The sequence below is a fragment of the Mustela lutreola genome, chromosome 11 (genome assembly GCF_030435805.1).
Source record: "Mustela lutreola isolate mMusLut2 chromosome 11, mMusLut2.pri, whole genome shotgun sequence".
Classification (NCBI taxonomy): Eukaryota; Metazoa; Chordata; class Mammalia; order Carnivora; family Mustelidae; genus Mustela; species Mustela lutreola.
In genome coordinates this window covers 81,370,952-81,512,990 of record NC_081300.1, presented here as the reverse complement: position 1 = coordinate 81,512,990, position 142,039 = coordinate 81,370,952, and positions in this window count along the sequence as shown.

The window sequence follows — 142,039 nt, the reverse complement described above, 5'->3', positions numbered from 1 at the left end:
TGCCAGAAAGGATAGTAATTTTATTTAACAACTACCTGTTCACCACTTTATTTGTTCATTAACTAATCACCAAATTCCTGACTAAATCCCTTTTGTAAGCCAGAATGTGAGCTAAAAACTGGGATTTTAAAAAAGTTTTCATTTGAAATCCAGTTAGATAACATATATGGTTGTATTAGTTTCATGTGTACAATATAACATATAACACTCAGTGCTCATCATGACAAGTGCCCTAATTAACCCCCATCATTTATTTAACCATCACTCCTTCCAGATCCCCTCAAGTAACCATCAGTTTGTTCTCCTTAATGAAATGTCTGTTTCTTGCTTTGTTTCTCTTTCTATGTCTTATTATTTTCCCCTTTGCTTGTTTGTTTTGTTTCTTTTATTCCATATATGAGTAAAGGTATTTGTCTTTCTCTGACTGACTTATTTCACTTTTAGCATTATACTGTCTAGTTCCATCCATGTTATTGCAAGTGGCAAGATTTCAGTCTTTTTTATGGCTGAATAATATTCCATTGTATATACATACCACTTATTCTTTATTCATCAATTGATGGACACTTGGGCTCTTTCCATATCTTAGCTTTATAAATAATGCTGCTATGAACATAGGGGTGCTAGCATCCCTTTGAATAAGTTTTCTTATATTCATTGGGTAAATACACAACAGGATTGTTGGATCACAAAGGACTTCTATTTTTAAATTTTATGGAAATTCCATACTGTTTTCCAATATGGCTGTATCAGTTTGCATCACCACCAACAGTTCACAATTGTTACTTTTGATTTTATTTTCTTTTTTTTTTAAGATTTTATTCATTTGACAGAGAGAGATCACAAGTAGAGAGAGAGAGGAGGGAGCAGGCTCCATGCCTGGCAGAGAGCCCAATGTGGGACTTGATCCCAGGACCCTGAGATCATGACCTGAGCTGAAGGCAGAGGCTTAACCCACTGAGCCACCCAGGCAGCCCCAACAAGTGTTACTTTTTCACATCCTCTCCAACACCTTTTGTTTCTTGTAGTGTTGATTTTAGCCATTCTGACAGGTGTGAGGTGGTATCTCTTTCTAGTTTTGCTTTGCAATTTCCTGATGATACATGATGATGGACATCTTTTCATGTATCTACTGAAGATTTGAATGTGTTCTTTGGGGAAACACTTGTTCATGTCTTCTATCCATGTTTTTACTGGATTATTTGTTTTTGGATGTTGACTAAAAACTGGATATTAAGTATCACACAAGACAGGTTTCCTTGAGCTTAAATTTTATTTGCATGAGTATCATTAACAGGAAAAAATATGCATATGTGTATGTACAAGTGTGTTTATGTATACATCTATCTATCTATCCTCTATCCCCTGTCTTCTAATTGTGGTAAATCCTGTAAGGTGGGGAATGGGATAGTCTGAAGAAATATGCTGCTGGATATGTTGGGTAAGCAAATTTAATTGCACTCAGATGCATTGGATATAAGTGAATCACTCAAATGAGTTATTTAAAATTATATAGAAACAAATTAAAATTTTATGTAGTTGAAAATAATAGGTAGTTAAAATAATTTTTGTTGTTTGTTGTTTCTGTGTCTTTTTTTGTTTATATATACTATGGTGTGAATGTTTATGTCTCCCAAAATCATATTATGAAATCTAACTCTGGAAGTGATAATATTAAAACATAGGGGCCTTTGGGAGGTGATTAGGTCATAAGTGGGATTACAGTCCTTTTAAAGGAGACCCCAGAGAGTTCTCTTGCTTCATTCATCATGTACATTTACAGTGAGAAGATAGCCATCTATGAGGAAGTGGGCTCTCCCTGGATCTGCCCATTCCTTAATCTTGAACTTCTCAGTTCTAGAACTGTGAGAAATAAATTCCTGTTCTTTATAAGCTATTCAGTCTATATCATGTCCGTTATAGCAGCCTGCATGCAGAAGGACAATATGACCTAAAACGAGAGCAATAAATATAAAGCTTCAGTAAAGTCAGTTGGTACAATGTTTTTTTCCTTAGAGAAGACATGCTGCTTCATGTTAAACCTTGATATTGTATATGTTTCTTGAAGGGCCACTTCTTACTCCTTTGTATGATTTCCACAAAGTCCAGGATGATGCCTTACATGAAGGTAATATTTTATAAATACTGTTGGAAATATATACTTCTCTAAAATCTTATTTTGCCTACAGATTACTTGGATCCACTTTGCCTTGTGTAGAATATTTGAAATATTTTAAGAACAGAATGTCTCTCTAAATAACATTTAGAATCAACATTAGTTTATGACTCGTGACTTATTTATTTATGAAGTGATACTTACTGCAAGAACACTTAAGTTTGTAATATAATTTTTGAAGTAATCACCAAGCTGCTTTATTATAAATTATGAAAGAATAATTTCTCATGTTACGTTTAATTCGGCTCTTATGTTATGGTCATGACATTTTCATTAAAATAAAGTAGAAAATAGAAGTAAATAATAAGTGAAAAATAAAAAATAATAAATTAAAAATAAAAGTAAAACTCTTGTGAAATGTTAAACTTTTCTTACTTATTTTGTTTTGCTTTTCCTCTACCATGCTGGCAAAGCTGTATTTTGCAGATAGATACAATTTTCTAGTTGCTAGTTTTGTTACTTTTGCTAAATTTTCAAAATATAAGAAGTTGAATAGTCATGCATTATTTACTAAACTCCTTATCTAAACTTATAAAAATAAAACAATGATGGTGACCTGGGTATTTCTAAAATTGTATTCTTCTTTTCCATATTGTGTTTTGCAATGTAATTATTAAAGATTCTGCATATATTAACACCCATCCCCTTCTATCTCATCTGTATGTCCATTACAGTGCATGTAGGATTTCTATTCATTGCTATGTTGTGGTGAAGAGATTGTCTGAAGTAGTCCTATATTTATGCAGGTAGATCTTAAGCTACAGTGCTCTTGTTTATTTGCTTGTTCGTGATCAGTATGTCTGAAAGATGGCAACTATTGCATCAGGTATGATGATTAAAAATATTATTGGTGCCTGATACACTGTGATGAAATAGGTAAGTCGATTTATAATTTGTTAATTAAATTAGAAAAGAAATTCCTTTGGATTTGTCCTTTATTAAGAATTTTTTTTTAAATGAATTCCTTGGGATGGTTTTGTGTAATATACATCACATGCCTCAACCTTTAAATTTGAATGTAGAAAAGAGTTATCAGAAAGAGCCTAGAAAATATTATTATGAAATATTTTTGTTCTGTTATATTATGTTAACTTGGGAAATAATGGTAGTTATTTTTATTAGCATTTCCTACTTTCCACATGCCCTTACAGATGAGATATCATGTTTTTCCTACTCTTTTTATCGTGGTTGTTATATTCTTCAAGATCAATAACAATCAGTGAAAATTCATAACATTAATTTTTTGGGGGAAAGTGATATTTTAGCAAGAATCCGTGACCAAAAATTTTAGCTGTTGTCCATCCAGTAGGTGAGACTATCAATGTTCCCGAAATTTCAAGAAATAGAACTTATTAATTGTGTTGGTCAATGTTTATTGTCTCTGAACTTAGAGGTGCATAATTCAATTTAAAATTTATTTTGAATTGAAAACAAGATCTTACTGAAGTTTAGTCATCCCACTTTATATCAGGCCTCCAGTACATTCTAATTTATGTATAGAAAATATCATAAACATGAATGTCACTTTTCCTATTGCATTTATACTGAAACTGCAATGACTCAAAGACGTCAGATCTGAAAAACACTACCTTTCTATAATTTCTGTTTCCTAGGAGGAATGGATATACCATTTTAGCACAATTATCCAACAGTATTCAAAACCACCATGAATTTTAAAACATAGTTATTACACCATAAAAATCAAGTATGAAAATGTATAGACAACCAAGTCTCTATCTGTAAATGAAATACTCCCACACAGACTGGTTTTAAAACTTTCTAACTTAAGGAATTTGATAGCACAGACTCAGGGTAGTAGTTTCAGTGCCTACAGTATACTTTCAGGGAGAGAGTAATGTAGGCTCTGAGTCACTTTCTGCCTAGAGATGACCTAATAGTGGTTCTGGCATTGTTTGTTTGTTTGTTTTTGAAAATGCTTTCCTGGGCGTCATTCAGAAAATGCAGAGTTTGGCATTCTATATAAATTAAGGATGATGTTTTTGAATGTTTGTCTTTCACTACATCAAATGAACATAATTGGACAGAAATTCCACTAAATTAAGCTTTGTTAGGAAACGTGTAAATTGGAGCTGCTCAAATTAGTTGCTCTTTGAACTATGTGCTGTTGGTTCAGGATTAGATAAGGAGTTTGAAGGAAAACCTAAATCATTGCTTCCTTTTTTGAGAGAGTCTTAGCATATTTTCTTAAAATTAGCTGAAATAAACAATGTGTTTAGTCGCAAAGTGATTTGCATTTTTGCACAAACTCCCTATCTCCTTGAGAATTATAACAAATATTTCATGAAACATCATTGATCTTTACTTTGTTACACTGCTCTAAAGTACATTCAGAGTTGCCAGTTAAAAGTGTTAGTGTTGAGATGAAATGTCATGCATTTTTCTTCACTTCCATGCAAATGAACACAGTAATTTATTAAGACACAATGAAGAAAAAAAAATTGATAATGAGTTCCAGATGTTAAAAATCCCTTGCCATTCAATCCAAATTGTGAGTTTGATCTGTTACCGAACACTTTATAATGCACCTCTGGTAATTTTACAGAGATTATTTTTTTCTTACCAATTCTTGTTTATTCTGTCTTGCAATGCAGAGAAAGCTAACTAATTTAAAATAAACTTCCGTTAATTTCGATTGTTATAAACTTAAAATTGATCAATTTCCATATACAGAGTTTAAAATGTTCACAATTTACATTAAATATATATTCTGTGTATACCTTGGAGAAATTATACTGAAAATTGAAATTAAAATGATGTTGTATATAGCTGCAAGAAGCCGCCTGTCCCATTTCATCTCTACTATATAAGTTGTGTCAGGTAATTTATAAAATCCCTACTGCATAACAAAGCTATTTTTTGTTGGAATGGGTAGTAATGTTTGTTCTTATTTCTAAATAAGAGTTGGTCTATGAGTGCATCTGCAACTGTATTTTTCCTAAGTGGCTTCATGGTCTTGAACTGAGAAAGCTCAGAACATTAAACATCCAAATAATATAATTTGACATAATTAGACATCAAGGAAATGCAATTAAAATGACACTGAGATATCACTACACACTTATCAGAATGGCTAAAATACAATATAATGACAAGACCAAAAGAAAAAGATATACCATTTGATGATACACAATGGCAAGTTGTACCATCCCTTAACCATCTCAGACTAGTGTAGTGTTAAATTTGTTTTTCTAAGCAATGTTTTGGGTCACTTACCACTTTTCAAGGATATAAAGTGCTATCATTTTACTTAAAACTGTGAAATTTGGTCAGATTTAAATTTCAATTTATGTTAAAACATTCTGTACACTGTGTTAAACTTTGACATTTGTTCCCTCTGTTCAGTGAATAACACTATATCATATTTTGAGAAATACACTAATTTTCATTTTGAAAAATATCCCTTTTTCCTCTTATGGTAATTATTAATATGAATTAATAGTAGAATTTGATATGGTTCCATATGACCATAAATACTTTATTGTATATTATCAAATTTAATAATGAATATACTGTACTTCTTTGGACAATTTTTAAAGACTAGTCTACTCTTAAAAAAAAAATGGAGACGCACTTCTTCAGTTCACACAAATTTCATTTTATTATATATAACCTCAGATAAATTTCAACAAATCATAATTTATTAAAATTATGTCTACTTAAAAATCTCATAGAAGAGTAAAACCATCAAAAATAAAAATAAACACACACAACACACACACATCACCCATGTATTGGCAAATCACAATTGCTGTAACAATACATTAGGCATTCCACAGTTAAGGGCTATCAAAATTTCCATCAGCGACAAAAAGATTTGTATCCAAATGGACTGATTTTCCAGAATCCAAGAAAAAGTCTCCTAGGGTTTATTTAAAGATAAATATTTGAACAAATACTTCTTAAATTTAGGAAATTCAGAACATACGATTAAAGAATATTTGCAGTGCAGACTATATTCAATCCTTCCTTCAAAATGTGCCTTTGAGTACATAATTCTGTTTTCTCTATCTAAATTGAGCTGTCCTCCAAGGAAGTTTTCTAAAATGTGTGTCTCTGTGTGATAAATGTTCTAAGACCTAACATGCTTCATTGTATTTTTACTGTGCTCTCACATTTAATCAAAAATTTGGCTTGATGTATAATATCTAGTTTCAAATATCTTTTCCATCTATACAAACACCCAGCTGTCTCCTTTATATGCTATTACTATTGAGAATTGTGCTGTCAGTATTATTCTTGTACATTTTAGGTGATCTGTTCTTCTCTTGGGCATCATTTATGCTCTTCTCTGTTTTTGATATTCTTAAAACTCACCATAATATATATGAGTGTTTTTTTAAAGATTTTATTTATTTATTTGACAGAGAGAAATCACAAGTAGTTGGAGAGGCAGGCAGAGAGAGAGAGAGGAGGAAGCAGGCTCCCCGCCGAGCAGAGCGCCCCATGCGGGACTCGATCCCAGGACCCTGAGATCATGACCTGAGCCGAAGGCAGCGGCTTAACCCATTGAGCCACCCAGGCACCCTATATGAGTGGTTATGTGTGTGTGTGGTTTTTGTTTTGTTTGGTTTCTGATTTCTCATGTTTGGCATCATTTTAAGTCTGGTATCTTTTATCTTTCTTTAATTCTCCAAAATTTATCTCACTACTTATTTAGATATTTTCTTTATTTTTTTTCTCTTCTGCTGCATTTGGGCAGAAGTCATTAATTTGATTGTTTGTTTTTTCCAACTCACTTATTCATTTTACAGCTATATTCATCTTAGTCTCCTTTTACTGTATTCTTTATTTCAACAATTTTCACTTAATTTATATTCACAGTATAGTATCTTTCTTTTGTTTGTATATTTATATCATTATTTTATCATATACTTTTAAGCTATTTTTAAAAATATTTTATTTATATATTTGACAGTGAGAAATCACAAGTAGGCAGATAGGCGGGCAGAGAGAGAGGAAGGGAAGCAGGCTACCTGCTGAGCAGAAAGCCTGATGTGGGGTTTGATTCCCGGACCCTGAGATCATGACTTGAACCGAAGGCAGCGGCTTAACCCACTGAGCCACCCAGTTGTCCCTTTTAATCTATTTTTTAAAAGAAAAGTCATTCTTTTTTTTTTAATTTTATTTATTTATTTATTTGACAGAGAGAGATCACAAGTAGACAGAGGGCAGGCAGAGAGAGACAGAGAGAGAGAGAGAGAGAAGCAGACTCCCTGCTGAGCAGAGAGCCTGATGCAGGATTTGATCCCTGGACCCTGAGATCATGACCTGGGCTGAAGGCAGTGGCTTAATCCACTGAGCCACCTAGGCGCCCCTAAGCTATTTTTTAAATTCCTGTTCCAATAACATTTCGATTGCCATATAAAGTTAACCACATCATATTTTCTGGTAAGTAATTGTACCTTTTATGTGCATAGTTATTTTGGTCCATGAGTTCAGCTCCTCTTAGGATCATCAAATCTCTTAAATTCTGGGTATGCTAGGATTTTCTAAGCAACAATAAAATACATTGAAACCTGGTAGCTTAATTATAATAATGTTTTCTTTCTCAATCATTCACAATAGCATTACAGTCTGAGTAGCTTCCTTCTATTTTGCAGCTATAGTGTTTGGAAAAACTTGAATTGTGATATCACTGTGATAATGTGATTTAGTCAGGGTTTTTCAGAGAATCGGGAAGAGAAAAAAAAAAAGGAAGATATTCTCCAGGGCCAACTCTAGAAGTGACTATTAAAACATCTGTCCAAATTCAATTGAACAAAACTCAGAAATGCCATCTCCAGTGAAATACAAAGAAGATTATAAATAGTTCTGGGCACACACATCTCATTTGACCCAATGATGTACATCAATGAAAGACTGAAGGCCAATCACCACTCCATGGGAGAATTTAAAAATAAATTTACCAAAGAGGCCAAGAATTCAGAATCACAAATACCTCAGAACTAATAATAACTGCCTTCACTTGATGTTATTCTATAAGATAAATCCTACGATCAAGTTTCAATTTTAAATTCTTACAATTTTAAATTCTTAAATCCTTATGAATAAGCATCATTTGGAGGGAGCAGTTTTCATAATTTATCATCCATCAGCCTTTTTTAAGATTTTATTTATTTATTGGACACAGAGAGAGAGAGAGAGAGAGAGATTACAAGTAAGCAGAGAGGCAGGCAAGCAGGGAGGGAAGCAGGCTTCCTTTTGAGCAGAGCCCGATGTGGGGCTGGATCCCAGGACCCAGAGACCATGACTTGAGATGAAGGCAGAGGCTTAACCCACCACCCACGTGATGAGAGAGCCACTCAGTTTCCCCTCATCCATCAGCCTTAATTGTTTGGAGGAAAATGTGTGGAGGAATAATGCCTTAGGGAGTTAATCTCTCTAAAGAATCTTCAAGTCTTTACCCCTTCAAGGTTTTTGCACAGTTCTGATAGCCTTTAAACATCCAGCTGATTTCTACAGTGACAGGCCTGTTAAAACCTGTCCTCAAACCAGGAATAGAGCTTGAAACATACCAGTCAAGAGCATCTTTGAGTCTTTTAAGGAATTTATCATCATTTCTTTGTTTTTGGTTAATATCTGAAATAGTTCTATATTACACTTGCATAATTTCTCCAGAACTGACTTTGAAGGAGGCATTCAGTTTCAGCTAGTTCCATATTTTTGCAAGAACTATAATTCTATATTAAAAAAACATATTTTAGAGCGCCTGGATGGCTCAGTGGGTTAAAATCTCTGCCTTCGGCTCAGGTTATGATTCCAGGTTCCTGGGATTGAGTCCCACAGTGGGCTCTCTTCTGAGGAGGGAGCCTGCTTCCATTCCTCTCTCTCTGCCTGCCTCTCTGCCTTCCTGTGATCTCTGTCAAATAAATAAATAAAATTTTTAAAAAAACATATTTTATACCAGTGATTCATGTTTATTAACTAAGATATCACAATAGAAATAATACAAACAGTGGCTCTTTATTAACACCTTCAACCAAGGGACGCCTGGGTGGCTCAGTTGGTTAAGCAGCTGTCTTCGGCTCAGGTCATGATCCCAGCGTCCTGGGATCGAGTCCCATGTCGGGCTCCTTGCTTGGCAGGGAGCCTGCTTCTCCCTCTGCCTCTGCCTGTGCTCTCTCTCCAACCCCCCACTCTGATAAATAAATAAAATCTTTAAAAAAAAATACCTTCAACCAAGATCAAAAAATATGTCATATTTTCTCCAAAAATTTTATATCATCTGATTGGTCTGATATATATAAAATTACATTTAAAGTTTTAAAAATATCAGCAAATATTTTCATTTAAATGCAAATTTGAAAAAAGTCTACTTTTCCAAACACGACTTTTTATCCTATTTTTTTTAATTTTGTCGACAATTGATAAATTGTTTAGCAAGACTGTAAATGTTAGATCGAAAAAATGGTTAATAGATGTAGGTTCAAAATATTATGTTCCATTAAAAATTATTTAGTCTTTGATGAACATCTGTTTGATAATATGTTGTATCCAGATATAGTAAATTAATGACATATATAAAATTATAGGGAAATGACACCTTCCGTTCCATTATGAGTAGAGCTTTTAAAATGCTATTTGTCACAACCTGTCATCTTGTCATTATGTAGCATTATGTAGCATTTAAAAAATGTATACTCTTCACTTTGAAGTCTTTTAGAAATCTAAAGTATGACTTTCTATGGTTTGTGTTTCCATATTCCTTTATTGCCAGTTTGAACATATCCACATGCTTTGATTCAAAGGTAAAAAATTCCTCTTATTTGGAAAAATGATGTTTATTTTTGTTCTCTCACCCTTAGCAGGTGGTTTCATTTTAGCACACTTCAGAGTTATAATTTCATGCTTATTAAAAACATTTATTATGATCTACATAGATGAATGAAACTTTTATTTTATTAAATTATTTGCCAAAAAATCTGTTATTTTTAAAAATGTATTTCCTTTGAAGGGCTATTTTAGAGCATTGAGAGAGGATCTAGGAGTGTGGTATTATGCAATATTTAAGTAGGTATGAAATGGTTATTTATATGATTGTTTCTTTAAGGCTTATGTATATTTTTCATTATATGCTATAAAATATTTTGAAAGTAAATTTAAGGTATGTTTTACATAGTTTATTGTTTGGAAAAAATATTGAAATGATGTATGAAATTCAGTATACTCTCAACATTAATTTATTCTGAAATTTACCAATTGTCTATTAAACCTATTATATGGCAGATGTTACTTTAGACTACACTGCTAAATGAAATACCTGGCTTTGTAGAACTTTTATTTTAATGGGTGAGACAATTAAAAGCTATAAACCTTAATAAAAATTGCATAGTGCATTCAAAAATGATGAGTACAATGGGGAAAAAGAAAAATTAAATCAGGGTGAGAAAAATCAAGGTTGCTAGGCAGGGAATGGGGAGTTAAAATTTTTAATAGGAAGATCAAGGTAGTTATAATGAGGCTAACAATTGAACAAAGGTATGGAAAGCTGATGAATTTGCCCAGAACTATCAGCAATAACGTCACTCCAGACAAAGGAATTGGCTATCTTGAAGGCCATAAGCTTGGATCGTGCCTGGCATATCTTAGGAATAGCAAGGAGGCCACTGTGAGTGACTGAAGAGTAGCAGGGAAAGAGGTCACAGAGGTTAAATGAGTGGCTAGATCATATAAAAGCTTAGAAGTCATTGTAAAACTCTGGCTTTTATATTTGGAAACTTACAAGCAGGGGTAATCATGTGCAAAGGGAGAGGAAGAAGCAAGCTCCTTGGGGTGCAAGTAGTCCCATGCAGGGCTGGATCCCTGTACACTTGAATCATGACCTCAGCCAAAGGCAAACATCTGCTTAAACAACTGAGTCATCCAGGCACCCCTAGAAAATTAAAAAAAAAAAAAAGACCTTTCAAAAACATTTTGTTTCTTTCTTTTTTTTAAATATTTTATTTATTTGACAGACAGAGAGACAGGAAGGGAACTATAAGCAGGGCAGAGGGAAAAGGAGAAGCAGGTTTCCCACTGAGCAGAGAGCCTGATGTGGTGCTCCATCCCAGGGCCCTCAGATCATGACCTGAAAAGAAGGGACACTTATGGAGGAAGCCACCCAGACACCTCTTTTCTTTGTTTTTAATATATGGCAATGATGATTCCCAGCCACGGGAGCATATTACCCATTGATTAAATCTTTGATAACAACCTATTTAAAAAGGTGTGTAAATATATACTTACTCAGATTTATACACTTTGTGTTTTCTTCATAGTTTGGGGCTGGAACGCCTGCTCACAACACTGCTTCCAGTCTTTCCCTTCCCATCTTTTGATACCAGGTATTCGGTCAGTAAAGCAAATTAGTATGAAAATTAATAAGCCCTTGGCACCATATCTCTGGAGCAGGGGTTGCTCTTAGCCAAGGCCCAGAGCAGTTGACCTCCCCTCGCTAGTGCTATAGCCCCAAGGACTAGGTCCCTGCCACCAGAACTCAGTCTTACATGTTATGCTAAGCAGACAACCAAAAGAGGAAAGCACTGGCAGCTTTCACTGGCATGCCTCATCTCCCACTACCTCGACGTCCAGGCAGTACCAGATGCCAGGGAGGGGTCTTGGTCCAACATATGGGAGGGAAGGAAGTAGCCATGAGCAAGTACCTGCCTCTCTGTTCCTTTCTTTCATGAGCAGGTTTTAAGGAGGAGGAAGAGGAAGGGGAAGAGAGGTGAACTTCAAGGGGTGAAGGCCTCAGGCAGACAGCTGGCTCCTGCCAGTAGGAAAGGGACAAAGGAGAAGGCAGTGAGTCTTGCAGGGAGGGTGGGGGGTAAGGGTTACAGCTTATGATGGAATCTGGACAGGAGTAATAGGGATACTAGTCATTTGAGTCCACCATTGGCAAGCTGGGCGGGGTGTCAGGGCAGATAGGCCTCCCTGGGCAATGGCACATGAGAGAAGGTGGAATTATTCTCTGAGGAGCAGGTGGAGCCTTGGGTGTTGGGAAAGCATAGACAGTATTGTTCCAGGGCATTGGACAGGTCTGGGTACTCCTGGTTGGAGGTCAAGGCCACAGTATGATCCAGGTCTTCTACCAGCAGCTTGAAGGTACCACATGCCAGCCACCCCTCATTATTGTGTATAACTCCCTGGTGCACTTATTGGCTTATCCATCAAATGACTCCTTCAGCAGCTTGAAAACCACCTCCACAGGCACTCCAGGATATGGGAGGCTTCCAGAGTGAAGATTTTGCACAGGATCACCTCAAAAGACAACAAGTCACTCTGGTGGATGTAGATCTGGTCAAACATGGCCTTAAAGACCATCCACTTCACAGGCAGTCCACTGTTGGTTGTCTTTATATAGTAACTGATGTGGTGATATCTCTGGCAAGGCTGAAGTCTGAGAACTTCATCATGTTGTCCTTTGTCACCAGCACTTCCCTGGTGGCCAGGTCTAGGTGTATGCACTTCTTGGAGGCAAGGTACTCCATGCCTCAGGCTACCTGATAGGCACAGGATACCAGGTCCTTGGAGGAGAGTTGCTCTGCTGCATTGTGGCTGATATTGTAACAGTACTCCAGGTAAGGAGGCCTCTGGGCCTGCAGGGACTTCTGTATGTTGTCTTTGGAGGCATATTCCATGAGAGTGTACGAAGGACTGTCCTGTGTGCAGGACCCAGCAGGTTGATGGTGTCCTTGTGCTTTCCAATCATCTTCATCATCTCCATTTCTGAGATTAGGTTTGACAGGTCTTTCTCTGTTGCATCTGACTTCAACATCTTCACAGACACTTTAGTCAAATGGTTGGATTTGTCTTTGTCCAGCCCAATGGCCTCCTCCAACACCACCTGCCCAAAGTAGGCCAGTCTTAGGAGTCTGCCTAAACTGCCTACAACCAGCCTGTCTCAAGGCAGTTATGAACTCTAGATTATCCTTAAAAATATTAAACCACAAGCTAAAAATTATCTTCACTAGGTCTCTGTTGCAGGTCTAATTTTCTCATCCTTCATCATTTATCTTTTTCCTAATTCTTATTTTCAGTATAGTTTATTTTGCATCCAAGTGTTTCCCCTGGTTTCTGTATGCTGTTTCATAGGGAAGAATTATCCTGTCATAAAATTATTTCTTCAGCATTCATTACATCTCTCAGTTAAAATGGGTTCTTTTATGGTATTGATTCATTTGAGTTTTCTCAAAATGGGAAGAATTTTCAAAATGGTGTTTTCCTCAAGGTTCAGAGTATGTCTTAGCCTCATCTTTACGCTTTTTGAAATTCACTTTTCAAATTCTTGTCCCTCTTTTATCTTTTTAAATTAAAATGTTTTATTTTTACTATTTTTTATTTGAGTATAGTTGATATTCAGTGTTTCATTGGTTTCAGGTTTTCAATATATCCATACATTATTCTATGATCACTACAAATATAGCCACCATCTGTCACCATATAACACTATTATAATATCATTGACTATATTCTCTGCACTGTCCCATATCTCTTTTGAAAATCTCTGATTTTTATGTTTTCTGTTATTCCAATTTTCGACCATCATTTTACTTGGTTACTTTAATAAAATATGCCTGATTACAAACTCTTCGCTGAAAATCATAGCATTTGATTCATAGTCTTCTTCTTCTCCTTCTACTTCCTCTTCTTCTTCTTCTTCTTCTTCTTCTTCTTCTTCTTCTTCTTCTTCTTCTCCTCCTCCTTCTTCTTCTTCTTCTTTTTTTAAATTAACATATAATGTATTATTAGCTCAGGGTTACAGGTCTGTGAATCGCCAGGTTTACACACTTCACAGCACTCACCACAGCACATACCCTCCCCAATGTTCATAATCCCACCACCCTCTCACAAACCTCCCCACCCCCCGGCAACTCTCAGTTTCTTTTGTGAGATTAAGAGTCTCTTATGGTTTGTTTCCCTCCCAATCCCATCTTGTTTCATTTACTCTTTTCCTGTCCCCCAAACCCCCCCATTGCACCTCCATTTCCTCATATCAGGGAGATCATATGATAGTGTCTTTCTCTGGTTGACTTATTTTGCTAAGCATAATACCCTCTAGTTCCATCCATGTCATCGCAAATGGCAAGATTTCATTTCTTTTGATGGGTGCATAGTATTCCATCATATATATATATATATATATATATATATATATATATATATATATATATACCATTCATTTGTTGATGGTCATCTAGGTTCTTTCCATAGTTTGGCTATTGTGGATATTGCTGCTATAAACATTTGGTGCACGTGCCCCTTTGGATCATATAGTAGTCTTCTTTACCTCTATCAGAACCCCAGGTAGTTTTATTTATTTATTTACTCACATAAACAGATGATCCAACACAACGTTTTTTGATGTTCAAATGTATTAAATGTCTTACCGCTTAACACTATGCTTACTGTTCTCTTTCACTGTCTGACTAAATCCTCATCATCACTATGCCATTAAATCAGAAAGAATATTTGAACTCAGAGTTCTCTCCATGTCCGGGAATGAAGACTCCACCCTTCTGTTTGTGCAGGTAAAATAAATGTTGATATTGTCTGTCCTGCACATACCCCATCCTGTTCACCAGAATATTCATCATCAAAATATATACAAAATAAAAACCATACCTCACCACTTCTATTACCACCCAGCATGCTAGAAACACCATCATATATATGTTCCTGAATTATTGACTTGATTGATAACCCCACTTCCACACATACTGCACTCCTTTCTCCCTGCAAATTTATTTTGGTACAGCAACTTAACCTAAAAATCAAGGTAGATGATTTTATTCTGCTCTTGAAAGTATTTTGGTATCTTGCCCTTTCATATTAAATAAAAACTGAAGGCGTTTCAATGTACTAGAAGGTCATACATTAATACGTTCTTCCTCTCTCCACCACTATGAACTCCTCATTGGCCTCCTTGCTTTTCCTCAAAAGTAACAGACCAGCTGTTCACACAAAGTCTATATACTTACTTGCTCTGCCTAGAGCAATCTTTTCCGTTAATATTTGTATAACACCCTCCTTCACTTCCTGGGTCTTTGTACAAATAACATCTCATAAATGAGATATAACCACCCAACACAAAATAAAATTAACTTTCATCCCAGCATTCTGCAATGGCTTTTACCTTTCTTGTATTTTTTTGTAACACTTATCACCATCAACCATCAATCATTATTCTATTACTGGTTTTTTTTCTTATTGGAGACAGAGGGAGAGAGATTTGGGAGGGGGCGCAGAGGAAGAAGAAAACACCCCACTGCCTAGAAAGCCTTCTGGGGAGTTACATCCCAGGACCCTGAGATCATGACCCAAGCCAAAGGCAGTCACTCAATGGACTGAGCCACCGAGGTGCCCCTCTATTATTGGTTTATTTCACTATTATATTTCAAAAGAATGTAAGCTCTTTGTGGTCAGGTATTTTATATGTTTTATTAATTGAAGTATTCTCAGAAAGGTAGCTGGCAGATTGTAAGGGCTCACTAAACTGTATTTTGTTGTTATTATTGGACTCCTTTATGGGCTTTACCTCTTATGCTAGAAGTCTATCCTTCAGATGTAAGCAATAAGAATAGAGCCCTGCTGCCTGTTCAAATGAGTAAAAAGCCTGTATTAAGTGGATATTTTAAAAGCTAAATGAATGGCTAAATAGTTGTATATAGGGGGAAAGGGAACATTTTTTCCACAGTTTAGAAGTGGAGTTCTTTTATAGAGTTCTTGTACAAGCCTCCACTATTGAATGATAATGGGCAGTTGTACATTACAATTATACAAACACTTTGGTAATTTATATCCTTTTTTTTTTCTAATTCATGACTGGATCATTTAATTCCTTAGGAGCATTACAGCATTTCAACTTTTCATGTTCAATAAACTTATTGGGGTTGCTACCTTTTTTATTCAAATGGAGAAATACTCATGATTTAATCGAAATAAAGTGTTATTTATTGTGTTGTTTTCTAGGAATGAGTCGCACATGCTAGTTTAAAAATTTTGTTAAATTCCCAAGTCTGTCACCGATAAAAGCCTTTTGTAGATTAGTAACTTGATCAAAACAGAAAAGTTATGTAACACTCAATTGTTATACTATCTTTGTTTCCATCTTGCATTGTAATAACACCCATCTTAACTTTATTTAAGACAAGTGATCGCCAGATGGCTTTCTGGCATTGATTGCATGATATGAAATCTAGTATAACTAAAAGTTTTTGGTTTTAGTAGCATATAAATCAATTTAGAAAAATATATGTATTTGAATATAAGATAAAGTTTTAAATTATTTGGCAATAGTAAACTAAACTTTTTTGTAAATTTTTATTTTCTAAAATTTCATTGAGCTCTTTTGCAATAAGAAACAAGTTACAAAAAACTAAGGTTTATTTACCCCAATTCAAAATTATTAGGAATATAATCATAGAGGTTGAAGTATTTAAAATATTGAACCCAAAATATTTTATTAGGTAAATTCATGAATGCTGAGCATTCACTGTTAAAATATACTAATACTATTGATAGACTGGTAGAAGCCTAAACTCAAATATTTATTAAATATTTATATCCATATCTTTTCATGGCTTGGTAATTCATTTCTCTAGCATTAAATAATATTCCATTGTTTGCATGTACTACACTTTATTTGACCTTTCACCTATGGAATGATATCTTGGTTGCTTCCAAGCTTTTGTCAGTTATGAATAAAACTACTATAGACACCTTTGTGGGTATAGATTTCATCTTTTTGGATAAATACCAAGAACTGCTACTGCTGAATCATCTGGCAAGAATATGTTTAGTTTTGTAAGAAACTGCCAAGAAGTTTTCCATTCTTTATTCTCAATAGACATGGAAGAACATTCCTGTTGCTCCACATCCTCACCAACATTTCGTGTTCTGTTGTCAGTGTTCTGGATTCTGGGTATGTACTGGTGTCTCTTTTTTGTTTTAATTTGCATTTTCCTGATGACATATGATGTGAAGCATCTTTTTATATACTTACTTGCCATCTGTAATATTTTCTTTTGTGAGATATCTGCTAAGGTCTTTGGCTCATTTTTAATCAGGTTTTTCCCCCATTGTTGAGTTTTAAGGGGTCTTTGTGTATTTTTGATTAACAGTCCTTTGCCAGATGTGTATTTTGCAAATTTTTTCTCATAGTCTGTGCTTTGCCTTTTCATTCTCTTGGCATTGTGTTTCACAGAGTAGACATTTTTAAATTCAGTGCTTGTGCTTTTGTAGCTAAAGTTATTGCCAAAACCAAGGTCATTTAAATTTTCTTCTATATTACCTTCTACATGTTTCATGTTTGGATTTGTAATCCAATCTGAGTTAATTTTTGTGAAGAGTGTATGATATATGCCTGTATTTATTTTATATTATTATTTTATTTTATTTTTATTTTATATTTTCACATTTAGCTTTACTCCAGAACCATTTGTTTAAAAGATTGTATTTTGCTCTCTTGTATTGCTTTTGCTTTTATATTAAATATAAAATATAATTGATAATATATATTCTGTTTCTTTAATCTAGTCTTTCTGTGGTATTACAATATCTTGCTTACAATTATCGTTATGGTATACTTTTTAAAAAGATTTTATTTATTTATTTGGCAGAGAGAGAGATCACAAATAGGCAGAGATACGGACAGAGAGAGAGATGAGGAGAAGCAGGCTCCCTGCTGAGCAGAGAGCCCAATGCGGGACTCGATCCCAGGCCCCTGGGATCATGACCTGAGCTGAAGGTAGAGGCTTAACCCACTGAGCCACCCAGGTGACCCATCATTATGGTAAACTTTGAAGTCAGTCCTAAGTCTTTGTTCTCCTTCAACACTATATTGACTATTGTGAGTCTTTGACTCTCCATATAAACTTTAAAATAAGTTTGTTAATATTAAAAAAAAGAACTTGCTGGAATGCATTAATTGTATAGATAAACTTGGAAACCAGTGACCTCTTGAGCTTAGCAGGAGATAGACCATGTACATCAGTTGTCACAGTGGTGCCTCTTTGCCTATTGCAAATCCCTAGGCAAAATGAGACCTCAAGGATCTGAGAGAATGTCTAAGAAGTACTTGATACATCCCTTGGGTATGGTTTATTGTAGTGTCCACCTGTCTGAAAGCTGGGGAATCTAGAGAAGGGAGGGAAAATTAGTTATGATAAAACATATCAAAAAACATCAATAAATTTTGTAAAACTAATTGTCATGGCTCATATACAATATGACCAACAGAGGGACCATCAAAAGGAAAGCATCAGTTATGTTTATTGTAAAATTTTTATTCAAAATAAAGCAATGAGAGGGGAAGACACAATGAGAAAATTATCATTTTGTAAATGGTAAACTTCTTACAAAATGGAACAGGTTTTATATTCTAAGTAGTATATTGAAAAGTAAAACATTGGGGCGCCTGGGTGGCTCAGTGGTTGGGCTGCTGCCTTCAGCTCGGGTCATGATCTCAGGGTCCTGGGATCGAGCCCCACATCGGGCTCTCTGCTCTGCAGGAAGCCTGCTTCCCACTTCCTCTCTCTCTCTCTCTCTGCCTGCCTCTCTGCCTACTTGTGATCTCTGTCTGTCAAATAAATAAATAAAATCTTTAAAAAAAAGAAAAGAAAAGTAAAACATTAAAAAATAAAATTTAATTAAAAAATTATGTAATTTTTTAAAAAGGTTAAAAATAGCAGAACCATTTTTCTTATAACTGGAAAATACATTGTATATATATCTATCAAAAATAACTTGTCAGGCACCTGCGTGGCTCAGTGGGTTAAGCCACTGCCTTCGGCTCAGGTCATGATCTCAGGGTCCTGGGATCCAGCCACACATTGATCTCTCTGCTCAGCGGGGAGCCTGCTACATCCTCTCTATCTCTGCATGCCTCTCTGCCTACTTGTAATCTCTCTCTGTCAAATAAATAAATAAAATCTTTAAAAAAATTAACTTGTCATGGGGGCGCCTAAGTGGCTCAGTGGGTTAAAGCCTCTGCCTTCGGCTCAGGTCATGATCCCAGGATCCTTGGATCCAGTCCCACATCGGGCTCTCAGCTCAGCAGGGAGCCTGCTTCCTCCTCTCTCTCTGCCTCACTCTGCCTACTTGTGATCTCTGTCAAATAAATAAATAAAATCTTTTATTAAAAAAATTTAAAAAAATAACTTATCATGTCTGGAATCAGGAGCATATGGAAAAAAATAATATCTGAGGACAATACTTCTGCCATGTTTTGTGCCTTGTTAATATTTTTAAACAGTCAGGCAACTTTTAGCTTTATTGAAATACCTGCTAAGATACCAGCAGTGCCTTTTGGAGCCCTATGACTATAAAAATTAATTGCAAATATTCAAAATGTTTACTATGGTGTCACTATTTATGGCCACCACCAAGTATGTTTCAGAAGTAAGCATAACTGTTACTCATCTGTAAGGCAAAGGGGCATGTTTTCAGGAGTTCCATCTTCTGTACCAGGAGGTGAATCAAGTAATGATTTTTGTTTATAAAATAATTCACTTTTCAATCTAACATTCCTCATTCCACATTATAATAATAAAAACTAGGAGGAGACTAAAACAAACAAACAACTACAACTACAACAACCAGCTTTTCCTTCAGTGGAAAAGTAAATATAACCCTATGAGTAGCCTGAAATTTATTTTTAAATATTTTTAAGATAAACGCTTTTGTTAGAAAACCATATATTTTATATTACTAAGAAATAACAGGCAAAGTTTTATTAACTTCTAAAAAGTCTAGTTACTTCTATTTATCTATTAATTCGTCTCTTTATGAAGTAGAACATGATCACACCTATTGTATCTACCCAAGTTTGTATGCTTTGGTTATTTTATGTTTGCTATTTCCTTGCTTAATTTTTACAATATTTGATACATAATAGTATCTTTAAGTCCATCTATGGTTTCACAGAATTTGTTTGAACTTCATAAAAAAGTAACATACTTTTTGCACTGTCCTTGTTTTAATTCTCTATTAACTTTCCAAGATATATTCACTTTAGAGTGTGTAGCTATCATTTATTTTTATTCCTCCATAATGCTATGTTTACAAATTTGTATTTATCTGTACTTTTAAAAATATCTTAATTATATACCATTTCTTATCTCACGTAACACTCATGTTACTTCTACACTTATCAGATATTATGTAACTGAAAACCACAACTCAGCAACAATATAGCACCATTTTTCAAAATTAAATGGCTTACCAGAATTCTTTAATTCTATCCTTTATTTGTATTAGATGACCCTTTATTCTGGTATTTGGCATTGTTCATATGGAGGAAAGCTTAGAAGTTGATATTCCATAAATAGAAGGATTTATTATGATTGATTAATTATTTTCATTTAGAATGCATAGAATATGGTTGATTTAATATTTCTTTCTTACTCTCTGCCTGGAACATAGTGCTATCTATGTAATAGCCACTAAAATATTAAGTTAATTACCTAGACTTTAAACTGCATATTAGGGCGCCTGGGTGGCTCAGTGGGTTAAGCCGCTGCCTTCGGCCCAGGTCATGATCTCAGGGTCCTGGGATCGAGTCCCACATCGGGCTCTGTGCTCAGCAGGGGGCCTGCTTCCCTTCCTCTCTCTCTGTGATTTCTTCCCTTCCTCTCTCCTACTGTGATCTCTCTGTCAAATAAATAAATAAAATCTTTAAAAATAAATAAATAAATAAACTGCATATTAATAGGAATAACATACAGAACTCTTCTCAGATTGGGACACCTGGGTGGCTCAGTCAGTTAAACGCCTGAGCCTTTAGCTCAGGTCATGATCTTAGGGTTCTGGGACTCAGTTCTGCAACAGATTCCCTGCTTAGCGGGGAGTTTGCTTCTGCCTCACCCTGCTGCTCCCCCTGCTTGTGCTCTCTCGCACTCTCTCTCTTACAAATAAATAAAATTTAAAAATAAATTCTTCTCAGATAGCTAATATAGAATATCGTCTTTGTATTCATCAAAGGGAAAGGGCCATATAATAATGAAATTCAGACTACTTCAAATTCATTTTTTAACCAGTAAGAAAGTACTGGAAACAAGCCAAAAATGTCTTTAATGAATTAAAGAAATAGACTGATTTTCAATATCTTAATGTTTCTAAAATAAATTGCAAGATTTTTATACTAGATATCAGTGTAAATATTCATTATACACAGATATTCTAAAAATAAACGTGAGAAAACTATTTGAGATATATGATGACAAAAACGAGTTTGACAAAAGTCAGTTTGGGTAAAACTTACAACACCTACCACCTGAAACTCTTGTTCTATAATTTAATTATTTTAATTTACAAAAATACAAAAATAATATATCAGAGTAAGTCTATTGATAGCTTTGAAGGTATGCTCTGGTTGTGCACTATTTACTATTTAAAGGGGAATCAAATATGTGATGCTTATGGTGTGACTATATTCAAACTCAACAAGTTCAGAAGCATACGAGGAATAGAATTAAGACAAAAGATGACCCTTACTTATCCTAAAGATAGACAATGGTATATATGTGCTAGTTGGGGAGAGAATCCAGTCAGTAGATGGAGGATGTGGTATTGTAAAAAAAAATACACAACGTTTTGGTTGAACGTTTAGCACTATATTTAACAAAGTGAAATTGTGTGTTAATAGCCTTGAATAAAATCCAAAAAATATTTTCAATTAATTGAAGATTATTTAGGAAAAGCTTCAAAAGTACAACTTGATAAGGATTCCAATAAAAGATTCATAAGCAATACAAGTTTCAGAATTTTTAGTATATTTTCCCTAAAAAGCCATTTGATTTAAATTAAAAAGAATTCTATTTACCTGCCACTGAAATAAGAGGAAATTATTTGGTTTTGTAATAAGTCAATGAAATAAATTAACACATCTTTAAAAAACAGATATGCACACTAATTTAAAAATAATAGTGCTTAAGCTGTTCAGCAAACATTTGTAAAATTCCTTGCCATCAGCTAGCCCTGGACTTCTGCTTGGTTAGTAAGGCCATGTATGTTACTGCTCAGAGTACTGACGCAAAGCAATTGTCCCCTTCACATCCATTTTTTGCTGTTGATATGTCATGCTATGTTGTTTAGAGATACATAGATGGCCCTACACGAAGGCCTTTTTTTGTGTGTATATGGGTGACTGTGATTTAACTTTCAAATAAGATGGCTCCTGATTTACAATGATTCAACTTACGATATATTTGGCAATGATGTGAAAGTGAAAGTGATTCACTAGAAACTGTACTTTGAATTTTGAATTTGGGTCTTTATAAAAAGGGCCAGTGACATGTGGTATGGTGCCGTCTTGTGATGCTGGGCAGGGGCAGTGAGCCACAGCTCCCAGTCAGCTAGAAGGTTACAGGGGTGAGCACCTGATATTCTTACAACCATTCTATATATAAACATTCTTCTTTTTTTTAGTGTAATATTTAATAAATTGCATGTGATATTTGATACTTTCTTATAAAATAGTCTTTGCTTAAAATGATTTTGCCCAAATTCAGGCAAATGTAAGTGTTCTGAGTATGTTTAAATAAGCTTAATGTAAGCTATGATATTTGATAGTTTAGGGGTATTAAATGCATTTTCAATTTTTTATGTGTTTCTCTGTATATAGCCCCATCGTAAGCTGAGGAACATCTCTATATGTATATGTAGCCTTGGTATGGCTTACATATTATTGGCATGAAACATCTAGAACAGTACGTGTGCCATATAATTGTCTACAACATCAAACAAGTTTCTTGAAAACTTGTGCCAAAGGGGTTATGTCTTTAAGGATTTCCAAAGGGTTCTCTCAAACGTAAGATTTTTCAGAAGTTGAGTGAAAATCTGACCATACTAAACATTTTTCCATTTTCCCTAGTGAGCAAAGATAGCTAAAATCTATCTGCCATTTTCAACACTGTACTCAACGATTGTAATTCTAAATTAAGAACAGATTATTTATATCAAAACCACATGTTGGCCTAATCTTATACAATATTCATAAATCTCACTCAGAGTCTTGGACACTTTTATTTGTTGAGTCTATAAGGTACTACGGACATTCATCTTTTTTGACCTCATAGCTTCATGTATGTCTATACTTTTGAAAATACATGCATCATAGTTCCATTGTATAATGTCTGGGTTATAAAATGTGCTATGCTATCAAAATGGTAAGAAGAACATACAAATGCCCTGATGTAATGAACTGGACCAGATTGCCAGATATCACATTTCATACCAGAAAGATTCAGTGGTAAGTTTTAAAATGGCCAGCTATACTTCGACTGAATTATAACTCATTTAACTTCTCTCTTTGTGTACAGTATTATACATTAGTCAGTATTAAAGTAAATAAGTACTTTGGACAGATGTAAATATGCTGTAATAAAAAATGTTTTTCTTCTTTCTTTTAGTCCTTTATACTTGTAAGACTAGCCACAAATACCATGCTTCCCCCAAAATAATTTGCAATCCAAATTTATCTCTAAATGAATTTATTGCACAGAAAAAAAAAATATATATACACTTACAGTAGACATGTTCAAAGATAGTTACACAACAGCAGGGCCCTAAATGTAAGCAGTATAGTTGTTTTGTTTTGTTTTGTTTTGTTTTGTTTTCTTTAAAAAAAGAAGAGGTTATGTGAAATATTGGAATTTTATTTCGAGGCCTAGTATTTCAAGACAGTTAACTACACTTATGGTGTCAACAGCCTCTTGTTGGCAGTATGATTTTATTGGCTCCATGGAATAACAGCAAGAATTTACTATTGCTTCTTTCTTTTATGACACAAACAGAAAAAAAAATTGACACATTTGCTCAAGACCAACCAGAATCATTTTAACCTATCAAAATTGATGGGAGGCCTTCACTGCCAAAGTCACTGCTGGGTTTTCACAATTCATTGCAGACAATCTTCTACTCCCATTATGATAAAGGAGAAAAGAGTCATAATCAGGGAAGAAAGCTTGATTAATACTTGTAATTATTATTGAATTATTTAGCCTGCTATAGGATTATTATTATTGGTGTCATTTGATAATTTTCTCTCATTTTATTAAACACAACTGTGAGTAATTACCCTACCTAATATTTCTCTGTATTGGCTGACTAGCTAGCAAACATTCATGAAAATATCCATTAGCCACACATATAAAATGCTGCATTATGATGCTGTTGAATCAGAACATACCACTACCTGATCCTGTAGCTCTTTGAGGATTTGCAAATCAATTAAATATATGTTTCTTGGATTCTTCCCATATAATTAGAAAATTTATAATAGAGTCCATGAACATGATTAGTTTTACCATATTAAACCAGCAATCACACTTTGATTTTTACAACAAAAGCAGAAATATAAACACACACATTTGGATCAGTTTTCTGTTAGTCTGTCCGGACTTCAAAATCCTATTCCTCAAGATAATGCACACCAAAGTTCTGGATTAAACAAGAAATTAGATGGCACCTGAACACTTGGTTTAATATTCTCAAAAGGACTATGCAACTTATTTCTTACATTATGACATTGTTTTACAAAGATCCACACTTTTATAATGTTAGTATTTTTAATAATCAATAAAGTCAATTAATCATGATTAAAAATCAAACATAAAAATGTCTACTTTTGCTTTTGCCCCCTCCACTTGGAACTTATTTATAGCCTGATAATTCAAAGGTCCCTATGTTTATGAGAATCTGGACAGAAATAGCTCTAAGATCCCATTCAGAACTTGATATTAATCTAAGTCTTTTGGCTCCATTTATCCTGAGAGCAAAGAGTAGGACAAAGGATTTGAGTACTGTTAGTTTATCTGGGAGATTATCCAAGGTAGAAAAGAATGGGAAAGTGAATGTTATCAGTGTTAAGTAACTGCAATTTCCCATGGAACTATCCACCACAGGTTTGGCTATAATCAGGTGTTGGGCCTTGATATCAGAGGGATTTGAGGCAGTATCATTTTAGGTTAATCATTATATCTGAAATTTCCAAAAACTTCAACTGATGAAACTTTGATTATAAATCTATAAATATAACAATAAATCTACAGTATTCAAATTATTTTCAGAAAAATACACAGACAAAGCATCAATTGATTAATATTTAAATATTACAAAATACTGAAATGAAAGAATTTGGTCATATAACAACGTGTAAGAAGTAGAACTTAGGTTTAGGTTAGAACTCAGGATGCATTTGAGACTCAGTTAAGAAATTGAATGGAGGGACACCTGGGTGGCTCAGTGGGTTAAGCCACTGTCTTCGGCTCAGGTCATGATCCCAGGGTTCTGGGATCGAGCCCCAAATCGGGCTCTCTGCTCAGCAGGGAGCCTGCTTCCTCCTCTCTCTCTGCCTGTCTCTCTGCCTGCTTGTCATCTCTCTCTGTCAAATAAATAAATAAAATCTTTAAAAAAAAAAAGAAATTGAATGGATGTCTGACTATCTTATAGGTTTGCTAAAAATCAGTGACTTCGTGTGGCTATGCAGGATTTTTAACTTTCCCTAAGAAGTTATTAGATTTGATTATATAATGGCAGTAAAGGATGGGGAAAAGCAAAGTACAAACCCCATAAAGACAAAGACACTAAGTATGAGAAAAGAGTAATAGATAAGAAAAATCAATGCATTTGAGTAAAATGGGAATTGAAATACACAATGATTGTTGATTTTTTTAGATGGAGAAAACAAAACTAGCTTGCAAGAAGGAAATAACAGAAGATATGTTGTGTTGTGATACAGAATCCTGGAAAAGGCAGTAACGTGGAATAAAAGAGTAGGGAGAGCATATCAGGTAATTTGAATAGGAAGGAGATAGGAGATAATTGCTTGATAAATTTTATATGGCCCACTTAAATGCACAGATTTCTCTTCTTTACTTTATATGGAGAACAGGGTGTCCTTTCTCTTCCCTTTCAGAGCACCAGAGGTGTACTCTTTCAGACTGAAAACCTGAAAAGCTCAGGACTCAGTTGCTTAAGCACAGCTGAGAGGACATATTTCAATTCAGATTTACATTTTGCTGTATGTAGTAGACTGTCAAAAGTGGTTTAACCATATCTTTTCATTTAACAAGAAGACTACAGAGAGTGTTTTCTGGTGTTGCTTCAGAGTCTTAAGAAAGTCAAGTGAACTATCTTAGAGGTTTTCATGGCTTTTTATTCACGGTTGCAAAAATTGCTGTTGGAGTTCTCACTATTAAGCCCACATTTCTGGCAGAATGATAGAGGTAAAAGAGAATGATATCTTGTACGACTGATACTTTGTCATATGGTTACAATATAACTAGAAAAGCGACAATAAAATATTTGATGTCGTTTTAAGTTTCCTTGTTGTCAATCCCTCAGTGCTTTCTGAGATTAAAGGAAAAAGTAGATGGATATTGACCTGGCAACTATCAACACCTGTCAGTCTCTCTTGGATAACCAATATCTCTATAATCTCTTCTTCCCAGTAATATATATATATATATATATATATATATATATATTCATAACCCACACAGTGCCATCTCAAGTTACTGCACCAGATAAAATAACAATGATTTTCAGTTGTTCCAAATGGACAGAATACCCTTTCTTATGATATCATGTCTTATAAGATAGATAATTGGCTTGCTACCAATATACCCAGATGTGACTGTGGAAGAGACAGGAAAAAAATAATAATATTTATTTATTCCTTGGGTTGACCCTGTTTACACAGATGCATTATTATTAGAAAAGGTTGGTTTGGGACATTGGAATGAATTTACTTAATGGGTCTGTATGTAATTGGGTTGGAGGAAATTTTTAATTTCTAGAAAGATTATTAGATTCTATCTTATTCTCTTTTGTTAATTTTCACATGTTAACAAAGCCAACGTTTTTGTCTAGCAAACAAGATCTTAAATCCTAACAAAACTCAATTTTTTCCTTTATATTTTTTAAGTTTGAGAGCCTCATGTTCTCTCATGCTGCTTTAAATACAACTCAAAAAAAAAAAAAAGGAGCTAAATGGGGCAGTAAGACCAGACTTTTTATTTTATTGATCTTATTTTTAATTAAAAAATTAAAGATTGTATTTATTTATTTGAGAGAGAGAGCATGAGTGGGGCAGGGGGAGGTAGCTGCAGAGAGAGACTGAGAAGTATACTCCCTAATGAGCAGGAAGCCCAATATGGAGCTCGATCCCAGGATCCTGACTGAGATCATGACCAGAGACAAAGGCAGATACATGTGCAAAATCCCTTTTTTTCTGGGAAACAATACTTTACAAGAGATGTTTGAAAAAGTACTGGGGAATCAACTTTAATCGGAGATACAAAAATTTAATTGACTTTTGTAAAGCTACGGCATCCAAATGATGGGAATCCCAGCCCGTTTAGGTTGTGGACCACAGAGTATTCTTCTCTGTAATATTTTATTTTCTTCCATGTCTACTAACTCCAGTCCAAGTTTTCTGATCTCTTTTTAGATAGTGCAAAACATGGCAAAGAATACCAAACGAGTGCCCAATATTCTACATTTATTACATCATTTCTAACATAGAGAAGTGTATTATCAAGGCTGGTTCTGTGAACGAACATAGTTCTGCTAAAGTGTGTTTTGTTCTCCAAGAAATTAAATGCATGATTATCACACAATTATAAAATACTTGTGTCAAGAATTTTTATTCAAAAATTAATAAGAGAAGCAGATATTAAAACTAGTTCACATGGTTATTTGGGATATAAGCAGAGTTGTGCAGCAGAAGTGCTCTGGGCCCATAATTTGAGTTATACAATTTATGTTTTCTAATGAAAAATCACTAACTTGCATTATTGTTAACAAGAATCTTGTGCATTACCATCAGTGTTCTACATTATTGCCTCTTGCTCTACAGTTTGTAAATAACTTTGTCAATAGTAAGCTAATAAATGGAGTGAATCCAATGGATTGAGAAAATCTCCAGAGTTTCTGGTACATAATGCCAAGGACTCCATTGAAAGGACACCTAAGAATTTACTTTGCCCAAAAATCTGATCATTTTTTTCACTGTCCTTACCTATTTTCCAAACCTAGTCCTTTTGCTTCACCTTTCAGTCTACGGACAACCCTGTATCTGACAGACTTGTTAATTCTGGGAATGTCTTGCAGATTAATTTGCTTGCCAGAGGTGGTTCCTCTAATTGATGTCTAAGAACCCTAATTAGTTAAGAAAACTTTTTTTTAACATTTTCATTGCTATTTATTATTATTATTATTATTATTATTGCTAATATCTCTATTACAAATAATTCACAAGGGCATCTTTCTGACAAAAGACAAAGAGCCGCCTACTAGTAGAAAAAGTACATTTGACTCGGTCAGTGAAAGTGGTAAAGGGATTTGAGAAAATAAGGCAAAGCACTGGAATTATGTGTTAAAACTTTAAATATTATAGACACATTGACTTAATTTCTAATACTGCTGTTGCTTATAATTAAATAAGATGTTTTCCATGAACCACGCATTACAGCAAATATATTGTTTATACAGATTAAATTTTCATCAAAAGGGACGCCTGGGTGGCTCAGTTGGTTAAGCAGCTGCCTTTGGCTCAGGTCATGATCCCAGCGTCGTGGGATCGAGTCCCGCATCGGGCTCCTTGCTCGGCCGCGAGCCTGCTTCTCCCTCTGCCTCTGCCTGCCATTCTGTCTGCCTGTGCTTGCTCTCTCGCCCACTCTCTCTGATAAAGAAATAAAATCTTAAAATAAATAAATAAATTTTCATCAAAAATTTGTAAGTGTATTTTATTGTAGGATCATGATCAGCATTTTTCAGATGAGAAAAGTGAAATTTAGAAAAGTATGTCTCTTCAAATCCCTCATACAATATCTGGCCTAGATAGAAGGATATACTATCACAATTGAGGAAGATAATTGAGATTACTTAAAATGATAAACTTTACTGTATAGGGTTTTTTTAAAGTTTGCCACAGATTCAGATTCTTTTAAAATATATATCTATTTTGTGTAAAGAGAATGCACTGAGAAGTAAAAAGAAAGTGATATATCAGTGCTACCAACTAATGGCTCTAATATCATCACCTTATTTATGAACAATGAAACAGTGTGCAATATTTAAATAAATTTAAATAAATTCCTATTTATTTTATATATTTATAAATTTAAATAAATTACTATTTATTTATTTATTATTAAAGAAATTCCTCTAACAAACAGTATGTTTTGAAGGTTGCTAGCAGGAAAGTGTTGTACTACATGGAAGTAATCAGAAAATATGATCTAAAATTCTGCTTTCAAGGGCGCCTGGGTGGTTCAGTGGGTTAAAATTCTGCTTTCAAGAAGCTATAACAGTAAGTACTGAGCATTAGCTATTATATGCTATGGATGAATAACTGAAATCTACATTTGAAACTAATGGTACACTATATGTTAACTAATTGAATTTTAAAAAGTTAATTAAAAACCCCACTATTTTATAAAACAATATTCCCAACAGGCCCTTTTGCTTTAAAATACTCACTTTGTAATGAGAATCATTACTTTTGTCTAGCCAATTCTTACATCACTGTTTATCCCTTCCCTGCTTTATCCCTTCCCAATATCAATAAAGGCTCACTTGGGTTACCTAGAAGCCATGAGAAAGCCTGTAGTAGATCTGGCTGGTTTTCACCAGCAATTTGACCACCATGTGCACAGGGAAGTCTATTGATAAAGGCTTTATTGCAATAAGTTGCAAATACATGGATGATTTTGAATTCTCTTTCTTGAGGTCTTGTTTCATAATAATAAATTTAGGGTGGCTTCTTGGAATGGATGTTATTAACATATTTTCATAGTTCTAAGTACATGGAATTGTAAAATAGATTAATGAATGTGGCATTACTGACAACTGTCCTCATTTTGAAATCAAATTACAGTGTACTAAGATGAGGAAGCAAAGCAGATTTGGGATTATGAGTGAAATAATTTAAAAAAGTCTTAGGGGTATGATCAGACTATTGAGTAATTCAGTAGAAAAATGTCAACTGATTGAGATTCTGTGTTCCCTGATTTCAGAGAGAAGTTAAGATAAATAAGTAACATGAGGAGACTAGGAAGCCAAACATAAGTGATAATTTTGTGCCAGGGTGTGTATACATCTGTTTATTTTCTTGCTTTACCACTAAGGTTGCTCCTAGAGGAGAGTTTAAATATGTGTTGGAGCTAATCTCTGTGGATTACACAAGAAACCACATCCTACAGCTCTCCCTGAAACACCCCTTATGATTTCAATGTAATTTGGTTTTTGCATTTTTAGAAATAACAAAATACTTTGCAAACTGATCTACTTTATTACCACCTCAAGTGAGTCAGCTGACTCCACATTTTAACACAGTGACAGTCACAGAGGAATGGAGGAATGAGTAGAGTTATCAATAAATGTGCTTTTAAGATGTATGACAGGGTAGCAGCTATTTCCAGGAACCAAAACATGGGTCAGCAGCTGTGCAGGAAAAGTGATGGAATAAATGACTCATTTCAGAGTAGTTCTATAACATATTAGTTCTATAATGTATCTTCAGCACCCAATTGCCCGCTTTGATCTAAAGATAAGGATTTACAGTTAAGGTCCCATTTATGATTTGACTGGTAGGGTCTGAATCATGTTTACTATTGTTTTGACTATTACTTGAAACCTATAGTAGTACTTAGGATATGTGTTGTGTATTCTGTGAACATGTGCTATTTTTAGATTAGATAATTCCTGTCTTGAACCCCTGTTAATTTGTTTGTTTTTGTTTATTTGATAGTGGTTTCAGTAAATGGATATATCTGAAAAATTGCAAAGCCACTATTAAAATAAGTTATTATGATATATAGCATGGAATTGCACATTCCTCCTTTGAATCCGACAGAGCTTCACCATATCCTTAAAAATTTGGGAAAAACATGCTATTATTTTTCTTTATAAAATTTCTCCTGTTAGGCTGTGATGGTTGTCATCAGCAGTAACTCCTCTGAAGGCTTTGTCAAAAGAGTTGAAAAAATTGGAAAGGTGTGAATGAAGCTGTTTGCTGAATATAAAGAAAAGAGCATTGAAGTACAATTCACACTCTTACTTCTCCTTCTATGCTTTCAGATGTTTGACATTTGAAAATTTTGCTTCTAGAAGAGATGCCCTATATAATTCTTACTTTAAGGAGCAAGTTTCTTTTATAATTTTTTTATTATTCTACCATTCAAGTATTTCCATTTAAATTAAATTCAATACCATTAAAAAAAAATCAAAAGTGCAGCCAGTATTCAATTCCTGGGCTAAATAATTTTAGAAAGCTTTGTGTTATTGAACCTACGGGGTTTTTCTGTAGTTTTAACTCTTTCTTTCTGTGATTTTTCCCATTAGTCACGTAAGTGACTGCAATATAACAGACATTGAGGATAAAGAAGGACTGAATAGAACAATCCTTGGCCTCATGAAGTTGAGAATCTAGCAAGGGAGTCAAACAATTCAATCATTCAGAGACAATTTATTGAGTGCCTGGCCTAAGATGAGCACAACAAAACCCCAGCCCAGAGGAATCATTTTAATGGGAGAGATAGATAATGGGTAAGCCAACTTTAAAAAGAAAAAAAATCGTACTGGTTTTTCTTTAATAGTGATGCATATTTGAACTAAATAAGCACATTTTTAAAAGAGCAGTGATTGAGAATAGGTTTTGTAACTGAGTGGTCCGAAAGGGCCTCCCTGAAAAAGTCTGTTTTGAACAGATTTCTGAATAATATCAGCTAGGAAGCTGCGTAAAAATCTCAGGGATGGGTGATTTTTCCAGTCAAAAAACGGTAAAGGCTCCAAAGTCACAATACAGCTGTAAGTTTCTCTAATAAAGTAACTTCTGACAAAGAATGAGAAGAAAGAACTAACCCAGGTTTGAAAGAAAAGGGACAGACTTTCTATGGAATTCATATTTAATTAAAGCTCTAAAGGACAAAAATACAATAGAGCAAAATTCTGGTGACGCTGATATACCTAATGAAAGTTCATAAACAAGGTGTGGGTAGCAAAGAGTGTGTGGGAATGTTGGTAAGAACAGTGGGGAAGAGTCATCCCTGAACATGTTCTTAAATGAAGGAATTCTTATATTGTTTTAAAGGGTAAATTGGAGTTTGCATAAGTGATTAGAGAAGGATGCCTCAGCTTATGGAAATTCAAAGCCATAAAGATGTGATAAACTACTGCAGATATTTTCATGTATATTTGTTGTTGCTTCTAGCAATGGTGATCTAAAAACTCTTTCTTAAGACAACTAAAAATCCAGACAAAATAGCTTTTAAAGTTAAAAATATAAGAATGATTATAAAAATAAGTGAGGGATTACTGGGCCAAAATAGGAAATACAATGAGAGCCTAGAGATATATGCCCTGAAGCCATTTTAGCTATGAGAGCTGTAGAAACTGCTAAAACACACTGAGCTGTGTTTTCAATAGACTCTTGATACTAGAGAAACAAAATTCAAAATCCAGCAGCAATCAAATTTGAGGACTTTGGTACAACCCAAATTTACGTTGAGATCCCCAAAGCACAAGGAGAAGCAGAAATAAGACTATAGCCTACCATGCCTTCTGTGTAAACTGAGAAAGTCAATCACGGAATTTGGAGTATGATTGTCTTGTAGAGTCTCAGATATAAGAGAAAATCCTGCCAAGGAGGACCATACCATTATTATAGCTCTTAATTATCCCTACTCAATAAGAGTTTCAAATATAATGTCTTGAACATAGCAAAATGGAACAAAGCACACAAAGAAAAACCATTAACAAGATTTGATAGACAAAATGGGATTAAGTATGATGTTAAAATGATCCATAAAGATTGTAAAATGACTTGATTACTCTGCTCAAAGAAATGAGAGGGGAAGCAAATTGAACAAAAAACTGAAAGTAAAAATGATATTGAGAAAGATTTTATAAATGAACCAATTGGATACTCTAGAACTTTAAACATATGACAGCTAATTTAAGATACCACAGGGGTGCCTGGGTGGCTCACTTAATTAAACCTCCAACTCTTTTTCCTTTTTTTTAACACCTTAATTTTATTTTATTTCTTTCATTTGGCTGAGGTCATGATGTCAGGGTTGTGAAATAGAGCCCAGAGTTGGGCTCTGTGCTGAGCCTGGAGCCTGCTTAAGATTCTTTTCCCTTCTTTTTCTATCCCTCCCTGCGCTCTCACTTGCTCGCTCTCTCTTGCTTGCAAATAGATAGATAGATAGATAGATAGATAAATCATAGACAAAGCAAAATAAAAGCAGATTATGAAAAAAATATAAAGATTTTGAAATGAAAACAAGTTCAAAATAAAATAGAGAAGACCTACACAGCTAAAAGTTCATTCAGAAAATCTACTATTAAAGATGTCAGTATGATACAATGTTAAGATATCAAAAGATTTGAGCATGTACTTTACAGAAAGGGTAATCCAAATGGCCACTCATATATAAAAACTGTTTATCTTTATTATGAATCTGGAATTAAATTAAATTAAATTAAAAATAAATTAAAACCTAGAATGACATACTATTACACACTTACCACATTGGGCAACAGTGAAAATGACTTGCAAGAATGTGAAGGAATGACAGTGCACATAATAAAAACGTATTAGGTAAGTTGGACAATATTTAGAAAACTTAAAAATTAAAAAAAAAATTTGGTCCATTCCTAGAAATACAACATGGAACTAAATGAATATTTTCACCAGGATATGCAAACAGATGATTATAGTTATTTCCTTCATAACGGCAGATCAGTAGTGGTATATTTGCACAATGTTACATTAAATAAGAGAGAATATTAACAAACTGGGAGGAGGGGCTAGGTTGTTATCATAAACAGATCTTCTATGGTGCTAATTATGTTCTATTTCTCAAAATCTTTAAGTTAAAAAAGTTTTCAAATTTATATCTAGATAGATAGATAGGTAGATGATAGATAGACAGATATCCCAGAAGCTGCAATGCTAGGCTAAGACCAGGCTTTAAAGGGCTTTTCTATGCTCTACTAAATACTTGAAATGATTCATTATATCCTAGCTCAGTGTTCATATCTCCATTTGTTTCCTCAGTTTCCTAATATTTATCTTAAGGTGACCTGATCCAGACTTTTGATCACCTTTGTCTAAATATTTCTATTTTAACAAAGTCCTTTTGAACACTGAGAGACTAAAACTTAGAAAAATACTCTGATTGTTATCTCACTAGAGTGGAAAATATATAGTTACCCATTAACTAATGATATCCATGTCTACATTAGATCCATGACATTTTTAATTCTTGGGAGCTTTTGGCTAAATGAATTTTTTAAGCTTCCTTTAAATGAAGGAAGCCATCACCACATGAATAAAATTAAAGAACTAAACACCATCTCGATTTTCTACATTGGCTGTCACTCCTGAAAATTCTCAGTTTATGAATGTGCATATGTTTACTATAATAATATTCACTGGTTATTTACCTGGTTTATTACTGTATTTTGATCCTTTCTAATTGTTCACTTTTTTCCATATTTCCTCCTTATTTCTACAAATGTCAATCCATCACATGTTATGTAAAGTGAAACAAAGAAGAACAGCTGTTAGTAGAAAGGATTAATAGGTGCCTTGATGTTACTCTGTGAGATATTAAGTACTAGGCAAGGTATTTCCATATCATCATTTTAATATATTTCAGGAATACAGCACAGTTGTTATGCTTTAATTAAACCTTCATTAAGTCTTTATATATATATTTTTTCCTAACTCACAAGTCCGCCCTTCATGTCCCATTCAAAACCCACTCATTTTATGGAATAATTGTTTTATCTTCCCAGTACAATCTTCATTTAACTTATTGCTCTGGTGTGCTTCTTTGGCAGCACATATATTAACTTATTGTTCTGGGTATACAAAAGGATAGGAATGGAATATTTTGCAATATGATATTTTGTCCTTTCTACACTACAGAGTCTGTGTAAGCATTCTTTGATCAGAGACCTAAGGAGGAGGTCCAAATTGAAGAAAAACAAATAGAAAAAAAGAAAATGTTCTCAGTCCTTTCTTGTAGTTTCATTTGCAGGAACCACAAAGGCAAAGACATTCAAATGTTTTTTCCTTATTTTTTAAAATTAATTTTAAATTTTTTATTGGATTATGCTCCCTTAAACTCATCTGATACCATGAATAGAAAATCAAAGCAATCCACCAAACCTTCTTTCATGATGTTGCCTTTAAAAATTTTACAGTCTCATCTGTAGAGTAGATGAACCTTGACTAAAAAGTGTCATCATAGACTGTGGGGACACTTGTCTTGTCACCCGCCCGCTATTCCTGCCATGGCAGGATCTCCTGCTTCACGACCGTTTCCCGACAACAAGGCCAAAGGCTCCTTCTCTTCTCACAGGGCGGCGTTGCAGCGCATTTCCCAGACATGCTCCTGGGGAGGACAGTGACAGACGTGTCCCTTTCCTTAAGGCTGTTTCCACAGGCGCAACCACGCTTCTCTCTCAGGCAGAGGGGATGACCGGGCTACTGAGACATGAGGGGACAACTAGGGCAGGGGAGCCTGCTCCAATCTGAGGAAAGAGTCGGGGCAGAAGGCAGGCCTGTCTTGTGCCTCTGGTCCCAAGGGGACAGCATGTCCTTGACCACCTGTCCGTAGGACACACTTGGGCTTGCTACCAGGCGCCAAACCCGGAACTCGAGAAACAGCTCCCTCGAGAAACGGGCAGTAAGATGCCATCTTCCTCCAAGATGTGGCAGCGTTTTCAGTGGCAGGGGGTTTTCTGGAGAAGGAGTGGGGTAGTCCCCCAAAGCTCCCCATTCCAGTGAACGGACGGTGTTCAGGGATCCTGTCGCCTCTCCTCTCCTGTGGCGAAGGCACTGGCCTTGTCCGTGAGTCCGCCTGTGAGCCAGTACCAAAGGCCAAGCGTTGCCTACACCGGGAGTTGATAGTGTGCATTGAGTGCCATCCTAGGCCACGCACGCTGCTGCAGTGTTGTGGCACTGTCTGCTTAGTTTGGCCTGGCAGGGTGAACCCAGGGCGCTAACATGAAGCCCGGGAAAGCAAGGCCCAAGACGGACCAGCTCTCTGCAGCTCTTCTTCACTGACGCAACAGAGCGAACACCGAAATCCTTGCTGAGGAATCAGCAGCGAAGTGCGGTTCCCGCCAAGCTGAAAACATCTGCGAAAGCATAGTCGTCGCTGGGAAATCAGAGTCGGTTCTGTGGGCTGCTGTTGCTGCTTGCCTTAGCCTAGTATTCGTGCACGGCGGGAGGAACCCGCATAGAGCAAAAGCCTCTTTGCTAGGGCATCCCCTCTGGGAAAGCACAGCATTCTCTTGGAAATCAGAGTCGGATCTGTGGGATGCTGCTGCTGTTTTCCTGAGGAAGATTCCACAGCACGGTGTAATAAATCCGCATGGAGCGAGATCCACTTTGCCTGGGCATCCCTTCTGCCTGAGAGAGAAGCGTGGTTGCGCCTGTGGAAAGACCCTTAAAGAAAGGGACATGTCTGTCACTGCACTCCCCAGGAGCCTGTCTCGGGAAAGTGCAGCACGCTGCCCCAGGAGAAGAGTAGGAGTTGTTGGCCTTGTGGTCGGGAAACGGTAGCGAGGCAGGAGCGCCGGCCCTGACAGGAACAGCGGGCCGGTGGCAAGACAAGTGTCACCCTCTGCCTGTGCAGAGAGACGAAGCCTGGCTGCTAAGAGACACGAGGGGACGATTGGGCAGGGTAGCGTGCTCCAATCTGAGGAAGGAGTCTGGGCAGAAGGAAGGTCTTTCCTGTGCCTCTGGGCCCAAGGGGACAGCAGGTCCTTGGCCACCTGTCCAGAGGGCAGACGTGGGCTTGCCACCAAGCTCCCGGTCCTGAACTCCCAGAAACACCTCCTGGAGGAACAGGCAATCAGATGCCGTCTTCCTCCAGGATGTGGCAGCCTTGGCGGAGGTAGGGGGGGTCCCGGGGAAACAGGGACAGTTACCCATTACTCCCCATCCCAGGGCACGGGCCGTGTGCAATGATCCTCTCGCGGCTCCTCAAGGAGCGGGAAGGCACGGGCCTAGTCCCCTGTCCCCGTGAATGCCAGAGCAAAAGGGCAGGCCTTGCCTATGAGGAGAGATGTCATTGTGAGCAGAGTGCCATCCTAGGCCACGCACGCTGCTGCAGGGTCGAGGCTGGGTCTTCTTATTTCGGCTTGGTAGGATGAACCCAGGATGTGATCTTGGAGCCCGGGAAAGAAGCCCAAGAGGCACCAGCTCTCCCGCTGCTCTTCTTCCCTGAAGTGACTAAGGCCTTGCTGAGGAAGCAGCGGCCAAGTGCTGCTCGCTCCAAGCCTAAGCCTCTGCGAAAGCCCAGCATTCGCTGAGAAATCAGAGTCGGATCTGCGGGCTCTACTGCTGCTTGCCTGAGCCCGGTCTCGCGGTGGGAGAAACCCGCATACAGTGAAATCCTCTTTGCCCGGGCATCTCCTCTGGGAAAGCACAGCATTCACTGGGAAATCAAAATCGGATTTTGGGGATGCTGCTGCTGAATGCCTAAGCTACTCTCCACAGCACGTTGGAAGTTACCCGCATGCAACGAAATTCTCTTTGCCCTAGCACCTCTTTGTCTAAGAGAGAAGCGTGGTTGCACATCTGAAAGGGCCTTAAGGAAAGGGACACGTCTTTCACTGCACTCCCCAGGAGCAAGTCTGGGGCAGGCCGAACAAGCCACCCCAGAGAAGAGAAGGTGCCATTGGCCTTGTGGGTGGGAAACGGTCGGGAAGCAGGAGAGCCTGCTGTGGCAGGAAGAGCAGGCCTGTGGCAAGACAAGTGTCACCCGCTCCCTGTGCGGAGAGACGAAGCCTCGCTGCTAATGAGACATGAGGTGACGACTAGGGCAGAGGCGCCTGCTCCACTCTGAGGAAGGAGTCTGGGCAGAAGGCAGGCCTGTCTTGTGCCTCTGGTCCCAAGGGGACAGCATGTCCTTGACCACCTGTCCGTAGGGCACACTTGGGCTTGCTACCAGGCACCATCCCCGGAACTCGCGGAAACAGCACCCTCGAGAAACGGGCAGATGCCATCTTCCTCCAAGATGTGGCAGCATTTTCGGTGGCAGGGCGTTTCTGGAGAAGGAGTGGGGCAGTCCCTCAAAGCTCCCCATTCCAGTGAAAGGACGGTGTTCAGGGATCCTGTCGCCTCTCCTCTCCTGTGGCGAAGGCACTGGCCTTGTCCGTGTGTCCTCCTGATAGCCAGTGCCAAAGGCCAAGCGTTGCCTACACCGGGAGATGGTAGTGTGCATTGAGTGCCATCCTAGGCCACGCACGCTGCTGCAGGGTTGTGTCTGTGTCTGCTTATTTCGGCCTGGCAGCGAGAACCCAGGGCGCCAACATGAAGCCCGGGAAACCTAGGCCTAAGACGGGCCAGCTCTCCGCAGCTCTTCTTCCCTGACGCGACAGAGCAAACACCGAAATCCTTGCTGAGGAAGCAGTAGCGAAGTGCTGTTCACGCCAAGCTGAAAACCTCTGCGAAAGCATAGCAGTCGCTAAGAAATCAGAGTCAGTTCTTGGGCTGCTGTTGCTGCTTGACGTAGCCTAGGATCCGCAGCACGGCGGGAGAAACCCGAATAGATCGAAAGCCTCCTTGATAGGGCATCCCCTCTGGGAAAGCACAGCATTCTCTGGGAAATCAGAGTCGGGTCTGTGGGATGCTGCTGCTGCTTGCCTGAGCAAGACTCCAAACCATGGTGTAATAAACCCGCATGGAGCGAAATCCTTTTTGTCTGGGCATCCCTTCTGCCTGAGAGAAGTAGGGTGGTTGCGCCTGTGGAAAGTGCCTTAAGGAAAGGGACATGCTTGTCACTGCACTCCCCAGGAGCCTGTCTCGGGAGAGTGCAGCACGCTGCCCCAGGAGAAGAGAAGGAGTCCTTGGCCTAGAGGTCGGGAAACGTTCGCGAAGCAGTAGCGCCGGCCGGGGCAGGAACATCGGGCCGGTGGCAAGACAAGTGTCACCCTCTGCCTGTGCTGAGAGACGAAGCCTGGCTGCTAGGAGACACGAGGGGACGATTTGGCAGGGGAGCGTGCTCCAATCTGAGGAAGGAGTCTGGGCAGAAGGAAGGTCTTTCCTGTGCCTCTGGGCCCAAGGGGACAGCAGGTCCTTGGCCACCTGTCCAGAGGGCAGACGTGCGCTTGCCACCAAGCTCCCGGTCCTGAACTCCCAGAAACACCTCCTGGAGGAACAGGCAATCAGATGCCGTCTTCCTCCAGGATGTGGCAGCCTTGGCGGAGGTAGGGGGGGTCCCGGGGAAACAGGGACAGTTACCCATTACTCCCCATCCCAGGGCACGGGCCGTGTGCAATGATCCTCTCGCGGCTCCTCAAGGAGCGGGAAGGCACGGGCCTAGTCCCCTGTCCCCGTGAATGCCAGAGCAAAAGGGCAGGCCTTGCCTATGAGGAGAGATGTCATTGTGAGCAGAGTGCCATCCTAGGCCACGCACGCTGCTGCAGGGTTGAGGCTGGGTCTTCTTATTTCGGCTTGGTAGGATGAACCCAGGATGTGAACTTGGAGCCCGGGAAAGAAGCCCAAGAGGCACCAGCTCTCCCGCTGCTCTTCTTCCCTGAAGTGACTAAGGCCTTGCTGAGGAAGCAGCGGCCAAGTGCTGCTTGCTCCAAGCCTAAGCCTCTGCGAAAGCCCAGCATTCGCTGAGAAATCAGAGTCGGATCTGCGGGCTCTACTGCTGCTTGCCTGAGCCCGGTCTCGCGGTGGGAGAAACCCGCATACAGTGAAATCCTCTTTGCCCGGGCATCTCCTCTGGGAAAGCACAGCATTCACTGGGAAATCAAAATCGGATTTTGGGGATGCTGCTGCTGAATGCCTAAGCTACTCTCCACAGCACGTTGGAAGTTACCCGCATGCAACGAAATTCTCTTTGCCCTAGCACCTCTTTGTCTAAGAGAGAAGCGTGGTTGCACATCTGAAAGGGCCTTAAGGAAAGGGACACGTCTTTCACTGCACTCCCCAGGAGCAAGTCTGGGGCAGGCCGAACAAGCCACCCCAGAGAAGAGAAGGTGCCATTGGCCTTGTGGGTGGGAAACGGTCGGGAAGCAGGAGAGCCTGCTGTGGCAGGAAGAGCAGGCCTGTGGCAAGACAAGTGTCACCCGCTCCCTGTGCGGAGAGACGAAGCCTCGCTGCTAATGAGACATGAGGTGACGACTAGGGCAGAGGCGCCTGCTCCACTCTGAGGAAGGAGTCTGGGCAGAAGGCAGGCCTGTCTTGTGCCTCTGGTCCCAAGGGGACAGCATGTCCTTGACCACCTGTCCGTAGGGCACACTTGGGCTTGCTACCAGGCACCATCCCCGGAACTCGCAGAAACAGCACCCTCGAGAAACGGGCAGATGCCATCTTCCTCCAAGATGTGGCAGCATTTTCGGTGGCAGGGCGTTTCTGGAGAAGGAGTGGGGCAGTCCCTCAAAGCTCCCCATTCCAGTGAAAGGACGGTGTTCAGGGATCCTGTCGCCTCTCCTCTCCTGTGGCGAAGGCACTGGCCTTGTCCGTGTGTCCACCTGAGAGCCAGTGCCAAAGGCCAAGCGTTGCCTACACCGGGAGATGGTAGTGTGCATTGCGTGCCATCCTAGGCCACGCACGCTGCTGCAGGGTTGTGTCTGTGTCTGCTTATTTCGGCCTGGCAGCGAGAACCCAGGGCGCCAACATGAAGCCCGGGAAACCTAGGCCTAAGACGGGCCAGCTCTCCGCAGCTCTTCTTCCCTGACGCGACAGAGCAAACACCGAAATCCTTGCTGAGGAAGCAGTAGCGAAGTGCTGTTCACGCCAAGCTGAAAACCTCTGCGAAAGCATAGCAGTCGCTGAGAAATCAGAGTCAGTTCTTGGGCTGCTGTTGCTGCTTGACGTAGCCTAGGATCCGCAGCACGGCGGGAGAAACCCGAATAGATCGAAAGCCTCCTTGATAGGGCATCCCCTCTGGGAAAGCACAGCATTCTCTGGGAAATCAGAGTCGGGTCTGTGGGATGCTGCTGCTGCTTGCCTGAGCAAGACTCCAAACCATGGTGTAATAAACCCGCATGGAGCGAAATCCTCTTTGTCTGGGCATCCCTTCTGCCTGAGAGAAGTAGGGTGGTTGCGCCTGTGGAAAGTGCCTTAAGGAAAGGGACATGCCTGTCACTGCACTCCCCAGGAGCCTGTCTCGGGAGAGTGCAGCACGCTGCCCCAGGAGAAGAGAAGGAGTCCTTGGCCTAGAGGTCGGGAAACGTTCCCGAAGCAGTAGCGCCGGCCCGGGCAGGAACATCGGGCCGGTGGCAAGACAAGTGTCACCCTCTGCCTGTGCTGAGAGACGAAGCCTGGCTGCTAGGAGACACGAGGGGACGATTTGGCAGGGGAGCGTGCTCCAATCTGAGGAAGGAGTCTGGGCAGAAGGAAGGTCTTTCCTGTGCCTCTGGGCCCAAGGGGACAGCAGGACCTTGGCCACCTGTCCAGAGGGCAGACGTGCGCTTGCCACCAATCTCCCGGTCCTGAACTCGCAGAAACACCTCCTGGAGGAACGGGCAATCAGATGCTGACTTCCTCCAGGATGTGGCAGTCTTGGCAGAGGCAGGGGGTGTCTCGGGGAAACAGGGACAGTTTCCCATTACTCCCCATCCCAGGGCACGGGCCTGTGCAGTGATCCTCTCGTGGCTCCTCAAGGATGGGAAAGGCACGGGCCTAGTCCCCTGTCGCCCTGAACGCCAGAGCAAAAGGGCAGGCCTTGCCTATGCCTAGTGATGGCATTGTGAGCAGAGTGCCATCCTAGGCCACGCACGCTGCTGCAGGGTCGAGGCTGGTTCTGCTTATTTCGGCTTGGCAAAATGAACTCAGGATGTGAACTTGGAGCCCGGGGTAGCAAGGCACAAGAGGCACCAGGCTCCCGCAGCTCTTCTTCCCTGAAGCAACAAAAGCCTTGCTGAGGAAGCAGGGGCCAAGTGTTGTTCGCTCCAAGCCAAAGTCTTTGCGAAAGCACAGCATTCGCTACGAAGTCAATGTCGGTTCTGCGGGCTCTGCTGCTTCTTGCCTGAGCCCAGTCTCGCGGTGGGAGAAATCCGCATACAGCGAAAGCCTCTTTGCCCGGGCATCTCCTCTGGGAAAGCACAGCATTCACTGGGAAATCAGAATCGGATGTGGGGGATGCTGCTGCTGAATGCCTGAGCTAGTCTCTACAGCGCGGTGGAATTTACCCGCATGGAGCGAAATCCTCTTTAACCTAGCACCTCTTTGCCTAAGAGAGAAGCGTGGTTGCACATCTGAAAGGGCCTTAAGGAAAGGGACACGTCTTTCACCGCACTCCCCAGGAGCAAGTCTGGGGCAGGCGCAACAAGCCGCGCCCCAGAGAAGAGAAGGAGCCATTGGCCTTGTGGTCGGGAAACGGTCGGGAAGCAGGAGAGCCTGCCGTGGCAGGAAGAGCAGGCCGGTGGCAAGACAAGTGTCACCCGCTCCCTGTGCGGAGAGATGAGGCCTCCCTTCTAATGAGACATGAGGGGACGACTAGGGCAGTGGTGCCTGTTCCACTCTGAGGAAGGAGTCTGGGCAGAAGGCAGGCCTGTCTTGTGCCTCTGGTCCCAAAGGGACAGCATGTCCTTGACCACCTGTCTGTAGGGCACACTTGGGCTTGCTACCAGGCGCCAAAACCGGAACTCGGAGAAACAGCTCCCTCGAGAAACGGGCAGTCAGATGCCATTTTCCTCCAAAATGTGAAAGCGTTTTCGGTGGCAGGGGGTTTGCCGGGGAAGGATTGGGGACAGTCCCCCAAAGATCCCCATTCCAGTGAACGGACGGTTGTCAGGGATCCTGTCGCCTCTCCTCTCCTGTGGCGAAGGCACTGGCCTTGTCCGTGAGTCCGGTGAGAGCCAGTGCCAAACGCCAAGCGTTGCTTACACCGGGAGATGGTAGTATGCATTGAGTGCCATCCTAGGCCACGCGCGCTGCTGCCGGGTTGTGGCTGAATCTGCTTAGTTCGGCCTGGCAGGGTGAACCCTGGGCACGAACTTGGAGCCCGGGAAAGCAAGGCCCAAGAAGCACCAGCACTCCCGCTGCTCTTCTTCCCTGAAGCGACTAAAGCCTTGCTGAAGAAGCAGCGGCCAAGTGCTGTTCGCTCCAAACCAACGCCTCTGCTAAAGCACAGCATTCGCTGAGAAATCAGAGTCGGATCAGCGGGCTCTACTGCTGCTTGCCTGAGCCCGGTCTCGCGGTGGGAGAAACCCGCATACAGCGACATCCTCTTTGCCCGGGTATCTCCTCTGGGAAAGCACAGCATTCACTGGGAAATCAGAATCGGATGTGGGGGATGTTGCTGCTGAATACCTAAGCTACTCTCCACAGCACGTTGGAAGATACCCGCATGCAACGAAATCCTCTTTGCCCTAGCAACTCTTTGCCTAAGAGAGAAGCGTGGTTGCACATCTGAAAGGGCCTTAAGGAAAGGGACATGTCTTTCACTGCACTCCCCAGGAGCAAGTCTGGGGTAGGCCGAACAAGCCGCCCCCAGAGAAGAGAAGGTGCCATTGGCCTTGTGGGTGGGAAACGGTCGGGAAGCAGGAGAGCCTGCTGTGGCAGGAAGAGCGGGCCGGTGGCAAGACAAGTGTCAACCGAACCCTGTGCGGAGAGATGATGCCTCCCTTCTAATGAGACATGAGGGGACGACTAGGGCAGTGGCACCTGTTCCACTCTGAGGAAGGAGTCTGGGCAGAAGGCAGGCCTGTCTTGTGCCTCTGGTCCCAAGGGGACAGCATGTCCTTGACCACCTGTCCGTAGGGCACACTTGGGCTGGCTACCAGGCGCCATACCCGGAACTCGCAGAAACAGCTCCCTCGGAAACAGGCAGTCAGATGCCATCTTCCTCCAAGATGTGACAGCGTTTTCGGTGGCAGGGGGTTTGCTGGGGAAGGAGTGGGCACAGTTCCCCAAAGCTCCCCATTCCAGTGAACGGACGGTGTTCAGGGATCCTGTCGCCTCTCCTCTCCTGTGGCAAAGGCACTGGCCTTGTCCGTGAGTCCGCCTGAGAGCCAGTGCCAAAGGCCAAGCGTTGCCTACACCGGGAGATGGTAGTGTGCATTAAGTGCCATCCTAGACCACGCACGCTGCTGCAGGGTTGTGGCTGTGTCTGCTTAGTTCGGCCTGGCAGGATGAACCCAGGGCGCCAACATGAAGCCCGGGAAAGCAAGGCCTAAGACGGACCAGCTCTCTGCAGCTCTTCTTCCGTGACGCGACAGAGCGAACACCGAAATCCTTGTTGAGGAAGCAGCAGCGAAGTGCGGTTCGCGCAAAGCTGAAAACCTCTGCGAAAGCACAGCAGTCGCTGAGATATCAGAGTCGGTTCTGTGGGCTGCTGTTGCTGCTTGCCTTAGCGTAGTATTCGCAGCACGGCGGGAGAAACCCGCATAGAGCGAAAGCCTATTTGCTAGGGCATCACCTCTGGGAAAGCACAGCATTCTCTTGGAAATCAGAGTCGGATCTGTGGGATGCTGCTGCTGTTTTCCTGAGGAAGATTCCACAGCACGGTGAATAAATCCGCATGGAGCGAGATCCACTTTGCCTGGGCATCCCTTCTGCCTGAGAGAGAAGCGTGGTTGCGCCTGTGGAAAGACCCTTAAAGAAAGGGACATGTCTGTCACTGCACACCCCAGGAGCCTGTCCTGGGAAAGTGCAGCACGCTGCCCCAGGAGAAGAGTAGGAGTTGTTGGCCTTGTGGTCGGGAAACGGTAGCGAGGCAGGAGCGCCGGGCCTGGCAAGAACAGCGGGCCGGTGGCAAGATAAGTGTCACCCTCTGCCTGTGCAGAGAGACGAAGCCTGGCTGCTAAGAGACACGAGGGGACGATTGGGCAGGGTAGCGTGCTCCAATCTGAGGAAGGAGTCTGGGCAGAGGAAGGTCTTTCCTGTGCCTCTGGGCCCAAGGGGACAGCAGGTCCTTGGCCACCTGTCCAGAGGGCAGACGTGGGCTTGCCACCAAGCTCCCGGTCCTGAACTCGCAGAAACACCTCCTGGAGGAACGGGCAATCAGATGCCGACTTCCTCCAGGATGTGGCAGCCTTGGCGGAGGCAGGGGGTGTCCCGGGGAAACAGGGACAGTTTCCCATTACTCCCCATCCCAGAGCACGGGCCGTGTGCAGTGATCCTCTCGCGGCTCCTCAAGGATGGGAAAGGCACGGGCCTAGTCCCCTCTCCCCATGAACGCCAGAGCAAAAGGGCAGGCCTTGCCTACGCCGAGAGATGGCATTGTGAGCAGAGTGCCATCCTAGACCACGCAGCTGCTGCAGGGTCGAGGCTGGATCTGCTTATTTCGGCTTGGCAGAATGAACCCAGGATGTGAACTTGGAGCCCGGGAGCGCAAGGCACAAGAGGCACCAGCTCTCCCGCAGCTCTTCTTCCCTGAAGCGACGAAAGCCTTGCTGAGGAAGCAGGGGCCAAGTGTTGTTCGCTCCAAGCCAAAGTCTTTGCGAAAGCACAGCATTCGCTGAGAAATCAGAGTCGGATCTGCGGGCTCTGCTGCTGATTGCCTGACCCCGGTCTCGCGGTGGGAGATACCCGCCTACAGCGAAATCCTCTTTGCCCGGCCATCTCCTCTGGGAAAGCACAGCATTCACTGGGAAATCAGAATCGGATTTTGGGGATGCTGCTGCTGAATGCCTAAGCTACTCTCCACAGCACGTTGGAAGTTACCCGCATGCAACGAAATCCTCTTTGCCCTAGCACCTCTTTGCCTAAGAGAGTAGCGTGGATGCACATCTGAAAGGGCCTTAAGGAAAGGGACATGTCTTTCACTGCACTCCCCAGGAGCAAGTCTGGGGCAGGCTGAACAAGCCGCCCCCAGAGTAGAGAAGGAGCCATTGGTCTTGTGTTCGGGAAACGGTCGGGAAGCAGGAGAGCCTGCCGTGGCAGGAAGAGCAGGCCGGTGGCAAGACAAGTGTCACCCGCTCCCTGTGCGGAGAGACGAAGCCTCGCTGCTAATGAGACATGAGGGGACGACTAGGGCAGTGGCACCTGCTCCACTCTGAGGAAGGAGTCTGGGCAGAAGAAAGGCCTTTCCTGTGCCTCTGGGCCCAAGGGGATAGCAGGTCCTTGGCCACCTGTCTAGAGGGCAGACGTGGGCTTGCCACTAATCTCCCGGTCCTGAACTCGCAGAAACACCTCCTGGAGGAACGGGTAATCAAATTCCGTCTTCCTCCAGGATGTGGCAGCCTTGGCGAAGGCAGAGAGTGTGTCGGGGAAACAGGGACAGTTACACATTACTCCCCATCCCTGGGCACGAGCCGTGTGCTGTTATCCTCTCGCGGCTCCTCAAGGATGGGGAAGGCACGGGCCTAGTCCCCTGTCCCCCTGAATGCCAGAGCTAAAGGGCACGCCTTGCCTACGAGGAAAGATGTCATTGTGAGCAGAGTGCCATCCTAGGCCAGCACGCTGCTGCAGGGTCGAGGATGGGTCTGCATATTTCGGCTTGGTAGGATGAACCAAGGATGTGAACTTGGAGCCCGGGAAAGCAAGGCCGAAGAGGCACCAGCTCTCCCGCTGCTCTTCTTCCCTGAAGCGACTAAAGCCTTGCTGAAGAAGCAGCGGCCAAGTGCTGTTCCCTCCTAGCCAAAGCCTCTGCGAGAGCACAGCATTCGCTGAGAAATCAGAGTCGGATCTGCGGGCTCTACTGCTGCTTGCCGGAGCCCGGTCTCGCGGTGGGAGAAACCCGCATACAGAGAAATCCTCTTTGCCCGGGCATCTCCTCTGTGAAAGCACAGCATTCACTGGGAAATCAGAATTCTGTGTGGGGGATTCTGCTGCTGAATACCTAAGCTACTCTCCACAGCACGTTGGAAGTTACCCGCATGCAACGAAAACCTCTTTGCCCTAGCACCTCTTTGCCTAAGAGAGAAGCGTGGTTGCACATCTGAAAGGGCCTTAAGGAAAGGGACACGTCTTTCACCGCACTCCCCAGGAGCATGTCTGGGGCAGGCCAAACAAGCCGCCCCCAGAGAAGAGAAGGAGCTATTGGCCTTGTGGGTGGGAAACGGTCGGGAAGCAGGAGAGCCTGCCGTGGCAGGAAGAGCAGGCCGGTGGCAAGACAAGTGTCACCCGCTCCCTGTGCGGAGAGACCAAGCCTCGCTGCTAATGAGACATCAGGGGACGACTAGGGCAGGGGCGCCTGCTCCACTCTGAGGAAGGAGTCTGGGCAGAAGGCAGGCCTGTCTTGTGCCTCTTGTCCCAAGGGGACAGCATGTCCTTGACCACCTGTCCGTAGGGCACACTTGGGCTTGCTACCAGGCGCCATACCCGGAACTCGCAGAAACAGCACCCTCGAGAAACGGGCAGATGCCATCTTCCTCCAAGATGTGGCAGCGTTTTCGGGGGCAAGGGGTTTTCTGGAGAAGGAGTGGGGCAGTTCCCCAAAGCTCCCCATTCCAGTGAGCGGACGGTTTCAGGGATCCTGTCGCCACTCCTCTCCTGTGGCGAACGCACTGGCCTTGTCCGTGAGTCCGCCTGAGAGCCAGTACCAAAGGCCAAGCGTTGCCTACACCGGGAGTTGGTAGTGTGCATTGAGTGCCATCCTAGGCCATGCACGCTGCTGCAGTGTTGTGGCTCTGTCTGCTTAGTTTGTCCTGGCAGGGTGAACCCAGGGCGCTAACATGAAGCCCGGGAAAGCAAGGCACAAGACGGACAAGCTCTCTGCAGCTCTTCTTCACTGACACGACAGAGCGAACACCGAAATCCTTGCTGAGGAAGCAGCAGCGAAGTGCGGTTCGCGCAAAGCTGAAAACCTTTGCGAAAGCGTAGCAGTCGCTGAGAAATGAGAGTCGGTTCTGTGGGCTGCTGTTGCTGCTTGCCTTAGCGTAGTATTCGCAGCACGGCGGGAGAAACCCGCATAGAGCGAAAGCCTCTTTGCTAGAGCATCCCCCCTGGGAAAGCACAGCATTCTCTGGGAAATCAGAGTCGGAGCTGTGGGATGCAGCTGCTGCTTGCTTGAGCAAGACTCCACAGCACTTTGTAATAAACACGCATGGAGCGAGATCCTCTTTGCATGGCCATCCCTTCTGCCTGAGAGAGAAGCGTGGTTGCGCCTGTGGAAAGAGCCTTAAAGAAAGGGACATGTCTGTCACTGCACTCCCCAGGAGCCTGACTCGGGAAAGTGCAGCATGCTGCCCTAGAAGAAGAGAAGGATTCGTTGACCTTGTGGTCGGGAAACAGTCGCGAAACAGGAGCGCCGGCGCTGGTAAGAACAGCGGGCCGGTGGCAAGACAAGTGTCACCCTCTGCCTGTGCAGAGAGACGAACCTAAGGAGACACGAGGGGATGATTGGGCACGGGAGCGTGCTCTAATCTGAGGAAGGAGTCTGGGCAGAAAAAAGGCCTTTCCTGTGCCTCTGGGCCCAAGGGGATAGCAGGTCCTTGGCCACCTGTCCAGAGGGCAGACGTGGGCTTGCCACCAATCTCCCGGTCCTGAACTCGCAGAAACACCTCCTGGAGGAACGGGTAATCAAATTCCGTCTTCCTCCAGGATGTGGCAGCCTTGGCGGAGGCAGAGGGTGTGTCGGGGAAACAGGGACAGTTACACATTACTCCCCATCCCTGGGCACGAGCCGTGTGCTTTATCCTCTCGCGGCTCCTCAAGGATGGGGAAGGCACGGGCCTAGTCCCCTGTCCCCCTGAATGCCAGAGCGAAAGGGCACGCCTTGCCTACGAGGAAAGATGTCATTGTGAGCAGAGTGCCATTCTAGGCCAGCACGCTGCTGCAGGGTCGAGGCTGGGTCTGCATATTTCGGCTTGGTAGGATGAACCCAGGATGTGAACTTGGAGCCCGGGAAAGCAAGGCCCAAGAGGCACCAGCTCTCCCGCTGCTCTTCTTCCCTGAAGCGACTAAAGCCTTGCTGAAGAAGCAGCGGCCAAGTGCTGTTCCCTCCAAGCCAAAGCCTCTGCGAAAGCACAGCATTCGCTGAGAAATCAGAGTCGGATCTGCGGGCTCTACTGCTGCTTGCCTGAGCCCGGTCTCGCGGTGGGAGAAACCCGCATACAGAGAAATCCTCTTTGCCCGGGCATCTCCTCTGGGAAAGCACAGCATTCACTGGGAAATCAGAATTCTATGTGGGGGATTCTGCTGCTGAATACCTAAGCTACTCTCCACAGCACGTTGGAAGTTACCCGCATGCAACGAAAACCTCTTTGCCCTAGCACCTCTTTGCCTAAGAGAGAAGCGTGGTTGCACATCTGAAAGGGCCTTAAGGAAAGGGACACGTCTTTCACCGCACTCCCCAGGAGCATGTCTGGGGCAGGCCAAACAAGCCGCCCCCAGAGAATAGAAGGAGCTATTGGCCTTGTGGGTGGGAAACGGTCGGGAAGCAGGAGAGCCTGCCGTGGCAGGAAGAGCAGGCCGGTGGCAAGACAAGTGTCACCCGTTCCCTGTGCGGAGAGACGAAGCCTCGCTGCTAATGAGACATGAGGTGACGACCATGGCAGGGTCGCCTACTCCACTCTGAGGAAGGAGTCTGGGCAGAAGGCAGGCCTGTCTTGTGCCTCTTGTCCCAAGGGGACAGCATGTCCTTGACCACCTGTCCGTAGGGCACACTTGGGCTTGCTACCAGGATTCAAACCCGGAACTCGAGGAACAGCTCCCTCGTGAAATGGGCAGTCAGATGCCACCTTCCTCCAAGATGTGACAGCGTTTTCGGTGGCAGGGGGTTTGCCGGGGAAGGAGTGGAGACAGTCCCCCAAAGCTCCCCATTCCAGTGAACAGACGGTGTTCAGGGATCCTGTCGCCTCTCCTCTCCTGTGGCGAAGGCAGTGGCCTTGTCCGTGAGTCCGCCTGAGAGCCAGTGCCAAAGACCAAGCGTTGCCTACACCGGGAGATGGTAGTGTGCATTGAGTGCCATCCTAGGCCACGCACGCTGCTGCAGGGTTGTGGCTGTGTCTGCTTACTTCGGCCTGGCAGGGTGAACCCAGGGCGCCAACATGAAGCCCGGGAAAGCAAGGCCTACGACGGACCAGTCTCTGCAGCTCTTCTTCACTGACGCGACAGAGCGAACACCGAAATCCTTGCTGAGGAAGCAGCAGCGAAGTGCGGTTCCCGCCAAACTGAAAACCTCTGAAAAGCATAGCCGTCGCTGGGAAATCAGAGTACGTTCTGTGGGCTGTTGTTGCTGCTTGCCTTAGACTAGTATTCGAGCACGGCGGGAGGAACCCTCATAGAGCAAAAGCCTCTTTGCTAGGTCATCCCCTCTGGGAAAGCACAGCATTCTCTTGGAAATCAGAGTCGGATCTGTGGGATGCTGCTGCTGTTTTCCTGAGGAAGACTCCACAGCACGGTGTAATAAATCTGCATGGAGCGAGATCCACTTTGCCTGGGCATCCCTTCTGCCTGAGAGAGAAGCGTGGTTGCGCCTGTGGAAAGAGCCTTAAGGAAAGGGACATGTCTGTCACTGCACTCCCCAGGAGCCTGTCTCGGGAAAGTGCAGCATGCTGCCCTAGGAGAGGAGAAAGAGTCGTTGGCCTTGTGGTCGGGATACGGTCGCGAAGCAGGAGCGCCGGCCCTGGCAAGAACAGCGGGCCGGTGGCAAGACAAGTGTCACCCTCTGCCTGTGCAGAGAGACGAAGCTAAGGAGACACGAGGGGATGATTGGGCAGGGGAGCGTGCTCCAATCTGAGGAAGGGTCTGGGCAGAAGGAAGGTCTTTCCTGTGCCTCTGGGCCCAAGGGGACAGCAGGTCCTTGGCCACCTGTCCAGAGGGCAGACGTGGGCTTGCCACCAAGCTCCCGGTCCTGAACTCGCAGAAACACCTCCTGGAGGAACGGGCAATCAAATGCCGTCTTCCTCCAGGATGTGAAGCCTTGGCGGAGGTAGGGGGTGTCCCGGGGAAACAGGGACAGTTACCCATTACTCCCCATCCCAGGGCACGGGCCGTGTGCAATAATCCTCTCGCGGCTCCTCAAGGATGGGGAAGGCACGGGCCTAGTCCCCTGTGCCCCTGAATGCCAGAGCGAAAGGGCAGGCCTTGCCTACGAGGAGAGATGTCATTGTGAACAGAGTGCCATCCTTGGCCATGCACGCTGCTGCAGGGTCGAGGCTGGGTCTGCCTATTTCAGCTTGGTAGGATGAACCCAGGATGTGAACTTGGAGCCCGGGAAAGCAAGGCCCAAGAGGCACCAGCTCTCCCGCTGTCTTCTTCCCTGAAGCGACTAAAGCCTTGCTGAGGAAGCAGCGGACAAGTGCTGCTCGCTCCAAGCCTAAGCCTCTGCGAAAGCCCAGCATTCGCTGAGAAATCAGAGTCGGATCTGCGGGCTCTACTGCTGCTTGCCTGAACCCGGTCTCGCGGAGGGAGAAACCCGCATACAGTGAAATCCTCTTTGCCCGGGCATCTCCTCTGGGAAAGCACAGCATTCACTGGGAAATCAGAATCGGATTTTGGGGATGCTGCTGCTGAATGCCTAAGCTACTCTCCACAGCACGTTGGAAGTTACCCGCATGCAACGAAATCCTCTTTGCCCTAGCACCTCTTTGCCTAAGAGAGAAGCGTGGTTGCACATCTGAAAGGGCCTTAAGGAAAGGGACACGTCTTTCACTGCACTCCCCAGGAGCAAGTCTGGGGCAGGCCGAACAAGCCGCCCCCAGAGAAGAGAAGGTGCCATTGGCCTTGTGGGTGGGAAACGGTCGGGAAGCAGGAGAGCCTGCTGTGGCAGGAAGAGCAGGCCGGTGGCAAGACAAGTGTCACCCGCTCCCTGTTCGGAGAGACGAAGCCTCGCTGCTAATGAGACATGAGGGGACGACTAGGGCAGGGGCGCCTGCTCCACTCTGAGGAAGGAGTCTGGGCAGAAGGCAGGCCTGTCTTGTGCCTCTGGTCCCAAGGGGACAGCATGTCCTTGACCACCTGTCCGTAGGGCACACTTGGGCTTGCTACCAGGCACCATCCCCGGAACTCGCGGAAACAGCACCCTCGAGAAACGGGCAGATGCCATCTTCCTCCAAGATGTGGCAGCATTTTCGGTGGCAGGGCGTTTCTGGAGAAGGAGTGGGGCAGTCCCTCAAAGCTCCCCATTCCAGTGAAAGAACGGTGTTCAGGGATCCTGTCGCCTCTCCTCTCCTGTGGCGAAGGCACTGGCCTTGTCCGTGTGTCCACCTGAGAGCCAGTGCCAAAGGCCAAGCGTTGCCTACACCGGGAGATGGTAGTGTGCATTGAGTGCCATCCTAGGCCACGCACGCTGCTGCAGGGTTGTGTCTGTGTCTGCTTATTTCGGCCTGGCAGCGAGAACCCAGGGCGCCAACATGAAGCCCGGGAAACCTAGGCCTAAGACGGGCCAGCTCTCCGCAGCTCTTCTTCCCTGACGCGACAGAGCAAACACCGAAATCCTTGCTGAGGAAGCAGCAGCGAAGTGCTGTTCACGCCAAGCTGAAAACCTCTGCGAAAGCATAGCAGTCGCTGAGAAATCAGAGTCAGTTCTTGGGCTGCTGTTGCTGCTTGACGTAGCCTAGGATCCGCAGCACGGCGGGAGAAACCCGAATAGATCGAAAGCCTCCTTGATAGGGCATCCCCTCTGGGAAAGCACAGCATTCTCTGGGAAATCAGAGTCGGGTCTGTGGGTTGCTGCTGCTGCTTGCCTGGGCAAGACTCCAAACCATGGTGTAATAAACCCGCATGGAGCGAAATCCTCTTTGTCTGGGCATCCCTTCTGCCTGAGAGAGTAGGGTGGTTGCGCCTGTGGAAAGTACCTTAAGGAAAGGGACATGCCTGTCACTGCACTCCCCAGGAGCCTGTCTCGGGAGAGTGCAGCACGCTGCCCAAGGAGAAGAGAAGGAGTCCTTGGCCAAGAGGTCGGGAAACGTTCGCGAAGCAGTAGCGCCGGCCCGGGCAGGAACATCGGGCCGGTGGCAAGACAAGTGTCACCCTCTGCCTGTGCTGAGAGACGAAGCCTGGCTGCTAGGAGACACGAGGGGACGATTTGGCAGGGGAGCGTGCTCCAATCTGAGGAAGGAGTCTGGGCAGAAGGAAGGTCTTTCCTGTGCCTCTGGGCCCAAGGGGACAGCAGGTCCTTGGCCACCTGTCCAGAGGGCAGACGTGCGCTTGCCACCAATCTCCCGGTCCTGAACTCGCAGAAACACCTCCTGGAGGAACGGGCAATCAGATGCTGACTTCCTCCAGGATGTGGCAGTCTTGGCGGAGGCAGGGGGTGTCTCGGGGAAACAGGGACAGTTTCCCATTACTCCCCATCCCAGGGCACGGGCCTGTGCAGTGATCCTCTCGTGGCTCCTCAAGGATGGGAAAGGCACGGGCCTAGTCCCCTGTCGCCCTGAACGCCAGAGCAAAAGGGCAGGCCTTGCCTATGCCTAGTGATGGCATTGTGAGCAGAGTGCCATCCTAGGCCACGCACGCTGCTGCAGGGTCGAGGCTGGTTCTGCTTATTTCGGCTTGGCAAAATGAACTCAGGATGTGAACTTGGAGCCCGGGGGAGCAAGGCACAAGAGGCACCAGGCTCCCGCAGCTCTTCTTCCCTGAAGCAACAAAAGCCTTGCTGAGGAAGCAGGGGCCAAGTGTTGTTCGCTCCAAGCCAAAGTCTTTGCGAAAGCACAGCATTCGCTACGAAGTCAGTGTCAGTTCTGCGGGCTCTGCTGCTTCTTGCCTGAGCCCAGTCTCGCGGTGGGAGAAATCCGCATACAGCGAAAGCCTCTTTGCCCGGGCATCTCCTCTGGGAAAGCACAGCATTCCCTGGGAAATCAGAATCGGATGTGGGGGATGCTGCTGCTGAATGCCTGAGCTAGTCTCTACAGCGCGGTGGAATTTACCCGCATGGAGCGAAATCCTCTTTAACCTAGCACCTCTTTGCCTAAGAGAGAAGCGTGGTTGCACATCTGAAAGGGCCTTAAGGAAAGGGACACGTCTTTCAACGCACTCCCCAGGAGCAAGTCTGGGGCAGGCGCAACAAGCCGCGCCCCAGAGAAGAGAAGGAGCCATTGGCCTTGTGGTCGGGAAACGGTCGGGAAGCAGGAGAGCCTGCCGTGGCAGGAAGAGCAGGCAGGTGGCAAGACAAGTGTCACCCGCTCCCTGTGCGGAGAGATGATGCCTCCCTTCTAATGAGACATGAGGGGACGACTAGGGCAGTGGTGCCTGTTCCACTCTGAGGAAGGAGCCTGGGCAGAAGGCAGGCCTGTCTTGTGCCTCTGGTCCCAAGGGGACAGCATATCCTTGACCACCTGTCCGTAGGGCACACTTGGGCTTGCTACCAGGCGCCAAAACAGGAACTCGGAGAAACAGCTCCCTCGAGAAACTGGCAGTCAGATGCCATCTTCCTCCAAAATGTGAAAGCGTTTTCGGTGGCAGGGGGTTTGCCGGGGAAGGATTGGGGACAGTCCCCCAAAGATCCCCATTCCAGTGAACGGACGGTTGTCAAGGATCCTGTCGCCTCTCCTCTCCTGTGGCGAAGGCACTGGCCTTGTCCGTGAGTCCGCCTGACAGCCAGTGCCAAAGGCCAAGCGTTGCCTACACCGGGAGATGGTAGTGTGCATTGAGTGCCATCCTAGGCCACGCACGCTGCTGCAGTGTTGTGGCTCTGTCTGCTTAGTTTGGCCTGGCAGGGTGAACCCAGGGCGCTAACATGAAGCCCGGGAAAGCAAGGCCCAAGACGGACCAGCTCTCTGCAGCTCTTCTTCACTGACGCGACAGAGCGAACACCGAAATCCTTGCTGAGGAAGCAGCAGCGTAGTGCGGATCCCACCAAGCTGAAAACCTCTGCGAAAGCATAGCAGTCGCTGGGAAATCAGAGTCGGTTCTGTGGGCTGCTGTTGCTGCTTGCCTTAGACTAGTATTAGAGCAATGCAGGAGGAACCCGCATAGAGCGAAAGCCTCTTTCCTAGGGCATCCCCTCCATGAACGCACAGCATTCTCCGGTAAATCAGAGTCGTGTCAGTGGGATGCTGCTGCTGCTTGCCTGAGGAAGACTCCACAGCTCGGTGTAATAAACCCACATGGAGCGAGATCCACTTTGCCTGGGCATCCCTTCTGCCTGAGAGAGAAGCGTGGTTGCCTGTGGAAAGAGCCTTAAAGAAAGGGACATGTCTGTCACTGCACTCCCCAGGAGCCTGTCTCAGGAAAGTGCAGCACGCTGCCCCAGGAGAAGAGTAGGAGTCGTTGGCCTTGTGGTCGGGAAACGGCCGTGAATCAGGAGCGCCGGCCGGGGCAGGAACAGCGGGCTGGTGGCAAGACAAGTGTCACCCTCTCCCTGTGCAGATTGGGCAGGGCAGCGTGCTCCAATCTGAGTTAGGAGTCTGGGCAGATGGAAGGACTTTGCTGTGCCTCTGGCCCCAAGGGGACAGGAGCTCTTTGGCCACTTGTCCAGAGGGCAGACGTGGGCTTGCCACCAAGCTCCCGGTCCTGAGCTCGCAGAAACACCTCCTGGAGGAACGGGCAATCAAATGCCGTCTTCCTCCAGTATGTGGCAGCCTTGGCAGAGGCAGGGGGTGTTCCGGGGAAACAGGGACAGTTTCCCATTACTCCCCATCCCAGGGCATGGGCGGTGTGCAGTGACCCTCTCGTGGCTCCTCAAGGTTTGGGAAGGCACGGGCCTAGTCCCTTGTCCCCCTGAACGCCAGAACAAAAGGGCAGCCCTGCCTAAGCCGAGAGATGGCATTGTGAGCAGAGTGCCATCCTAGGCCACGCACGCTGCTGCAGGGCCGAGGCTGGGTCTGCTTATTTCGGCTTGGCAGGATGAACCCAGGATGTGAACTTGGAGCCCGGGAAAGCAAGGCCCAAGAGGAACCAGCCTTCCCGCAGACTTCTTCCCTGAAGCAACTAATTCCTTGCTGAGGAAGCAGCGGCCAAGTGCTGTTCGCTCCAAGCCAAAGCCTCTGCGAAAGCACAGCATTTGCTGAGAAATCAGTGTCGGTTCTGCGGGCTCTGCTGCTGCTTGCCTGAGCCCAGTCTCGCGGTGGGAGAAATCCGCATACAGCGAAAGCCTCTTTGCCCGGGCATCTCCTCTGGGAAAGCACAGCATTCCCTGGGAAATCAGAATAGGATGTGGGGGATGCTGCTGCTGAATGCCTGAGCTAGTCTCTACAGCGCGGTGGAATTTACCCGCATGGAGCGAAATCCTCTTTAACCTAGCACCTCTTTGCCTAAGAGAGAAGCGTGGTTGCACATCTGAAAGGGCCTTAAGGAAAGGGACACGTCTTTCACCGCACTCCCCAGGAGCAAGTCTGGGGCAGGCGCAACAAGCCGCGCCCCAGATAAGAGAAGGAGCCATTGGCCTTGTGGGTGTGAAACGGTCGGGAAGCAGGAGAGCCTGCTGTGGCAGGAAGAGCGGGCCGGTGGCAAGACAAGTGTCACCCGCTCCCTGTGCGGAGAGATGATGCCTCCCTTCTAATGAGATATGAGGGGACGACTAGGGCAGTGGCGCCTGTTCCACTCTGAGGAAGGAGTCTGGGCAGAAGGCAGGCCTGTCTTGTGCCTCTGGTCCCAAGTGGACATCATGTCCCTGACCACCTGTCCGTAGGGCACACTTGGGCTTGCTACCAGGCGCCATACACGGAACTCGCAGAAACAGCTCCCTCGAGAAACGGGCAGTCAGATGCCATCTTCCTCCAAGATGTGACAGCGTTTTCGGTGGCAGGGGGTTTGCTGGGGAAGGAGTGGGCACAGTCCCCCAAAGCTCCCCATTCCAGTGAAAGGACGGTGTTCAGGGATCCTGTCGCCTCTCCTCTCCTGTGGCAAAGGCACTGGCATTGTCCGTGAGTCTGCCTGAGAGCCAGTGCCAAAGGCCAAGCGTTGCCTACACCGGGAGATGTTCGTGTGCATTGAGTGCCATCCTAGGCCACGAACGCTGCTGAAGCGTTGTGGCTGAGTCTGCTTAGTTCGGCCTGGCAGGGTGAACCCAGGGCGCCAACATGAAGCCCGGGAAAGCAAGGCCTAAGACGGACCAGCTCTCTGCAGCTCTTCTTCCCTGACGCGACAGAGCAAACACCGTAATCCTTGCTGAGGAAGCAGCAGCGAAGTGCGGTACGCGCAAAGCTGAAAACCAATGCGAAACCATAGCAGTCGCTGAGAAATCAGAGTCGTTTCTGTGGGCTGCTGTTGCTGCTTGCCTTAGCGTAGTATTCGCAGCACGGCGGGAGAAACCCGCATAGAGCGAAAGCCTCTTTGCTAGGGCATCCCCTCTGGGCAAGGACAGCATTCTCTGGGAAATCAGAGTCGGATCTGTGGGATGCTGCTGGTGCTTGCCTGAGCAAGACTCCACAGCACAATGTAATAAACATGCATGGAGCGAGATCCTCTTTGCCTGGGCATCCCTTCTGCGTGGTTGCACCTGTGGAAAGAGCCTTAAAGAAAGGGACATGTCTGTCACTGCACTCCCCAGGAGCCTGTCTCGGGAAAGTGCAGCATGCTGCCCTAGGAGAAGAGAAGGAGTCGTTGGCCTTGTGGTCGGGATACGGTCGCGAAGCAGGAGCGCCGGCCCTGGCAAGAACAGCGGGCCTGTGGCAAGACAAGTGTCACCCTCTGCCTGTGCAGAGAGACGAAGCTAAGGAGACACGAGGTGATGATTGGGCAGGGGAGCGTGCTCCAATCTGAGGAGTCTGGGCAGAAGGAAGGTCTTTCCTGTTCCTCTGGGCCCAAGGCGACAGCAGGTACTTGGCTACCTGTCCAGAGGGCAGACGTGGGCTTGCCACCAAGCTCCCGGTCCTGAACTCGCAGAAACACCGCCTGGAGGAACAGGCAATCAAATGCCGTCTTCCTCCAGGATGTGGCAGCCTTGGCGGAGGCAGGGGGTGTGTCGGGGAAACAGGGACAGTTACCCATTACTCCTCATCCCAGGGCACGGGCCGTGTGCAATGATCCTCTCGCGGCTCCTCAAGGAAGGGGAAGACAGGGACCTAGTCCCCTGTCCCCCTGAATGCCAGAGCAAAAGGGCAGGCCTTGCCTACGAGGAAAGATGTCATTGTGAGCAGAGTGCCATCCCAGGCCATGCACGCTGCTGCAGGGTCGAGGCTGGGTCTGCTTATTTCGGCTTGGTAGGATGAACCCAGGATGTGAACTTGGAGCCCGGGAAAGCAAGGCCCAAGAGGCACAAGCTCTCCCGCTGCTCTTCTTCCCTGAAGCGACTAAAGCCTTGCTGAAGAAGCAGCGGCCAAGTGCTGTTCGCTCCAAGCCAAAGCCTCTGCGAAAGCACAGCATTCGCTGAGAAATCAGAGTCGGATCTGCGGGCTCTACTGCTGCTTGCCTGAGCCCGGTCTCGTGGTGGGAGATACCCGCATACAGCGAAATCCTCTTTGCCCGGGCATCTCCTCTGGGAAAGCACAGCATTCACTGGGAAATCAGAATCGGATGTGGGGGTTGCTGCTGCTGTATGCCTAAGCTACTTTCCACAGCACGTTGGAACTTACCCGCATGCAACGAAGTCCTCTTTGCCCTAGCACGTCTTTGCCTAAGAGAGAAGCGTGGTTGCACATCTGAAGGCCCTTAAGGAAAGGGACATGTCTTTCACTGCACTCCCCAGGAGCAAGTCTGGGGCAGGCCGAACAAGCCGCCCCCAAGGAATAGAAGGTGCCATTGGCCTTGTGGGTGGGAAACGGTCGGGAAGCAGGAGAGCCTGCTGTGGCAGGGAGAGCAGGCCAGTGGCAAGACAAGTGTCACCCGCTCCCTGTGCGGAGAGACGAAGCCTCACTGCTAATGAGACATGAGGTGACGACTAGGGCAGGGGCGGCTGCTCCACTCTGAGGAAGGAGTCTGGGCAGAAGGCAGGCCTGTCTTGTGCCTCTGGTCCCAAGGGGACAGCATGTCCTTGACCACCTGTCCATAGGGCCCACTTGGGCTTGCTACCAGGATTCAAACCCAGAACTCGAGGAACAGATCCCTCGTGAAATGGGCAGGCAGATGCCATCTTCCTCCAAGATGTGACAGCGTTTTCGGTGGCATGGGGTTGCCGGGGAAGGAGTGGAGACAGTCCCCCAAAGCTCCCCATTCCAGTGAACGGACAGTGGTCAGGGATCCTGTCGCCTCTCCTCTCCTGTGGTGAAGGAACTGGCATTTTCCGTGAGTCCGCCTGAGAGCCAGTGCCAAAGACCAAGCGTTGCCTACACCGGGAGATGGTAGTGTGCATTGAGTGCCATCCTAGGCCACGCACGCTGCTGCAGGGTTGTGGCTGTGTCTGCCTAGTTCGGCCTGACAGGGTGAACCCAGGGCGCCAACATGAAGCCTGGGAAAGCAAGGCCTAAGACGGACCAGTCTGTGCTTCTCTTCTTCCCTGACGCGACAGAGCGAACACCGAAATCCTTGCTGAGGAAGCAGCAGCGAAGTGCGGTTCGCGCAAAGCTGAAAACCTCTGCGAAAGCATAGCAGTCGCTGAGAAATCAGAGTCGGTTCTGTGGGCTGCTGTTGCTGCTTGCCTTAGCGTAGTATTCGCAGCACGGCGGGAGTAACCCGCATAGAGCGAAAGCCTCTTTGCTAGGGCATCCCCTCTGGGAAAGCACAGCATTCTCTGGGAAATCAGAGTCAGATCTGTGGGATGCTGCTGCTGCTTGCCTGAGCAAGACTCCACAGCACGGTGTAATAAACACGCATGGAGCGAGATCCTCTTTGCCTGGGAATCCCTTCTGCCTGAGAGAGAAGCGTGGTTGAGTCTGTGGAAAGAGCCTTAAGGAAAGGGACATGTCTGTCACTGCACTCCCCTGGAGCATGTCTCGGGAAAGTGCAGCATGCTGTCCTAGGAGAAGAGAAGGAGTCGTTGGCCTTGTGGTCGGGAAACATTCGCGAAGCAGGAGCGCCGGCCCTGGCAAGAACAGCGGGCCTGTGGCAAGACAAGTGTCACCCTCTGCCTGTGCAGAGAGACGAAGCTAAGGAGACACGAGGGGATGATTGGGCAAGGGAGCGTGCTCCCATCTGAGGAAAGAGTCTGGGCAGAAGGAAGGTCTTTCCTGTGCCTCTGGGCCCAAGGGGACAGCAGGTCCTTGGCCACCTGTCTAGAGGGCAGACGTGGGCTTGCCACCAATCTCCCGGTCCTGAACTCGCAGAAACACCTCCTAGAGGAACGGGCAATCAAATGCCAACTTTTTCCAGGATGTGGCAGCTTTGGTGGAGGTAGGGGGTGTCCCGGGGAAGCAGGGACAGTTACCCATTACTCCTCATCCCAGGGCACGGGCCGTGTGCAATGATCCTCTGGCGGCTCCTCAAGGATGGGGAAGGCACGGGCGTAGTCCCCTGTCCCCCTGAATGCCAGAGTGAAAGGGCAGGCCTTGCCTACGAGGAAAGATGTCATTGTGAGCAGAGTGCCATCCTAGGCGATGCACGCTGCTGCAGGGTCGAGGCTAGGTCTGCTTATTTCGGCTTGGTAGGATGAACCCAGGATGTGAACTTGGAGCCCGGGAAAGCAAGGCCCAAGAGGCACCAGCTCTCCCGCTGCTCTTCATCCCTGAAGCGACTAAAGCCTTGCTGAAGAAGCAGCGGCCAAGTGCTGTTCGCTCCAAGCCAAAGCCTCTGCGATAGCACAGCATTCGCTGAGAAATCAGAGTCGGATCTGCGGGCTCTACTGCTGCTTGCCTGAGCCCGGTCTCGCGGTGGGAGAAACCCGCATACAGCGACATCCTCTTTGCCTGGGCATCTCCTCTGGGAAAGCACAGCATTCACTGGGAAATCAGAATCGGATTTTGGGGATGCTGCTGCTGAATACCTAAGCTACTCTCCACAGCACGTTGGAAGTTACCCGCATGCAACGAAATCCTCTTTGCCCTAGCACCTCTTTGCCGAAGAGAGAAGCGTGGTTGCACTTCTGAAAGGGCCTTAAGGAAAGGGAAACGTCTTTCACTGCACTCCCCTGGAGCAAGTCTGGGGTAGGCCGAAAAAGCCACCCCAGAGAAGAGAAGGTGCCATTGGCCTTGTAGGTGGGATACGGTCGGGAAGTAGGAGAGACTGCTGTGGCAGGAAGAGCAGGCCGGTGGCAAGACAAGTGTCACCGCTCCCTGTGCGGAGAGACGTGTCCTCACTGCTAATGAGACATGAGGTGACGACCATGGCAGGGTCGCCTACTCCACTCTGAGGAAGGAGTCTGGGCAGAAGGCAGGCCTGTCTTGTGCCTCTGGTCCCAAGGGGACAGCATGTCCTTGACCACCTGTCCGTAGGGCACACTTGGGCTTGCTACCAGGCGCCATACCGGGAACTCGCAGAAACAGCTCCCTCGAGAAACAGGCAGTCAGATGCCATCTTCCTCCAAGATGTGACAGCGTTTTCGGTGGCAGGGTGTTTGCTGGGGAAGGAGTGGGCACAGTTCCCCAAAGCTCCCCATTCCAGTGAAAGGACGGTCTTCTGGGATCCTGTCTCCTCTCCTCTCCTGTGGCGAAGGCACTGTCCTTGTCCGTGAGTCCGCCTGAGAGCCTGTGCCAAAGGCCAAGCGTTGCCTACACCGGGAGATGGTAGTGTGCATTAAGTGCCATCCTAGGCCACGCACGCTGCTGCAGGGTTGTGGCTGAGTCTGCTTAGTTCGGCCTGGCAGGGTGAACCCAGGGCGCCAACATGAAGCCCGGGAAAGCAAGGCCTAAGACGGACCAGTCTCTGCAGCTCTTCTTCCGTGACGCGACAGAGCGAACACCGAAATCCTTGCTGAGGAAGCAGCAGCGAAGTGCGGTTCGCGCAAACCTGAACACCTCTGCGAAAGCATAGCAGTCGCTGAGAAATCAGAGTCGGTTCTGTGGGCTGCTGTTGCTGCTTGCCTTAGCGTAGTATTCGCAGCACGGCGGGAGAAACCCGCATAGAGCGAAAGCCTCTTTGCTAGGGCATCCCCTCTGGGAAAGCACAGCATTCTCTTGGAAATCAGAGTCGGATCTGTGGGATGCTGCTGCTGTTTTCCTGAGGAAGACTCCACAGCACGGTGTAATAAATCCGCATGGAGCGAGATCCACTTTGCCTGGGCATCCCTTCTGCCTGAGAGAGAAGCGTGGTTGCGCCTGTGGAAAGAGCCTTAAGGAAAGGGACATGTCTGTCACTGCACTCCCCAGGAGCCTGTCTCGGGAAAGTGCAGCATGCTGCCCTAGGAGAAGAGAAGGAGTCGTTGGACTTGTGGTCGGGATATGGTCACGAAGCAGGAGCGCCGGCCCTGGCAAGAACAGCGGGCCGGTGGCAAGACAAGTGTCACCCTCTGCCTGTGCAGAGAGACGAAGCCTGGCTGCTAGGAGACACGAGGGGACGATTTGGCAGGGGAGCGTGCTCCAATCTGAGGAAGGAGTCTGGGCAGAAGGAAGGTCTTTCCTGTGCCTCTGGGCCCAAGGGGACAGCAGGTCCTTGGCCACCTGTCCAGAGGGCAGACGTGCGCTTGCCACCAATCTCCCGGTCCTGAACTCGCAGAAACACCTCCTGGAGGAACGGGCAATCAGACGCTGACTTCCTCCAGGATGTGGCAGTCTTGGCGGAGGCAGGGGGTGTCTCGGGGAAACAGGGACAGTTTCCCATTACTCCCCATCCCAGGGCACGGGCCTGTGCAGTGATCCTCTCGCGGCTCCTCAAGGATGGGAAAGGCACGGGCCTAGTCCCCTGTCGCCCTGAACGCCAGAGCAAAAGGGCAGGCCTTGCCTATGCCGAGAGATGGCATTGTGAGCAGAGTGCCATCCTAGGCCACGCACGCTGCTGCAGAGTCGAGGCTGGTTCTGCTTATTTCGGCTTGGCAAAATGAACTCAGGATGTGAACTTGGAGCCCGGGGGAGCAAGGCACAAGAGGCACCAGGCTCCCGCAGCTCTTCTTCCCTGAAGCAACTAAAGCCTTGCTGAGGAAGCAGGGGCCAAGTGTTGTTCGCTCCAAGCCAAAGTCTTTGCGAAAGCACAGCATTCGCTACGAAGTCAGTGTCAGTTCTGCGGGCTCTGCTGCTTCTTGCCTGAGCCCAGTCTCGCGGTGGGAGAAATCCGCATACAGCGAAAGCCTCTTTGCCCGGGCATCTCCTCTGGGAAAGCACAGCATTCACTGGGAAATCAGAATCGGATGTGGGGGATGCTGCTGCTGAATGCCTGAGCTAGTCTCTACAGCGCGGTGGAATTTACCCGCATGGAGCGAAATCCTCTTTGCCCTAGCACCTCTTTGCCTAAGAGAGAAGCGTGGTTGCACATCTGAAAGGGCCTTAAGGAAAGGGACACGTCTTTCACTGCACTCCCCAGGAGCAAGTCTGGGGCAGGCGCAACAAGCCGCGCCCCAGAGAAGAGAAGGAGCCATTGGCCTTGTGGGTGGGAAACGGTCGGGAAGCAGGAGAGCCTGCCTTGGCAGGCAGAGCAGGCCGGTGGCAAGACAAGTGTCACCCGCTCCCTGTGCGGAGAGATGATGCCTCCCTTCTAATGAGACATGAGGGGACGACTAGGGCAGTGGTGCCTGTTCCACTCTGAGGAAGGAGTCTGGGCAGAAGGCAGGCCTGTCTTGTGCCTCTGGTCCCATGGGGACAGCATGTCCTTGACCACCTGTCCGTAGGGCACACTTGGGCTTGCTACCAGGCGCCAAAACCGGAACTCGCAGAAACAGCTCCCTCGAGAAACGGGCAGTCAGATGCCATCTTCCTCCAAAATGTGACAGCGTTTTCGGTGGCAGGGGGTTTGCCGGGGAAGGATTGGGGACAGTCCCCCAAAGATCCCCATTCCAGTGAACGGACGGTGGTCAGGGATCCTGTCGCCTCTCCTCTCCTGTGGCAAAGGCACGGGCCTTGTCCATGAGTCCGCCTGACAGCCAGTGCCAAAGGCCAAGCGTTGCCTACACCGGGAGATGGTAGTATGCATTGAGTGCCATCCTAGGCCACGCACGCTGCTGCAGGGTTGTGGCTGAGTCTGCTTAGTTCGGCCTAGCAGGGTGAACCCAGGGCGCCAACATGAAGCACGGGAAAGCAAGGTCTAAGACGGACCAGCTCTCCGCAGCTCTTCTTCCGTGACGCGACAGAGCGAACACCGAAATCCTTGCTGAGGAAGCAGCAGCGAAGTGCGGTTCGCGCAAAGCTGAAAACCTCTGCGAAAGCATAGCAGTCGCTGAGAAATCAGAGTCGGTTCTGTGGGCTGCTGTTGCTGCTTGCCTTAGCGTAGTATTCGCAGCACGGCGGGAGAAACCCGCATAGAGCGAAAGCCTCTTTGCTAGGGCATCCCCTCTGGGAAAGCACAGCATTCTCTTGGAAATCAGAGTCGGATCTGTGGGATGCTGCTGCTGTTTTCCTGAGGAAGACTCCACAGCACGGTGTAATAAATCCGCATGGAGCGAGATCCTCTTTGCCTGGGCATCCCTTCTGCCTGAGAGAGAAGCGTGGTTGAGCCTGTGGAAAGAGCCTTAAGGAAAGGGACATGTCTGTCACTGCACGCCCCAGGAGCCTGTCTCGGGAAAGTGCAGCATGCTGCCCTAGGAGAAGAGAAGGAGTCGTTGGCCTTGTGGTCGGGAAACGGTCGCGAAGCAGGAGCGCCGGCCCTGGCAAGAACAGCGGGCCGGTGGCAAGACAAGTGTCACCATCTGCCTGTGCAGAGAGACGAAGCTAAGGAGACAAGAGGGGATGATTGTGCAAGGGAGCGTGCTCCCATCTGAGGAAGGAGTCTGGGCAGAAGGAAGGCCTTTCCTGTGCCTCTGGGCCCAAGGGGACAGCAGGTCCTTGGCCACCTGTCTAGAGGGCAGACGTGGGCTTGCCACCAAGCTCCCGGTCCTGAACTCGCAGAAACACCTCCTGGAGGAACGGGCAATCAAATGCCGTCTTCCTCCAGGATGTGGCAGCCTTGGCGGAAGTAGGGGGTGTCCCGGGGAAACAGGGACAGTTACCCATTACTCCCCATCCCAGGGGACGGGCCGTGTGCAATGATCCTCTGGCGGCTCCTCAAGGATGGGTAAGGCACGGGCCTAGTCCTCTGTCCCCCTGAATGCCAGAGCGAAAGCGCAGGCCTTGCCTACGAGGAGAGATGTCATTGTGAGCAGAGTGCCATCCTAGGCCATGCACGCTGCTGCAGGGTCGAGGCTGGGTCTGCTTATTTCGGCTTGGTTGGATGAACCCAGGATGTGAACTTGGAGCCCGGGAAAGCAAGGCCCAAGAGGCACCAGCTCTCCCACTGCTCTTCTTCCCTGAAGCGACTAAAGCCTTGCTGAAGAAGCAGCGGCCAAGTGCTGTTCGCTCCAAGCCAAAGCCTCTGCGAAAGCACAGCATTCGCTGAGAAATCAGAGTCGGATCTGCGGGCTCTACTGCTGCTTGCCTGAGCCCGGTCTCGCGGTGGGAGAAACCCGCATACAGCGACATCCTCTTTGCCCGGGCATCTCCTCTGGGAAAGCACAGCATTCACTGGGAAATCAGAATCGGATTTTGGGGATGCTGCTGCTGAATACCTAAGCTACTCTCCACAGCACGTTTTAAGTTACCCGCAGGCAACGAAATCCTCTTTGCCCTAGCACCTCTTTGCCTAAGAGAGAAGCGTGGTTGCACATCTGAAAGGGCCTTAAGGAAAGGGACACGTCTTTCACTGCACTCCCCTGGAGCAAGTCTGGGGCAGGCCGAACAAGCCACCCCAGAGAAGAGAAGGTGCCATTGGCCTTGTGGGTGGGATACGGTCGGGAAGCAGGAGAGCCTGCTGTGGCAGGAAGAGCAGGCCGGTGGCAAGACAAGTGTCACCCGCTCCCTGTGCGAAGAGATGAAGCTTCACTGCTAATGAGACATGAGGTGACGACTATGGCAGGGGCGCCTGCTCCACTCTGAGGAAGGAGTCTGGGCATAAGTCAGGCCTGTCTTGTGCCTCTGGTCCCAAGGGGACAGCATGTCCTTGACCACCTGTCCGTAGGGCACACTTGGGCTTGCTACCAGGCGCCAAACCGGAACTCGCAGAAACAGCACCCTCGAGAAACGGGCAGATGCCATCTTCCTCCAAGATGTGGCAGCGTTTTCGGTGGCACGGGGTTTTCTGGAGAAGGAGTGGGGCAGTCCCCCAAAGCTCCCCGTTCCAGTGAACGGACGGTGTTCAGGGATCCTGTCGCCTCTCCTATCCTGTGGCGAAGGCACTGGCCTTGTCCGTGAGTCCGCCTGAGAGCCAGTGCCAAAGGCCAAGCGTTTCCTACACCGGGAGATGGTAGTGTGCATTGAGTGCCATCCTAGTCCACGCACACGGTTGCAGGGTTGTGGCTGAGTCTGCTTAGTGCGGCCTGGCAGGGTGAACCCAGGGCGCCAACATGAAGCCCGGGAAAGCAAGGCCTAAGACGGACCAGCTCTCCGCAGCTCTTCTTCCCTGACGCGACAGAGCGAACACCGAAATCCTTGCTGAGGAAGCAGCAGCGAAGTGCGGTTCCCGCCAAGCTGAAACCTCTGCAAAAGCATAGCCGTCGCTGAGAAATCAGAGTCGGTTCTGTGGGCTGCTGTTGCTGCTTGCCTTAGCCTAGTATTTGAGCACGGCGGTAGGAACCCGCATAGAGCAAAAGCCTCTTTGCTAGGTCATCCCCTCTGGGAAAGCAGAGCATTCTCTTGGAAATCAGAGTCGGATCTGTGGGATGCTGCTGCTGTTTTCCTGAGGAAGAGTTCACAGCACGGTGTAATAAATCCGCATGGAGCGAGATCCACTTTGCTTGGGCATCCCTTCTGCCTGAGAGAGAAGCGTGGTTGCGCCTGTGGAAAGAGCCTTAAGGAAAGGGACATGTCTGTCACTGCACTCCCCAGGAGCCTGTCTCGGGAAAGTGCAGCATGCTGCCCTAGGAGAAGAGAAGGAGTCGTTGGCCTTGTGGTCGGGATCTGGTCGCGAAGCAGGAGCGCCGGCCCTGGCAAGAACAGCGGGCCGGTGGCAAGACAAGTGTCACCCTCTGCTTGTGCAGAGAGACGAAGCTAAGGAGACACGGGGGGATGATTGGGCACGGGAGCGTGCTCTAATCTGAGGAAGGAGTCTGGGCAGAAGAAAGGCCTTTCCTGTGCCTCTGGGCCCAAGGGGATAGCAGGTCCTTGGCCACCTGTCCAGAGGGCAGACGTGGGCTTGCCACCAATCTCCCGGTCCTGAACTCGCAGAAACACCTCCTGGAGGAACGGGTAATCAAATTCCGTCTTCCTCCAGGATGTGGCAGCCTTGGCGGAGGCAGAGGGTGTGTCGGGGAAACAGGGACAGTTACACATTACTCCCCATCCCTGGGCACGAGCCGTGTGCTTTATCCTCTCGCGGCTCCTCAAGGATGGGGAAGGCACGGGCCTAGTCCCCTGTCCCCCTGAATGCCAGAGCGAAAGGGCACGCCTTGCCTACGAGGAAAGATGTCATTGTGAGCAGAGTGCCATCCTAGGCCATGCACGCTGCTGCAGGGTCGAGGCTGGGTCTGCTTATTTCGGCTTGGTAGGATGAACCCAGGATGTGAACTTGGAGCCCGGGAAAGCAAGGCCCAAGAGGCACCAGCTCTCCCGCTGCTCTTCTTCCCTGAAGCGACTAAAGCCTTGCTGAAGAAGCAGCGGCCAAGTGCTGTTCCCTCCAAGCCAAAGCCTCTGCGAAAGCACAGCATTCGCTGAGAAATCAGAGTCGGATCTGCGGGCTCTACTGCTGCTTGCCTGAGCCCGGTCTCGCGGTGGGAGAAACCCGCATACAGAGAAATCCTCTTTGCCCGGGCATCTCCTCTGGGAAAGCACAGCATTCACTGGGAAATCAGAATTCTATGTGGGGGATTCTGCTGCTGAATACCTAAGCTACTCTCCACAGCACGTTGGAAGTTACCCGCATGCAACGAAAACCTCTTTGCCCTAGCACCTCTTTGCCTAAGAGAGAAGCGTGGTTGCACATCTGAAAGGGCCTTAAGGAAAGGGACACGTCTTTCACCGCACTACCCAGGAGCATGTCTGGGGCAGGCCAAACAAGCCGCCCCCAGAGAAGAGAAGGAGCTATTGGCCTTGTGGGTGGGAAACGTCGGGAAGCAGGAGAGCCCGCCGTGGCAGGAAGAGCAGGCCGGTGGCAAGACAAGTGTCACCCGCTCCCTGTGCGGAGAGACGAAGCCTCGCTGCTAATGAGACATGAGTTGACGACCATGGCAGGGTCGCCTACTCCACTCTGAGGAAGGAGTCTGGGCAGAAGGCAGGCCTGTCTTGTGCCTCTTGTCCCAAGGGGACAGCATGTCCTTGACCACCTGTCCGTAGGGCACACTTGGGCTTGCTACCAGGATTCAAACCCGGAACTCGAGGAACAGCTCCCTCGTGAAATGGGCAGTCAGATGCCACCTTCCTCCAAGATGTGACAGCGTTTTTGGTGGCAGGGGGTTTGCCGGGGAAGGAGTGGAGACAGTCCCCCAAAGCTCCCCATTCCAGTGAACAGACGGTGTTCAGGGATCCTGTCGCCTCTCCTCTCCTGTGGCGAAGGCAGTGGCCTTGTCCGTGAGTCCGCCTGAGAGCCAGTGCCAAAGACCAAGCGTTGCCTACACCGGGAGATGGTAGTGTGCATTGAGTGCCATCCTAGGCCACGCACGCTGCTGCAGGGTTGTGGCTGTGTCTGCTTACTTCGGCCTGGCAGGGTGAACCCAGGGCGCCAACATGAAGCCCGGGAAAGCAAGGCCTACGACGGACAAGTCTCTGCAGCTCTTCTTCACTGACGCGACAGAGCGAACACCGAAATCCTTGCTGAGGAAGCAGCAGCGAAGTGCGGTTCCCGCCAAGCTGAAAACCTGCGAAAGCATAGCCGTCGCTGGGAAATCAGAGTCGGTTCTGTGGGCTGTTGTTGCTGCTTGCCTTAGACTAGTATTCGAGCACGGCGGGAGGAACCCTCATAGAGCAAAAGCCTCTTTGCTAGGTCATCCCCTCTGGGAAAGCACAGCATTCTCTTTGAAATCAGAGTCGGATCTGTGGGATGCTGCTGCTGTTTTCCTGAGGAAGACTCCACAGCACGGTGTAATAAATCCGCATGGAGCGAGATCCACTTTGCCTGGGCATCCCTTCTGCCTGAGAGAGAAGCGTGGTTGTGCCTGTGGAAAGAGCCTTAAGGAAAGGGACATGTCTGTCACTGCACTCCCCAGGAGCCTGTCTCGGGAAAGTGCAGCATGCTGCCCTAGGAGAGGAGAAAGAGTCGTTGGCCTTGTGGTCGGGATACGGTCGCGAAGCAGGAGCGCCGGCCCTGGCAAGAACAGCGGGCCGGTGGCAAGACAAGTGTCACCCTCTGCCTGTGCAGAGAGACGAAGCTAAGGAGACACGAGGGGATGATTGGGCAGGGGAGCGTGCTCCAATCTGAGGAAGGGTCTGGGCAGAAGGAAGGTCTTTCCTGTGCCTCTGGGCCCAAGGGGACAGCAGGTCCTTGGCCACCTGTCTAGAGGGCAGACTTGGGCTTGCTACCAAGCTCCCGGTCCTGAACTCGCAGAAACACCTCCTGGAGGAACGGGCAATCAAATGCCGTCTTCCTCCAGGATGTGAAGCCTTGGCGGAGGTAGGGGGTGTCCCGGGGAAACAGGGACAGTTACCCATTACTCCCCATCCCAGGGCACGGGCCGTGTGCAATAATCCTCTCGGGGCTCCTCAAGGATGGGGAAGGCATGGGCCTAGTCCCCTGTGCCTCTGAATGCCAGAGCGAAAGGGCAGGCCTTGCCTACGAGGAGAGATGTCATTGTGAACAGAGTGCCATCCTTGGCCATGCACGCTGCTGCAGGGTCGAGGCTGGGTCTGCTTATTTCAGCTTGGTAGGATGAACCCAGGATGTGAACTTGGAGCCCGGGAAAGCAAGGCCCAAGAGGCACCAGCTCTCCCGCTGTCTTCTTCCCTGAAGCGACTAAAGCCTTGCTGAGGAAGCAGCGGCCAAGTGCTGCTCGCTCCAAGCCTAAGCCTCTGCGAAAGCCCAGCATTCGCTGAGAAATCAGAGTCGGATCTGCGGGCTCTACGGCTGCTTGCCTGAGCCCGGTCTCGCGGTGGGAGAAACCCGCATACAGTGAAATCCTCTTTGCCCGGGCATCTCCTCTGGGAAAGCACAGCATTCACTGGGAAATCAGAATCGGATTTTGGGGATGCTGCTGCTGAATGCCTAAGCTACTCTCCACAGCACGTTGGAAGTTACCTGCATGCAACGAAATCCTCTTTGCCCTAGCACCTCTTTGCCTAAGAGAGAAGCGTGGTTGCACATCTGAAAGGGCCTTAAGGAAAGGGAAACGTCTTTCACTGCACTCCCCAGGAGCAAGTCTGGGGCAGGCCGAACAAGCCGCCCCCAGAGAAGAGAAGGTGCCATTGGCCTTGTGGGTGGGAAACGGTCGGGAAGCAGGAGAGCCTGCTGTGGCAGGAAGAGCAGGCCGGTGGCAAGACAAGTGTCACCCGCTCCCTGTGCGGAGAGACGAAGCCTCGCTGCTAATGAGACATGAGGGGACGACTAGGGCAGGGGCGCCTGCTCCACTCTGAGGAAGGAGTCTGGGCAGAAGGCAGGCCTGTCTTGTGCCTCTGGTCCCAAGGGGACAACATGTTCTTGACCACCTGTCCGTAGGGCACACTTGGGCTTGCTACCAGGCACCATCCCCGGAACTCGTGGAAACAGCACCCTCGAGAAACGGGCAGATGCCATCTTCCTCCAAGATGTGGCAGCATTTTCGGTGGCAGGGCGTTTCTGGAGAAGGAGTGGGGCAGTCCCTCAAAGCTCCCCATTCCAGTGAAAGGACGGTGTTCAGGGATCCTGTCGCCTCTCCTCTCCTGTGGCGAAGGCACTGGCCTTGTCCGTGTGTCCACCTGAGAGCCAGTGCCAAAGGCCAAGCGTTGCCTACACCGGGAGATGGTAGTGTGCATTGAGTGCCATCCTAGGCCACGCACGCTGCTGCAGGGTTGTGTCTGTGTCTGCTTATTTCGGCCTGGCAGCGAGAACCCAGGGCGCCAACATGAAGCCCGGGAAACCTAGGCCTAAGACGGGCCAGCTCTCCGCAGCTCTTCTTCCCTGACGCGACAGAGCAAACACCGAAATCCTTGCTGAGGAAGCAGCAGCGAAGTGCTGTTCACGCCAAGCTGAAAACCTCTGCGAAAGCATAGCAGTCGCTGAGAAATCAGAGTCAGTTCTTGGGCTGCTGTTGCTGCTTGACGTAGCCTAGGATCCGCAGCACGGCGGGAGAAACCCGAATAGATCGAAAGCCTCCTTGATAGGGCATCCCCTCTGGGAAAGCACAGCATCCTCTGGGAAATCAGAGTCGGGTCTGTGGGATACTGCTGCTGCTTGCCTGAGCAAGACTCCAAACCATGGTGTAATAAACCCGCAAGGAGCGAAATCCTCTTTGTCTGGGCATCCCTTCTGCATGAGAGAGAAGGGTGGTTGCGCCTGTGGAAAGTGCCTTAAGGAAAGGGACATGCCTGTCACTGCACTCCCCAGGAGCCTGTCTCGGGAGAGTGCAGCACGCTGCCCCAGGAGAAGAGAAGGAGTCCTTGGCCTAGAGGTCGGGAAACGTTCGCGAAGCAGTAGCGCCGGCCCGGGCAGGAACATCGGGCCGGTGGCAAGACAAGTGTCACCCTCTGCCTGTGCTGAGAGACGAAGCCTGGCTGCTAGGAGACACGAGGGGACGATTTGGCAGGGGAGCGTGCTCCAATCTGAGGAAGGAGTCTGGGCAGAAGGAAGGTCTTTCCTGTGCCTCTGGGCCCAAGGGGACAGCAGGTCCTTGGCCACCTGTCCAGAGGGCAGACGTGCGCTTGCCACCAATCTCCCGGTCCTGAACTCGCAGAAACACCTCCTGGAGGAACGGGCAATCAGATGCTGACTTCCTCCAGGATGTGGCAGTCTTGGCGGAGGCAGGGGGTGTCTCGGGGAAACAGGGACAGTTTCCCATTACTCCCCATCCCAGGGCACGGGCCTGTGCAGTGATCCTCTCGTGGCTCCTCAAGGATGGGAAAGGCACGGGCCTAGTCCCCTGTCGCCCTGAACGCCAGAGCAAAAGGGCAGGCCTTGCCTATGCCTAGTGATGGCATTGTGAGCAGAGTGCCATCCTAGGCCACGCACGCTGCTGCAGGGTCGAGGCTGGTTCTGCTTATTTCGGCTTGGCAAAATGAACTCAGGATGTGAACTTGGAGCCCGGGGGAGCAAGGCACAAGAGGCACCAGGCTCCCGCAGCTCTTCTTCCCTGAAGCAACAAAAGCCTTGCTGAGGAAGCAGGGGCCAAGTGTTGTTCGCTCCAAGCCAAAGTCTTTGCGAAAGCACAGCATTCGCTACGAAGTCAGTGTCGGTTCGGCGGGCTCTGCTGCTTCTTGCCTGAGCCCAGTCTCGCGGTGGGAGAAATCCGCATACAGCGAAAGCCTCTTTGCCCGGGCATCTCCTCTGGGAAAGCACAGCATTCACTGGGAAATCAGAATCGGATGTGGGGGATGCTGCTGCTGAATGCCTGAGCTAGTCTCTACAGCGCGGTGGAATTTACCTGCATGGAGCGAAATCCTCTTTAACCTAGCACCTCTTTGCCTAAGAGAGAAACGTGGTTGCACATCTGAAAGGGCCTTAAGGAAAGGGACACGTCTTTCACCGCACTCCCCAGGAGCAAGTCTGGGGCAGGCGCAACAAGCCGCGCCCCAGAGAAGAGAAGGAGCCATTGGCCTTGTGGTCGGGAAACGGTCGGGAAGCAGGAGAGCCTGCCGTGGCAGGAAGAGCAGGCAGGTGGCAAGACAAGTGTCACCCGCTCCCTGTGCGGAGAGATGATGCCTCCCTTCTAATGAGACATGAGGGGACGACTAGGGCAGTGGTGCCTGTTCCACTCTGAGGAAGGAGTCTGGGCAGAAGGCAGGCCTGTCTTGTGCCTCTGGTCCCAAGGGGACAGCATGTCCTTGACCACCTGTCCGTAGGGCACACTTGGGCTTGCTACCAGGCGCCAAAACCGGAACTCGGAGAAACAGCTCCCTCGAGAAACGGGCAGTCAGATGCCATCTTCCTCCAAAATGTGAAAGCGTTTTCGGTGGCAGGGGGTTTGCCGGGGAAGGATTGGGGACAGTCCCCCAAAGATCCCCATTCCAGTGAACGGACGGTTGTCAGGGATCCTGTCGCCTCTCCTCTCCTGTGGCGAAGGCACTGGCCTTGTCCGTGAGTCCGCCTGACAGCCAGTGCCAAAGGCCAAGCGTTGCTTACACCGGGAGATGGTAGTATGCATTGAGTGCCATCCTAGGCCACGCACGCTGCTGCCGGGTGGTGGCTGAATCTGCTTAGTTCGGCCTTGCAGGGTGAACCCTGGGCACGAACTTGGAGCCTGGGAAAGCAAGGCCCAAGAAGCACCAGCACTCCCGCTGCTCTTCTTCCCTGAAGCGACTAAAGCCTTGCTGAAGAAGCAGCGGCCAAGTGCTGTTCGCTCCAAACCAACGCCTCTGCGAAAGCACAGCATTCGCTGAGAAATCAGAGTCGGATCAGCGGGCTCTACTGCTGCTTGCCTGAGCCCGGTCTCGCGGTGGGAGAAACCCGCATACAGCGACATCCTCTTTGCCCGGGTATCTCCTCTGGGAAAGCACAGCATTCACTGGGAAATCAGAATCGGATGTGGGGGATGTTGCTGCTGAATACCTCAGCTACTCTCCACAGCACGTTGGAAGATACCCGCATGCAACGAAATCCTCTTTGCCCTAGCAACTCTTTGCCTAAGAGAGAAGCGTGGTTGCACATCTGAAAGGGCCTTAAGGAAAGGGACATGTCTTTCACTGCACTCCCCAGGAGCAAGTCTGGGGTAGGCCGAACAAGCCGCCCCCAGAGAAGAGAAGGTGCCATTGGCCTTGTGGGTGTGAAACGGTCGGGAAGCAGGAGAGCCTGCTGTGGCAGGAAGAGCGGGCCGGTGGCAAGACAAGTGTCACCCGCTCCCTGTGCGGAGAGATGATGCCTCCCTTCTAATGAGACATGAGGGGACGACTAGGGCAGTGGCACCTGTTCCACTCTGAGGAAGGAGTCTGGGCAGAAGGCAGGCCTGTCTTCTGCCTCTGGTCCCAAGGGGACAGCATGTCCTTGACCACCTGTCCGTAGGACACACTTGGGCTGGCTACCAGGCGCCATACCCGGAACTCGCAGAAACAGCTCCCTCGGAAACAGGCAGTCAGATGCCATCTTCCTCCAAGATGTGACAGCGTTTTCAGTGGCAGGGGGTTTGCTGGGGAAGGAGTGGGCACAGTTCCCCAAAGCTCCCCATTCCAGTGAACGGACGGTGTTCAGGGATCCTGTCGCCTCTCCTCTCCTGTGGCGAAGGCACTGGCCTTGTCCGTGAGTCCGCCTGAGAGCCAGTACCAAAGGCCAAGCGTTGCCTACACCGGGAGATGGTAGTGTGCATTGAGTGCCATCCTAGGCCACGCACGCTGCTGCAGTGTTGTGGCTCTGTCTGCTTAGTTTGGCCTGGCAGGGTGAACCCAGGGCGCTAACATGAAGCCCGGGAAAGCACGGCCCAAGACGGACCAGCTCTCTGCAGCTCTTCTTCACTGACGCGACAGAGCGAACACCGAAATCCTTGCTGAGGAAGCAGCAGCGTAGTGCGGATCCCACCAAGCTGAAAACCTCTGCGAAAGCATAGCCGTCGCTGGGAAATCAGAGTCGGTTCTGTGGGCTGCTGTTGCTGCTTGCCTTAGACTAGTATTAGAGCAATGCAGGAGGAACCCGCATAGAGCGAAAGCCTCTTTCCTAGGGCATCCCCTCCATGAACGCACAGCATTCTCCGGTAAATCAGAGTCGTGTCAGTGGGATGCTGCTGCTGCTTGCCTGAGGAAGACTCCACAGCTCGGTGTAATAAACCCACATGGAGCGAGATCCACTTTGCCTGGGCATCCCTTCTGCCTGAGAGAGAAGCGTGGTTGCCTGTGGAAAGAGCCTTAAAGAAAGGGACATGTCTGTCACTGCACTCCCCAGGAGCCTGTCTCAGGAAAGTGCAGCACGCTGCCCCAGGAGAAGAGTAGGAGTCGTTGGCCTTGTGGTCGGGAAACGGCCGTGAATCAGGAGCGCCGGCCGGGGCAGGAACAGCGGGCTGGTGGCAAGACAAGTGTCACCCTCTCCCTGTGCAGATTGGGCAGGGCAGCGTGCTCCAATCTGAGTTAGGAGTCTGGGCAGATGGAAGGACTTTGCTGTGCCTCTGGCCCCAAGGGGACAGGAGCTCTTTGGCCACCTGTCCAGAGGGCAGACGTGGGCTTGCCACCAAGCTCCCGGTCCTGAGCTCGCAGAAACACCTCCTGGAGGAACGGGCAATCAAATGCCATCTTCCTCCAGTATGTGGCAGCCTTGGCAGAGGCAGGGGGTGTTCCGGGGAAACAGGGACAGTTTCCCATTACTCCCCATCCCAGGGCATGGGCGGTGTGCAGTGACCCTCTCGTGGCTCCTCAAGGTTTGGGAAGGCACGGGCCTAGTCCCTTGTCCCCCTGAACGCCAGAACAAAAGGGCAGCCCTGCCTAAGCCGAGAGATGGCATTGTGAGCAGAGTGCCATCCTAGGCCACGCACGCTGCTGCAGGGCCGAGGCTGGGTCTGCTTATTTCGGCTTGGCAGGATGAACCCAGGATGTGAACTTGGAGCCCGGGAAAGCAAGGCCCAAGAGGAACCAGCCTTCCCGCAGACTTCTTCCCTGAAGCAACTAATTCCTTGCTGAGGAAGCAGCGGCCAAGTGCTGTTCGCTCCAAGCCAAAGCCTCTGCGAAAGCACAGCATTTGCTGAGAAATCAGTGTCGGTTCTGCGGGCTCTGCTGCTGCTTGCCTGAGCCCAGTCTCGCGGTGGGAGAAATCAGCATACAGCGAAAGCCTCTTTGCCCGGGCATCTCCTCTGGGAAAGCACAGCATTCCCTGGGAAATCAGAATAGGATGTGGGGGATGCTGCTGCTGAATGCCTGAGATAGTCTCTACAGCGCGGTGGAATTTACCCGCATGGAGCGAAATCCTCTTTAACCTAGCACCTCTTTGCCTAAGAGAGAAGCGTGGTTGTACATCTGAAAGGGCCTTAAGGAAAGGGACACGTCTTTCACCGCACTCCCCAAGAGCAAGTCTGGGGCAGGCGCAACAAGCCGCGCCCCAGAGAAGAGAAGGAGCCATTGGCCTTGTGGGTGTGAAACGGTCGGGAAGCAGGAGAGCCTGCTGTGGCAGGAAGAGCGGGCCGGTGGCAAGACAAGTGTCACCCGCTCCCTGTGCGGAGAGATGATGCCTCCCTTCTAATGAGACATGAGGGGACGACTAGGGCAGTGGCGCCTGTTCCACTCTGAGGAAGGAGTCTGGGCAGAAGGCAGGCCTGTCTTGTGCCTCTGGTCCCAAGGGGACAGCATGTCCTTGACCACCTGTCCGTAGGGCACACTTGGGCTTGCTACCAGGCGCCATACACGGAACTCGCAGAAACAGCTCCCTCGAGAAACGGGCAGTCGGATGCCATCTTCCTCCAAGATGTGACAGCGTTTTCGGTGGCAGGGGGTTTGCTGGGGAAGGAGTGGGCACAGTCGCCCAAAGCTCCCCATTCCAGTGAAAGGACGGTGTTCAGGGATCCTGTCGCCTCTCCTCTCCTGTGGCAAAGGCACTGGCATTGTCCGTGAGTCTGCCTGAGAGCCAGTGCCAAAGGCCAAGCGTTGCCTACACCGGGAGATGTTCGTGTGCATTGAGTGCCATCCTAGGCCACGCACGCTGCTGCAGGGTTGTGGCTGAGTCTGCTTAGTTCGGCCTGGCAGGGTGAACCCAGGGCGCCAACATGAAGCCCGGGAAAGCAAGGCCTAAGACGGACCAGCTCTCTGTAGCTCTTCTTCCCTGACGCGACAGAGCAAACACCGTAATCCTTGCTGAGGAAGCAGCAGCGAAGTGCGGTACGCGCAAAGCTGAAAACCAATGCGAAACCATAGCAGTCGCTGAGAAATCAGAGTCGTTTCTGTGGGCTGCTGTTGCTGCTTGCCTTAGCGTAGTATTCGCAGCACGGCGGGAGAAACCCGCATAGAGCGAAAGCCTCTTTGCTAGGGCATCCCCTCTGGGCAAGGACAGCATTCTCTGGGAAATCAGAGTCGGATCTGTGGGATGCTGCTGGTGCTTGCCTGAGCAAGACTCCACAGCACAATGTAATAAACATGCATGGAGCGAGATCCTCTTTGCCTGGGCATCCCTTCTGCGTGGTTGCACCTGTGGAAAGAGCCTTAAAGAAAGGGACATGTCTGTCACTGCACTCCCCAGGAGCCTGTCTCGGGAAAGTGCAGCATGCTGCCCTAGGAGAAGAGAAGGAGTCGTTGGCCTTGTGGTCGGGATACGGTCGCGAAGCAGGAGCGCCGGCCCTGGCAAGAACAGCGGGCCTGTGGCAAGACAAGTGTCACCCTCTGCCTGTGCAGAGAGACGAAGCTAAGGAGACACGAGGTGATGATTGGGCAGGGGAGCGTGCTCCAATCTGAGGAGTCTGGGCAGAAGGTAGGTCTTTCCTGTTCCTCTGGGCCCAAGGGGACAGCAGGTACTTGGCTACCTGTCCAGAGGGCAGACGTGGGCTTGCCACCAAGCTCCCGGTCCTGAACTCGCAGAAACACCGCCTGGAGGAACAGGCAATCAAATGCCGTCTTCCTCCATGATGTGGCAGCCTTGGCGGAGGCAGGGGGTGTGTCGGGTAAACAGGGACAGTTACCCATTACTCCTCATACCAGGGCACGGGCCGTGTGCAATGATCCTCTCGCGGCTCCTCAAGGAAGGGGAAGACACGGACCTAGTCCCCTGTCCCCCTGAATCCCAGAGCAAAAGGGCAGGCCTTGCCTACGAGGAAAGATGTCATTGTGAGCAGAGTGCCATCCCAGGCCATGCACGCTGCTGCAGGGTCGAGGCTGGGTCTGCTTATTTCGGCTTGGTAGGATGAACCCAGGATGTGAACTTGGAGCCCGGGAAAGCAAGGCCCAAGAGGCACAAGCTCTCCCGCTGCTCTTCTTCCCTGAAGCGACTAAAGCCTTGCTGAAGAAGCAGCGGCCAAGTGCTGTTCGCTCCAAGCCAAAGCCTCTGCGAAAGCACAGCATTCGCTGAGAAATCAGAGTCGGATCTGCGGGCTCTACTGCTGCTTGCCTGAGCCCGGTCTCGTGGTGGGAGATACCCGCATACAGCGAAATCCTCTTTGCCCGGGCATCTCCTCTGGGAAAGCACAGCATTCACTGGGAAATCAGAATCGGATGTGGGGGTTGCTGCTGCTGTATGCCTAAGCTACTTTCCACAGCTCGTTGGAACTTACCCGCATGCAACGAAGTCCTCTTTGCCCTAGCACGTCTTTGCCTAAGAGAGAAGCGTGGTTGCACATCTGAAGGCCCTTAAGGAAAGGGACATGTCTTTCACTGCACTCCCCAGGAGCAAGTCTGGGGCAGGCCGAACAAGCCGCCCCCAGAGAATAGAAGGTGCCATTGGCCTTGTGGGTGGGAAACGGTCGGGAAGCAGGAGAGCCTGCTGTGGCAGGGAGAGCAGGCCAGTGGCAAGACAAGTGTCACCCGCTCCCTGTGCGGAGAGACGAAGCCTCACTGCTAATGAGACATGAGGTGACGACTAGGGCAGGGGCGGCTGCTCCACTCTGAGGAAGGAGTCTGGGCAGAAGGCAGGCCTGTCTTGTGCCTCTGGTCCCAAGGGGACAGCATGTCCTTGACCACCTGTCCATAGGGCACACTTGGGCTTGCTACCAGGATTCAAACCCAGAACTCGAGGAACAGATCCCTCGTGAAATGGGCAGGCAGATGCCATCTTCCTCCAAGATGTGACAGCGTTTTCGGTGGCATGGGGTTGCCGGGGAAGGAGTGGAGACAGTCCCCCAAAGCTCCCCATTCCAGTGAACGGACGGTGGTCAGGGATCCTGTCGCCTCTCCTCTCCTGTGGTGAAGGAACTGGCATTTTCCGTGAGTCCGCCTGAGAGCCAGTGCCAAAGACCAAGCGTTGCCTACACCGGGAGATGGTAGTGTGCATTGAGTGCCATCCTAGGCCACGCACGCTGCTGCAGGGTTGTGGCTGTGTCTGCCTAGTTCGGCCTGACAGGGTGAACCCAGGGCGCCAACATGAAGCCTGGGAAAGCAAGGCCTAAGACGGACCAGTCTGTGCTTCTCTTCTTCCCTGACGCGACAGAGCGAACACCGAAATCCTTGCTGAGGAAGAAGCAGCGAAGTGCGGTTCGCGCAAAGCTGAAAACCTCTGCGAAAGCATAGCAGTCGCTGAGAAATCAGAGTCGGTTCTGTGGGCTGCTGTTGCTGCTTGCCTTAGCGTAGTATTCGCAGCACGGCGGGAGTAACCCGCATAGAGCGAAAGCCTCTTTGCTAGGGCATCCCCTCTGGGAAAGCACAGCATTCTCTGGGAAATCAGAGTCATATCTGTGGGATGCTGCTGCTGCTTGCCTGAGCAAGACTCCACAGCACGGTGTAATAAACACGCATGGAGCGAGATCCTCTTTGCCTGGGAATCCCTTCTGCCTGAGAGAGAAGCGTGGTTGAGCCTGTGGAAAGAGCCTTAAGGAAAGGGACATGTCTGTCACTGCACTCCCCTGGAGCCTGTCTCGGGAAAGTGCAGCATGCTGTCCTAGGAGAAGAGAAGGAGTCGTTGGCCTTGTGGTCGGGAAACATTCGCGAAGCAGGAGCGCCGGCCCTGGCAAGAACAGCGGGCCTGTGGCAAGACAAGTGTCACCCTCTGCCTGTGCAGAGAGACGAAGCTAAGGAGACACGAGGGGATGATTGGGCAAGGGAGCGTGCTCCCATCTGAGGAAGGAGTCTGGGCAGAAGGAAGGCCTTTCCTGTGCCTCTGGGCCCAAGGGGACAGCAGGTCCTTGGCCACCTGTCTAGAGGGCAGACGTGGGCTTGCCACCAATCTCCCGGTCCTGAACTCGCAGAAACACCTCCTAGAGAAACGGGCAATCAAATGCCATCTTTTTCCAGGATGTGGCAGCTTTGGTGGAGGTAGGGGGTGTCCCGGGGAAACAGGGACAGTTACCCATTACTCCTCATCCCAGGGCACGGGCCGTGTGCAATGATCCTCTGGCGGCTCCTCAAGGATGGGGAAGGCACGGGCGTAGTCCCCTGTCCCCCTGAATGCCAGAGTGAAAGGGCAGGCCTTGCCTACGAGGAAAGATGTCATTGTGAGCAGAGTGCCATCCTAGGCGATGCACGCTGCTGCAGGGTCGAGGCTAGGTCTGCTTATTTCGGCTTGGTAGGATGAACCCAGGATGTGAACTTGGAGCCCGGGAAAGCAAGGCCCAAGAGGCAACAGCTCTCCCGCTGCTCTTCTTCCCTGAAGCGACTAAAGCCTTGCTGAAGAAGCAGCGGCCAAGTGCTGTTCGCTCCAAGCCAAGGCCTCTGCGATAGCACAGCATTCGCTGAGAAATCAGAGTCGGGTCTGCGGGCTCTACTGCTGCTTGCCTGAGCCCGGTCTCGCGGTGGGAGAAACCCACATACAGCGACATCCTCTTTGCCCGGGTATCTCCTCTGGGAAAGCACAGCATTCACTGGGAAATCAGAATCGTATGTGGGGGTTGTTGCTGCTGAATACCTAAGCTACTCTCTACAGCACGTTGGAAGTTACCCGCATGCAACGAAATCCTCTTTGCCCTAGCACTTCTTTGCCTAATAGAGAAGCGTGGTTGCACATCTGAAAGGGCCTTAAGGAAAGGGACATGTCTTTCACTGCACTCCCCAGGAGCAAGTCTGGAGCAGGCCGAACAAGCCGCCCCCAGAGAAGAGAAGGTGCCATTGGCCTTGTGGGTGATACCGTCGGGAAGCAGGAGAGCCTCGTGTGGCAGGAAGAGCAGGCCGGTGGCTAGACAAGTGTCACCCGCTCCCTGTGCGGAGAGATGATGCCTCCCTTCTAATGAGACATGAGGGGACGACTAGGGCAGTGGCACCTGTTCCACTCTGAGGAAGGAGTCTGGGCAGAAGGCAGGCCTGTCTTGTGCCTCTGGTCCCAAGGGGACAGCATGTCCTTGACCACCTGTCCGTAGGGCACACTTGGGCTTGCTACCCGGCGCCATACCCGGAACTCGCAGAAACAGCTCCCTCGAGAAACAGGCAGTCAGATGCCATCTTCCTCCAAGATGTGACAGCGTTTTCGGTGGCAGGGGGTTTGCCGGGGAAGGAGTGGGCACAGTTCCCCAAAGCTCCCCATTCCAGTGAAAGGACGGTGTTCAGGGATCCTGTCGCCTCTCCTCTCCTGTGGCGAAGGCACTGGCCTTGTCCGTGAGTCCCCCTGAGAGCCTGTGCCAAAGGCCAAGCGTTGCCTACACCGGGAGATGGTAGTGTGCATTAAGTGCCATCCTAGGCCACGCACGCTGCTGCAGGGTTGTGGCTGTGTCTGCTTAGTTCGGCCTGGCAGGGTGAACCCAGGGCGCCAACATGAAGCCCGGGAAAGCAAGGCCTAAGACGGACCAGTCTCTGCAGCTCTTCTTCCGTGACGCGACAGAGCGAACACCGAAATCCTTGCTGAGGAAACAGCAGCGAAGTGCGGTTCGCGCAAACCTGAAAACCTCTGCGAAAGCATAGCAGTCGCTGAGAAATCAGAGTCGGTTCTGGGGGCTGCTGTTCCTGCTTGCCTTAGACTAGTATTTGAGCATGTTGGGAGGAACCCGCATAGAGCAAAAGCCTCTTTGCTAGGTCATCCCCTCTGGGAAAGCACAGCATTCCCTTGGAAATCAGAGTCGGATTTGTGGGATGCTGCTTGTTTTCCTGAGGAAGACTCCACAGCACGGTGTAATAAATCCGCATGGAGCGAGATCCACTTTGCCTGGGCATCCCTTCTGCCTGAGAGAGAAGCGTGGTTGCGCCTGTGGAAAGAGCCTTAAGGAAAGGGACATGTCTGTCGCTGCACTCCCCAGGAGCCTGTCTCGGGAAAGTGCAGCATGCTGCCCTAGGAGAAGAGAAGGAGTCGTTGGCCTTGTGGTCGGGAAACGGTCACGAAGCAGGAGCGCCGGCCCTGGCAAGAACAGCGGGCCGGTGGCAAGACAAGTGTCACCCTCTGCCTGTGCAGAGAGACGAAGCTAAGGAGACACGAGGGGATGATTGGGCAGGGGAGCGTGCTCCCATCTGAGGAAGTAGTCTGGGCAGAAGTAAGGTCTTTCCTGTGCCTCTGGGCCCAAAGGGACAGCAGGTCCTTGGCCACCTGTCCAGAGGGCAGACGTGGGCTTGCCACCAAGCTCCCGGTCCTGAACTCGCAGAAACACCTCCTGGAGGAACGGGCAATCAGACGCTGACTTCCTCCAGGATGTGGCAGTCTTGGCGGAAGCAGGGGGTGTCTCGGGGAAACAGGGACAGTTTCCCATTACTCCCCATCCCAGGGCACGGGCCTGTGCAGTGATCCTCTCGCGGCTCCTCAAGGATGGGAAAGGCACGGGCCTAGTCCCCTGTCGCCCTGAACGCCAGAGCTAAAGGGCAGGCCTTGCCTATGCCGAGAGATGTCATTGTGAGCAGAGTGCCATCCTAGGCCACGCACGCTGCTGCAGAGTCGAGGCTGGTTCTGCTTATTTCGGTTGGCAAAATGAACTCAGGATGTGAACTTGGAGCCCGGGGGAGCAAGGCACAAGAGGCACCAGGCTCCCGCAGCTCTTCTTCCCTGAAGCAACTAAAGCCTTGCTGAGGAAGCAGGGGCCAAGTGTTGTTCGCTCCAAGCCAAAGTCTTTGCGAAAGCACAGCATTCGCTACGAAGTCAGTGTCGTGTTCTGCGGGTTCTGCTGCTTCTTGCCTGAGCCCAGTCTCGCGGTGGGAGAAATCCGCATACAGCGAAAGCCTCTTTGCCCGGGCATCTCCTCTGGGAAAGCACAGCATTCACTGGGAATTCAGAATCGGATGTGGGGGATGCTGCTGCTGAATGCCTGAGCTAGTCTCTACAGCGCGGTGGAATTTACCCGCATGGAGCGAAATCCTCTTTGCCCTAGCACCTCTTTGCCTAAGAGAGAAGCGTGGTTGCACATCTGAAAGGGCCTTAAGGAAAGGGACACGTCTTTCACCGCACTCCCCAGGAGCAAGTCTGGGGCAGGCGCAACAAGCCGCGCCCCAGAGAAGAGAAGGAGCCATTGGCCTTGTGGGTGGGAAACGGTCGGGAAGCAGGAGAGCCTGCCGTGGCAGGCAGAGCAGGCCGGTGGCAAGACAAGTGTCACCCGCTCCCTGTGCGGAGAGATGATGCCTCCCTTCTAATGAGACATGAGGGGACGACTAGGGCAGTGGTGCCTGTTCCACTCTTAGGAAGGAGTCTGGGCAGAAGGCAGGCCTGTCTTGTGCCTCTGGTCCCAAGGGGACAGCATGTCCTTGACCACCTGTACGTAGGGCACACTTGGTCTTGCTACCAGGCGCCAAAACCGGAACTCGCAGAAACAGCTCCCTCGAGAAACGGGCAGTCAGATGCCATCTTCCTCCAAAATGTGACAGCGTTTTGGGAGGCAGGGGGTTTGCCGGGGAAGGATTGGGGACAGTCCCCCAAAGATCTCCATTCCAGTGAATGGACGGTTGTCAGGGATCCTGTCGCCTCTCCTCTCCTGTGGCGAAGGCACTGGCCTTGTTCGTGAGTCCGCCTGACAGCCAGTGCCAAAGGCCAAGAGTTGCATACACCGGGAGATGGTAGTATGCATTGAGTGCCATCCTAGGCCACGCACGCTGCTGCAGGGTTGTGGCTGAGTCTGCTTAGTTCGGCCTGGCAGGGTGAACCCAGGGCGCCAACATGAAGCACGGGAAAGCAAGGCCTAAGACGGACCAGCTCTCCGCAGCTCTTCTTCCCTGACGCGACAGAGCGAACACCGAAGTCCTTGGTGAGTAAGCAGCAGCGAAGTGCGGTTCCCGCCAAGCTGAAAACCTCTGCAAAAGCTTAGCCGTCGCTGAGAAATCAGATTCGGTTCTGTGGGCTGCTGTTGCTGCTTGCCTTAGCCTAGTATTTGAGCACGGCGGGAGGAACCCGCATAGAGCAAAAGCCTCTTTGCTAGGTCATCCCCTCTGGGAAAGCACAGCATTCTCTTGGAAATCAGAGTCGGATCTGTGGGATGCTGCTGCTGTTTTCCTAAGGAAGAGTTCTCAGCACGGTGTAATAAATCCGCATGGAGCGAGATCCACTTTGACTGGGCATCTCTTCTGCCTGAGAGAGAAGCGTGGTTGCGCCTGTGGAAAGATCCTTAAGGAAAGGGACATGTCTGTCACTGCACTCCCTAGGAGCCTCTCGGGAAAGTGCAGCATGCTGCCCTAGGAGAAGAGAAGGAGTCATTGGCCTTGTGGTCGGGATACGGTCGCGAAGCAGGAGCGCCGACCCTGGCAAGAACAGCGGGCCGGTGGCAAGACAAGTGTCACCCTCTGCCTGTGCAGAGAGACGAAGCTAAGGAGACACGAGGGGATGATTGGGCAGGGGAGCGTGCTCCCATCTGAGGAAGGAGTCTGGGCAGAAGGAAGGTCTTTCCTGTGCCTCTGGGCCCAAGGGGACAGCAGGTCCTTGGCCACCTGTCCAGAGGGCAGACGTGGGCTTGCCACCAATCTCCCGAACCTTAACGCGCAGAAACACCTCCTGGAGGAACGGGCAATCAAATGCCGTCTTCCTCCAGGATGTGGCAGCCTTGGAGGAGGTAGGGGGTGTCCCGGGGAAACAGGGACAGTTACCCATTACTCCCCAACCCAGGGCACGGGCCGTGTGCAATGATCCTCTCGCGGCTCCTCAAGGATGGGGAAGGCACGGGCCTAGTCCCCTGTCCTCCTGAATGCCAGAGCGAAAGGGCAGGCCTTGCCTACGAGGAGAGATGTCATTGTGAGCAGAGTGCCATCCTAGGCCATGCACGCTGCTGCAGGGTCGAGGCTGGGTCTGCTTATTTCGGCTTGGTAGGATGAACCCAGGATGTGAACTTGGAGCCCGGGAAAGCAAGGCCCAAGAGGCACCAGCACTCCCGCTGCTCTTCTTCCCTGAAGCGACTAAAGCCTTGTTGAAGAAGCAGCGGCCAAGTGCTGTTCGCTCCAAGCCAAAGCCTCTGCGAAAGCACAGCATTCGCTGTGAAATCAGAGTCGGATCTCCGGGCTCTACTGCTGCTTGCCTGAGCCCGGTCTCGCGGTGGGAGAAACCCGCATACAGCGACATCCTCTTTGCCCGGGCATCTCCTCTGGGAAAGCACAGCATTCACTGGGAAATCAGAATCGGATGTGAGGGATGTTGCTGCCGAATACCTAAGCTACTCTCCACAGCACGTTGGAAGATACCCGCATGCTACGAAATCCTCTTTGCCCTAGCACCTCTTTGCCTAAGAGAGAAGCGTGGTTGCACATCTGAAAGGGCCTTAAGGAAAGGGACATGTCTTTCACTGCACTCCCCAGGAGCAAGTCTGGGGCAGGCCGAACATGCCGCCCCCAGAGAAGAGAAGTTGCCATTGGCCTTGTGGGTGGGAAACGGTCGGGAAGCAGGAGAGCCTGCTGTGGCAGGAAGAGCAGGCCGGTGGCAAGACAAGTGTCACCCGCTCCCTGTGCGGAGAGACGATGCCTCCCTTCTAATGAGACATGAGTGGACGACTAGGGCAGTGGCACTTGTTCCAATCTGAGGAAGGAGTCTGGGCAGAAGGCAGGCCTGTCTTGTGCCTCTGGTCCCAAGGGGACAGCATGTCCTTGACCACCTGTCCGTAGGGCACACTTGGGCTTGCTACCAGGCGCCATACCCGGAACTCGCAGAAACAGCTCCCTCGAGAAACAGGCAGTCAGATGCCATCTTCCTCCAAGATGTGACAGCGTTTTCGGTGGCAGGGTGTTTGCTGGGGAAGGAGTGGGCACAGTTCCCCAAAGCTCCCCATTCCAGTGAAAGGACGGTGTTCAGGGATCCTGTCTCCTCTCCTCTCCTGTGGCGAAGGCACTGTCCTTGTCCGTGAGTCCGCCTGAGAGCCTGTGCCAAAGGCCAAGCGTTGCCTACACCGGGAGATGGTAGTGTGCATTAAGTGCCATCCTAGGCCACGCACGCTGCTGCAGGGTTGTGGCTGTGTCTGCTTAGTTCGGCCTGGCAGGGTGAACCCAGGGCGCCAACATGAAGCCCGGGAAAGCAAGGCCTAAGACGGACCAGTCTCTGCAGCTCTTCTTCCGTGACGCGACAGAGCGAACACCGAAATCCTTGCTGAGGAAGCAGCATTGAAGTGCGGTTCGCGCAAACCTGAACACCTCTGCGAAAGCATAGCAGTCGCTGAGAAATCAGAGTCGGTTCTGTGGGCTGCTGTTGCTGCTTGCCTTAGCGTAGTATTCGCAGCACGGCGGGAGAAACCCGCATAGAGCGAAAGCCTCTTTGCTAGGGCATCCCCTCTGGAAAAGCACAGCATTCTCTTGGAAATCAGAGTCGGATCTGTGGGATGCTGCTGCTGTTTTCCTGAGGAAGACTCCACAGCATGGTGTAATAAATCCGCATGGAGCGAGATCCACTTTGCCTGGGCATCCCTTCTGCCTGAGAGAGAAGCGTGGTTGCGCCTGTGGAAAGAGCCTTAAGGAAAGGGACATGTCTGTCACTGCACTCCCCAGGAGCCTGTCTCGGGAAAGTGCAGCATGCTGCCCTAGGAGAAGAGAAGGAGTCGTTGGACTTGTGGTCGGGATATGGTCGCGAAGCAGGAGCGCCGGCCCTGGCAAGAACAGCGGGCCGGTGGCAAGACAAGTGTCACCCTCTGCCTGTGCAGAGAGACGAAGCCTGGCTGCTAGGAGACACGAGGGGAAGATTTGGCAGGGGAGCGTGCTCCAATCTGAGGAAGGAGTCTGGGCAGAAGGAAGGTCTTTCCTGTGCCTCTGGGCCCAAGGGGACAGCAGGTCCTTGGCCACCTGTCCAGAGGGCAGACGTGGGCTTGCCACCAATCTCCCGGTCCTGAACTCGCAGAAACACCTCCTGGAGGAACGGGCAATCAGAGGCTGACTTCCTCCAGGATGTGGCAGTCTTGGCGGAGGCAGGGGGTGTCTCGGGGAAACAGGGACAGTTTCCCATTACTCCACATCCCAGGGCACGGGCCTGTGCAGTGATCCTCTCGCGGCTCCTCAGGGATGGGAAAGGCACGGGCCTAGTCCCCTGTCGCCCTGAACGCCAGAGCAAAAGGGCAGGCCTTGCCTATGCCGAGAGATGGCATTGTGAGCAGAGTGCCATCCTAGGCCACGCACGCTGCTGCAGAGTCGAGGCTGGTTCTGCTTATTTCGGCTTGGCAAAATGAACTCAGGATGTGAACTTGGAGCCCGGGGGAGCAAGGCACAAGAGGCACCAGGCTCCCGCAGCTCTTCTTCCCTGAAGCAACTAAAGCCTTGCTGAGGAAGCAGGGGCCAAGTGTTGTTCGCTCCAAGCCAAAGTCTTTGCGAAAGCACAGCATTCGCTACGAAGTCAGTGTCAGTTCTGCGGGCTCTGCTGCTTCTTGCCTGAGCCCAGTCTCGCGGTGGGAGAAATCCGCATACAGCGAAAGCCTCTTTGCCCGGGCATCTCCTCTGGGAAAGCACAGCATTCACTGGGAAATCAGAATCGGATGTGGGGGATGCTGCTGCTGAATGCCTGAGCTAGTCTCTACAGCGCGGTGGAATTTACCCGCATGGAGCGAAATCCTCTTTGCCCTAGCACCTCTTTGCCTAAGAGAGAAGCGTGGTTGCACATCTGAAAGGGCCTTAAGGAAAGGGACACGTCTTTCACCGCACTCCCCAGGAGCAAGTCTGGGGCAGGCGCAACAAGCCGCGCCCCAGAGAAGAGAAGGAGCCATTGGCCTTGTGGGTGGGAAACGGTCGGGAAGCAGGAGAGCCTGCCTTGGCAGGCAGAGCAGGCCGGTGGCAAGACAAGTGTCACCCGCTCCCTGTGCGGAGAGATGATGCCTCCCTTCTAATGAGACATGAGGGGACGACTAGGGCAGTGGTGCCTGTTCCACTCTTAGGAAGGAGTCTGGGCAGAAGGCAGGCCTGTCTTGTGCCTCTGGTCCCAAGGGGACAGCATGTCCTTGACCACCTGTCCGTAGGGCACACTTGGGCTTGCTACCAGGCGCCAAAACCGGAACTCGGAAAAACAGCTCCCTCGAGAAACGGGCAGTCAGATGCCATCTTCCTCCAAAATGTGACAGCGTTTTCGGTGGCAGGGGGTTTGCCGGGGAAGGATTGGGGACAGTCCCCCAAAGATCCCCATTCCAGTGAACGGACGGTGGTCAGGGATCCTGTCGCCTCTCCTCTCCTGTGGCGAAGGCACTGGCCTTGTCCATGAGTCCGCCTGACAGCCAGTGCCAAAGGCCAAGCGTTGCCTACACCGGGAGATGGTAGTATGCATTGAGTGCCATCCTAGGCCACGCACGCTGCTGCAGGGTTGTCGCTGAGTCTGCTTAGTTCGGCCTAGCAGGGTGAACCCAGGGCGCCAACAAGAAGCACGGGAAAGCAAGGTCTAAGACGGACCAGCTCTCCGCATCTCTTCTTCCTTGACGCGACAGAGCGAACACCGAAATCCTTGCTGAGGAAGCAGCAGCGAAGTGCGGTTCGCGCAAAGCTGAAAACCTCTGCGAAAGCATAGCAGTCGCTGAGAAATCAGATTCGGTTCTGTGGGCTGCTGTTGCTGCTTGCCTTAGCGTAGTATTCGCAGCACGGCGGGAGAAACCCGCATAGAGCGAAAGCCTCTTTGCTAGGGCATCCCCTCTGGGAAAGCACAGCATTCTCTTGGAAATCAGAGTCGGATCTGTGGGATGCTGCTGCTGTTTTCCTGAGGAAGACTCCACAGCACGGTGTAATAAATCCGCATGGAGCGAGATCCTCTTTGCCTGGGCATCCCTTCTGCCTGAGAGAGAAGCGTGGTTCAGCCTGTGGAAAGAGCCTTAAGGAAAGGGACATGTCTGTCACTGCACTCCCCAGGAGCCTGTCTCGGGAAAGTGCAGCATGCTGCCCTAGGAGAAGAGAAGGAGTCGTTGGCCTTGTGGTCGGGAAACGGTCGCGAAGCAGGAGCGCCGGCCCTGGCAAGAACAGCGGGCCGGTGGCAAGACAAGTGTCACCATCTGCCTGTGCAGAGAGACGAAGCTAAGGAGACACGAGGGGATGATTGTGCAAGGGAGCGTGCTCCCATCTGAGGAAGGAGTCTGGGCAGAAGGAAGGCCTTTCCTGTGCCTCTGGGCCCAAGGGGACAGCAGGTCCTTGGCCACCTGTCTAGAGGGCAGACGTGGGCTTGCCACCAAGCTCCCGGTCCTGAACTCGCAGAAACACCTCCTGGAGGAACGGGCAATCAAATGCCGTCTTCCTCCAGGATGTGGCAGCCTTGGCGGAAGTAGGGGGTGTCCCGGGGAAACAGGGACAGTTACCCATTACTCCCCATCCCAGGGGACGGGCCGTGTGCAATGATCCTCTGGCGGCTCCTCAAGGATGGGTAAGGCACGGGCCTAGTCCTCTGTCCCCCTAAATGCCAGAGCGAAAGGGCAGGCCTTGCCTACGAGGAGAGATGTCATTGTGAGCAGAGTGCCATCCTAGGCCATGCACGCTGCTGCAGGGTCGAGGCTGGGTCTGCTTATTTCGGCTTGGTTGGATGAACCCAGGATGTGAACTTGGAGCCCGGGAAAGCAAGGCCCAAGAGGCACCAGCTCTCCCACTGCTCTTCTTCCCTGAAGCGACTAAAGCCTTGCTGAAGAAGCAGCGGCCAAGTGCTGTTCGCTCCAAGCCAAAGCCTCTGCGATAGCACAGCATTCGCTGAGAAATCAGAGTCGGATCTGCGGGCTCTACTGCTGCTTGCCTGAGCCCGGTCTCGCGGTGGGAGAAACCCGCATACAGCGACATCCTCTTTGCCCGGGCATCTCCTCTGGGAAAGCACAGCATTCACTGGGAAATCAGAATCGGATTTTGGGGATGCTGCTGCTGAATACCTAAGCTACTCTCCACAGCACGTTATAAGTTACCCGCAGGCAACGAAATCCTCTTTGCCCTAGCACCTCTTTGCCTAAGAGAGAACTGTGGTTGCACATCTGAAAGGGCCTTAAGGAAAGGGACACGTCTTTCACTGCACTCCCCTGGAGCAAGTCTGGGGCAGGCCGAACAAGCCACCCCAGAGAAGAGAAGGTGCCATTGGCCTTGTGGGTGGGATACGGTCGGGAAGCAGGAGAGCCTGCTGTGGCAGGAAGAGCAGGCCGGTGGCAAGACAAGTGTCACCCGCTCCCTGTGCGAAGAGATGAAGCTTCACTGCTAATGAGACATGAGGTGACGACTATGGCAGGGGCGCCTGCTCCACTCTGAGGAAGGAGTCTGGGCATAAGTCAGGCCTGTCTTGTGCCTCTGGTCCCAAGGGGACAGCATGTCCTTGACCACCTGTCCGTAGGGCACACTTGGGCTTGATACCAGGCGCCAAACCGGAACTCGCAGAAACAGCACCCTCGAGAAACGGGCAGATGCCATCTTCCTCCAAGATGTGGCAGCGTTTTCGGTGGCAGGGGGTTTTCTGGAGAAGGAGTGGGGCAGTCCCCCAAAGCTCCCCGTTCCAGTGAACGGACGGTGTTCAGGGATCCTGTCGCCTCTCCTATCCTGTGGCGAAGGCACTGGCCTTGTCCGTGAGTCCTCCTGAGAGCCAGTGCCAAAGGCCAAGCGTTTCCTACACCGGGAGATGGTAGTGTGCATTGAGTGCCATCCTAGTCCACGCACACTGCTGCAGGGTTGTGGCTGAGTCTGCTTAGTGCGGCCTGGCAGGGTGAACCCAGGGCGCCAACATGAAGCCCGGGAAAGCAAGGCCTAAGACGGACCAGCTCTCCGCAGCTCTTCTTCCCTGACGCGACAGAGCGAACACCGAAATCCTTGCTGAGGAAGCAGCAGCGAAGTGCGTTTCCCGCCAAGCTGAAACCTCTGCAAAAGCATAGCCGTCGCTGAGAAATCAGAGTCGGTTCTGTGGGCTGCTGTTGCTGCTTGCCTTAGCCTAGTATTTGAGCACGGCGGGAGGAACCCGCATAGAGCAAAAGCCTCTTTGCTAGGTCATCCCCTCTGGGAAAGCAGAGCATTCTCTTGGAAATCAGAGTCGGATCTGTGGGATGCTGCTGCTGTTTACCTGAGGAAGAGTTCACAGCACGGTGTAATAAATCCGCATGGAGCGAGATCCACTTTGCTTGGGCATCCCTTCTGCCTGAGAGAGAAGCGTGGTTGCGCCTGTGGAAAGAGCCTTAAGGAAAGGGACATGTCTGTCACTGCACTCCCAGGAGCCTGTCTCAGGAAAGTGCAGCATGCTGCCCTAGGAGAAGAGAAGGAGTCGTTGGCCTTGTGGTCGGGATCTGGTCGCGAAGCAGGAGCGCCGGCCCTGGCAAGAACAGCGGGCCGGTGGCAAGACAAGTGTCACCCTCTGCTTGTGCAGAGAGACGAAGCTAAGGAGACACGGGGGGATGATTGGGCACGGGAGCGTGCTCTAATCTGAGGAAGGAGTCTGGGCAGAAGAAAGGCCTTTCCTGTGCCTCTGGGCCCAAGAAGATAGCAGGTCCTTGGCCACCTGTCCAGAGGGCAGACGTGGGCTTGCCACCAATCTCCCGGTCCTGAACTCGCAGAAACACCTCCTGGAGGAACGGGTAATCAAATTCCGTCTTCCTCCAGGATGTGGCAGCCTTGGCGGAGGCAGAGGGTGTGTCGGGGAAACAGGGACAGTTACACATTACTCCCCATCCCTGGGCACGAGCCGTGTGCTTTATCCTCTCGCGGCTCCTCAAGGATGGGGAAGGCACGGGCCTAGTCCCCTGTCCCCCTGAATGCCCGAGCGAAAGGGCACGCCTTGCCTACGAGGAAAGATGTCATTGTGAGCAGAGTGCCATCCTAGGCCATGCACGCTGCTGCAGGGTCGAGGCTGGGTCTGCTTATTTCGGCTTGGTAGGATGAACCCAGGATGTGAACTTGGAGCCCGGGAAAGCAAGGCCCAAGAGGCACCAGCTCTCCCGCTGCTCTTCTTCCCTGAAGCGACTAAAGCCTTGCTGAAGAAGCAGCGGCCAAGTGCTGTTCCCTCCAAGCCAAAGCCTCTGCGAAAGCACAGCATTCGCTGAGAAATCAGAGTCGGATCTGCGGGCTCTACTGCTGCTTGCCTGAGCCCGGTCTCGCGGTGGGAGAAACCCGCATACAGAGAAATCCTCTTTGCCCGGGCATCTCCTCTGGGCAAGTACAGCATTCACTGGGAAATCAGAATTCTATGTGGGGGATTCTGCTGCTGAATACCTAAGCTACTCTCCACAGCACGTTGGAAGTTACTCGCATGCAACGAAAACCTCTTTGCCCTAGCACCTCTTTGCCTAAGAGAGAAGCGTGGTTGCACATCTGAAAGGGCCTTAAGGAAAGGGACACGTCTTTCACCGCACTCCCCAGGAGCATGTCTGGGGCAGGCCAAACAAGCCGCCCCAAGAGAAGAGAAGGAGCTATTGGCCTTGTGGGTGGGAAACGTCGGGAAGCAGGAGAGCCCGCCGTGGCAGGAAGAGCAGGCCGGTGGCAAGACAAGTGTCACCCGCTCCCTGTGCGGAGAGACGAAGCCTCGCTGCTAATGAGACATGAGGTGACGACCATGGCAGGGTCGCCTACTCCACTCTGAGGAAGGAGTCTGGGCAGAAGGCAGGCCTGTCTTGTGCCTCTTGTCCCAAGGGGACAGCATGTCCTTGACCACCTGTCCGTAGGGCACACTTGGGCTTGCTACCAGGATTCAAACCCGGAACTCGAGGAACAGCTCCCTCGTGAAATGGGCAGTCAGATGCCACCTTCCTCCAAGATGTGACAGCGTTTTTGGTGGCAGGGGGTTTGCCGGGGAAGGAGTGGAGACAGTCCCCCAAAGCTCCCCATTCCAGTGAACAGACGGTGTTCAGGGATCCTGTCGCCTCTCCTCTCCTGTGGCGAAGGCAGTGGCCTTGTCCGTGAGTCCGCCTGAGAGCCAGTGCCAAAGACCAAGCGTTGCCTACACCGGGAGATGGTAGTGTGCATTGAGTGCCATCCTAGGCCACGCACGCTGCTGCAGGGTTGTGGCTGTGTCTGCTTACTTCGGCCTGGCAGGGTGAACCCAGGGCGCCAACATGAAGCCCGGGAAAGCAAGGCCTACGACGGACAAGTCTCTGCAGCTCTTCTTCACTGACGCGACAGAGCGAACACCGAAATCCTTGCTGAGGAAGCAGCAGCGAAGTGCGGTTCCCGCCAAGCTGAAAACCTGCGAAAGCATAGCCGTCGCTGGGAAATCAGAGTCGGTTCTGTGGGCTGTTGTTGCTGCTTGCCTTAGACTAGTATTCGAGCACGGCGGGAGGAACCCTCATAGAGCAAAAGCCTCTTTGCTAGGTCATCTCCTCTGGGAAAGCACAGCATTCTCTTTGAAATCAGATTCGGATCTGTGGGATGCTGCTGCTGTTTTCCTGAGGAAGACTCCACAGCACGGTGTAATAAATCCGCATGGAGCGAGATCCACTTTGCCTGGGCATCCCTTCTGCCTGAGAGAGAAGCGTGGTTGCGCCTGTGGAAAGAGCCTTAAGGAAAGGGACATGTCTGTCACTGCACTCCCCAGGAGCCTGTCTCGGGAAAGTGCAGCATGCTGCCCTAGGAGAGGAGAAAGAGTCGTTGGCCTTGTGGTCGGGATACGGTCGCGAAGCAGGAGCGCCGGCCCTGGCAAGAACAGCGGGCCGGTGGCAAGACAAGTGACACCCTCTGCCTGTGCAGAGAGACGAAGCTAAGGAGACACGAGGGGATGATTGGGCAGGGGAGCGTGCTCCAATCTGAGGAAGGGTCTGGGCAGAAGGAAGGTCTTTCCTGTGCCTCTGGGCCCAAGGGGACAGCAGGTCCTTGGCCACCTGTCCAGAGGGCAGACTTGGGCTTGCCACCAAGCTCCCGGTCCTGAACTCGCAGAAACACCTCCTGGAGGAACGGGCAATCAAATGCCGTCTTCCTCCAGGATGTGAAGCCTTGGCGGAGGTAGGGGGTGTCCCGGGGAAACAGGGACAGTTACCCATTACTCCCCATCCCAGGGCACGGGCCGTGTGCAATAATCCTCTCGGGGCTCCTCAAGGATGGGGAAGGCACGGGCCTAGTCCCCTGTGCCCCTGAATGCCAGAGCGAAAGGGCAGGCCTTGCCTACGAGGAGAGATGTCATTGTGAACAGAGTGCCATCCTTGGCCATGCACGCTGCTGCAGGGTCGAGGCTGGGTCTTCTTATTTCAGCTTGGTAGGATGAACCCAGGATGTGAACTTGGAGCCCGGGAAAGCAAGGCCCAAGAGGCACCAGCTCTCCCGCTGTCTTCTTCCCTGAAGCGACTAAAGCCTTGCTGAGGAAGCAGCGGCCAAGTGCTGCTCGCTCCAAGCCTAAGCCTCTGCGAAAGCCCAGCATTCGCTGAGAAATCAGAGTCGGATCTGCGGGCTCTACTGCTGCTTGCCTGAGCCCGGTCTCGCGGTGGGAGAAACCCGCATACAGTGAAATCCTCTTTGCCCGGGCATCTCCTCTGGGAAAGCACAGCATTCACTGGGAAATCAGAATCGGATTTTGGGGATGCTGCTGCTGAATGCCTAAGCTACTCTCCACAGCACGTTGGAAGTTACCCGCATGCAACGAAATCCTCTTTGCCCTAGCACCTCTTTGCCTAAGAGAGAAGCGTGGTTGCACATCTGAAAGGGCCTTAAGGAAAGGGACACGTCTTTCACTGCACTCCCCAGGAGCAAGTCTGGGGCAGGCCGAACAAGCCGCCCCCAGAGAAGAGAAGGTGTCATTGGCCTTGTGGGTGGGAAACGGTCGGGAAGCAGGAGAGCCTGCTGTGGCAGGAAGAGCAGGCCGGTGGCAAGACAAGTGTCACCCGCTCCCTGTGCGGAGAGACGAAGCCTCGCTGCTAATGAGACATGAGGGGACGACTAGGGCAGGGGCGCCTGCTCCACTCTGAGGAAGGAGTCTGGGCAGAAGGCAGGCCTGTCTTGTGCCTCTGGTCCCAAGGGGACAGCATGTCCTTGACCACCTGTCCGTAGGGCACACTTGGGCTTGCTACCAGGCACCATCCCCGGAACTCGCGGAAACAGCACCCTCGAGAAACGGGCAGATGCCATCTTCCTCCAAGATGTGGCAGCATTTTCGGTGGCAGGGCGTTTCTGGAGAAGGAGTGGGGCAGTCCCTCAAAGCTCCCCATTCCAGTGAAAGGACGGTGTTCAGGGATCCTGTCGCCTCTCCTCTCCTGTGGCGAAGGCACTGGCCTTGTCCGTGTGTCCACCTGAGAGCCAGTTTCAAAGGCCAAGCGTTGCCTACACCGGGAGATGGTAGTGTGCATTGAGTGCCATCCTAGGCCACGCACGCTGCTGCAGGGTTGTGTTTGTGTCTGCTTATTTCGGCCTGGCAGCGAGAACCCAGGGCGCCAACATGAAGCCCGGGAAACCTAGGCCTAAGACGGGCCAGCTCTCCGCAGCTCTTCTTCCCTGACGCGACAGAGCAAACACCGAAATCCTTGCTGAGGAAGCAGCAGCGAAGTGCTGTTCACGCCAAGCTGAAAACCTCTGCGAAAGCATAGCAGTCGCTGAGAAATCAGAGTCAGTTCTTGGGCTGCTGTTGCTGCTTGACGTAGCCTAGGATCCGCAGCACGGCGGGAGAAACCCGAATAGATCGAAAGCCTCCTTGATAGGGCATCCCCTCTGGGAAAGCACAGCATCCTCTGGGAAATCAGAGTCGGGTCTGTGGGATACTGCTGCTGCTTGCCTGAGCAAGACTCCAAACCATGGTGTAATAAACCCGCATGGAGCGAAATCCTCTTTGTCTGGGCATCCCTTCTGCCTGAGAGAGTAGGGCGGAAGCGCCTGTGGAAAGTGCCTTAAGGAAAGGGACATGCCTGTCACTGCACTCCCCAGGAGCCTGTCTCGGGAGAGTGCAGCACGCTGCCCCAGGAGAAGAGAAGGAGTCCTTGGCCTAGAGGTCGGGAAACGTTCGCGAAGCAGTAGCGCCGGCCCGGGCAGGAACATCGGGCCGGTGGCAAGACAAGTGTCACCCTCTGCCTGTGCTGAGAGACGAAGCCTGGCTGCTAGGAGACACGAGGGGACGATTTGGCAGGGGAGCGTGCTCCAATCTGAGGAAGGAGTCTGGGCAGAAGGAAGGTCTTTCCTGTGCCTCTGGGCCCAAAGGGACAGCAGGTCCTTGGCCACCTGTCCAGAGGGCAGACGTGCGCTTGCCACCAATCTCCCGGTCCTGAACTCGCAGAAACACCTCCTGGAGGAACGGGCAATCAGATGCTGACTTCCTCCAGGATGTGGCAGTCTTGGCGGAGGCAGGGGGTGTCTCGGGGAAACAGGGACAGTTTCCCATTACTCCCCATCACAGGGCACGGGCCTGTGCAGTGATCCTCTCGTGGCTCCTCAAGGATGGGAAAGGCACGGGCCTAGTCCCCTGTCGCCCTGAACGCCAGAGCAAAAGGGCAGGCCTTGCCTATGCCTAGTGATGGCATTGTGAGCAGAGTGCCATCCTAGGCCACGCACGCTGCTGCAGGGTCGAGGCTGGTTCTGCTTATTTCGGCTTGGCAAAATGAACTCAGGATATGAACTTGGAGCCCGGGGGAGCAAGGCACAAGAGGCACCAGGCTCCCGCAGCTCTTCTTCCCTGAAGCAACAAAAGCCTTGCTGAGGAAGCAGGGGCCAAGTGTTGTTCGCTCCAAGCCAAAGTCTTTGCGAAAGCACAGCATTCGCTACGAAGTCAGTGTCGGTTCGGCGGGCTCTGCTGCTTCTTGCCTGAGCCCAGTCTCGCGGTGGGAGAAATCCGCATACAGCGAAAGCCTCTTTGCCCGGGCATCTCCTCTGGGAAAGCACAGCATTCACTGGGAAATCAGAATCGGATGTGGGGGATGCTGCTGCTGAATGCCTGAGCTAGTCTCTACAGCGCGGTGGAATTTACCTGCATGGAGCGAAATCCTCTTTAACCTAGCACCTCTTTGCCTAAGAGAGAAACGTGGTTGCACATCTGAAAGGGCCTTAAGGAAAGGGACACGTCTTTCACCGCACTCCCCAGGAGCAAGTCTGGGGCAGGCGCAACAAGCCGCGCCCCAGAGAAGAGAAGGAGCCATTGGCCTTGTGGTCGGGAAACGGTCGGGAAGCAGGAGAGCCTGCCGTGGCAGGAAGAGCAGGCAGGTGGCAAGACAAGTGTCACCCGCTCCCTGTGCGGAGAGATGATGCCTCCCTTCTAATGAGACATGAGGGGACGACTAGGGCAGTGGTGCCTGTTCCACTCTGAGGAAGGAGTCTGGGCAGAAGGCAGGCCTGTCTTGTGCCTCTGGTCCCAAGGGGACAGCATGTCCTTGACCACCTGTCCGTAGGGCACACTTGGGCTTGCTACCAGGCGCCAAAACCGGAACTCGGAGAAACAGCTCCCTCGAGAAACGGGCAGTCAGATGCCATCTTCCTCCAAAATGTGAAAGCGTTTTCGGTGGCAGGGGGTTTGCCGGGGAAGGATTGGGGACAGTCCCCCAAAGATCCCCATTCCAGTGAACGGACGGTTGTCAGGGATCCTGTCGCCTCTCCTCTCCTGTGGCGAAGGCACTGGCCTTGTCCGTGAGTCCGCCTGACAGCCAGTGCCAAAGGCCAAGCGTTGCTTACACTGGGAGATGGTAGTATGCATTGAGTGCCATCCTAGTCCACGCACGCTGCTGCCGGGTTGTGGCTGAATCTGCTTAGTTCGGCCTGGCAGGGTGAACCCTGGGCACGAACTTGGAGCCTGGGAAAGCAAGGCCCAAGAAGCACCAGCACTCCCGCTGCTCTTCTTCCCTGAAGCGACTAAAGCTTGCTGAAGAAGCAGCGGCCAAGTGCTGTTCGCTCCAAACCAACGCCTCTGCGAAAGCACAGCATTCGCTGAGAAATCAGAGTCGGATCAGCGGGCTCTACTGCTGCTTGCCTGAGCCCGGTCTCGCGGTGGGAGAAACCCGCATACAGCGACATCCTCTTTGCCCGGGTATCTCCTCTGGGAAAGCACAGCATTCACTGGGAAATCAGAATCGGATGTGGGGGATGTTGCTGCTGAATACCTCAGCTACTCTCCACAGCACGTTGGAAGATACCCGCATGCAACGAAATCCTCTTTGCCTTAGCAACTCTTTGCCTAAGAGAGAAGCGTGGTTGCACATCTGAAAGGGCCTTAAGGAAAGGGACATGTCTTTCACTGCACTCCCCAGGAGCAAGTCTGGGGTAGGCCGAACAAGCCGCCCCCAGAGAAGAGAAGGTGCCATTGGCCTTGTGGGTGTGAAACGGTCGGGAAGCAGGAGAGCCTGCTGTGGCAGGAAGAGCGGGCCGGTGGCAAGACAAGTGTCACCCGCTCCCTGTGCGGAGAGATGATGCCTCCCTTCTAATGAGACATGAGGGGACGACTAGGGCAGTGGCACCTGTTCCACTCTGAGGAAGGAGTCTGGGCAGAAGGCAGGCCTGTCTTGTGCCTCTGGTCCCAAGGGGACAGCATGTCCTTGACCACCTGTCCGTAGGGCACACTTGGGCTGGCTACCAGGCGCCATACCCGGAACTCGCATAAACAGCTCCCTCGGAAACAGGCAGTCAGATGCCATCTTCCTCCAAGATGTGACAGCGTTTTCGGTGGCAGGGGGTTTGCTGGGGAAGGAGTGGGCACAGTTCCCCAAAGCTCCCCATTCCAGTGAACGGACGGTTGTCAGGGATCCTGTCGCCTCTCCTCTCCTGTGGCGAAGGCACTGGCCTTGTCCGTGAGTCCGCCTGAGAGCCAGTACCAAAGGCCAAGCGTTGCCTACACCGGGAGATGGTAGTGTGCATTGAGTGCCATCCTAGGCCACGCACGCTGCTGCAGTGTTGTGGCTCTGTCTGCTTAGTTTGGCCTGGCAGGGTGAACCCAGGGCGCTAACATGAAGCCCGGGAAAGCAAGGCCCAAGACGGACCAGCTCTCTGCAGCTCTTCTTCACTGACGCGACAGAGCGAACACCGAAATCCTTGCTGAGGAAGCAGCAGCGTAGTGCGGATCCCACCAAGTTGAAAACCTCTGCGAAAGCATAGCCGTCGCTGGGAAATCAGAGTCGGTTCTGTGGGCTGCTGTTGCTGCTTGCCTAAGACTAGTATTAGAGCAATGCAGGAGGAACCCGCATAGAGCGAAAGCCTCTTTCCTAGGGCATCCCCTCCATGAACGCACAGCATTCTCCGGTAAATCAGAGTCGTGTCAGTGGGATGCTGCTGCTGCTTGCCTGAGGAAGACTCCACAGCTCGGTGTAATAAACCCACATGGAGCGAGATCCACTTTGCCTGGGCATCCCTTCTGCCTGAGAGAGAAGCGTGGTTGCCTGTGGAAAGAGCCTTAAAGAAAGGGACATGTCTGTCACTGCACTCCCCAGGAGCCTGTCTCAGGAAAGTGCAGCACGCTGCCCCAGGAGAAGAGTAGGAGTCGTTGGCCTTGTGGTCGGGAAACGGCCGTGAATCAGGAGCGCCGGCCGGGGCAGGAACAGCGGGCTGGTGGCAAGACAAGTGTCACCCTCTCCCTGTGCAGATTGGGCAGGGCAGCGTGCTCCAATCTGAGTTAGGAGTCTGGGCAGATGGAAGGACTTTGCTGTGCCTCTGGCCCCAAGGGGACAGGAGCTCTTTGGCCACTTGTCCAGAGGGCAGACGTGGGCTTGCCACCAAGCTCCCGGTCCTGAGCTCGCAGAAACACCTCCTGGAGGAACGGGCAATCAAATGCCATCTTCCTCCAGTATGTGGCAGCCTTGGCAGAGGCAGGGGGTGTTCCGGGGAAACAGGGACAGTTTCCCATTACTCCCCATCCCAGGGCATGGGCGGTGTGCAGTGACCCTCTCGTGGCTCCTCAAGGTTTGGGAAGGCACGGGCCTAGTCCCTTGTCCCCCTGAACGCCAGAACAAAAGGGCAGCCCTGCCTAAGCCGAGAGATGGCATTGTGAGCAGAGTGCCATCCTAGGCCACGCACGCTGCTGCAGGGCCGAGGCTGGGTCTGCTTATTTCGGCTTGGCAGGATGAACCCAGGATGTGAACTTGGAGCCCGGGAAAGCAAGGCCCAAGAGGAACCAGCCTTCCCGCAGACTTCTTCCCTGAAGCAACTAATTCCTTGCTGAGGAAGCAGCGGCCAAGTGCTGTTCGCTCCAAGCCAAAGCCTCTGCGAAAGCACAGCATTTGCTGAGAAATCAGTGTCGGTTCTGCGGGCTCTGCTGCTGCTTGCCTGAGCCCAGTCTCGCGGTGGGAGAAATCCGCATACAGCGACATCCTCTTTGCCCGGGCATCTCCTCTGGGAAAGCACAGCATTCCCTGGGAAATCAGAATAGGATGTGGGGGATGCTGCTGCTGAATGCCTGAGCTAGTCTCTACAGCGCGGTGGAATTTACCCGCATGGAGCGAAATCCTCTTTAACCTAGCACCTCTTTGCCTAAGAGAGAAGCGTGGTTGTACATCTGAAAGGGCCTTAAGGAAAGGGACACGTCTTTCACCGCACTCCCCAAGAGCAAGTCTGGGGCAGGCGCAACAAGCCGCGCCCCAGAGAAGAGAAGGAGCCATTGGCCTTGTGGGTGTGAAACGGTCGGGAAGCAGGAGAGCCTGCTGTGGCAGGAAGAGCGGGCCGGTGGCAAGACAAGTGTCACCCGCTCCCTGTGCGGAGAGATGATGCCTCCCTTCTAATGAGATATGAGGGGACGACTAGGGCAGTGGCGCCTGTTCCACTCTGAGGAAGGAGTCTGGGCAGAAGGCAGGCCTGTCTTGTGCCTCTGGTCCCAAGTGGACATCATGTCCCTGACCACCTGTCCGTAGGGCACACTTGGGCTTGCTACCAGGCGCCATACACGGAACTCGCAGAAACAGCTCCCTCGAGAAACGGGCAGTCAGATGCCATCTTCCTCCAAGATGTGACAGCGTTTTCGGTGGCAGGGGGTTTGCTGGGGAAGGAGTGGGCACAGTCCCCCAAAGCTCCCCATTCCAGTGAAAGGACGGTGTTCAGGGATCCTGTCGCCTCTCCTCTCCTGTGGCAAAGGCACTGGCATTGTCCGTGAGTCTGCCTGAGAGCCAGTGCCAAAGGCCAAGCGTTGCCTACACCGGGAGATGTTCGTGTGCATTGAGTGCCATCCTAGGCCACGAACGCTGCTGAAGCGTTGTGGCTGAGTCTGCTTAGTTCGGCCTGGCAGGGTGAACCCAGGGCGCCAACATGAAGCCCGGGAAAGCAAGGCCTAAGACGGACCAGCTCTCTGCAGCTCTTCTTCCCTGACGCGACAGAGCAAACACCGTAATCCTTGCTGAGGAAGCAGCAGCGAAGTGCGGTACGCGCAAAGCTGAAAACCAATGCGAAACCATAGCAGTCGCTGAGAAATCAGAGTCGTTTCTGTGGGCTGCTGTTGCTGCTTGCCTTAGCGTAGTATTCGCAGCACGGCGGGAGAAACCCGCATAGAGCGAAAGCCTCTTTGCTAGGGCATCCCCTCTGGGCAAGGACAGCATTCTCTGGGAAATCAGAGTCGGATCTGTGGGATGCTGCTGGTGCTTGCCTGAGCAAGACTCCACAGCACAATGTAATAAACATGCATGGAGCGAGATCCTCTTTGCCTGGGCATCCCTTCTGCGTGGTTGCACCTGTGGAAAGAGCCTTAAAGAAAGGGACATGTCTGTCACTGCACTCCCCAGGAGCCTGTCTCGGGAAAGTGCAGCATGCTGCCCTAGGAGAAGAGAAGGAGTCGTTGGCCTTGTGGTCGGGATACGGTCGCGAAGCAGGAGCGCCGGCCCTGGCAAGAACAGCGGGCCTGTGGCAAGACAAGTGTCACCCTCTGCCTGTGCAGAGAGACGAAGCTAAGGAGACACGAGGTGATGATTGGGCAGGGGAGCGTGCTCCAATCTGAGGAGTCTGGGCAGAAGGAAGGTCTTTCCTGTTCCTCTGGGCCAAAGGGGACAGCAGGTACTTGGCTACCTGTCCAGAGGGCAGACGTGGGCTTGCCACCAAGCTCCCGGTCCTGAACTCGCAGAAACACCGCCTGGAGGAACAGGCAATCAAATGCCGTCTTCCTCCAGGATGTGGCAGCCTTGGCGGAGGCAGGGGGTGTGTCGGGGAAACAGGGACAGTTACCCATTACTCCTCATCCCAGGGCACGGGCCGTGTGCAATGATCCTCTCGCGGCTCCTCAAGGAAGGGGAAGACAGGGACCTAGTCCCCTGTCCCCCTGAATGCCAGAGCAAAAGGGCAGGCCTTGCCTACGAGGAAAGATGTCATTGTGAGCAGAGTGCCATCCCAGGCCATGCACGCTGCTGCAGGGTCGAGGCTGGGTCTGCTTATTTCGGCTTGGTAGGATGAACCCAGGATGTGAACTTGGAGCCCGGGAAAGCAAGGCCCAAGAGGCACAAGCTCTCCCGCTGCTCTTCTTCCCTGAAGCGACTAAAGCCTTGCTGAAGAAGCAGCGGCCAAGTGCTGTTCGCTCCAAGCCAAAGCCTCTGCGAAAGCACAGCATTCGCTGAGAAATCAGAGTCGGATCTGCGGGCTCTACTGCTGCTTGCCTGAGCCCGGTCTCGTGGTGGGAGATACCCGCATACAGCGAAATCCTCTTTGCCCGGGCATCTCCTCTGGGAAAGCACAGCATTCACTGGGAAATCAGAATCGGATGTGGGGGTTGCTGCTGCTGTATGCCTAAGCTACTTTCCACAGCACGTTGGAACTTACCCGCATGCAACGAAGTCCTCTTTGCCCTAGCACGTCTTTGCCTAAGAGAGAAGCGTGGTTGCACATCTGAAGGCCCTTAAGGAAAGGGACATGTCTTTCACTGCACTCCCCAGGAGCAAGTCTGGGGCAGGCCGAACAAGCCGCCCCCAAGGAATAGAAGGTGCCATTGGCCTTGTGGGTGGGAAACGGTCGGGAAGCAGGAGAGCCTGCTGTGGCAGGGAGAGCAGGCCAGTGGCAAGACAAGTGTCACCCGCTCCCTGTGCAGAGAGACGAAGCCTCACTGCTAATGAGACATGAGGTGACGACTAGGGCAGGGGCGGCTGCTCCACTCTGAGGAAGGAGTCTGGGCAGAAGGCAGGCCTGTCTTGTGCCTCTGGTCCCAAGGGGACAGCATGTCCTTGACCACCTGTCCATAGGGCACACTTGGGCTTGCTACCAGGATTCAAACCCGGAACTCGAGGAACAGATCCCTCGTGAAATGGGCAGGCAGATGCCATCTTCCTCCAAGATGTGACAGCGTTTTCGGTGGCATGGGGTTGCCGGGGAAGGAGTGGAGACAGTCCCCCAAAGCTCCCCATTCCAGTGAACGGACGGTGGTCAGGGATCCTGTCGCCTCTCCTCTCCTGTGGCGAAGGAACTGGCATTTTCCGTGAGTCCGCCTGAGAGCCAGTGCCAAAGACCAAGCGTTGCCTACACCGGGAGATGGTAGTGTGCATTGAGTGCCATCCTAGGCCATGCACGCTGCTGCAGGGTTGTGGCTGTGTCTGCCTAGTTCGGCCTGACAGGGTGAACCCAGGGCGCCAACATGAAGCCTGGGAAAGCAAGGCCTAAGACGGACCACTCTGTGCTTCTCTTCTTCCCTGACGCGACAGAGCGAACACCGAAATCCTTGCTGAGGAAGCAGCAGCGAAGTGCGGTTCGCGCAAAGCTGAAAACCTCTGCGAAAGCATAGCAGTCGCTGAGAAATCAGAGTCGGTTCTGTGGGCTGCTGTTGCTGCTTGCCTTAGCGTAGTATTCGCAGCACGGCGGGAGTAACCCGCATAGAGCGAAAGCCTCTTTGCTAGGGCATCCCCTCTGGGAAAGCACAGCATTCTCTGGGAAATCAGAGTCAGATCTGTGGGATGCTGCTGCTGCTTGCCTGAGCAAGACTCCACAGCACGGTGTAATAAACACGCATGGAGCGAGATCCTCTTTGCCTGGGAATCCCTTCTGCCTGAGAGAGAAGCGTGGTTGAGCCTGTGGAAAGAGCCTTAAGGAAAGGGACATGTCTGTCACTGCACTCCCCTGGAGCCTGTCTCGGGAAAGTGCAGCATGCTGTCCTAGGAGAAGAGAAGGAGTCGTTGGCCTTGTGGTCGGGAAACATTCGCGAAGCAGGAGCGCCGGCCCTGGCAAGAACAGCGGGCCTGTGGCAAGACAAGTGTCACCCTCTGCCTGTGCAGAGAGACGAAGCTAAGGAGACACGAGGGGATGATTGGGCAAGGGAGCGTGCTCCCATCTGAGGAAGGAGTCTGGGCTGAAGGAAGGCCTTTCCTGTGCCTCTGGGCCCAAGGGGACAGCAGGTCCTTGGCCACCTGTCTAGAGGGCAGACGTGGGCTTGCCACCAATCTCCCGGTCCTGAACTCGCAGAAACACCTCCTAGAGGAACGGGCAATCAAATGCCATCTTTTTCCAGGATGTGGCAGCTTTGGTGGAGGTAGGGGGTGTCCCGGGGAAACAGGGACAGTTACCCATTACTCCTCATCCCAGGGCACGGGCCGTGTGCAATGATCCTCTGGCGGCTCCTCAAGGATGGGGAAGGCACGGGCGTAGTCCCCTGTCCCCCTGAATGCCAGAGTGAAAGGGCAGGCCTTGCCTACGAGGAAAGATGTCATTGTGAGCAGAGTGCCATCCTAGGCGATGCACGCTGCTGCAGGGTCGAGGCTATGTCTGCTTATTTAGGCTTGGTAGGATGAACCCAGGATGTGAACTTGGAGCCCGGGAAAGCAAGGCCCAAGAGGCACCAGCTCTCCCGCTGCTCTTCATCCCTGAAGCGACTAAAGCCTTGCTGAAGAAGCAGCGGCCAAGTGCTGTTCGCTCCAAGCCAAAGCCTCTGCGATAGCACAGCATTCGCTGAGAAATCAGAGTCGGATCTGCGGGCTCTACTGCTGCTTGCCTGAGCCCGGTCTCGCGGTGGGAGAAACCCACATACAGCGACATCCTCTTTGCCCGGGTATCTCCTCTGGGAAAGCACAGCATTCACTGGGAAATCAGAATCGTATGTGGGGGTTGTTGCTGCTGAATACCTAAGCTACTCTCTACAGCACGTTGGAAGTTACCCGCATGCAACGAAATCCTCTTTGCCCTAGCACTTCTTTGCCTAATAGAGAAGCGTGGTTGCACATCTGAAAGGGCCTTAAGGAAAGGGACATGTCTTTCACTGCACTCCCCAGGAGCAAGTCTGGAGCAGGCCGAACAAGCCGCCCCCAGAGAAGAGAAGGTGCCATTGGCCTTGTGGGTGATACCGTCGGGAAGCAGGAGAGCCTCGTGTGGCAGGAAGAGCAGGCCGGTGGCTAGAAAAGTGTCACCCGCTCCCTGTGCGGAGAGATGATGCCTCCCTTCTAATGAGACATGAGGGGACGACTAGGGCAGTGGCACCTGTTCCACTCTGAGGAAGGAGTCTGGGCAGAAGGCAGGCCTGTCTTGTGCCTCTGGTCCCAAGGGGACAGCATGTCCTTGACCACCTGTCCGTAGGGCACACTTGGGCTTGCTACCCGGCGCCATACCCGGGTCTCGCAGAAACAGCTCCCTCGAGAAACAGGCAGTCAGATGCCATCTTCCTCCAAGATGTGACAGCGTTTTCGGTGGCAGGGGGTTTGCCGGGGAAGGAGTGGGCACAGTTCCCCAAAGCTCCCCATTCCAGTGAAAGGACGGTGTTCAGGGATCCTGTCGCCTCTCCTCTCCTGTGGCGAAGGCACTGGCCTTGTCCGTGAGTCCGCCTGAGAGCCTGTGCCAAAGGCCAAGCGTTGCCTACACCGGGAGATGGTAGTGTGCATTAAGTGCCATCCTAGGCCACGCACGCTGCTGCAGGGTTGTGGCTGTGTCTGCTTAGTTCGGCCTGGCAGGGTGAACCCAGGGCGCCAACATGAAGCCCGGGAAAGCAAGGCCTAAGACGGACCAGTCTCTGCAGCTCTTCTTCCGTGACGCGACAGAGCGAACACCGAAATCCTTGCTGAGGAAACAGCAGCGAAGTGCGGTTCGCGCAAACCTGAAAACCTCTGCGAAAGCATAGCAGTCGCTGAGAAATCAGAGTCGGTTCTGGGGGCTGCTGTTCCTGCTTGCCTTAGCCTAGTATTTGAGCATGTTGGGAGGAACCCGCATAGAGCAAAAGCCTCTTTGCTAGGGCATCCCCTCTGGGAAAGCACAGCATTCTCTTGGAAATCAGAGTCGGATTTGTGGGATGCTGCTTGTTTTCCTGAGGAAGACTCCACAGCACGGTGTAATAAATCCGCATGGAGCGAGATCCACTTTGCCTGGGCATCCCTTCTGCCTGAGAGAGAAGCGTGGTTGCGCCTGTGGAAAGAGCCTTAAGGAAAGGGACATGTCTGTCACTGCACTCCCCAGGAGCCTGTCTCGGGAAAGTGCAGCATGCTGCCCTAGGAGAAGAGAAGGAGTCGTTGGCCTTGTGGTCGGGATACGGTCGCGAAGCAGGAGCGCCGGCCCTGGCAAGAACAGCGGGCCGGTGGCAAGACAAGTGTCACCCTCTGCCTGTGCAGAGAGACGAAGCTAAGGAGACACGAGGGGATGATTGGGCAGGGGAGCGTGCTCCCATCTGAGGAAGTAGTCTGGGCAGAAGGAAGGTCTTTCCTGTGCCTCTGGGCCCAAGGGGACAGCAGGTCCTTGGCCACCTGTCCAGAGGGCAGACGTGGGCTTGCCACCAAGCTCCCGGTCCTGAACTCGCAGAAACACCTCCTGGAGGAACGGGCAATCAGACGCTGACTTCCTCCAGGATGTGGCAGTCTTGGCGGAGGCAGGGGGTGTCTCGGGGAAACAGGGACAGTTTCCCATTACTCCCCATCCCAGGGCACGGGCCTGTGCAGTGATCCTCTCGCGGCTCCTCAAGGATGGGAAAGGCACGGGCCTAGTCCCCTGTCGCCCTGAACGCCAGAGCTAAAGGGCAGGCCTTGCCTATGCCGAGAGATGTCATTGTGAGCAGAGTGCCATCCTAGGCCACGCACGCTGCTGCAGAGTCGAGGCTGGTTCTGCTTATTTCGGTTGGCAAAATGAACTCAGGATGTGAACTTGGAGCCCGGGGGAGCAAGGCACAAGAGGCACCAGGCTCCCGCAGCTCTTCTTCCCTGAAGCAACTAAAGCCTTGCTGAGGAAGCAGGGGCCAAGTGTTGTTCGCTCCAAGCCAAAGTCTTTGCGAAAGCACAGCATTCGCTACGAAGTCAGTGTCAGTTCTGCGGGTTCTGCTGCTTCTTGCCTGAGCCCAGTCTCGCGGTGGGAGAAATCCGCATACAGCGAAAGCCTCTTTGCCCGGGCATCTCCTCTGGGAAAGCACAGCATTCACTGGGAATTCAGAATCGGATGTGGGGGATGCTGCTGCTGAATGCCTGAGCTAGTCTCTACAGCGCGGTGGAATTTACCCGCATGGAGCGAAATCCTCTTTGCCCTAGCACCTCTTTGCCTAAGAGAGAAGCGTGGTTGCACATCTGAAAGGGCCTTAAGGAAAGGGACACGTCTTTCAACGCACTCCCCAGGAGCAAGTCTGGGGCAGGCGCAACAAGCCGCGCCCCAGAGAAGAGAAGGAGCCATTGGCCTTGTGGGTGGGAAACGGTCGGGAAGCAGGAGAGCCTGCCTTGGCAGGCAGAGCAGGCCGGTGGCAAGACAAGTGTCACCCGCTCCCTGTGCGGAGAGATGATGCCTCCCTTCTAATGAGACATGAGGGGACGACTAGGGCAGTGGTGCCTGTTCCACTCTGAGGAAGGAGTCTGGGCAGAAGGCAGGCCTGTCTTGTGCCTCTGGTCCCAAGGGGACAGCATGTCCTTGACCACCTGTACGTAGGGCACACTTGGGCTTGCTACCAGGCGCCAAAACCGGAACTCGGAGAAACAGCTCCCTCGAGAAACGGGCAGTCAGATGCCATCTTCCTCCAAAATGTGACAGCGTTTTGGGAGGCAGGGGGTTTGCCGGGGAAGGATTGGGGACAGTCCCCCAAAGATCTCCATTCCAGTGAATGGACGGTTGTCAGGGATCCTGTCGCCTCTCCTCTCCTGTGGCGAAGGCACTGGCCTTGTTCGTGAGTCCGCCTGACAGCCAGTGCCAAAGGCCAAGCGTTGCCTACACCGGGAGATGGTAGTATGCATTGAGTGCCATCCTAGGCCACGCACGCTGCTGCAGGGTTGTCGCTGAGTCTGCTTAGTTCGGCCTGGCAGGGTGAACCCAGGGCGCCAACATGAAGCACGGGAAAGCAAGGCCTAAGACGGACCAGCTCTCCGCAGCTCTTCTTCCCTGACGCGACAGAGCGAACACCGAAATCCTTGGTGAGTAAGCAGCAGCGAAGTGCGGTTCCCGCCAAGCTGAAAACCTCTGCAAAAGCATAGCCGTCGCTGAGAAATCAGAGTCGGTTCTGTGGGCTGCTGTTGCTGCTTGCCTTAGCCTAGTATTCGAGCACGGCGGGAGGAACCCGCATAGAGCAAAAGCCTCTTTGCTAGGTCATCCCCTCTGGGAAAGCACAGCATTCTCTTGGAAATCAGAGTCGGATCTGTGGGATGCTGCTGCTGTTTTCCTAAGGAAGAGTTCTCAGCACGGTTTAATAAATCCGCATGGAGCGAGATCCACTTTGGCTGGGCATCCCTTCTGCCTGAGAGAGAAGCGTGGTTGCGCCTGTGGAAAGATCCTTAAGGAAAGGGACATGTCTGTCACTGCACTCCCTAGGAGCCTCTCGGGAAAGTGCAGCATGCTGCCCTAGGAGAAGAGAAGGAGTCATTGGCCTTGTGGTCGGGATACGGTCGCGAAGCAGGAGCGCCGACCCTGGCAAGAACAGCGGGCCGGTGGCAAGACAAGTGTCACCCTCTGCCTGTGCAGAGAGACGAAGCTAAGGAGACACGAGGGGATGATTGGGCAGGGGAGCGTGCTCCCATCTGAGGAAGGAGTCTGGGCAGAAGGAAGGTCTTTCCTGTGCCTCTGGGCCCAAGGGGACAGCAGGTCCTTGGCCACCTGTCCAGAGGGCAGACGTGGGCTTGCCACCAATCTCCCGAACCTGAACGCGCAGAAACACCTCCTGGAGGAACGGGCAATCAAATGCCGTCTTCCTCCAGGATGTGGCAGCCTTGGAGGAGGTAGGGGGTGTCCCGGGGAAACAGGGACAGTTACCCATTACTCCCCAACCCAGGGCACGGGCCGTGTGCAATGATCCTCTCGCGGCTCCTCAAGGATGGGGAAGGCACGGGCCTAGTCCCCTGTCCTCCTGAATGCCAGAGCGAAAGGGCAGGCCTTGCCTACGAGGAGAGATGTCATTGTGAGCAGAGTGCCATCCTAGGCCATGCACGCTGCTGCAGGGTCGAGGCTGGGTCTGCTTATTTCGGCTTGGTAGGATGAACCCAGGATGTGAACTTGGAGCCCGGGAAAGCAAGGCCCAAGAGGCACCAGCTCTCCCGCTGCTCTTCTTCCCTGAAGCGACTAAAGCCTTGTTGAAGAAGCAGCGGCCAAGTGCTGTTCGCTCCAAGCCAAAGCCTCTGCGAAAGCACAGCATTCGCTGTGAAATCAGAGTCGGATCTCCGGGCTCTACTGCTGCTTGCCTGATCCCGGTCTCGCGGTGGGAGAAACCCGCATACAGCGACATCCTCTTTGCCCGGGCATCTCCTCTGGGAAAGCACAGCATTCACTGGGAAATCAGAATCGGATGTGAGGGATGTTGCTGCCGAATACCTAAGCTACTCTCCACAGCACGTTGGAGGATACCCGCATGCTACGAAATCCTCTTTGCCCTAGCACCTCTTTGCCTAAGAGAGAAGCGTGGTTGCACATCTGAAAGGGCCTTAAGGAAAGGGACATGTCTTTCACTGCACTCCCCAGGAGCAAGTCTGGGGCAGGCCGAACATGCCGCCCCCAGAGAAGAGAAGTTGCCATTGGCCTTGTGGGTGGGAAACGGTCGGGAAGCAGGAGAGCCTGCTGTGGCAGGAAGAGCAGGCCGGTGGCAAGACAAGTGTCACCCGCTCCCTGTGCGGAGAGACGATGCCTCCCTTCTAATGAGACATGAGTGGACGACTAGGGCAGTGGCACTTGTTCCACTCTGAGGAAGGAGTCTGGGCAGAAGGCAGGCCTGTCTTGTGCCTCTGGTCCCAAGGGGACAGCATGTCCTTGACCACCTGTCCGTAGGGCACACTTGGGCTTGCTACCCGGCGCCATACCCGGAACTCGCAGAAACAGCTCCCTCGAGAAACAGGCAGTCAGATGCCATCTTCCTCCAAGATGTGACAGCGTTTTCGGTGGCAGGGTGTTTGCTGGGGAACGAGTGGGCACAGTTCCCCAAAGCTCCCCATTCCAGTGAAAGGACGGTGTTCAGGGATCCTGTCTCCTCTCCTCTCCTGTGGCGAAGGCACTGTCCTTGTCCGTGAGTCCGCCTGAGAGCCTGTGCCAAAGGCCAAGCGTTGCCTACACCGGGAGATGGTAGTGTGCATTAAGTGCCATCCTAGGCCACGCACGCTGCTGCAGGGTTGTGGCTGTGTCTGCTTAGTTCGGCCTGGCAGGGTGAACCCAGGGCGCCAACATGAAGCCCGGGAAAGCAAGGCCTAAGACGGACCAGTCTCTGCAGCTCTTCTTCCGTGACGCGACAGAGCGAACACCGAAATCCTTGCTGAGGAAGCAGCAGCGAAGTGCGGTTCGCGCAAACCTGAACACCTCTGCGAAAGCATAGCAGTCGCTGAGAAATCAGAGTCGGTTCTGTGGGCTGCTGTTGCTGCTTGCCTTAGCGTAGTATTCGCAGCACGGCGGGAGAAACCCGCATAGAGCGAAAGCCTCTTTGCTAGGGCATCCCCTCTGGAAAAGCACAGCATTCTCTTGGAAATCAGAGTCGGATCTGTGGGATGCTGCTGCTGTTTTCCTGAGGAAGACTCCACAGCATGGTGTAATAAATCCGCATGGAGCGAGATCCACTTTGCCTGGGCATCCCTTCTGCCTGAGAGAGAAGCGTGGTTGCGCCTGTGGAAAGAGCCTTAAGGAAAGGGACATGTCTGTCACTGCACTCCCCAGGAGCCTGTCTCGGGAAAGTGCAGCATGCTGCCCTAGGAGAAGAGAAGGAGTCGTTGGACTTGTGGTCGGGATATGGTCGCGAAGCAGGAGCGCCGGCCCTGGCAAGAACAGCGGGCCGGTGGCAAGACAAGTGTCACCCTCTGCCTGTGCAGAGAGACGAAGCCTGGCTGCTAGGAGACACGAGGGGACGATTTGGAAGGGGAGCGTGCTCCAATCTGAGGAAGGAGTCTGGGCAGAAGGAAGGTCTTTCCTGTGCCTCTGGGCCCAAGGGGACAGCAGGTCCTTGGCCACATGTCCAGAGGGCAGACGTGGGCTTGCCACCAATCTCCCGGTCCTGAACTCGCAGAAACACCTCCTGGAGGAACGGGCAATCAGAGGCTGACTTCCTCCAGGATGTGGCAGTCTTGGCGGAGGCAGGGGGTGTCTCGGGGAAACAGGGACAGTTTCCCATTACTCCCCATCCCAGGGCACGGGCCTGTGCAGTGATCCTCTCGCGGCTCCTCAAGGATGGGAAAGGCACGGGCCTAGTCCCCTGTCGCCCTGAACGCCAGAGCAAAAGGGCAGGCCTTGCCTATGCCGAGAGATGGCATTGTGAGCAGAGTGCCATCCTAGGCCACGCACGCTGCTGCAGAGTCGAGGCTGGTTCTGCTTATTTCGGCTTGGCAAAATGAACTCAGGATGTGAACTTGGAGCCCGGGGGAGCAAGGCACAAGAGGCACCTTGCTCCCGCAGCTCTTCTTCCCTGAAGCAACTAAAGCCTTGCTGAGGAAGCAGGGGCCAAGTGTTGTTCGCTCCAAGCCAAAGTCTTTGCGAAAGCACAGCATTCGCTACGAAGTCAGTGTCAGTTCTGCGGGCTCTGCTGCTTCTTGCCTGAGCCCAGTCTCGCGGTGGGAGAAATCCGCATACAGCGAAAGCCTCTTTGCCCGGGCATCTCCTCTGGGAAAGCACAGCATTCACTGGGAAATCAGAATCGGATGTGGGGGATGCTGCTGCTGAATGCCTGAGCTAGTCTCTACAGCGCGGTGGAATTTACCCGCATGGAGCGAAATCCTCTTTGCCCTAGCACCTCTTTGCCTAAGAGAGAAGCGTGGTTGCACATCTGAAAGGGCCTTAAGGAAAGGGACACGTCTTTCACCGCACTCCCCAGGAGCAAGTCTGGGGCAGGCGCAACAAGCCGCGCCCCAGAGAAGAGAAGGAGCCATTGGCCTTGTGGGTGGGAAACGGTCGGGAAGCAGGAGAGCCTGCCTTGGCAGGCAGAGCAGGCCGGTGGCAAGACAAGTGTCACCCGCTCCCTGTGCGGAGAGATGATGCCTCCCTTCTAATGAGACATGAGGGGACGACTAGGGCAGTGGTGCCTGTTCCACTCTGAGGAAGGAGTCTGGGCAGAAGGCAGGCCTGTCTTGTGCCTCTGGTCCCAAGGGGACAGCATGTCCTTGACCACCTGTCCGTAGGGCACACTTGGGCTTGCTACCAGGCGCCAAAACCGGAACTCGCAGAAACAGCTCCCTCGAGAAACGAGCAGTCAGATGCCATCTTCCTCCAAAATGTGACAGCGTTTTCGGTGGCAGGGGGTTTGCCGGGGAAGGATTGGGGACAGTCCCCCAAAGATCCCCATTCCAGTGAACGGACGGTGGTCAGGGATCCTGTCGCCTCTCCTCTCCTGTGGCGAAGGCACGGGCCTTGTCCATGAGTCCGCCTGACAGCCAGTGCCAAAGGCCAAGCGTTGCCTACACCGGGAGATGGTAGTATGCATTGAGTGCCATCCTAGGCCACGCACGCTGCTGCAGGGTTGTGGCTGAGTCTGCTTAGTTCGGCCTAGCAGGGTGAACCCAGGGCGCCAACATGAAGCACGGGAAAGCAAGGTCTAAGACGGACCAGCTCTCCGCAGCTCTTCTTCCGTGACGCGACAAGGCGAACACCGAAATCCTTGCTGAGGAAGCAGCAGCGAAGTGCGGTTCGCGCAAAGCTGAAAACCTCTGCGAAAGCATAGCAGTCGCTGAGAAATCAGAGTCGGTTCTGTGGGCTGCTGTTGCTGCTTGCCTTAGCGTAGTATTCGCAGCACGGCGGGAGAAACCCGCATAGAGCGAAAGCCTCTTTGCTAGGGCATCCCCTCTGGGAAAGCACAGCATTCTCTTGGAAATCAGAGTCGGATCTGTGGGATGCTGCTGCTGTTTTCCTGAGGAAAACTCCACAGCACGGTGTAATAAATCCGCATGGAGCGAGATCCTCTTTGCCTGGGCATCCCTTCTGCCTGAGAGAGAAGCGTGGTTGAGCCTGTGGAAAGAGCCTTAAGGAAAGGGACATGTCTGTCACTGCACTCCCCAGGAGCCTGTCTCGGGAAAGTGCAGCATGCTGCCCTAGGAGAAGAGAAGGATTCGTTGGCCTTGTGGTCGGGAAAAGGTCGCGAAGCAGGAGCGCCGGCCCTGGCAAGAACAGCGGGCCGGTGGCAAGACAAGTGTCACCATCTGACTGTGCAGAGAGACGAAGCTAAGGAGACACGAGGGGATGATTGTGCAAGGGAGCGTGCTCCCATCTGAGGAAGGAGTCTGGGCAGAAGGAAGGCCTTTCCTGTGCCTCTGGGCCCAAGGGGACAGCAGGTCCTTGGCCACCTGTCTAGAGGGCAGACGTGGGCTTGCCACCAAGCTCCCGGTCCTGAACTCGCAGAAACACCTCCTGGAGGAACGGGCAATCAAATGCCGTCTTCCTCCAGGATGTGGCAGCCTTGGCGGAAGTAGGGGGTGTCCCGGGGAAACAGGGACAGTTACCCATTACTCCCCATCCCAGGGGACGGGCCGTGTGCAATGATCCTCTGGCGGCTCCTCAAGGATGGGTAAGGCACGGGCCTAGTCCTCTGTCCCCCTGAATGCCAGAGCGAAAGGGCAGGCCTTGCCTACGAGGAGAGATGTCATTGTGAGCAGAGTGCCATCCTAGGCCATGCACGCTGCTGCAGGGTCGAGGCTGGGTCTGCTTATTTCGGCTTGGTTGGATGAACCCAGGATGTGAACTTGGAGCCCGGGAAAGCAAGGCCCAAGAGGCACCAGCTCTCCCACTGCTCTTCTTCCCTGAAGCGACTAAAGCCTTGCTGAAGAAGAGGCGGCCAAGTGCTGTTCGCTCCAAGCCAAAGCCTCTGCGATAGCACAGCATTCGCTGAGAAATCAGAGTCGGATCTGCGGGCTCTACTGCTGCTTGCCTGAGCCCGGTCTCGCGGTGGGAGAAACCCGCATACAGCGACATCCTCTTTGCCCGGGCATCTCCTCTGGGAAAGCACAGCATTCACTGGGAAATCAGAATCGGATTTTGGGGATGCTGCTGCTGAATACCTAAGCTACTCTCCACAGCACGTTGGAAGTTAGCCGCATGCAACGAAATCCTCTTTGCCCTAGCACCTCTTTGCCTAAGAGAGAAGCGTGGTTGCACATCTGAAAGGGCCTTAAGGAAAGGGACACGTCTTTCACTGCACTCCCCTGGAGCAAGTCTGGGGCAGGCCGAACAAGCCACCCCGGAGAAGAGAAGGTGCCATTGGCCTTGTGGGTGGGATACGGTCGGGAAGCAGGAGAGCCTGCTGTGGCAGGAAGAGCAGGCCGGTGGCAAGACAAGTGTCACCCGCTCGATGTGCGGAGAGTCGAAGCTTCACTGCTAATGAGACATGAGGTGACGACTATGGCAGGGGCGCCTGCTCCACTCTGAGGAAGGAGTCTGGGCATAAGTCAGGCCTGTCTTGTGCCTCTGGTCCCAAGGGAACAGCATGTCCTTGACCACCTGTCCGTAGGGCACACTTGGGCTTGCTACCAGGCGCCAAACCGGAACTCGCAGAAACAGCACCCTCGAGAAACGGGCAGATGCCATCTTCCTCCAAGATGTGGCAGCGTTTTCGGTGGCAGGGGGTTTTCTGGAGAAGGAGTGGGGCAGTCCCCCAAAGCTCCCCGTTCCAGTGAACGGACGGTGTTCAGGGATCCTGTCGCCTCTCCTATCCTGTGGCGAAGGCACTGGCCTTGTCCGTGAGTCCGCCTGAGAGCCAGTGCCAAAGGCCAAGCGTTGCCTACACCGGGAGATGGTAGTGTGCATTGAGTGCCATCCTAGTCCACGCACACTGCTGCAGGGTTGTGGCTGAGTCTGCTTAGTGCGGCCTGGCAGGGTGAACCCAGGGCGCCAACATGAAGCCCGGGAAAGCAAGGCCTAAGACGGACCAGCTCTCCGCAGCTCTTCTTCCCTGACGCGACAGAGCGAACACCGAAATCCTTGCTGAGGAAGCAGCAGCGAAGTGCGGTTCCCGCCAAGCTGAAAACCTCTGCAAAAGCATAGCCGTCGCTGAGAAATCAGAGTCGGTTCTGTGGGCTGCTGTTGCTGCTTGCCTTAGCCTAGTATTTGAGCACGGCGGGAGGAACCCGCATAGAGCAAAAGCCTCTTTGCTAGGTCATCCCCTCTGGGAAAGCAGAGCATTCTCTTGGAAATCAGAGTCGGATCTGTGGGATGCTGCTGCTGTTTTCCTGAGGAAGAGTTCACAGCACGGTGTAATAAATCCGCATGGAGCGAGATCCACTTTGCTTGGGCATCCCTTCTGCCTGAGAGAGAAGCGTGGTTGCGCCTGTGGAAAGAGCCTTAAGGAAAGGGACATGTCTGTCACTGCACTCCCCAGGAGCCTGTCTCGGGAAAGTGCAGCATGCTGCCCTAGGAGAAGAGAAGGAGTCGTTGGCCTTGTGGTCGGGATCTGGTCGCGAAGCAGGAGCGCCGGCCCTGGCAAGAACAGCGGGCCTGTGGCAAGACAAGTGTCACCCTCTGCCTGTGCAGAGAGACGAAGCTAAGGAGACACGAGGTGATGATTGGGCAGGGGAGCGTGCTCCAATCTGAGGAGTCTGGGCAGAAGGAAGGTCTTTCCTGTTCCTCTGGGCCCAAGGGGACAGCAGGTACTTGGCTACCTGTCCAGAGGGCAGACGTGGGCTTGCCACCAAGCTCCCGGTCCTGAACTCGCAGAAACACCGCCTGGAGGAACAGGCAATCAAATGCCGTCTTCCTCCAGGATGTGGCAGCCTTGGCGGAGGCAGGGGGTGTGTCGGGTAAACAGGGACAGTTACCCATTAATCCTCATCCCAGGGCACGGGCCGTGTGCAATGATCCTCTCGCGGCTCCTCAAGGAAGGGGAAGACACGGACCTAGTCCCCTGTCCCCCTGAATGCCAGAGCAAAAGGGCAGGCCTTGCCTACGAGGAAAGATGTCATTGTGAGCAGAGTGCCATCCCAGGCCATGCACGCTGCTGCAAGGTCAAGGCTGGGTCTGCTTATTTCGGCTTGGTAGGATGAACCCAGGATGTGAACTTGGAGCCCGGGAAAGCAAGGCCCAAGAGGCACAAGCTCTCCCGCTGCTCTTCTTCCCTGAAGCGACTAAAGCCTTGCTGAAGAAGCAGCGGCCAAGTGCTGTTCGCTCCAAGCCAAAGCCTCTGCGAAAGCACAGCATTCGCTGAGAAATCAGAGTCGGATCTGCGGGCTCTACTGCTGCTTGCCTGAGCCCGGTCTCGTGGTGGGAGATACCCGCATACAGCGAAATCCTCTTTGCCCGGGCATCTCCTCTGGGAAAGCACAGCATTCACTGGGAAATCAGAATCGGATGTGGGGGTTGCTGCTGCTGTATGCCTAAGCTACTTTCCACAGCACGTTGGAACTTACCCGCATGCAACGAAGTCCTCTTTGCCCTAGCACGTCTTTGCCTAAGAGAGAAGCGTGGTTGCACATCTGAAGGCCCTTAAGGAAAGGGACATGTCTTTCACTGCACTCCCCAGGAGCAAGTCTGGGGCAGGCCAAACAAGCCGCCCCCAGAGAATAGAAGGTGCCATTGGCCTTGTGGGTGGGAAACGGTCGGGAAGCAGGAGAGCCTGCTGTGGCAGGGAGAGCAGGCCAGTGGCAAGACAAGTGTCACCCGCTCCCTGTGCGGAGAGACGAAGCCTCACTGCTAATGAGACATGAGGTGACGACTAGGGCAGGGGCGGCTGCTCCACTCTGAGGAAGGAGTCTGGGCAGAAGGCAGGCCTGTCTTGTGCCTCTGGTCCCAAGGGGACAGCATGTCCTTGACCACCTGTCCATAGGGCACACTTGGGCTTGCTACCAGGATTCAAACCCGGAACTCGAGGAACAGATCCCTCGTGAAATGGGCAGGCAGATGCCATCTTCCTCCAAGATGTGACAGCGTTTTCGGTGGCATGGGGTTGCCGGGGAAGGAGTGGAGACAGTCCCCCAAAGCTCCCCATTCCAGTGAACGGACGGTGGTCAGGGATCCTGTCGCCTCTCCTCTCCTGTGGCGAAGGAACTGGCATTTTCCGTGAGTCCGCCTGAGAGCCAGTGCCAAAGACCAAGCGTTGCCTACACCGGGAGATGGTAGTGTGCATTGAGTGCCATCCTAGGCCATGCACGCTGCTGCAGGGTTGTGGCTGTGTCTGCCTAGTTCGGCCTGACAGGGTGAACCCAGGGCGCCAACATGAAGCCTGGGAAAGCAAGGCCTAAGACGGACCAGTCTGTGCTTCTCTTCTTCCCTGACGCGACAGAGCGAACACCGAAATCCTTGCTGAGGAAGCAGCAGCGAAGTGCGGTTCGCGCAAAGCTGAAAACCTCTGCGAAAGCATAGCAGTCGCTGAGAAATCAGAGTCGGTTCTGTGGGCTGCTGTTGCTGCTTGCCTTAGCGTAGTATTCGCAGCACGGCGGGAGTAACCCGCATAGAGCGAAAGCCTCTTTGCTAGGGCATCCCCTCTGGGAAAGCACAGCATTCTCTGGGAAATCAGAGTCAGATCTGTGGGATGCTGCTGCTGCTTGCCTGAGCAAGACTCCACAGCACGGTGTAATAAACACGCATGGAGCGAGATCCTCTCTGCCTGGGAATCCCTTCTGCCTGAGAGAGAAGCGTGGTTGAGCCTGTGGAAAGAGCCTTAAGGAAAGGGACATGTCTGTCACTGCACTCCCCTGGAGCCTGTCTCGGGAAAGTGCAGCATGCTGTCCTAGGAGAAGAGAAGGAGTCGTTGGCCTTGTGGTCGGGAAACATTCGCGAAGCAGGAGCGCCGGCCCTGGCAAGAACAGCGGGCCTGTGGCAAGACAAGTGTCACCCTCTGCCTGTGCAGAGAGACGAAGCTAAGGAGACACGAGGGGATGATTGGGCAAGGGAGCGTGCTCCCATCTGAGGAAGGAGTCTGGGCAGAAGGAAGGCCTTTCCTGTGCCTCTGGGCCCAAGGGGACAGCAGTTCCTTGGCCACCTGTCTAGAGGGCAGACGTGGGCTTGCCACCAATCTCCCGGTCCTGAACTCGCAGAAACACCTCCTAGAGGAACGGGCAATCAAATGCCATCTTTTTCCAGGATGTGGCAGCTTTGGTGGAGGTAGGGGGTGTCCCGGGGAAACAGGGACAGTTACCCATTACTCCTCATCCCAGGGCACGGGCCGTGTGCAATGATCCTATGGCGGCTCCTCAAGGATGGGGAAGGCACGGGCGTAGTCCCCTGTCCCCCTGAATGCCAGAGTGAAAGGGCAGGCCTTGCCTACGAGGAAAGATGTCATTGTGAGCAGAGTGCCATCCTAGGCGATGCACGCTGCTGCAGGGTCGAGGCTAGGTCTGCTTATTTCGGCTTGGTAGGATGAACCCAGGATGTGAACTTGGAGCCCGGGAAAGCAAGGCCCAAGAGGCACCAGCTCTCCCGCTGCTCTTCATCCCTGAAGCGACTAAAGCCTTGCTGAAGAAGCAGCGGCCAAGTGCTGTTCGCTCCAAGCCAAAGCCTCTGCGATAGCACAGCATTCGCTGAGAAATCAGAGTCGGATCTGCGGGCTTTACTGCTGCTTGCCTGAGCCCGGTCTCGCGGTGGGAGAAACCCACATAAAGCGACATCCTCTTTGCCCGGGTATCTCCTCTGGGAAAGCACAGCATTCACTGGGAAATCAGAATCGTATGTGGGGGTTGTTGCTGCTGAATACCTAAGCTACTCTCTACAGCACGTTGGAAGTTACCCGCATGCAACGAAATACTCTTTGCCCTAGCACTTCTTTGCCTAATAGAGAAGCGTGGTTGCACATCTGAAAGGGCCTTAAGGAAAGGGACATGTCTTTCACTGCACTCCCCAGGAGCAAGTCTGGAGCAGGCCGAACAAGCCGCCCCCAGAGAAGAGAAGGTGCCATTGGCCTTGTGGGTGATACCGTCGGGAAGCAGGAGAGCCTCGTGTGGCAGGAAGAGCAGGCCGGTGGCTAGAAAAGTGTCACCCGCTCCCTGTGCGGAGAGATGATGCCTCCCTTCTAATGAGACATGAGGGGACGACTAGGGCAGTGGCACCTGTTCCACTCTGAGGAAGGAGTCTGGGCAGAAGGCAGGCCTGTCTTGTGCCTCTGGTCCCAAGGGGACAGCATGTCCTTGACCACCTGTCCGTAGGGCACACTTGGGCTTGCTACCCGGCGCCATACCCGGAACTCGCAGAAACAGCTCCCTCGAGAAACAGGCAGTCAGATGCCATCTTCCTCCAAGATGTGACAGCGTTTTCGGTGGCAGGGGGTTTGCCGGGGAAGGAGTGGGCACAGTTCCCCAAAGCTCCCCATTCCAGTGAAAGGACGGTGTTCAGGGATCCTGTCGCCTCTCCTCTCCTGTGGCGAAGGCACTGGCCTTGTCCGTGAGTCCGCCTGAGAGCCTGTGCCAAAGGCCAAGCGTTGCCTACACCGGGAGATGGTAGTGTGCATTAAGTGCCATCCTAGGCCACGCACGCTGCTGCAGGGTTGTGGCTGTGTCTGCTTAGTTCGGCCTGGCAGGGTGAACCCAGGGCGCCAACATGAAGCCCGGGAAAGCAAGGCCTAAGACGGACCAGTCTCTGCAGCTCTTCTTCCGTGACGCGACATAGCGAACACCGAAATCCTTGCTGAGGAAGCAGCAGCGAAGTGCGGTTCGCGCAAACCTGAAAACCTCTGCGAAAGCATAGCAGTCGCTGAGAAATCAGAGTCGGTTCTGGGGGCTGCTGTTCCTGCTTGCCTTAGCCTAGTATTTGAGCATGTTGGGAGGAACCCGCATAGAGCAAAAGCCTCTTTGCTAGGTCATCCCCTCTGGGAAAGCACAGCATTCTCTTGGAAATCAGAGTCGGATTTGTGGGATGCTGCTTGTTTTCCTGAGGAAGACTCCACAGCACGGTGTAATAAATCCGCATGGAGCGAGATCCACTTTGCCTGGGCATCCCTTCTGCCTGAGAGAGAAGCGTGGTTGCGCCTGTGGAAAGAGCCTTAAGGAAAGGGACATGTCTGTCGCTACACTCCCCAGGAGCCTGTCTCGGGAAAGTGCAGCATGCTGCCCTAGGAGAAGAGAAGGAGTCGTTGGCCTTGTGGTCGGGATACGGTCGCGAAGCAGGAGCGCCGGCCCTGGCAAGAACAGCGGGCCGGTGGCAAGACAAGTGTCACCCTCTGCCTGTGCAGAGAGACGAAGCTAAGGAGACACGAGGGGATGATTGGGCAGGGGAGCGAGCTCCCATCTGAGGAAGTAGTCTGGGCAGAAGGAAGGTCTTTCCTGTGCCTCTGGGCCCAAGGGGACAGCAGGTCCTTGGCCACCTGTCCAGAGGGCAGACGTGGGCTTGCCACCAAGCTCCCGGTCCTGAACTCGCAGAAACACCTCCTGGAGGAACGGGCAATAGACGCTGACTTCCTCCAGGATGTGGCAGTCTTGGCGGAGGCAGGGGGTGTCTCGGGGAAACAGGGACAGTTTCCCATTACTCCCCATCCCAGGGCACGGGCCTGTGCAGTGATCCTCTCGCGGCTCCTCAAGGATGGGAAAGGCACGGGCCTAGTCCCCTGTCGCCCTGAACGCCAGAGCTAAAGGGCAGGCCTTGCCTATGCCGAGAGATGTCATTGTGAGCAGAGTGCCATCCTAGGCCACGCACGCTGCTGCAGAGTCGAGGTTGCTTCTGCTTATTTCGGTTGGCAAAATGAACTCAGGATGTGAACTTGGAGCCCGGGGGAGCAAGGCACAAGAGGCACCAGGCTCCCGCAGCTCTTCTTCCCTGAAGCAACTAAAGCCTTGCTGAGGAAGCAGGGGCCAAGTGTTGTTCGCTCCAAGCCAAAGTCTTTGCGAAAGCACAGCATTCGCTACGAAGTCAGTGTCTTGTTCTGCGGGTTCTGCTGCTTCTTGCCTGAGCCCAGTCTCGCGGTGGGAGAAATCCGCATACAGCGAAAGCCTCTTTGCCTGGGCATCTCCTCTGGGAAAGCACAGCATTCACTGGGAAATCAGAATCGGATGTGGGGGATGCTGCTGCTGAATGCCTGAGCTAGTCTCTACAGCGCGGTGGAATTTACCCGCATGGAGCGAAATCCTCTTTGCCCTAGCACCTCTTTGCCTAAGAGAGAAGCGTGGTTGCACATCTGAAAGGGCCTTAAGGAAAGGGACACGTCTTTCACCGCACTCCCCAGGAGCAAGTCTGGGGCAGGCGCAACAAGCCGCGCCCCAGAGAAGAGAAGGAGCCATTGGCCTTGTGGGTGGGAAACGGTCGGGAAGCAGGAGAGCCTGCCGTGGCAGGCAGAGCAGGCCGGTGGCAAGACAAGTGTCACCCGCTCCCTGTGCGGAGAGATGATGCCTCCCTTCTAATGAGACATGAGGGGACGACTAGGGCAGTGGTGCCTGTTCCACTCTGAGGAAGGAGTCTGGGCAGAAGGCAGGCCTGTCTTGTGCCTCTGGTCCCAAGGGGACAGCATGTCCTTGACCACCTGTACGTAGGGCACACTTGGGCTTGCTACCAGGCGCCAAAACCGGAACTCGCAGAAACAGCTCCCTCGAGAAACGGGCAGTCAGATGCCATCTTCCTCCAAAATGTGACAGCGTTTTGGGAGGCAGGGGGTTTGCCGGGGAAGGATTGGGGACAGTCCCCCAAAGATCTCCATTCCAGTGAATGGACGGTTGTCAGGGATCCTGTCGCCTCTCCTCTCCTGTGGCGAAGGCACTGGCCTTGTTCGTGAGTCCGCCTGACAGCCAGTGCCAAAGGCCAAGCGTTGCATACACCGGGAGATGGTAGTATGCATTGAGTGCCATCCTAGGCCACGCACGCTGCTGCAGGGTTGTGGCTGAGTCTGCTTAGTTCGGCCTGGCAGGGTGAACCCAGGGCGCCAACATGAAGCACGGGAAAGCAAGGCCTAAGACGGACCAGCTCTCCGCAGCTCTTCTTCCCTGACGCTACAGAGCGAACACCGAAGTCCTTGGTGAGTAAGCAGCAGCGAAGTGCGGTTCCCGCCAAGCTGAAAACCTCTGCAAAAGCATAGCCGTCGCTGAGAAATCAGAGTCGGTTCTGTGGGCTGCTGTTGCTGCTTGCCTTAGCCTAGTATTTGAGCACGGCGGGAGGAACCCGCATAGAGCAAAAGACTCTTTGCTAGGTCATCCCCTCTGGGAAAGCACAGCATTCACTTGGAAATCAGAGTCGGATCTGTGGGATGCTGCTGCTGTTTTCCTAAGGAAGAGTTCTCAGCACGGTGTAATAAATCCGCATGGAGCGAGATCCACTTTGGCTGGGCATCCCTTCTGCCTGAGAGAGAAGCGTGGTTGCGCCTGTGGAAAGATCCTTAAGGAAAGGGACATGTCTGTCACTGCACTCCCTAGGAGCCTCTCGGGAAAGTGCAGCATGCTGCCCTAGGAGAAGAGAAGGAGTCATTGGCCTTGTGGTCGAGATACGGTCGCGAAGCAGGAGCGCCGACCCTGGCAAGAACAGCGGGCCGGTGGCAAGACAAGTGTCACCCTCTGCCTGTGCAGAGAGACGAAGCTAAGGAGACACGAGGGGATGATTGGGCAGGGGAGCGTGCTCCCATCTGAGGAAGGAGTCTGGGCAGAAGGAAGGTCTTTCCTGTGCCTCTGGGCCCAAGGGGACAGCAGGTCCTTGGCCACCTGTCCAGAGGGCAGACGTGGGCTTGCCACCAATCTCCCGAACCTGAACGCGCAGAAACACCTCCTGGAGGAACGGGCAATCAAATGCCGTCTTCCTCCAGGATGTGGCAGCCTTGGAGGAGGTAGGGGGTGTCCCGGGGAAACAGGGACAGTTACCCATTACTCCCCAACCCAGGGCACGGGCCGTGTGCAATGATCCTCTCGCGGCTCCTCAAGGATGGGGAAGGCACGGGCCTAGTCCCCTGTCCTCCTGAATGCCAGAGCGAAAGGGGAGGCCTTGCCTACGAGGAGAGATGTCATTGTGAGCAGAGTGCCATCCTAGGCCATGCACGCTGCTGCAGGGTCGAGGCTGGGTCTGCTTATTTCGGCTTGGTAGGATGAACCCAGGATGTGAACTTGGAGCCCGGGAAAGCAAGGCCCAAGAGGCACCAGTTCTCCCGCTGCTCTTCTTCCCTGAAGCGACTAAAGCCTTGTTGAAGAAGCAGCGGCCAAGTGCTGTTCGCTCCAAGCCAAAGCCTCTGCGAAAGCACAGTATTCGCTGTGAAATCAGAGTCGGATCTCCGGGCTCTACTGCTGCTTGCCTGATCCCGGTCTCGCGGTGGGAGAAACCCGCATACAGCGACATCCTCTTTGCCCGGGCATCCCCTCTGGGAAAGCACAGCATTCACTGGGAAATCAGAATCGGATGTGAGGGATGTTGCTGCCGAATACCTAAGCTACTCTCCACAGCACGTTGGAAGATACCCGCATGCTACGAAATCCTCTTTGCCCTAGCACCTCTTTGCCTAAGAGAGAAGCGTGGTTGCACATCTGAAAGGGCCTTAAGGAAAGGGACATGTCTTTCACTGCACTCCCCAGGAGCAAGTCTGGGGCAGGCCGAACATGCCGCCCCCAGAGAAGAGAAGTTGCCATTGGCCTTGTGGGTGGGAAACGGTCGGGAAGCAGGAGAGCCTGCTGTGGCAGGAAGAGCAGGCCGGTGGCAAGACAAGTGTCACCCGCTCCCTGTGCGGAGAGACGATGCCTCCCTTCTAATGAGACATGAGTGGACGACTAGGGCAGTGGCATTTGTTCCACTCTGAGGAAGGAGTCTGGGCAGAAGGCAGGCCTGTCTTGTGCCTCTGGTCCCAAGGGGACAGCATGTCCTTGACCACCTGTCCGTAGGGCACACTTGGGCTTGCTACCAGGCGCCATACCCGGAACTCGCAGAAACAGCTCCCTCGAGAAACAGGCAGTCAGATGCCATCTTCCTCCAAGATGTGACAGCGTTTTCGGTGGCAGGGTGTTTGCTGGGGAAGGAGTGGGCACAGTTCCCCAAAGCTCCCCATTCCAGTGAAAGGACGGTGTTCAGGGATCCTGTCGCCTCTCCTCTCCTGTGGCGAAGGCACTGTCCTTGTCCGTGAGTCCGCCTGAGAGCCTGTGCCAAAGGCCAAGCGTTGCCTACACCGGGAGATGGTAGTGTGCATTAAGTGCCATCCTAGGCCACGCACGCTGCTGCAGGGTTGTGGCTGTGTCTGCTTAGTTCGGCCTGGCAGGGTGAACCCAGGGCGCCAACATGAAGCCCGGGAAAGCAAGGCCTAAGACGGACCAGTCTCTGCAGCTCTTCTTCCGTGACGCGACAGAGCGAACACCGAAATCCTTGCTGAGGAAGCAGCAGCGAAGTGCGGTTCGCGCAAACCTGAACACCTCTGCGAAAGCATAGCAGTCGCTGAGAAATCAGAGTCGGTTCTGTGGGCTGCTGTTGCTGCTTGCCTTAGCGTAGTATTCGCAGCACGGCGGGAGAAACCCGCATAGAGCGAAAGCCTCTTTGCTAGGGCATCCCCTCTGGAAAAGCACAGCATTCTCTTGGAAATCAGAGTCGGATCTGTGGGATGATGCTGCTGTTTTCCAGAGGAAGACTCCACAGCATGGTGTAATAAATCCGCATGGAGCGAGATCCACTTTGCCTGGGCATCCCTTCTGCCTGAGAGAGAAGCGTGGTTGCGCCTGTGGAAAGAGCCTTAAGGAAAGGGACATGTCTGTCACTGCACTCCCCAGGAGCCTGTCTCGGGAAAGTGCAGCATGCTGCCCTAGGAGAAGAGAAGGAGTCGTTGGACTTGTGGTCGGGATATGGTCGCGAAGCAGGAGCGCCGGCCCTGGCAAGAACAGCGGGCCGGTGGCAAGACAAGTGTCACCCTCTGCCTGTGCAGAGAGACGAAGCCTGGCTGCTAGGAGACACGAGGGGACGATTTGGCAGGGGAGCGTGCTCCAATCTGAGGAAGGAGTCTGGGCAGAAGGAAGGTCTTTCCTGTGCCTCTGGGCCCAAGGGGACAGCAGGTCCTTGGCCACCTGTCCAGAGGGCAGACGTGGGCTTGCCACCAATCTCCCGGTCCTGAACTCGCAGAAACACCTCCTGGAGGAACGGGCAATCAGAGGCTGACTTCCTCCAGGATTTGGCAGTCTTGGCGGAGGCAGTGGGTGTCTCGGGGAAACAGGGACAGTTTCCCATTACTCCCCATCCCAGGGCACGGGCCTGTGCAGTGATCCTCTCGCGGCTCCTCAGGGATGGGAAAGGCACGGGCCTAGTCCCCTGTCGCCCTGAACGCCAGAGCAAAAGGGCAGGCCTTGCCTATGCCGAGAGATGGCATTGTGAGCAGAGTGCCATCCTAGGCCACGCACGCTGCTGCAGAGTCGAGGCTGGTTCTGCTTATTTCGGCTTGGCAAAATGAACTCAGGATGTGAACTTGGAGCCCGGGGGAGCAAGGCACAAGAGGCACCAGGCTCCCGCAGCTCTTCTTCCCTGAAGCAACTAAAGCCTTGCTGAGGAAGCAGGGGCCAAGTGTTGTTCGCTCCAAGCCAAAGTCTTTGCGAAAGCACAGCATTCGCTACGAAGTCAGTGTCAGTTCTCCGGGCTCTGCTGCTTCTTGCCTGAGCCCAGTCTCGCGGTGGGAGAAATCCGCATACAGCGAAAGCCTCTTTGCCCGGGCATCTCCTCTGGGAAAGCACAGCATTCACTGGGAAATCAGAATCGGATGTGGGGGATGCTGCTGCTGAATGCCTGAGCTAGTCTCTACAGCGTGGTGGAATTTACCCGCATGGAGCGAAATCCTCTTTGCCCTAGCACCTCTTTGCCTAAGAGAGAAGCGTGGTTGCACATCTGAAAGGGCCTTAAGGAAAGGGACACGTCTTTCACCGCACTCCCCAGGAGCAAGTCTGGGGCAGGCGCAACAAGCCGCGCCCCAGAGAAGAGAAGGAGCCATTGGCCTTGTGGGTGGGAAACGGTCGGGAAGCAGGAGAGCCTGCCTTGGCAGGCAGAGCAGGCCGGTGGCAAGACAAGTGTCACCCGCTCCCTGTGCGGAGAGATGATGCCTCCCTTCTAATGAGACATGAGGGGATGACTAGGGCAGTGGTGCCTGTTCCACTCTGAGGAAGGAGTCTGGGCAGAAGGCAGGCCTGTCTTGTGCCTCTGGTCCCAAGGGGACAGCATGTCCTTGACCACCTGTCCGTAGGGCACACTTGGGCTTGCTACCAGGCGCCAAAACCGGAACTCGGAGAAACAGCTCCCTCGAGAAACGGGCAGTCAGATGCCATCTTCCTCCAAAATGTGACAGCGTTTTCGGTGGCAGGGGGTTTGCCGGGGAAGGATTGGGGACAGTCCCCCAAAGATCCCCATTCCAGTGAACGGACGGTGGTCAGGGATCCTGTCGCCTCTCCTCTCCTGTGGCGAAGGCACTGGCCTTGTCCATGAGTCCGCCTGACAGCCAGTGCCAAAGGCCAAGCGTTGCCTACACCGGGAGATGGTAGTATGCATTGAGTGCCATCCTAGGCCACGCACGCTGCTGCAGGGTTGTCGCTGAGTCTGCTTAGTTCGGCCTAGCAGGGTGAACCCAGGGCGCCAACAAGAAGCACGGGAAAGCAAGGTCTAAGACGGACCAGCTCTCCGCAGCTCTTCTTCCGTGACGCGACAGAGCGAACACCGAAATCCTTGCTGAGGAAGCAGCAGCGAAGTGCGGTTCGCGCAAAGCTGAAAACCTCTGCGAAAGCATAGCAGTCGCTGAGAAATCAGAGTCGGTTCTGTGGGCTGCTGTTGCTGCTTGCCTTAGCGTAGTATTCGCAGCACGGCGGGAGAAACCCGCATAGAGCGAAAGCCTCTTTGCTAGGGCATCCCCTCTGGGAAAGCACAGCATTCTCTTGGAAATCAGAGTCGGATCTGTGGGATGCTGCTGCTGTTTTCCTGAGGAAGACTCCACAGCACGGTGTAATAAATCCGCATGGAGCGAGATCCTCTTTGCCTGGGCATCCCTTCTGCCTGAGAGAGAAGCGTGGTTGAGCCTGTGGAAAGAGCCTTAAGGAAAGGGACATGTCTGTCACTGCACTCCCCAGGAGCCTGTCTCGGGAGAGTGCAGCACGCTGCCCCAGGAGAAGAGAAGGAGTCCTTGGCCTAGAGGTCGGGAAACGTTCGCGAAGCAGTAGCGCCGGCCCGGGCAGGAACATCGGGCCGGTGGCAAGACAAGTGTCACCCTCTGCCTGTGCTGAGAGACGAAGCCTGGCTGCTAGGAGACACGAGGGGACGATTTGGCAGGGGAGCGTGCTCCAATCTGAGGAAGGAGTCTGGGCAGAAGGAAGGTCTTTCCTGTGCCTCTGGGCCCAAGGGGACAGCAGGTCCTTGGCCACCTGTCCAGAGGGCAGACGTGCGCTTGCCACCAATCTCCCGGTCCTGAACTCGCAGAAACACCTCCTGGAGGAACGGGCAATCAGATGCTGACTTCCTCCAGGATGTGGCAGTCTTGGCGGAGGCAGGGGGTGTCTCGGGGAAACAGGGACAGTTTCCCATTACTCCCCATCCCAGGGCACGGGCCTGTGCAGTGATCCTCTCGTGGCTCCTCAAGGATGGGAAAGGCACGGGCCTAGTCCCCTGTCGCCCTGAACGCCAGAGCAAAAGGGCAGGCCTTGCCTATGCCTAGTGATGGCATTGTGAGCAGAGTGCCATCCTAGGCCACGCACGCTGCTGCAGGGTCGAGGCTGGTTCTGCTTATTTCGGCTTGGCAAAATGAACTCAGGATGTGAACTTGGAGCCCGGGGGAGCAAGGCACAAGAGGCACCAGGCTCCCGCAGCTCTTCTTCCCTGAAGCAACAAAAGCCTTGCTGAGGAAGCAGGGGCCAAGTGTTGTTCGCTCCAAGCCAAAGTCTTTGCGAAAGCACAGCATTCGCTACGAAGTCAGTGTCGGTTCGGCGGGCTCTGCTGCTTCTTGCCTGAGCCCAGTCTCGCGGTGGGAGAAATCCGCATACAGCGAAAGCCTCTTTGCCCGGGCATCTCCTCTGGGAAAGCACAGCATTCACTGGGAAATCAGAATCGGATGTGGGGGATGCTGCTGCTGAATGCCTGAGCTAGTCTCTACAGCGCAGTGGAATTTACCTGCATGGAGCGAAATCCTCTTTAACCTAGCACCTCTTTGCCTAAGAGAGAAACGTGGTTGCACATCTGAAAGGGCCTTAAGGAAAGGGACACGTCTTTCACCGCACTCCCCAGGAGCAAGTCTGGGGCAGGCGCAACAAGCCGCGCCCCAGAGAAGAGAAGGAGCCATTGGCCTTGTGGGTGTGAAACGGTCGGGAAGCAGGAGAGCCTGCTGTGGCAGGAAGAGCGGGCCGGTGGCAAGACAAGTGTCACCCGCTCCCTGTGCGGAGAGATGATGCCTCCCTTCTAATGAGATATGAGGGGACGACTAGGGCAGTGGCGCCTGTTCCACTCTGAGGAAGGAGTCTGGGCAGAAGGCAGGCCTGTCTTGTGCCTCTGGTCCCAAGTGGACATCATGTCCCTGACCACCTGTCCGTAGGGCACACTTGGGCTTGCTACCAGGCGCCATACACGGAACTCGCAGAAACAGCTCCCTCGAGAAACGGGCAGTCAGATGCCATCTTCCTCCAAGATGTGACAGCGTTTTCGGTGGCAGGGGGTTTGCTGGGGAAGGAGTGGGCACAGTCCCCCAAAGCTCCCCATTCCAGTGAAAGGACGGTGTTCAGGGATCCTGTCGCCTCTCCTCTCCTGTGGCAAAGGCACTGGCATTGTCCGTGAGTCTGCCTGAGAGCCAGTGCCAAAGGCCAAGCGTTGCCTACACCGGGAGATGTTCGTGTGCATTGAGTGCCATCCTAGGCCACGAACGCTGCTGAAGCGTTGTGGCTGAGTCTGCTTAGTTCGGCCTGGCAGGGTGAACCCAGGGCGCCAACATGAAGCCCGGGAAAGCAAGGCCTAAGACGGACCAGCTCTCTGCAGCTCTTCTTCCCTGACGCGACAGAGCAAACACCGTAATCCTTGCTGAGGAAGCAGCAGCGAAGTGCGGTACGCGCAAAGCTGAAAACCAATGCGAAACCATAGCAGTCGCTGAGAAATCAGAGTCGTTTCTGTGGGCTGCTGTTGCTGCTTGCCTTAGCGTAGTATTCGCAGCACGGCGGGAGAAACCCGCATAGAGCGAAAGCCTCTTTGCTAGGGCATCCCCTCTGGGCAAGGACAGCATTCTCTGGGAAATCAGAGTCGGATCTGTGGGATGCTGCTGGTGCTTGCCTGAGCAAGACTCCACAGCACAATGTAATAAACATGCATGGAGCGAGATCCTCTTTGCCTGGGCATCCCTTCTGCGTGGTTGCACCTGTGGAAAGAGCCTTAAAGAAAGGGACATGTCTGTCACTGCACTCCCCAGGAGCCTGTCTCGGGAAAGTGCAGCATGCTGCCCTAGGAGAAGAGAAGGAGTCGTTGGCCTTGTGGTCGGGATACGGTCGCGAAGCAGGAGCGCCGGCCCTGGCAAGAACAGCGGGCCTGTGGCAAGACAAGTGTCACCCTCTGCCTGTGCAGAGAGACGAAGCTAAGGAGACACGAGGTGATGATTGGGCAGGGGAGCGTGCTCCAATCTGAGGAGTCTGGGCAGAAGGAAGGTCTTTCCTGTTCCTCTGGGCCCAAGGGGACAGCAGGTACTTGGCTACCTGTCCAGAGGGCAGACGTGGGCTTGCCACCAAGCTCCCGGTCCTGAACTCGCAGAAACACCGCCTGGAGGAACAGGCAATCAAATGCCGTCTTCCTCCAGGATGTGGCAGCCTTGGCGGAGGCAGGGGGTGTGTCGGGGAAACAGGGACAGTTACCCATTACTCCTCATCCCAGGGCACGGGCCGTGTGCAATGATCCTCTCGCGGCTCCTCAAGGAAGGGGAAGACAGGGACCTAGTCCCCTGTCCCCCTGAATGCCAGAGCAAAAGGGCAGGCCTTGCCTACGAGGAAAGATGTCATTGTGAGCAGAGTGCCATCCCAGGCCATGCACGCTGCTGCAGGGTCGAGGCTGGGTCTGCTTATTTCGGCTTGGTAGGATGAACCCAGGATGTGAACTTGGAGCCCGGGAAAGCAAGGCCCAAGAGGCACAAGCTCTCCCGCTGCTCTTCTTCCCTGAAGCGACTAAAGCCTTGCTGAAGAAGCAGCGGCCAAGTGCTGTTCGCTCCAAGCCAAAGCCTCTGCGAAAGCACAGCATTCGCTGAGAAATCAGAGTCGGATCTGCGGGCTCTACTGCTGCTTGCCTGAGCCCGGTCTCGTGGTGGGAGATACCCGCATACAGCGAAATCCTCTTTGCCCGGGCATCTCCTCTGGGAAAGCACAGCATTCACTGGGAAATCAGAATCGGATGTGGGGGTTGCTGCTGCTGTATGCCTAAGCTACTTTCCACAGCACGTTGGAACTTACCCGCATGCAACGAAGTCCTCTTTGCCCTAGCACGTCTTTGCCTAAGAGAGAAGCGTGGTTGCACATCTGAAGGCCCTTAAGGAAAGGGACATGTCTTTCACTGCACTCCCCAGGAGCAAGTCTGGGGCAGGCCGAACAAGCCGCCCCCAAGGAATAGAAGGTGCCATTGGCCTTGTGGGTGGGAAACGGTCGGGAAGCAGGAGAGCCTGCTGTGGCAGGGAGAGCAGGCCAGTGGCAAGACAAGTGTCACCCGCTCCCTGTGCAGAGAGACGAAGCCTCACTGCTAATGAGACATGAGGTGACGACTAGGGCAGGGGCGGCTGCTCCACTCTGAGGAAGGAGTCTGGGCAGAAGGCAGGCCTGTCTTGTGCCTCTGGTCCCAAGGGGACAGCATGTCCTTGACCACCTGTCCATAGGGCACACTTGGGCTTGCTACCAGGATTCAAACCCGGAACTCGAGGAACAGATCCCTCGTGAAATGGGCAGGCAGATGCCATCTTCCTCCAAGATGTGACAGCGTTTTCGGTGGCATGGGGTTGCCGGGGAAGGAGTGGAGACAGTCCCCCAAAGCTCCCCATTCCAGTGAACGGACGGTGGTCAGGGATCCTGTCGCCTCTCCTCTCCTGTGGCGAAGGAACTGGCATTTTCCGTGAGTCCGCCTGAGAGCCAGTGCCAAAGACCAAGCGTTGCCTACACCGGGAGATGGTAGTGTGCATTGAGTGCCATCCTAGGCCATGCACGCTGCTGCAGGGTTGTGGCTGTGTCTGCCTAGTTCGGCCTGACAGGGTGAACCCAGGGCGCCAACATGAAGCCTGGGAAAGCAAGGCCTAAGACGGACCACTCTGTGCTTCTCTTCTTCCCTGACGCGACAGAGCGAACACCGAAATCCTTGCTGAGGAAGCAGCAGCGAAGTGCGGTTCGCGCAAAGCTGAAAACCTCTGCGAAAGCATAGCAGTCGCTGAGAAATCAGAGTCGGTTCTGTGGGCTGCTGTTGCTGCTTGCCTTAGCGTAGTATTCGCAGCACGGCGGGAGTAACCCGCATAGAGCGAAAGCCTCTTTGCTAGGGCATCCCCTCTGGGAAAGCACAGCATTCTCTGGGAAATCAGAGTCAGATCTGTGGGATGCTGCTGCTGCTTGCCTGAGCAAGACTCCACAGCACGGTGTAATAAACACGCATGGAGCGAGATCCTCTTTGCCTGGGAATCCCTTCTGCCTGAGAGAGAAGCGTGGTTGAGCCTGTGGAAAGAGCCTTAAGGAAAGGGACATGTCTGTCACTGCACTCCCCTGGAGCCTGTCTCGGGAAAGTGCAGCATGCTGTCCTAGGAGAAGAGAAGGAGTCGTTGGCCTTGTGGTCGGGAAACATTCGCGAAGCAGGAGCGCCGGCCCTGGCAAGAACAGCGGGCCTGTGGCAAGACAAGTGTCACCCTCTGCCTGTGCAGAGAGACGAAGCTAAGGAGACACGAGGGGATGATTGGGCAAGGGAGCGTGCTCCCATCTGAGGAAGGAGTCTGGGCTGAAGGAAGGCCTTTCCTGTGCCTCTGGGCCCAAGGGGACAGCAGGTCCTTGGCCACCTGTCTAGAGGGCAGACGTGGGCTTGCCACCAATCTCCCGGTCCTGAACTCGCAGAAACACCTCCTAGAGGAACGGGCAATCAAATGCCATCTTTTTCCAGGATGTGGCAGCTTTGGTGGAGGTAGGGGGTGTCCCGGGGAAACAGGGACAGTTACCCATTACTCCTCATCCCAGGGCACGGGCCGTGTGCAATGATCCTCTGGCGGCTCCTCAAGGATGGGGAAGGCACGGGCGTAGTCCCCTGTCCCCCTGAATGCCAGAGTGAAAGGGCAGGCCTTGCCTACGAGGAAAGATGTCATTGTGAGCAGAGTGCCATCCTAGGCGATGCACGCTGCTGCAGGGTCGAGGCTATGTCTGCTTATTTCGGCTTGGTAGGATGAACCCAGGATGTGAACTTGGAGCCCGGGAAAGCAAGGCCCAAGAGGCACCAGCTCTCCCGCTGCTCTTCATCCCTGAAGCGACTAAAGCCTTGCTGAAGAAGCAGCGGCCAAGTGCTGTTCGCTCCAAGCCAAAGCCTCTGCGATAGCACAGCATTCGCTGAGAAATCAGAGTCGGATCTGCGGGCTCTACTGCTGCTTGCCTGAGCCCGGTCTCGCGGTGGGAGAAACCCACATACAGCGACATCCTCTTTGCCCGGGTATCTCCTCTGGGAAAGCACAGCATTCACTGGGAAATCAGAATCGTATGTGGGGGTTGTTGCTGCTGAATACCTAAGCTACTCTCTACAGCACGTTGGAAGTTACCCGCATGCAACGAAATCCTCTTTGCCCTAGCACTTCTTTGCCTAATAGAGAAGCGTGGTTGCACATCTGAAAGGGCCTTAAGGAAAGGGACATGTCTTTCACTGCACTCCCCAGGAGCAAGTCTGGAGCAGGCCGAACAAGCCGCCCCCAGAGAAGAGAAGGTGCCATTGGCCTTGTGGGTGATACCGTCGGGAAGCAGGAGAGCCTCGTGTGGCAGGAAGAGCAGGCCGGTGGCTAGAAAAGTGTCACCCGCTCCCTGTGCGGAGAGATGATGCCTCCCTTCTAATGAGACATGAGGGGACGACTAGGGCAGTGGCACCTGTTCCACTCTGAGGAAGGAGTCTGGGCAGAAGGCAGGCCTGTCTTGTGCCTCTGGTCCCAAGGGGACAGCATGTCCTTGACCACCTGTCCGTAGGGCACACTTGGGCTTGCTACCCGGCGCCATACCCGGGTCTCGCAGAAACAGCTCCCTCGAGAAACAGGCAGTCAGATGCCATCTTCCTCCAAGATGTGACAGCGTTTTCGGTGGCAGGGGGTTTGCCGGGGAAGGAGTGGGCACAGTTCCCCAAAGCTCCCCATTCCAGTGAAAGGACGGTGTTCAGGGATCCTGTCGCCTCTCCTCTCCTGTGGCGAAGGCACTGGCCTTGTCCGTGAGTCCGCCTGAGAGCCTGTGCCAAAGGCCAAGCGTTGCCTACACCGGGAGATGGTAGTGTGCATTAAGTGCCATCCTAGGCCACGCACGCTGCTGCAGGGTTGTGGCTGTGTCTGCTTAGTTCGGCCTGGCAGGGTGAACCCAGGGCGCCAACATGAAGCCCGGGAAAGCAAGGCCTAAGACGGACCAGTCTCTGCAGCTCTTCTTCCGTGACGCGACAGAGCGAACACCGAAATCCTTGCTGAGGAAACAGCAGCGAAGTGCGGTTCGCGCAAACCTGAAAACCTCTGCGAAAGCATAGCAGTCGCTGAGAAATCAGAGTCGGTTCTGGGGGCTGCTGTTCCTGCTTGCCTTAGCCTAGTATTTGAGCATGTTGGGAGGAACCCGCATAGAGCAAAAGCCTCTTTGCTAGGGCATCCCCTCTGGGAAAGCACAGCATTCTCTTGGAAATCAGAGTCGGATTTGTGGGATGCTGCTTGTTTTCCTGAGGAAGACTCCACAGCACGGTGTAATAAATCCGCATGGAGCGAGATCCACTTTGCCTGGGCATCCCTTCTGCCTGAGAGAGAAGCGTGGTTGCGCCTGTGGAAAGAGCCTTAAGGAAAGGGACATGTCTGTCACTGCACTCCCCAGGAGCCTGTCTCGGGAAAGTGCAGCATGCTGCCCTAGGAGAAGAGAAGGAGTCGTTGGCCTTGTGGTCGGGATACGGTCGCGAAGCAGGAGCGCCGGCCCTGGCAAGAACAGCGGGCCGGTGGCAAGACAAGTGTCACCCTCTGCCTGTGCAGAGAGACGAAGCTAAGGAGACACGAGGGGATGATTGGGCAGGGGAGCGTGCTCCCATCTGAGGAAGTAGTCTGGGCAGAAGGAAGGTCTTTCCTGTGCCTCTGGGCCCAAGGGGACAGCAGGTCCTTGGCCACCTGTCCAGAGGGCAGACGTGGGCTTGCCACCAAGCTCCCGGTCCTGAACTCGCAGAAACACCTCCTGGAGGAACGGGCAATCAGACGCTGACTTCCTCCAGGATGTGGCAGTCTTGGCGGAGGCAGGGGGTGTCTCGGGGAAACAGGGACAGTTTCCCATTACTCCCCATCCCAGGGCACGGGCCTGTGCAGTGATCCTCTCGCGGCTCCTCAAGGATGGGAAAGGCACGGGCCTAGTCCCCTGTCGCCCTGAACGCCAGAGCTAAAGGGCAGGCCTTGCCTATGCCGAGAGATGTCATTGTGAGCAGAGTGCCATCCTAGGCCACGCACGCTGCTGCAGAGTCGAGGCTGGTTCTGCTTATTTCGGTTGGCAAAATGAACTCAGGATGTGAACTTGGAGCCCGGGGGAGCAAGGCACAAGAGGCACCAGGCTCCCGCAGCTCTTCTTCCCTGAAGCAACTAAAGCCTTGCTGAGGAAGCAGGGGCCAAGTGTTGTTCGCTCCAAGCCAAAGTCTTTGCGAAAGCACAGCATTCGCTACGAAGTCAGTGTCAGTTCTGCGGGTTCTGCTGCTTCTTGCCTGAGCCCAGTCTCGCGGTGGGAGAAATCCGCATACAGCGAAAGCCTCTTTGCCCGGGCATCTCCTCTGGGAAAGCACAGCATTCACTGGGAATTCAGAATCGGATGTGGGGGATGCTGCTGCTGAATGCCTGAGCTAGTCTCTACAGCGCGGTGGAATTTACCCGCATGGAGCGAAATCCTCTTTGTCCTAGCACCTCTTTGCCTAAGAGAGAAGCGTGGTTGCACATCTGAAAGGGCCTTAAGGAAAGGGACACGTCTTTCACCGCACTCCCCAGGAGCAAGTCTGGGGCAGGCGCAACAAGCCGCGCCCCAGAGAAGAGAAGGAGCCATTGGCCTTGTGGGTGGGAAACGGTCGGGAAGCAGGAGAGCCTGCCTTGGCAGGCAGAGCAGGCCGGTGGCAAGACAAGTGTCACCCGCTCCCTGTGCGGAGAGATGATGCCTCCCTTCTAATGAGACATGAGGGGACGACTAGGGCAGTGGTGCCTGTTCCACTCTGAGGAAGGAGTCTGGGCAGAAGGCAGGCCTGTCTTGTGCCTCTGGTCCCAAGGGGACAGCATGTCCTTGACCACCTGTACGTAGGGCACACTTGGGCTTGCTACCAGGCGCCAAAACCGGAACTCGGAGAAACAGCTCCCTCGAGAAACGGGCAGTCAGATGCCATCTTCCTCCAAAATGTGACAGCGTTTTGGGAGGCAGGGGGTTTGCCGGGGAAGGATTGGGGACAGTCCCCCAAAGATCTCCATTCCAGTGAATGGACGGTTGTCAGGGATCCTGTCGCCTCTCCTCTCCTGTGGCGAAGGCACTGGCCTTGTTCGTGAGTCCGCCTGACAGCCAGTGCCAAAGGCCAAGCGTTGCCTACACCGGGAGATGGTAGTATGCATTGAGTGCCATCCTAGGCCACGCACGCTGCTGCAGGGTTGTCGCTGAGTCTGCTTAGTTCGGCCTGGCAGGGTGAACCCAGGGCGCCAACATGAAGCACGGGAAAGCAAGGCCTAAGACGGACCAGCTCTCCGCAGCTCTTCTTCCCTGACGCGACAGAGCGAACACCGAAATCCTTGGTGAGTAAGCAGCAGCGAAGTGCGGTTCCCGCCAAGCTGAAAACCTCTGCAAAAGCATAGCCGTCGCTGAGAAATCAGAGTCGGTTCTGTGGGCTGCTGTTGCTGCTTGCCTTAGCCTAGTATTCGAGCACGGCGGGAGGAACCCGCATAGAGCAAAAGCCTCTTTGCTAGGTCATCCCCTCTGGGAAAGCACAGCATTCTCTTGGAAATCAGAGTCGGATCTGTGGGATGCTGCTGCTGTTTTCCTAAGGAAGAGTTCTCAGCACGGTTTAATAAATCCGCATGGAGCGAGATCCACTTTGGCTGGGCATCCCTTCTGCCTGAGAGAGAAGCGTGGTTGCGCCTGTGGAAAGATCCTTAAGGAAAGGGACATGTCTGTCACTGCACTCCCTAGGAGCCTCTCGGGAAAGTGCAGCATGCTGCCCTAGGAGAAGAGAAGGAGTCATTGGCCTTGTGGTCGGGATACGGTCGCGAAGCAGGAGCGCCGACCCTGGCAAGAACAGCGGGCCGGTGGCAAGACAAGTGTCACCCTCTGCCTGTGCAGAGAGACGAAGCTAAGGAGACACGAGGGGATGATTGGGCAGGGGAGCGTGCTCCCATCTGAGGAAGGAGTCTGGGCAGAAGGAAGGTCTTTCCTGTGCCTCTGGGCCCAAGGGGACAGCAGGTCCTTGGCCACCTGTCCAGAGGGCAGACGTGGGCTTGCCACCAATCTCCCGAACCTGAACGCGCAGAAACACCTCCTGGAGGAACGGGCAATCAAATGCCGTCTTCCTCCAGGATGTGGCAGCCTTGGAGGAGGTAGGGGGTGTCCCGGGGAAACAGGGACAGTTACCCATTACTCCCCAACCCAGGGCACGGGCCGTGTGCAATGATCCTCTCGCGGCTCCTCAAGGATGGGGAAGGCACGGGCCTAGTCCCCTGTCCTCCTGAATGCCAGAGCGAAAGGGCAGGCCTTGCCTACGAGGAGAGATGTCATTGTGAGCAGAGTGCCATCCTAGGCCATGCACGCTGCTGCAGGGTCGAGGCTGGGTCTGCTTATTTCGGCTTGGTAGGATGAACCCAGGATGTGAACTTGGAGCCCGGGAAAGCAAGGCCCAAGAGGCACCAGCTCTCCCGCTGCTCTTCTTCCCTGAAGCGACTAAAGCCTTGTTGAAGAAGCAGCGGCCAAGTGCTGTTCGCTCCAAGCCAAAGCCTCTGCGAAAGCACAGCATTCGCTGTGAAATCAGAGTCGGATCTCCGGGCTCTACTGCTGCTTGCCTGATCCCGGTCTCGCGGTGGGAGAAACCCGCATACAGCGACATCCTCTTTGCCCGGGCATCTCCTCTGGGAAAGCACAGCATTCACTGGGAAATCAGAATCGGATGTGAGGGATGTTGCTGCCGAATACCTAAGCTACTCTCCACAGCACGTTGGAGGATACCCGCATGCTACGAAATCCTCTTTGCCCTAGCACCTCTTTGCCTAAGAGAGAAGCGTGGTTGCACATCTGAAAGGGCCTTAAGGAAAGGGACATGTCTTTCACTGCACTCCCCAGGAGCAAGTCTGGGGCAGGCCGAACATGCCGCCCCCAGAGAAGAGAAGTTGCCATTGGCCTTGTGGGTGGGAAACGGTCGGGAAGCAGGAGAGCCTGCTGTGGCAGGAAGAGCAGGCCGGTGGCAAGACAAGTGTCACCCGCTCCCTGTGCGGAGAGACGATGCCTCCCTTCTAATGAGACATGAGTGGACGACTAGGGCAGTGGCACTTGTTCCACTCTGAGGAAGGAGTCTGGGCAGAAGGCAGGCCTGTCTTGTGCCTCTGGTCCCAAGGGGACAGCATGTCCTTGACCACCTGTCCGTAGGGCACACTTGGGCTTGCTACCCGGCGCCATACCCGGAACTCGCAGAAACAGCTCCCTCGAGAAACAGGCAGTCAGATGCCATCTTCCTCCAAGATGTGACAGCGTTTTCGGTGGCAGGGTGTTTGCTGGGGAACGAGTGGGCACAGTTCCCCAAAGCTCCCCATTCCAGTGAAAGGACGGTGTTCAGGGATCCTGTCTCCTCTCCTCTCCTGTGGCGAAGGCACTGTCCTTGTCCGTGAGTCCGCCTGAGAGCCTGTGCCAAAGGCCAAGCGTTGCCTACACCGGGAGATGGTAGTGTGCATTAAGTGCCATCCTAGGCCACGCACGCTGCTGCAGGGTTGTGGCTGTGTCTGCTTAGTTCGGCCTGGCAGGGTGAACCCAGGGCGCCAATTGAAGCCCGGGAAAGCAAGGCCTAAGACGGACCAGTCTCTGCAGCTCTTCTTCCGTGACGCGACAGAGCGAACACCGAAATCCTTGCTGAGGAAGCAGCAGCGAAGTGCGGTTCGCGCAAACCTGAACACCTCTGCGAAAGCATAGCAGTCGCTGAGAAATCAGAGTCGGTTCTGTGGGCTGCTGTTGCTGCTTGCCTTAGCGTAGTATTCGCAGCACGGCGGGAGAAACCCGCATAGAGCGAAAGCCTCTTTGCTAGGGCATCCCCTCTGGAAAAGCACAGCATTCTCTTGGAAATCAGAGTCGGATCTGTGGGATGCTGCTGCTGTTTTCCTGAGGAAGACTCCACAGCATGGTGTAATAAATCCGCATGGAGCGAGATCCACTTTGCCTGGGCATCCCTTCTGCCTGAGAGAGAAGCGTGGTTGCGCCTGTGGAAAGAGCCTTAAGGAAAGGGACATGTCTGTCACTGCACTCCCCAGGAGCCTGTCTCGGGAAAGTGCAGCATGCTGCCCTAGGAGAAGAGAAGGAGTCGTTGGACTTGTGGTCGGGATATGGTCGCGAAGCAGGAGCGCCGGCCCTGGCAAGAACAGCGGGCCGGTGGCAAGACAAGTGTCACCCTCTGCCTGTGCAGAGAGACGAAGCCTGGCTGCTAGGAGACACGAGGGGACGATTTGGAAGGGGAGCGTGCTCCAATCTGAGGAAGGAGTCTGGGCAGAAGGAAGGTCTTTCCTGTGCCTCTGGGCCCAAGGGGACAGCAGGTCCTTGGCCACCTGTCCAGAGGGCAGACGTGGGCTTGCCACCAATCTCCCGGTCCTGAACTCGCAGAAACACCTCCTGGAGGAACGGGCAATCAGACGCTGACTTCCTCCAGGATGTGGCAGTCTTGGCGGAGGCAGGGGGTGTCTCGGGGAAACAGGGACAGTTTCCCATTACTCCCCATCCCAGGGCACGGGCCTGTGCAGTGATCCTCTCGCGGCTCCTCAAGGATGGGAAAGGCACGGGCCTAGTCCCCTGTCGCCCTGAACGCCAGAGCAAAAGGGCAGGCCTTGCCTATGCCGAGAGATGGCATTGTGAGCAGAGTGCCATCCTAGGCCACGCACGCTGCTGCAGAGTCGAGGCTGGTTCTGCTTATTTCGGCTTGGCAAAATGAACTCAGGATGTGAACTTGGAGCCCGGGGGAGCAAGGCACAAGAGGCACCAGGCTCCCGCAGCTCTTCTTCCCTGAAGCAACTAAAGCCTTGCTGAGGAAGCAGGGGCCAAGTGTTGTTCGCTCCAAGCCAAAGTCTTTGCGAAAGCACAGCATTCGCTACGAAGTCAGTGTCAGTTCTGCGGGCTCTGCTGCTTCTTGCCTGAGCCCAGTCTCGCGGTGGGAGAAATCCGCATACAGCGAAAGCCTCTTTGCCCGGGCATCTCCTCTGGGAAAGCACAGCATTCACTGGGAAATCAGAATCGGATGTGGGGGATGCTGCTGCTGAATGCCTGAGCTAGTCTCTACAGCGCGGTGGAATTTACCCGCATGGAGCGAAATCCTCTTTGCCCTAGCACCTCTTTGCCTAAGAGAGAAGCGTGGTTGCACATCTGAAAGGGCCTTAAGGAAAGGGACACGTCTTTCACCGCACTCCCCAGGAGCAAGTCTGGGGCAGGCGCAACAAGCCGCGCCCCAGAGAAGAGAAGGAGCCATTGGCCTTGTGGGTGGGAAACGGTCGGGAAGCAGGAGAGCCTGCCGTGGCAGGCAGAGCAGGCCGGTGGCAAGACAAGTGTCACCCGCTCCCTGTGCGGAGAGATGATGCCTCCCTTCTAATGAGACATGAGGGGACGACTAGGGCAGTGGTGCCTGTTCCACTCTGAGGAAGGAGTCTGGGCAGAAGGCAGGCCTGTCTTGTGCCTCTGGTCCCAAGGGGACAGCATGTCCTTGACCACCTGTACGTAGGGCACACTTGGGCTTGCTACCAGGCGCCAAAACCGGAACTCGCAGAAACAGCTCCCTCGAGAAACGGGCAGTCAGATGCCATCTTCCTCCAAAATGTGACAGCGTTTTGGGAGGCAGGGGGTTTGCCGGGGAAGGATTGGGGACAGTCCCCCAAAGATCTCCATTCCAGTGAATGGACGGTTGTCAGGGATCCTGTCGCCTCTCCTCTCCTGTGGCGAAGGCACTGGCCTTGTTCGTGAGTCCGCCTGACAGCCAGTGCCAAAGGCCAAGCGTTGCATACACCGGGAGATGGTAGTATGCATTGAGTGCCATCCTAGGCCACGCACGCTGCTGCAGGGTTGTGGCTGAGTCTGCTTAGTTCGGCCTGGCAGGGTGAACCCAGGGCGCCAACATGAAGCACGGGAAAGCAAGGCCTAAGACGGACCAGCTCTCCGCAGCTCTTCTTCCCTGACGCTACAGAGCGAACACCGAAGTCCTTGGTGAGTAAGCAGCAGCGAAGTGCGGTTCCCGCCAAGCTGAAAACCTCTGCAAAAGCATAGCCGTCGCTGAGAAATCAGAGTCGGTTCTGTGGGCTGCTGTTGCTGCTTGCCTTAGCCTAGTATTTGAGCACGGCGGGAGGAACCCGCATAGAGCAAAAGACTCTTTGCTAGGTCATCCCCTCTGGGAAAGCACAGCATTCACTTGGAAATCAGAGTCGGATCTGTGGGATGCTGCTGCTGTTTTCCTAAGGAAGAGTTCTCAGCACGGTGTAATAAATCCGCATGGAGCGAGATCCACTTTGGCTGGGCATCCCTTCTGCCTGAGAGAGAAGCGTGGTTGCGCCTGTGGAAAGATCCTTAAGGAAAGGGACATGTCTGTCACTGCACTCCCTAGGAGCCTCTCGGGAAAGTGCAGCATGCTGCCCTAGGAGAAGAGAAGGAGTCATTGGCCTTGTGGTCGAGATACGGTCGCGAAGCAGGAGCGCCGACCCTGGCAAGAACAGCGGGCCGGTGGCAAGACAAGTGTCACCCTCTGCCTGTGCAGAGAGACGAAGCTAAGGAGACACGAGGGGATGATTGGGCAGGGGAGCGTGCTCCCATCTGAGGAAGGAGTCTGGGCAGAAGGAAGGTCTTTCCTGTGCCTCTGGGCCCAAGGGGACAGCAGGTCCTTGGCCACCTGTCCAGAGGGCAGACGTGGGCTTGCCACCAATCTCCCGAACCTGAACGCGCAGAAACACCTCCTGGAGGAACGGGCAATCAAATGCCGTCTTCCTCCAGGATGTGGCAGCCTTGGAGGAGGTAGGGGGTGTCCCGGGGAAACAGGGACAGTTACCCATTACTCCCCAACCCAGGGCACGGGCCGTGTGCAATGATCCTCTCGCGGCTCCTCAAGGATGGGGAAGGCACGGGCCTAGTCCCCTGTCCTCCTGAATGCCAGAGCGAAAGGGGAGGCCTTGCCTACGAGGAGAGATGTCATTGTGAGCAGAGTGCCATCCTAGGCCATGCACGCTGCTGCAGGGTCGAGGCTGGGTCTGCTTATTTCGGCTTGGTAGGATGAACCCAGGATGTGAACTTGGAGCCCGGGAAAGCAAGGCCCAAGAGGCACCAGTTCTCCCGCTGCTCTTCTTCCCTGAAGCGACTAAAGCCTTGTTGAAGAAGCAGCGGCCAAGTGCTGTTCGCTCCAAGCCAAAGCCTCTGCGAAAGCACAGTATTCGCTGTGAAATCAGAGTCGGATCTCCGGGCTCTACTGCTGCTTGCCTGATCCCGGTCTCGCGGTGGGAGAAACCCGCATACAGCGACATCCTCTTTGCCCGGGCATCCCCTCTGGGAAAGCACAGCATTCACTGGGAAATCAGAATCGGATGTGAGGGATGTTGCTGCCGAATACCTAAGCTACTCTCCACAGCACGTTGGAAGATACCCGCATGCTACGAAATCCTCTTTGCCCTAGCACCTCTTTGCCTAAGAGAGAAGCGTGGTTGCACATCTGAAAGGGCCTTAAGGAAAGGGACATGTCTTTCACTGCACTCCCCAGGAGCAAGTCTGGGGCAGGCCGAACATGCCGCCCCCAGAGAAGAGAAGTTGCCATTGGCCTTGTGGGTGGGAAACGGTCGGGAAGCAGGAGAGCCTGCTGTGGCAGGAAGAGCAGGCCGGTGGCAAGACAAGTGTCACCCGCTCCCTGTGCGGAGAG